At 34.9% G+C, this 109,133-nt stretch overlaps 21 protein-coding genes across 36 annotated transcripts; 7 read left to right on the plus strand and 14 right to left on the minus strand.

The window, feature by feature from the left end:
- Positions 1 to 11,217: 11,217 nt before the first annotated feature.
- On the plus strand, positions 11,218 to 14,049 carry LOC109596927 (Usher syndrome type-1G protein homolog). The gene is made up of 6 exons (XM_020012529.2): positions 11,218 to 11,385; positions 11,974 to 12,117; positions 12,172 to 12,739; positions 12,793 to 13,067; positions 13,126 to 13,244; positions 13,306 to 14,049. The coding sequence occupies exons 1-6, from the start codon at positions 11,363 to 11,365 to the stop codon at positions 13,557 to 13,559; spliced, it is 1,383 nt and encodes a 460-aa protein (XP_019868088.1). The 5' UTR covers positions 11,218 to 11,362; the 3' UTR covers positions 13,560 to 14,049.
- Positions 14,050 to 14,722: 673 nt separating this feature from the next.
- On the minus strand, positions 14,723 to 15,725 carry LOC109596928 (pre-mRNA-splicing factor Syf2). Its single transcript, XM_020012530.2, has 2 exons — positions 15,272 to 15,725; positions 14,723 to 15,196 (listed from the first exon to the last, which is right to left on the minus strand). Exons 1-2 carry the CDS (start codon positions 15,628 to 15,630, stop codon positions 14,872 to 14,874), a joined length of 684 nt encoding a protein of 227 aa, XP_019868089.1. The 5' UTR covers positions 15,631 to 15,725; the 3' UTR covers positions 14,723 to 14,871.
- A 216-nt stretch (positions 15,726 to 15,941) lies between these two features.
- LOC109596972 (centrosomal protein of 162 kDa) lies at positions 15,942 to 22,997 on the plus strand. Its single transcript, XM_020012584.2, has 4 exons — positions 15,942 to 16,817; positions 20,978 to 22,165; positions 22,230 to 22,475; positions 22,532 to 22,997. The coding sequence occupies exons 1-4, from the start codon at positions 16,020 to 16,022 to the stop codon at positions 22,712 to 22,714; spliced, it is 2,415 nt and encodes an 804-aa protein (XP_019868143.2). The 5' UTR covers positions 15,942 to 16,019; the 3' UTR covers positions 22,715 to 22,997.
- Positions 16,868 to 20,097, minus strand: LOC109596971 (carboxypeptidase B). Of its 2 annotated transcripts, XM_049968299.1 has the most exons (7): positions 19,740 to 20,097; positions 18,791 to 18,970; positions 18,151 to 18,240; positions 17,812 to 17,990; positions 17,518 to 17,756; positions 17,214 to 17,463; positions 16,868 to 17,160 (listed from the first exon to the last, which is right to left on the minus strand). In XM_049968299.1, exons 1-7 carry the CDS (start codon positions 20,068 to 20,070, stop codon positions 16,918 to 16,920), a joined length of 1,512 nt encoding a protein of 503 aa, XP_049824256.1. In that variant the 5' UTR covers positions 20,071 to 20,097; the 3' UTR covers positions 16,868 to 16,917. The 2 variants fall into 2 exon arrangements, with proteins under 2 accessions (XP_049824256.1, XP_019868142.1); XM_020012583.2 differs by lacking the exon at positions 18,151 to 18,240 and having other exon boundaries at positions 19,740 to 20,095.
- A 5,701-nt stretch (positions 22,998 to 28,698) lies between the features above and the next one.
- Positions 28,699 to 36,209, plus strand: LOC109596975 (nuclear autoantigenic sperm protein). 6 transcript variants are annotated; one of them, XM_020012590.2, is made up of 4 exons: positions 28,699 to 28,838; positions 34,416 to 34,873; positions 34,933 to 35,355; positions 35,750 to 35,972. In XM_020012590.2, exons 2-4 carry the CDS (start codon positions 34,424 to 34,426, stop codon positions 35,912 to 35,914), a joined length of 1,038 nt encoding a protein of 345 aa, XP_019868149.2. In that variant the 5' UTR covers positions 28,699 to 28,838; positions 34,416 to 34,423; the 3' UTR covers positions 35,915 to 35,972. The 6 variants fall into 6 exon arrangements, with proteins under 6 accessions (XP_019868149.2, XP_019868150.2, XP_019868151.2 ...); XM_020012591.2 differs by lacking the exon at positions 28,699 to 28,838 and adding an exon at positions 33,978 to 34,111; XM_020012592.2 differs by lacking the exon at positions 28,699 to 28,838 and adding an exon at positions 34,097 to 34,117.
- On the minus strand, positions 28,865 to 33,957 carry LOC109596977 (uncharacterized). Of its 4 annotated transcripts, XM_049961759.1 has the most exons (6): positions 33,595 to 33,869; positions 32,552 to 33,164; positions 32,351 to 32,470; positions 32,055 to 32,078; positions 31,362 to 31,499; positions 28,865 to 29,649 (listed from the first exon to the last, which is right to left on the minus strand). In XM_049961759.1, exons 2-6 carry the CDS (start codon positions 32,880 to 32,882, stop codon positions 29,375 to 29,377), a joined length of 888 nt encoding a protein of 295 aa, XP_049817716.1. In that variant the 5' UTR covers positions 32,883 to 33,164; positions 33,595 to 33,869; the 3' UTR covers positions 28,865 to 29,374. The 4 variants fall into 4 exon arrangements, with proteins under 4 accessions (XP_049817716.1, XP_019868155.1, XP_049817718.1 ...); XM_020012596.2 differs by lacking the exon at positions 32,055 to 32,078; XM_049961761.1 differs by lacking the exons at positions 31,362 to 31,499; positions 32,055 to 32,078 and having other exon boundaries at positions 33,595 to 33,957.
- Positions 36,210 to 36,325: 116 nt separating the features above from the next.
- On the plus strand, positions 36,326 to 36,991 carry LOC109596935 (uncharacterized). The gene is made up of 3 exons (XM_020012536.2): positions 36,326 to 36,464; positions 36,516 to 36,692; positions 36,741 to 36,991. Exons 1-3 carry the CDS (start codon positions 36,333 to 36,335, stop codon positions 36,939 to 36,941), a joined length of 510 nt encoding a protein of 169 aa, XP_019868095.1. The 5' UTR covers positions 36,326 to 36,332; the 3' UTR covers positions 36,942 to 36,991.
- On the minus strand, positions 36,987 to 39,688 carry LOC109596934 (sorting nexin-8-like). Its single transcript, XM_020012535.2, has 8 exons — positions 39,533 to 39,688; positions 39,180 to 39,300; positions 38,859 to 39,116; positions 38,519 to 38,789; positions 38,224 to 38,461; positions 37,704 to 38,165; positions 37,457 to 37,645; positions 36,987 to 37,398 (listed from the first exon to the last, which is right to left on the minus strand). The coding sequence occupies exons 2-8, from the start codon at positions 39,199 to 39,201 to the stop codon at positions 37,336 to 37,338; spliced, it is 1,503 nt and encodes a 500-aa protein (XP_019868094.1). The 5' UTR covers positions 39,202 to 39,300; positions 39,533 to 39,688; the 3' UTR covers positions 36,987 to 37,335.
- Positions 39,689 to 40,573: 885 nt separating this feature from the next.
- On the plus strand, positions 40,574 to 41,474 carry LOC109596925 (UPF0193 protein EVG1). Its single transcript, XM_020012527.2, has 2 exons — positions 40,574 to 41,155; positions 41,217 to 41,474. Exons 1-2 carry the CDS (start codon positions 40,708 to 40,710, stop codon positions 41,360 to 41,362), a joined length of 594 nt encoding a protein of 197 aa, XP_019868086.2. The 5' UTR covers positions 40,574 to 40,707; the 3' UTR covers positions 41,363 to 41,474.
- LOC109596924 (eukaryotic translation initiation factor 3 subunit D) lies at positions 41,464 to 43,640 on the minus strand. The gene is made up of 4 exons (XM_020012526.2): positions 43,355 to 43,640; positions 42,871 to 43,133; positions 42,154 to 42,807; positions 41,464 to 42,093 (listed from the first exon to the last, which is right to left on the minus strand). The coding sequence occupies exons 1-4, from the start codon at positions 43,551 to 43,553 to the stop codon at positions 41,527 to 41,529; spliced, it is 1,683 nt and encodes a 560-aa protein (XP_019868085.1). The 5' UTR covers positions 43,554 to 43,640; the 3' UTR covers positions 41,464 to 41,526.
- A 562-nt stretch (positions 43,641 to 44,202) lies between these two features.
- Positions 44,203 to 46,684, minus strand: LOC109596936 (uncharacterized). Its single transcript, XM_049961111.1, has 5 exons — positions 46,612 to 46,684; positions 45,864 to 46,254; positions 45,667 to 45,803; positions 45,165 to 45,446; positions 44,203 to 44,489 (listed from the first exon to the last, which is right to left on the minus strand). Exons 1-5 carry the CDS (start codon positions 46,682 to 46,684, stop codon positions 44,203 to 44,205), a joined length of 1,170 nt encoding a protein of 389 aa, XP_049817068.1.
- LOC109596979 (histone-arginine methyltransferase CARMER) lies at positions 46,613 to 52,071 on the minus strand. Its single transcript, XM_049961445.1, has 3 exons — positions 49,986 to 52,071; positions 47,081 to 47,343; positions 46,613 to 46,686 (listed from the first exon to the last, which is right to left on the minus strand). The coding sequence occupies exons 1-2, from the start codon at positions 51,681 to 51,683 to the stop codon at positions 47,182 to 47,184; spliced, it is 1,860 nt and encodes a 619-aa protein (XP_049817402.1). The 5' UTR covers positions 51,684 to 52,071; the 3' UTR covers positions 46,613 to 46,686; positions 47,081 to 47,181.
- Positions 52,072 to 52,281: 210 nt separating this feature from the next.
- LOC109596916 (adult enhancer factor 1) lies at positions 52,282 to 55,502 on the minus strand. 2 transcript variants are annotated; one of them, XM_049961193.1, is made up of 3 exons: positions 55,244 to 55,502; positions 54,525 to 54,906; positions 52,282 to 54,460 (listed from the first exon to the last, which is right to left on the minus strand). In XM_049961193.1, exons 2-3 carry the CDS (start codon positions 54,873 to 54,875, stop codon positions 53,639 to 53,641), a joined length of 1,173 nt encoding a protein of 390 aa, XP_049817150.1. In that variant the 5' UTR covers positions 54,876 to 54,906; positions 55,244 to 55,502; the 3' UTR covers positions 52,282 to 53,638. The 2 variants fall into 2 exon arrangements, with proteins under 2 accessions (XP_049817150.1, XP_049817151.1); XM_049961194.1 differs by lacking the exon at positions 55,244 to 55,502 and having other exon boundaries at positions 54,525 to 54,968.
- A 561-nt stretch (positions 55,503 to 56,063) lies between these two features.
- Positions 56,064 to 59,181, plus strand: LOC109596942 (protein singed wings 2). The gene is made up of 9 exons (XM_049961192.1): positions 56,064 to 56,179; positions 56,257 to 56,320; positions 56,617 to 56,887; positions 56,972 to 57,125; positions 57,207 to 57,340; positions 57,407 to 57,742; positions 57,806 to 58,012; positions 58,065 to 58,405; positions 59,087 to 59,181. Exons 2-8 carry the CDS (start codon positions 56,304 to 56,306, stop codon positions 58,248 to 58,250), a joined length of 1,305 nt encoding a protein of 434 aa, XP_049817149.1. The 5' UTR covers positions 56,064 to 56,179; positions 56,257 to 56,303; the 3' UTR covers positions 58,251 to 58,405; positions 59,087 to 59,181.
- A 640-nt stretch (positions 59,182 to 59,821) lies between these two features.
- Positions 59,822 to 63,288, minus strand: LOC109596957 (SET and MYND domain-containing protein 4-like). The gene is made up of 6 exons (XM_020012562.2): positions 63,056 to 63,288; positions 62,500 to 62,989; positions 62,239 to 62,443; positions 61,406 to 62,179; positions 60,098 to 60,313; positions 59,822 to 60,044 (listed from the first exon to the last, which is right to left on the minus strand). Exons 1-6 carry the CDS (start codon positions 63,248 to 63,250, stop codon positions 59,927 to 59,929), a joined length of 1,998 nt encoding a protein of 665 aa, XP_019868121.2. The 5' UTR covers positions 63,251 to 63,288; the 3' UTR covers positions 59,822 to 59,926.
- Positions 63,289 to 64,059: 771 nt separating this feature from the next.
- LOC109596961 (uncharacterized) lies at positions 64,060 to 64,679 on the minus strand. The gene is made up of 2 exons (XM_049961198.1): positions 64,509 to 64,679; positions 64,060 to 64,455 (listed from the first exon to the last, which is right to left on the minus strand). Exons 1-2 carry the CDS (start codon positions 64,520 to 64,522, stop codon positions 64,137 to 64,139), a joined length of 333 nt encoding a protein of 110 aa, XP_049817155.1. The 5' UTR covers positions 64,523 to 64,679; the 3' UTR covers positions 64,060 to 64,136.
- A 151-nt stretch (positions 64,680 to 64,830) lies between these two features.
- On the plus strand, positions 64,831 to 71,231 carry LOC109596956 (uridine 5'-monophosphate synthase). 4 transcript variants are annotated; one of them, XM_049961195.1, is made up of 7 exons: positions 64,831 to 64,932; positions 64,984 to 65,167; positions 65,708 to 66,200; positions 66,270 to 67,941; positions 68,088 to 68,402; positions 68,454 to 69,494; positions 69,553 to 71,231. In XM_049961195.1, the coding sequence occupies exons 2-4, from the start codon at positions 65,018 to 65,020 to the stop codon at positions 67,046 to 67,048; spliced, it is 1,422 nt and encodes a 473-aa protein (XP_049817152.1). In that variant the 5' UTR covers positions 64,831 to 64,932; positions 64,984 to 65,017; the 3' UTR covers positions 67,049 to 67,941; positions 68,088 to 68,402; positions 68,454 to 69,494; positions 69,553 to 71,231. The 4 variants fall into 4 exon arrangements, with proteins under 4 accessions (XP_049817152.1, XP_019868123.2, XP_019868119.1 ...); XM_020012564.2 differs by lacking the exons at positions 64,831 to 64,932; positions 68,454 to 69,494 and having other exon boundaries at positions 64,939 to 65,167; XM_020012560.2 differs by lacking the exons at positions 64,831 to 64,932; positions 64,984 to 65,167; positions 65,708 to 66,200 and having other exon boundaries at positions 67,048 to 67,941; positions 69,542 to 71,231.
- A 1,368-nt stretch (positions 71,232 to 72,599) lies between these two features.
- LOC109596958 (TGF-beta-activated kinase 1 and MAP3K7-binding protein 2) lies at positions 72,600 to 78,806 on the minus strand. 3 transcript variants are annotated; one of them, XM_020012563.2, is made up of 7 exons: positions 78,517 to 78,804; positions 76,903 to 77,301; positions 76,197 to 76,844; positions 74,767 to 74,967; positions 74,462 to 74,701; positions 73,223 to 73,279; positions 72,600 to 72,853 (listed from the first exon to the last, which is right to left on the minus strand). In XM_020012563.2, the coding sequence occupies exons 2-7, from the start codon at positions 77,279 to 77,281 to the stop codon at positions 72,828 to 72,830; spliced, it is 1,551 nt and encodes a 516-aa protein (XP_019868122.2). In that variant the 5' UTR covers positions 77,282 to 77,301; positions 78,517 to 78,804; the 3' UTR covers positions 72,600 to 72,827. The 3 variants fall into 3 exon arrangements, with proteins under 3 accessions (XP_019868122.2, XP_049817154.1, XP_049817153.1); XM_049961197.1 differs by lacking the exon at positions 72,600 to 72,853 and having other exon boundaries at positions 72,860 to 73,279; positions 78,517 to 78,806; XM_049961196.1 differs by lacking the exons at positions 72,600 to 72,853; positions 73,223 to 73,279 and having other exon boundaries at positions 73,309 to 74,701; positions 78,517 to 78,805.
- Positions 78,807 to 81,725: 2,919 nt separating this feature from the next.
- LOC109596926 (brefeldin A-inhibited guanine nucleotide-exchange protein 3) lies at positions 81,726 to 90,269 on the minus strand. Its single transcript, XM_049961326.1, has 17 exons — positions 90,131 to 90,269; positions 89,930 to 90,063; positions 89,575 to 89,875; positions 89,337 to 89,493; positions 89,071 to 89,277; positions 88,793 to 89,017; positions 88,498 to 88,728; positions 88,208 to 88,442; positions 87,684 to 88,149; positions 87,328 to 87,620; positions 87,123 to 87,264; positions 86,830 to 87,058; positions 86,494 to 86,764; positions 82,572 to 86,434; positions 82,330 to 82,485; positions 82,121 to 82,282; positions 81,726 to 82,067 (listed from the first exon to the last, which is right to left on the minus strand). The coding sequence occupies exons 1-14, from the start codon at positions 90,213 to 90,215 to the stop codon at positions 83,267 to 83,269; spliced, it is 6,144 nt and encodes a 2,047-aa protein (XP_049817283.1). The 5' UTR covers positions 90,216 to 90,269; the 3' UTR covers positions 81,726 to 82,067; positions 82,121 to 82,282; positions 82,330 to 82,485; positions 82,572 to 83,266.
- A 362-nt stretch (positions 90,270 to 90,631) lies between these two features.
- Positions 90,632 to 92,745, minus strand: LOC109596917 (uncharacterized). Its single transcript, XM_020012521.2, has 3 exons — positions 92,644 to 92,745; positions 92,403 to 92,580; positions 90,632 to 91,693 (listed from the first exon to the last, which is right to left on the minus strand). The coding sequence occupies exons 2-3, from the start codon at positions 92,560 to 92,562 to the stop codon at positions 90,690 to 90,692; spliced, it is 1,164 nt and encodes a 387-aa protein (XP_019868080.1). The 5' UTR covers positions 92,563 to 92,580; positions 92,644 to 92,745; the 3' UTR covers positions 90,632 to 90,689.
- A 192-nt stretch (positions 92,746 to 92,937) lies between these two features.
- On the minus strand, positions 92,938 to 103,549 carry LOC109596918 (putative uncharacterized protein DDB_G0282133). Its single transcript, XM_049961114.1, has 4 exons — positions 103,489 to 103,549; positions 100,284 to 100,928; positions 94,532 to 100,194; positions 92,938 to 94,479 (listed from the first exon to the last, which is right to left on the minus strand). The coding sequence occupies exons 1-4, from the start codon at positions 103,547 to 103,549 to the stop codon at positions 93,277 to 93,279; spliced, it is 7,572 nt and encodes a 2,523-aa protein (XP_049817071.1). The 3' UTR covers positions 92,938 to 93,276.
- Positions 103,550 to 109,133: the final 5,584 nt, after the last annotated feature.

A 109,133-nucleotide genomic window follows, 5' to 3' on the forward strand; every position in this document is an offset into this window, starting at 1 on the left:
GCGTCGAAATGAAAATGTCGACAAACAGATGCCAATGCCAGATTGGGCAAAAGATTGTCCGAAACAATCCGAAAGTAAGCAAGCAAGCACTTAATTTAAATAAGTCGAGTGTGGAGTTGAAGTCGTTGTGCCGAGTGAGAACTCCATTAATCATTATTAAAAGGAAATTAACTTTCTATTCTAAGGTGTTTTCAAATATTCACAATCCTATAATTAATTCTGAATTACGTGCGGTTGTGGGCCTTTCTTCTCCAAATATTCCGCATTGTTTCCGCTTAAATTACACGTTATTATCGCACACTAAATTGTCAATTTGAAAACACCACAAACAGAACGAGAAGAGAAATTGAAGAAGACAAAGAAGATGAGGAGAGAGAAAAGGAGGGAGAGAGAAGGATGAAATGGTAGTATTTCGAGGCGCGCAACATTCAAAACACCTGACAGAGATATCTTAATAACTCGGTTTGACAGGTAAATTGCTTCGAGACTGTTGTAAAGGCAACAGGGGCCCAAACGTGGACAAGCCGCAACATTCTCGATTATCATCGCCGCTTTTTATTACCACAAAACTCACACCAATTCTCGACTTATGAATATCCAACACCTTTTCTGACTGTTATGACGAATAAATAGACATAGATTATGGACAACTTTTACATACATATATTTTCTTGAACACCTTTTAATTTGTCTAAGTCCGTTGTCCGTCGTTTCGACTTTTTTTTTATTGGGCGACTCTCAAAATTTCGGCCGTCTATTGTCCTGAAATTACCACCGAATTCATGATTAGTGGTAATTTGTTGCGTCCCGACGTCAACACACAGTCCGAAACTAGTTTGGAGAGCGTCGAAAACGGATGTAAAAAACGCCCGCGATTGAGTCATTAACCAAAGGAAAATTGGAAATCTGATAGGCGGGGGTGGAACTGTTTCGGCACGCGACACCCTCCGAGAATCGAGTGTGGCGTGTCTTGGTGTTCCTTAAATTAATATAGACGTGTTTATCACGACCCGACGACAACGGCAGCGATAATCAACCAAAATTCTACACTACAAATATCACATCAAACTGAAATAAAAAGAATAATAGATTTATTTATATTTAGTTATATTTAGTACCCGAAGCAAGGAAAATGAAATGAATATTCCCGGTGGAATTTATGGCTTAATTCATAATTATTAGTGGCAGTTTGTATAATCGGATGTGATGTTTTAATAGAGCCAGTCCGACCTAAAACGGACAGCTGCACTAAAAACAGAACGTAACGCGCCATTATTATAAATTCTACTTGATTTTTTTAATGTCCATTAATTACTACTTTACCTTCTATTAACTTTCTTGTTGACTTTAACACATTGTTGTTAATTGAGATATAAAATTTTATCACTGTTCAATTCTTATTCAATCAGTTCTATCGATATTCCCTCGATCATGCATTTTTTAAAATTATTTCTTGACAGGTTAGGTTTGTGATCGTTTTAATGATTTAAATTGCGTGCTGTTGCATTTTCGTGTGAGTGTTTCAGATCGATCGTTTCAAATTGCACAACTTAATTCAAAATCGACTAAATCGTCACACGATCCGCTAATTAATAACGTATTTATTCATGTAATTTATTCAAATTGCTCAACAATCAACTCTAAATTAATCAGTCTCTATTTTAATTCGTTTCTCCTATGGCATACAATGTAAGTTCATTTTTGAACAATTCGATAAGTAGATTTTTTACTGTACCTTTTTGTAATTGTACGCCTCATCATCTGGTCACGATAGACATTTTTTACAAGTCACTATTATCCGAGGGAGAATTATCATTCGGAATTAAAAAATAGACGAAATTGCCCAATTAGATAGGTTGCATGACGGATTAATAAATACATTTCGTTTTTTCAAAATAAATAAATAAAAAGTTCAGATCACCGTTAATGAACCTTTTTCAATTGCGTTCTCATCTCGCACGTTTTCATCAAACCTAATTAGGTACATTATTAAATTTGATGCATCAAATTATCTCAGTTTGTGCCGTAGTTTGTTTTCATTGGTATTCATTGACTTAACAATTTTCGAACGGGATGTTGCAATTTCAATTCAGTAAACTGTTCAAACCGACCGAACATAATAATATATATATATATATATATATATATATATATATATATATATATATATATATATATATATATATCAATCACATAACGAAATTGAGTTGCATTTCAATAATAACTGTGTTTATGGAATTGTGGGGTCGGGAAAATTATGCACGCCCCCGAAAAACCCGAAAAAAAACACTATCCGCTACTGTACCGGAACTTTGCGTGCAACATTCACCCCTAATAAAATACGAAAATACACTGATTTTGCAATTATTACTTTTGTTGTTCAAGTTCTTTTTTCCGTGTGGGTCACTTTGAGTTATTTCAATCACGTTTCGTGTCATTAATCAAACTTTTTTGCTCTCATCAGCCATCAGTCATTTTTCCATCTGCAATCGTCGAATCAAATTCATAGCGACTAAGTAATTTTATAATTTTGTTAATTAATAATTGTCGGAAGAGTTCGAAGACTTCATGTGCACGTATGTATGTATGTACATACGTATGTATGTATACATAATTGAATTATTACGAGGGATCGTTTTCAGGATCAAGGTGAAATTGAGATTGTTTGTGTTGTTTTCGGTTGCGATAATGTCGTTTTTTAGTGGTCGACGGGTTGTAATTAACCGGTCACGCGATCCTTCAATTGAAATCGGGTGTCCGCCTTTGAAAAATCAAACCTTAATCACATGAATTATCGGAAAAAAACGGCAAACGAACTAGATGAAATCACTGTTCTTTTCCTTCTTAACAATACCATTAATTAACAACGTTGGATTAAACGTAATTCAACAATAGTAAAAACAATTGTAATATGTTATATTAAATATAAATGAAAATTAATTAAATTAAATTAAATTAAATTAAATTAAATTATAGATTTCTTTTTTATAACAAACTAAAATTACTTCCTAAACGAAATTATGACGGAACTACTATGGTGCTATCGACAGTCATCCATCCCTAACAACAGTTTTCCTAAATTCCAACCTCCAGATTTCATTTAAGAAAATCAAAGAAATATCATACTTAACGAGTATATTTCAAATATTTTTTAAAACGTTCGAGTTCCTAAGTTTCATATTTTGAGTTAACAGAATATTTAATTGCAAATACGAATTATCAGTAAATATAAATGTTCATTTTTTCTTCCTTTCATCGTAACATTTTCACTACACCACATCCGTAATCGGATAAAAACAGAGGTGGAAAGAAACCAACCAACAAACTAACAATCCAACTGGGCAACCGCAAGTGGAGTTCGCGAAACTGATTAAGTTATTAATGGTGAATTTATTAAAGGCGATTTAGTCGATTTGATCGCGATAAATTATTTTGCCGGATCGGTTTTTGCCCCCACCTAGCGTGTCCTCCGTTGTAGCGTCCAACGTGCAGCGTGCAATTAATGCGTCGGTTATTTGTTGCACAATTATTCGGAAACAAATAAACAATCGCCGTTGGGACGGGACGAAACGGGACCGGGACAGATTTATCGGCCCGTTCCAATTAGGTTTAACGGCCTTATCGGCATTAAACATCTCGGTTCATCTCGCTCTTAACACTCGCTTTTTCACTACCACTTAAACCAAATTTCAATCAAAAAATATTATTTCATCATTTATTTGAACTACAACCAGAAATTGCATGTTGTATGTTTTGTAATTGTAATTTTTGCAAATGGAAAATGGAGTTTGTTAGTTTGTGTCGTGTGACTGTGTGAACGATGACCGAAGTTAATAGCAGTGGTCAAGTCTAAGTGAGAGATGAGGAGTGAGAAGAAAAAGAGAAAGAGAAAGAGAAAGAGAGTTAATTAAGTCGTTGCGGAGAGTTAAAGGCCTGTGGTTTACGTTAGGACGGACGAAACGATGGAACGATTGAACGACGGAACGACGGAACGTCGGAACGACGGAACGACGGAACGACGGAACGACGGAACGACGGAACGACGGAACGACGGACCCACGAACCGACTCTGTAACGAACGCGACCAATAATTCAGTGCTCGCGCTCCGAGCGCGCAATAAACTTAATTTCTTCATTAGGAACGAACCGAACTGCCGTACAATCGTTCAAATTTTTATTTTTATACGCGGATAAAATTTCACAGATTCCTTTCAATTACATCATTTCATTTTATACAACAGAAACTATTCTACTAAGTTTTTAACACTATTCCAAGTATAATTATGTATTAATGTATTATTTAATATAATTTTGTTAATGGAATTATTATTATTATTATTATTATATTTTTTTTCTTTGGAACAGAGAGGGGAAAATCTTAAAAAAGACGCACTCCTGATGGAATTCGGAAACAATGTCGGATTCACACCGACTAAAAACCCCTCTTCGGGTACCGATCCGAAAAGCGTTTGACCCGATTGAATTTTGCAAATTTGCTCAGTAGTGGAAATCTTTTACTGTCCTTGTCATGCATGATGTCTCTCTCAAAATTCAGTAGGATCAAAGGCTTTCCAACCGGTATATGAAGACTTATATATGGGTGTCAAAGACATACACTATCGCTCATATGAAGAGCAACAAATTAAAAAACATAATCATTTTAATAAAAGACAATTCTTTTTAATTTAAATTAATGTTCGACATTGTTCCTTAAAGTCTAGAAGCCATCATTTATCAATACATCAATACAAACAAACGACTTTTTTTTTTGTTTGGGGGACAAAGAGGGGAAAGTTTAAAAACCCCTCCCCGGGCACCGATCCGAAGATCATGGCCATAGTGTTTACCATGTATGACATAAATCATACATAGGGGAAAAGAACGTATATTTGCATATACGGGGTATGCTGAACCAGAAGACGGGACTGACAAAGATGCCAGTCCCCTGTCAACTGGTTTCGGAAGAACAAGTCCAATCTGAGGAAGATCCAAGACCATTGGCTTGTGTAGCGGTACTGTGCCCAAGGACCACGACAAGGTGAATCTATCCCGGGGAAATTAAACGACAAATTATGGAAAAGTTCCGGAATGGTGAAAAACAGAGTGAAATTGCATTTCGAAGACGAATTCCAATTTTAACAGAAGGAATACACTGGAAGGAGTTCCGAAAAGTCGCAGAAAACGGAAGACTGACAGAACTGAACAGGACTGGATAGGAAAACAAAAACGCTTATTGTTCACGATACTATCACGATATCAGCGCATCCCGTATTAATCAAAAAATAAACGAACTGTGTTGGTGAGTAGCATAAAACGAAAACTAAAAGGAGCTGGTCTCTGTGGTAGAAAACCAGCAAATAAACACTACATTTTTTCAATCTATAAAGCAGCGAGACTACTTTTTGCAAGAGAACATGTGGACTGGACAGATGGGCAATGGAAAACAATTTTGTTTTCCGATGATAGTCGGCTCCAATTATTCAAATCATAATGAAAGGTATAACCCAATTAAAACAGACCCACTATGAATCATGATGGAGGAGGCGTCATGGTTTGGGGATGTTTTTCTAGGTTTGGCATGGATCCACAGGTTAAGTTAGGCGGGATAATGGATCGTTTTGTTTATCGTGACATTCTTTAGAATCGTATGCTTCCATTTACCGAAGGTTTGAGTTTAAGGTGAACCTTCCAGCACGACAATGATCCGAAACACACGTCTAAGTTAGTTAAAGAATCGTTCGCTTCTCAAGGAGTACGTGAAAAGCTTTGACCATTACAAAACCCAGACCTCAATCCAATGGAAAACCTTTGAAATTGATCGGAAAATATAAAAAAAACTGTTAAATTTGAAGAAATTCTACAAAGAAATTCAAAATTACTAAATGTACTTAAGGTTGTTTTATTTTATAGTTGCCCTACTTTTGACCCTTGAATATTTTTCAAATATTAATGAACAATTATATTGCAATATTGTTTTAATCAAACATAGTACATAACTGACAATAATATGAATATTTAAACGTGCATTTCTATCAAAACATATGAGCGATAGTGTTGACTGGGTTCAGAACTCGGATTTTCCTCTTCCTGGGGAAGGATTGGAATTGCGGTTGTATCCGTTAACTTCCCACTGTCACTGGTTTGTGGAGTGGTACTGGTCCCCAAGAGTTAATGGAAATTAAATGATTAATATATAAAAGAATACAATGAAACAGAGTGGTTAACGGTTCGGCGAAAAGTCATAAAGTTAACGAAGGACCGAACGACCGAAGAACCGAAGGATCGAAGGACGTTTCGTGTGTGATTTTAGTCGAAATTTCAATCAATGACGAAAACGGGGGCCCGAATCGGTGGGTTTACACCAACCTTAAATCGATTTTAAAACGGACAAATTCCCCAACACGAAATTGACTAATGACTAATGACTAATGACGTCGAACGCTCCGAGCCAATATTTATATTGGCGTCATTATTCCGGACCCTGATTTATTAATGACGGTGTAATTTACACCTATCGCGGCTCCGATGTTCATCCACTTTGATTGATGGACTGACTTTTCACGGCGGAAAACAACACTTACGACATCACACCACACCATCATATTTTATCCTTTCTCAAACGCATTCGAATCGTCTGACTCTTTGTTATTCACTAGTCTCCCTCCGATTGCTCTGATCGACAATTGATTCTCTCAACTCACCAAGCTAAACCTAAAAAACCTAAATTTTTAAATTAACTATTAAGTAAATTAACTAAATATCTATCTAATTTTTAATTATTAGCCATCATGTTGGAACGAATAACAGTGAATCAATTTTTATCTTGAATAAATCTGATGAAATCGTTTAAACCGAAAAGGAAAAAGTTAAGGTTGAGGTTGGATCACGGAGTGAAAAAGAGGGTAAAATTAATTAGATTTTAATTTATGACCTTTCGAAAACGTCCACCTGTCCGATCCAAAAACGGAACGTAATACGCGAACATGTAATTACTTATAATAATAATGTTGCAGTGGATTAACATAATTTCGTTTATGGTGGTGCCAACTCTCGTTGTCAAAAATTTCAAATGAAAAAAAAAATTAATATTTTCAATAAATAATAATAATAATAATAATAATAATAATAATAATAATAATAATAATAATAATAATAATAATAATAGTAATAATAATAATAATAATAATAATAATAATAATAATAATAATAATAATAATAATAATAATAATAATAATGTGTTTCTTTAATTCTTGAGTTATTAGAATCAATATTTTTGTCATAAGTCAACAAACAACATCAAATTCTAAACAATATCAAATGGAAAAGTAATGTGCGGAATTTATGGAGACATTTATATTGGACAACCCGTAGTGCACTGTGTGTATTTTGTAAATAATCGTAAAAATGTACGTGAACCTGTACATTTGCACGCGAATATCAAAAGAAAAAAATGTGTAAATGATACGCACAATAAAACGACGTTAGTATTATTAATAATCATGCTGAGAAAAAGCAGGAACGTATTCAAAATATATTTATAGAAACAAATTTTCTAAATAATAATATAAACATAAATATAAATAAATTAATCAATTTAAACAGCTATAAATATTTGATGGTTGAAAATGAAACACTTCTGGGGCTGATTAATTAAAGTTGATCCGTTCTAACCGATCCGTATTAACGTTCACATAATATTTACAACACAATAGTTTGGAGTTTTGTGATTAGAGAGAGGGAGTGAGAGAGAGAGAAAGAAAATAACATATTATTTTATTTATAGAGGCAATCATTTATAATACTATTATGCTAAGTGGTAATTTAATGTAAATGAACATGTTAATCTGGCCTGGCCAGGTGGGAAAATGAAAAATCCATAAAATAATCAAATATGAACGATGCGAGCGCACCAGACTTGTTAGTTATTTGGCACTAAATTTCTTCCACCAAAGAACCTACGAACCCAACACGATACTGTTTTCCATTACTTCTGCTCGTCTCTAAAATGATAAATAAAAAAAAATATTCGTTTTCAATTTGCCTGAACTTTTTATCGTTTACGTACCATTAGTACGCTATATAATTTAATCCAACACAATGTCCAACACAAACAAATATAAATATATATTTATTTGTTTGTTTTCATTTTATCAGCCACTTTATAATTATTGAAATGATACAAGAGAAAAAAATGATAAGGAGAAGGAATGATAAATAAAAATGATGTATGTGTGTATGTATGTGTATGTGTGTGTGGGAATAGATGTGGTGCCCGACAAAACGGGATTAGATGGGGATTTTGTACGAACCGCTCGCGGTTGACCACTATTATTAGCCATAATAAAGTGATTGATGTCCCACTGCGACCTTTGACATCCGAAGTACCTCACATATTTAACACCTTTCAGCCCTTCTTTTCGATCTTCGCTTCGCCATGTTGAACAATATGCGACTATGGAGCAACCAACACGAGAACACATTACGAAGAATAAGAGGAAAGACGAGAAAAAGTGCCATCGAAACAAATAAATAAACATATGTCGGGCCGTAAAACAAATCGATTAAAGTTTACGGTTCTAGCGGACGTTAAATTATCACGCGAAATTGTCGAAAGATGAATTTCCGCGTTTGTTTCTCATTTTTATTTTGCAGAAGAGGGAAATTTAATTTTTCCTTTGTCTCATCGAAGAGTGAAGGATGCATGATTTTGATATAAAGATAAATCTTGGAGAATTTATTTGCGAAAAAGGTGTTTTGTCCAAGCCGGGCCAATTTATTATTTACGATCGAAAATTGCCGCGGTTTTGCCGCACCTTTTTCCAATCGGTTTCGTCGTTTTTTTTTCTCACATGCGCGAAATCGTGATCGCGTCAAAGGTCATTAATCTTGATTACTGCGCGCGGGGAATAATTGAAGAATCGGCCTCCCAATTAAAACCCAATAAGGTTTAATGATATACTAGTTATTAAATATTAATTGGCCAGTCCAGCAACACCACCGCAATATTTAACTCGGGTAATAGATAACGACCGCGCGAGTGTCGGTAAAAGAACGGAGGAGAGAGAATCGTGTAAGAGGAATAAAACGATACGATCTCTTGTGAGAAGAAGAAGGTTCAGCCTCCCGATGGAGTTCCTGCTATATCGGATCCGTATCGAAAACACCTCGTTCACTATCAATAAGCTCGTTCCGAAAACACTTTTTTTTTTATTAACTCTTCGAGACCGAACACCAAAGATTACACGAATGATAACCGTACAAACTGAAAACGCTTTTTTCAATCACTCTCAACTCTACTTTATAAACAGGGAACAGGGAACAGAGAACAGAGAACAGAGAACAGAGAACAGAGAACAGAGAACAGAGAACAGAGAACAGAGAACAGAGAACAGAGAACAGAGAACAGAGAACAGAGAACAGAGAACATTCCAATATGTGCTACAAAAACAACATTTAAAAAGACATCCGTGATTCTATTGTTGTGTAACATGACTGTAACTTGGTAACTGTCATAATTTTAAATAATTATAATAAATAATTTAAAAAGACATTGTATAAATAGTGACGTAATAAACATATGCGATCAGAAGAAATTTTCAATTTACGTCCGATCATCAATTACGGGCGATTATCCAATTATCACACTTTGTATAATGGTTGCGGATGGATCGGTTGGTTATGTTGGTTCTGTGCCGGTTGTGTATGTCTGTGAGGCAAAAGGCGAACGATTCGAGGGCGTTAATAAGAAAGCGCATTAATGTCCGTCTCATTATCGTTTAATTTTATCAATAACAACAATAATGGGAATGGGTGGATGCGTTCCGAAAGATCCGAATCCTAGATAATGCACGTACAATCTGATACCGTAAAACCGCAACCATTTCCTCCGGGTACCATTTAATTAATTGTCAAATGAACTCAAAACCATTCCAAAACTAAACATTTTTCCTTCCTCCCTTTTTCTTTCCATACACACTTTTTTCTTTATAATTTTATTGTAATCTCAGATATAAAAATATAAAATGTATTTGGAATTACTAAAATTATAAGACTGGTTGCAAATTCCTATCAAACAAACAACATTTTCATGTGGAACCGTTTTTGCAATAGGATAATAAGATTTAAGAAGAGGGAACCAATGGTAAAAGTGGGTGTAAATACAGAGGTGGGAACCAAGAGGTACCAGAAATGGGCGTACCCCGAACAAACGTTCAATTACCGCTTCCATTGGTCTATTGTCCGTTAGTGATCCTGATTTGGTGTACCGCGATAAATAACAAAAACCGAAAATATTTGTACGTATTCGATTTTAAGAATGACAAATCCTTGCTTAAGGATTTATAGGCACCTATGTGTTGTAAATCATAGGGATGTGTTAATGATTCGGTTATTAATTACGGTAATAAATATTGATTGGGATTGTTTTAATTAATTGTTTTCGAAGGTATGGAAGTGGAATAATCGGTTTGGACCGTGATTTATGATTAGAAACGGTAACCTTTTGATCTTTAACCCACGATTCTCGAGTTTCAATTAAATTCGAATCGTGCTTCAAATTGTTTGCGTTTGCAATAATAGTTCATAACTTTTTTACAAACAAACAACTGTCGAAATACTTAAACATACCAAATATTGTTAAAATATTCATATCCATGTTTTAGTTTTTAATACATACACAGACACATTCAACCATTTAAAGGAATTTCAAAGATCCTAAAATAAATTAAATAAAATGAATCTTTTGGTTAAATAATCAATGCAATCATTTAATACAAATCGGTCAAAACATAATTGAAAGTCGTAGGCAGAACACGCCTCCTTATCACACATCGACAAACAAATGTTTGAATAAATCGTTCAAACAACACCAATAAACATTAATAATTTTAATTTTAAATAATACAAATTGATATCAATATTAATTGAAATAATTTAAAATTATCAAGCATTACAACAAGAAACGTTATCTACAAATAAATAATTTACCGACATTTACTCGAATTTTGAGTACCTAATGTAATTAATAGATGTCACTTAAACTGTTAAACTAGTAGATTTCTATAAAACTAGATTCCTAAATTAAAACAGCAAATCCATGAAAAATACCATGAATATTTTAGAGTATTGTAAATAGAGGGCACTGCGTATGTCGAAAGAGAATTTTAATCAGAAACACCTGAAAAGGTGCGCAGGTTCAATTGGTGCCAGGTGTGCAGCAACATAGGTACTACAAACGGTTGTCCGATACGTGGTACCGCATATAATCAAACACCATATAGTACCGTGCTTCACTTCGTACCGGTTTTAAAAGGAGTTTTATAAAATTTTTCAAATTGTGAAAAGTGAAAAATTCAGCTAAGAAATGTCTTCGGAGAGATTTCACAAGTAAGTCTGTAAAGATGAATTTGTTGCATTTGTTTTGGGTCGCGATTACGGAAGTGTTACGCTGTGTTTCATTTTTATTGTTTATACTCTTATTATTGTTCGCGACTAGGGAATTCAGTATTTTTATCTAATCGTAACTGTTCTACTTTTATATTCATTTTATACTTTAATACCATAGTAAAAATTTATGTATTGATAATAATTGAAATAATTACTGTAAACTAGTTTACAATCAATAAATTTAATTAATCACAATATTCGCTCCACATTAAAATTGACATAATAATAACCGTTAAAGTTTTAAAATAAAATAATACTAATAAATTAAAATAATATATACTATCTGTATAATTTCAGATAAAAGATATATGTATCTATCGCTACACAAATTCAATAACCACTTCAATATAGATAAGAAGTTTTAATATGGCATTTGTCAATCGTTTTCGAGTTAATTTACTAAAACATTCTTTTTAAGCCTATGTTAATTTCATCTAAGTATTTTATCTTATCAATTTTTAATTTTAAATTATTATTGTGATCAATCATTGTATTGATATATATATATATACGTTTGAATTATTTCAGAGCAGCCAAAGATGGCAAAATCGAAATTCTCAAAGAAGCAACGAAAAGGGACTGCAATAGCAGAGACAAACAGAAAATGACCCCTACTTTATATGCAGCTTTTAACGGACATCTGGAAGCACTTAGAGTTTTATGTGGTCGAGGGTAAACATTATCTTAAATTTTATACGAATAAATGTTTTAAAAGTCTGTTTTTAGTGGTGATCCGGATAAAGCGGACATCTTTGGTAAAACTGCTCTACATTTGGCGGCATCGCAAGGTCACAATCCGGTGGTTACCTTCCTTGTAAATTTCGGTGCAAACATCTACGCCACCGACATAGATGGAAGAACACCGCAGGACGTTGCTGCCATGAATAATAGAGACGATATCCTGCGTTTTCTGGACGGAGTCCATGCAAAATTAGAAGCGACCGATAAGAAGAAAATGAAAGCTTTGCAGGAAAGAGCGAAAGAGGATGCAAAGAAACAGCTGAAACGCTACAACAACCACAAGAAAAAGGCAGAAGAGAAACGCGAGAAACAAGAACGAAGGCTGAGCAAAGACTACAGACCGTCCATGATGCAAACGATTAGGATGAAAATGAGTGGTTCCACTTCCAATTTGGCAACACAAGTTACTGTCACTCCCAGACACACTTTCAGCAAATTACTCTCAGGCGGCACCATTTCCGGCAACAAACAAATCGGAACTGTTCAAAAAATGATTTTGGCCAATAAAAACAACAGATTGGCCGGATTGAATAACGATGACGACGATTTTAAGGTAAAAGAGAAATTTATCGTATCCTTAAATAATTTTAATCAATTTGAAACCAGATAAGTGAAATCGAAGATGGCAAACGTTCGGTGCGATCTTTGAAGGGCATAAGAAGAGATTCGGAAGTTTTATACGGCGGGACAATAGAAAACAGAAGAGGCAGACTGGATGGCGTCTTCAATGAGGCGGAGCACGTGAATTCGGCACCGCCTCCGAGCAATGGAATGATCAGATCGATGTCACAGCCGGATTTCGTGCAAGAATTGGCAAATTCGGACACGAAGGAACCGCAAAGCATTTTTATTCGACCTGGAATGGGAAGCATCGTCATCAGGTAAAGAAGAATGAAACCGTAGCTACATTTTGCTGATAACAAATTTGTTTGTATGTAGGAAAAGCATAACAAATACGTTTGGTGGATTATACAGTGGCATAAACAGCATTGATGAAAGTTCTTTAGATTCGGGAGAAAGTTATCCCGCGAGAAACGTAACCGACGATGAACTATCTGGTAAATACACATTTGTTTTGTTACAAAACGTTACTAAATGTATCTCGTTTTATTTGAATAGAGTCTGACTCTGACAGTGAAGATGACAATCCAAACGGACCACTAGAACGGTTTCTAGTTGCCTTCGGACTTGGAGAGCACCTTCAAAAGTTCATAGAACAAGAAATTACACTGGATTCGTTAATGTTATTCACGGAAAATGATTTAAGAAGGTTGAATTTACCGTTGGGGCCGCACGTCACCCTGGTGAATGCAGTCAAAGAACGAAAATTGGCTTTGGAAAGTCCCGGCGAAGTTATGGATAGCCAGTTGTAAATCTATTTTGTTAGCACTTAGTTTGTTGTTTCTTGTATAAAAGTCTAGTCTTGCCGACAAATGTACATAATGACAATACAGTCTGACAATAATTTTGGTCCTTCGAAATCGCTTTCTATTAAGTATGTTTTCCTAATCTACGACATACACTTTTATTATTAACATTATAAGATTTTATTTAAGCTAGTCATAAATACAAAACTAATTTCAAAATGCATCGCAAGCGATTATGTTCCCAATCGAAATACTTGGTAGCCTGATTTATTAAATACTCTAAAGGTGCATCTAAAAATCAAGATGAATGATTTACCGTTTAGGTTTTAAGAAATGCTTTTATACGCCATTGGTCAAAATTTTAGTCAACCCTCAGTCAGTTTAATCCAACTAACAATTTTGTTGACATCAGGGACCAAGATTAATGCCCTAGACTGTAACTAACTACTTTGTAATTTATTTTAAATATATTATTAATAAATCTAAAATTTGCATTTATATTTTTTTATTAAAAATTATTATACAGTCGAACTTCGATAAGTTGAACTATGATTTTCCACAAAAAATGTGTGTGATTAAATACAATACATACATAGAAAATTATAAATGTTGATTTAACTATGATTTAAGTTAGATATTACATAAGAAACTACTGGTAGAATACACTGCTTATAAAAAATAACATTTTGAAACCTATAAAATATGTAATACATAACACAATCAATATTATTATGTAATATTTTTATTTTAATTAAAAAAAATCAGTGTTTTGTATTTAACATTACATAGATTTTTTTAATCTCTTTGAACTCCCACTTGCACCATCAGGTTCAATTACAGTGATAATTGACACTTTAAAAAAAATGGACACTATTTGCCAAAACACCATACTTCACAGCTGTATCTTTCTTCTATTTCTATGCAAACTATTTTCCATGTCTTTTATAAGCTTAAACTTTTATAAAGGTTAACAAAAGACAATCAAACATAAAAAATTAAATAGTGTTTTGTCCACTTGTAACAGCACTCATAAGAAGCCTAGTATCAAATTATAAACACTTCCATGCTATAAAGTACAGGGTTTCTTATCAAACAATGCGCCAAATATTTAGTTCGAGTATCGCATTGAGTCTCTCAAATAACATAGTTATATTATTAATAAATTCACATTTCTTAATATACATACACAATATATTATTCATTATAGATTTACAGATTACTTTTATTTCTATTTACATAAAATTATTGAGTAAAAAAGTAATTGATGAACTCACTATAAATAAACCTTACACCTAAACTTTGTACAGGACACCAATATTTATACAGCAGTTCCCCTTTCCAAATTCTGTTTAATCTCAGATGTGTATTCCCCATAAAATCTGTCCAATTTTTTATTAAACTTCGCATTCCTCTCATTAATATAATCAATATCAGCATCATCATTATGAGTCCTTCTTCTTGAATATTTACTGCGTTTTGCAATTTGTTCTTCTACACTTTTAACCAAATTATCAACAGCTTCTGGTCTATCTTCATGCAAACCATGAATTATTGTGTTTGGTCCTGCATAAAAGGCCTCTCCATATTTTTCTTTTTGCTCCTCATACCTTTCCATGTCTTTCAGTGGGAGGCTTTTAATCAATCTAAAAATATTAGAACAATTTAGAGACGATTATGAATTATGAGAGAGAGAATCACAAATATGAACTAATTAATACCTATTGTATTGTCGAACGCTGGCGGCTTCGAAATCTGAAAATCCTTGATCAGGGTTCTTTTTCTTCTTCATTCGTTCGAGTTTTTCTGCTTCCACAGCTGATATTCCTAACAGTTTCACCCTGTCGTAGTCTTCGCCGCGTTTCGTTGCTTCCTCGCGTTCCTTCTGGTCGTTTAACACCCATTCTGCACGCCGTTTGCGGCTCTCGTAGTTCGCTGGAAGTTTATTGCGTGCATCTTCAGCGATCACTTCCTTGTGGTTGTGACTTCGTGCTTCGTTCCTGAGCGTGTGCAGACTGCGGAGACGTTTCATACGTTCTGCCTGCTTTTCCGCGAACGTTTTCGTATTTTCTGAGCTCATTTTTTCTGAACAGCAATTCTCTAATTTAAAACACTTAAACTATTTCCGCACAACAACAATCTACCTTAAACTTGTGAACAAAACTATCACTACAAGGCATCTGTCAATAATTAGAACGTTGGTAGCACTGTGCTATTGCCAACCGCATTATACATTTTTGTGAAGAAAATATTAGTTCTTTGTGTGTAATTAATTAAAATTTAAATTATATCAATTTAATAATAGTTATTAAATAAATTATATAAATTTCAATAAAAGCATTTACCTATAAATTTTGTGAAGTTGTCAGCACTTTGTTGTGTTTGCCAAATGTCAAAAAGATTTTTGTTTACGTTTATAAATTAAAAAATTGTCCGTTTTGCATCAAGTGTTGCGAGATCGATAGGAGCATGGAAACGAAAAGTGCAAGTAATTTTTGGTGGCTTAAATCTACGAAAACACCTATCAAAACGACAGTGCCAAAATTGGACTTGGAAATTTCAAGTTCTCTTGCCGAATTTTTGGAGAAAGAACAAAACGTTCAGTTGACAGACAAAGATGAAGTGGATGTTGGCAGTATAATTGAAGAAATTAATAGAGTGGCGGCACAAAGTCCTTTAGGTCCTTTTAATTCAAGTCAACGTGAGAGGAGTATTGATGACATCATGAAAGAAGCTGAAAAAATTTACATGGAAAGTTCAAAAAGTTTTGAACAGTTGAGTCAAAGATCGAAAACGTCTCAGAATGTCTCTGATTTGCATACATTGAGTAATGGTTCAACTCCAACTCCAAAGAGTTTAAGTCCTTTACCATTGGACAATTGTAAGCAGAGTGATTCGGACAGTGATTCTTACAATGAAGACTTTTTAGATTTAAGCAAAGTTGAGTCTACTCCTTCACCAATTAATAACAATGATCAAGCACAACAGATGAATATAATAGAACTAGAACTGGATAAAGTGTCAGAATCTATCAAGGGTAAAACTGTTAAAGATCCAAATGAGGGTGTTGTTAACCAAATATTCATTCAAAACAATGAAAATAACAATATAATTGATAAATTTGAGCGAGAAACTAAAGCAACTGAATCTACAGTAAATAATGAGGGGTACTTGAAATACAAGGAAGAAATAGAAATCAAGGATGACATAATCAAGAATTTGGAAGAAGACAACAAACAACTCAGAAATGATGTAAAACGAATCAAGGTAAGAATTTGTTAGATAAAAAACTGTTAGGTGCTAAATAAATCCACAACTACAGAAAAATAATTATTATTTTATCAATAAATAACTTAAAACCTAAAAGTTAGGCAACATAGGCGGCTTCGGCGATGACTTTGACGGCGGCTAAAGCTTCCCAGGCCGTCGGCTGGATGTAAGAGGCGGGTAAGACGAAGCCGTATCGGCCATTGTCTCTTAATTCAATAGTATAAGCATATTTCATGCGAACTACTCCTTTGGCCCAGTCATCAGAACCACCGGATGCCGGATACAGTGTTCGTCCAGCTCCACCTACCGTATATTGGGGCCCGCCAGCACTTCTGATGGCCTATAAATTTATGTTAAACTTTACCCACCGACACACGTACATTTTTTACTTACTTGAGCCGCCTTGTGTCCGACTCTATCCAGGTCCTGATAATCGGGAGGAACGACACGATCGTATCCCCATGGATACAAGATGTACTGGCCGTACGAGTGGAAGGAAATGTACGCTTTCCACTGTGTGGTGGAATTCAGGCCGAGGATGAACCGTTCAATAGATTCCGTCTCTGGTTCGGAAAATGCTCTCGAACCGCCAAACGTTTCAGTGCAGGGATTTTTTGACGCGCCTTTCCCGCCCCATTTATATCTAGAAAGGAAAGCGATGTTATTGTTTCGCGGGGGTAAATGTTTTTCTTTTCACCTGAAGTTTCTGTTAAGATCGATGCCGGAGCATTGGCCGCCACTTCTTCTGTTCTTTCTCCACAATCTGTCAACGGTGTGACTGTACTCGTAACCATCTGGATTTAGAACCGGAGCAAAGTACCAATCCGTATTTTGTATATACGTGGGTTCCGACTCGAAATTTGCAACAAATTGATTTATGATGTAAGTGACAGTAGCCGGGGAGATCCATTCCCTAGCATGAATTCCACCGTCCACCTATCAAATTGTATTTATTCAGAAATTTAAACATATTTCGTTGATTGATTGTTACCCAAATGGCACGTTTTGTGTTCTTTTTACCAGACACTTTTAAGACTTTAATAGGTCGTCCCTGAATAGATTTTCCTATGGTTTGTACAGAACACAAATCTGGATAGGTTTCTGCCAGGTAATCCATATAACCGTAGATATCGTTCAATCTGTGATAAGCTTGCCAAGTTAGTCGGTGTCCTGAAAATAATAAAAAAATAATTAATTCATTAATTAAGGAAAATTGTAATGTTTTTATTGGTTTCTGGTGCATAAATAAAATCAAACGAAAACACATACGTAGTGGGGGTTAAAAACATGCTAGACAAAACACAAAGAAACATGCTTTTTTTAAAAATACCCCAATTAGCGTTGGGCCAAAGTTCCAGTTTGTTGCCTAATGATGTTACGCCTCTCCACGCCATTATCGTTTGAACTGGTAGTCTTTTTGCTGAAAATTCATTCTCGCCGTTACTCCTAATTTGTTGCAATGTTTCTACATGTTATTGACAGGTTCCAAAGTTACGATTATTTTTATTCTAAAAAAATTCGTTGTATTCCATTTGAATAAACAAAATTAAGCATGTACCGAATTTATGTATATTTTAAAATAAGATCGCAATAAATTTGGGCGCGTTTCAGATAATGGATTACCCGCATAAATTTAACTGTACCCGTTCGTTTGAGTACCGCTACTGCGATGATTTATCGTGAATTTTTAATAACAAGACACACTAACAGAATTTGACCCGAAAACGCCTCCTCCACGTTCATGAATAATAATAAAACAACAATGTTTGATGTTACTTGAACTTCAATAACTCGAACCATGATTTGCCAGGAAAAAAATCAAGTTAACGAGCAAAAATTACACATAATTTTCATCCTGGGCTGAACCAATTTGCTTCGAGTTATCGAAGTTATTATTTTCTTGAATTCGTACCATTTCGGTGAAACTGTTTGTTTCAACAAGTTGTCCGTGAAATCAAATGCATTTTTACCTCTACGATCGTCGAGTTCCACTTCGATTGGATTTTCTTCATCGATCGCCTTTTGCAGATCGTCGATCACAACTTTATAACTGAAATTGTAGTCTTTAAAGATTTCGTTCACTTTATGGATGGAACCCGGCTTCACGAGGACGTCGAGGCTGGACACATTTCCTCCCCACATGCTGATGTCTGTAATTAAATTGTAATTTATCGAATTAATTTAATGGTTTTTTAACGGCAATACATTTTGAAATTATATCACCAAAATGAACAAATGTTTGATTTTGATTATTGTAACTGTGTTAATCGACGCCGTTTTTGTTATAATTTATTCTGTGTGTCGTTCTTCATTTCCAATTGTCCATGGTGAAAGTCGAACACTTTCCTTGTTGTACTACAGAAACAAATTGTTTTATACAATATACATGTATCACTTTAATTGCGCCCAAATTTTCGATTCAGTTCCAGTTTTATTAGTATTTATTATCATTTAACAACAAAGTATATATATATATATATATATATATATATATATATATATATATATATATATGTATGTATGAAGTATGAATTATTCGTAGTGTCGGGAAACATATAAACAAATATCGTTTATTTTTTAAACGTGTAATAGTTAACCTTGACAGAAGTCATGAGTATAATAATGTATTTGATTGATCAGAGGGAAATCCACCTTTCTCATAATTGCTGATTAACTAGTAAATTAGTGTTAAAATTATTTTTGATGAAGTTTTTCCCGTTAATTTCATACATTATTTATAGAATTATGCAATGCAAACTACAAAATTGCCTGGTCATCTGTTTGTTTGTAGGTTTGATAAAATTGTTTATTTATATATTCTTTTCAATTTAGAATATGTTTTGTAAATTTGTAAAACGATGTAAAAAAAACCTGATAGTGAATATTTCTGTAAATGTAAATAAAATAATAACTACTGACCTTTTTCATCCCTCAGCTTGACCAATACCTCAATCTTATCTCTGTTGTCGACTTTAACCTTCCACAATTGACTACCGTTGTAATATACCCTCTGCTGCCCCAGATGCTCTTCCTTCGTTGTGTCATCTTTCGGATTATCTTCCTCATCCTCGATCCGTATCCGGTCTCTGAGAGTGATGACGGGCGGTTCGATGGTTCTTTCCTCCGGCTCAATTTGTGGTGGTCCAGGTTTGACCTCGGATTCGAGAAGATGAACCGGTTCTGAGGCTTTGGCTGAGGCTAGAGCGGGCACGATGCCGAACACGACGAACAGGAACTGCGTTCGGTTCATAGTGATGTGAAACTGACGGAAAACCGCTTCGAGGTTTTATATCGTGGTTTGTGTGGCGGAGTGGAAGAGTGGGAACGTGTGGGTGGATGCCTTCGACACGTGAAGATTCCGTTCGCGAATTTCGTTTTGCTGAATAGCAAAGATGATCTAAAATATAACTGGTTCCTTCTCTTGGAATCAATTTATGGCTTATTTTTAAATATTACAATATTATTTAATCGAGTTTTAAACAAAATAACTATTTTCATTTGTATACAATTACAATAATCCATTATGGAACTTCCTGATTTCATTCATATTAATATCGAATTAATTATGATGATGATTTTTATGCTCGATGTTGCGGAATTTAAATGATAACAAATCAAATTGTTATAACAGTAATTGGACATGTGTTCCTGATGCAAAGAAACAGTTAGGAGACGGCGCGCCGCTGGTTGGGTCGGTCGTCTTCTGGGACTCTGCAAGTTTCATATGTATGTCGATTAATTGAATAAAATTTATAGTACATCCATTGAGAAAACTCGTTTTAACTTTGTTTAAAAGATGAACTTACGTATCGGAGATGTTGCAGAATGTTGTTCTGGCAATCTGGCAATAAACGGTTTGAACGATTTAAAGTAATGTAATGTGAAAAAATGGTAGACAAAAATAATAAATTTTTCAAATTATCTTTACAGTTTAAAAATTCAACAGAATGATTAGTCACTGCCATAACGAAAATAACTTTCTGTAAACTAACAATTAAACTAGAAATACACACATTATAGAATCCATCATAAGTACACAAAAGAAAATGGAATAATAGAACAATGCGTTTGTTAGTCAGGCGTTTGAAAGTAAAATTCTCTGAAAATCAACAAACAATTCTCAATAATAATTGTTTTTCTCCTTTTCAATTTCACAGGACGATTTAGAGGACGCTAAACTTCTTCTGGAAAACACCCGAGCTGCACTGAATGCAAAAATGATTTCCTCTCCCGCAATCAATTTGGAATTGGAAAGGGCTTTGGAAGACTTGAAAGACTCGAAAGAAATTAACACTTCTCTGCAGTTACAAATCGACACTCTGAACAAAACTCACCAACATTTAAAAAGTAGTTACGACGATTTGCTCGGTTCCAACAAAAACCTGGAGAGAAGAATGGTCGAACTGGATTCGATGTTGGACAAATACAAAACAGAGTTGTTCGCGATGCAAAGAACAAGAGATAAACTGTTAGACGTTGAAGGGAATTTAAATAAAATGTTGGAAACGGAGAAATTGCAAACCAAGTCTTTAAAACTGCAAAACGAAAAAGATGCGAAATGCATTCAAGATCTGAATAGACAAATAAAAGAAATGGAACGGATTATTGCGAGAAAACATCCGGATTCAGTTTCGGCACTGATTGTTGCAGCCAAAAAGGACGAAACTGATTCTAATTTGTCCGCAAGGAAATTGTTAGAAGATCGTATAAAACTATTGGAACAAGAGGCTGTCAGTAGAGACAACCAGTCGTCTAAAATATTCGTAGAGATACAAGACAAGTTCAACCAAATGAAATTGAAATATGAAAGCCACATAGAAGATTTGGAGTTACACGTCAGCGATTTAAAAACGCAGTTGAAAAAGAAAGTCGACACTTTTGATGTTTATACGCAAACGACAAACGAGGAACAAAAAATTCCTGAAAAAGAATCACACAGCATCCAGATACAAACCGATCCGATACCAATCAAACCACCAAAAGTTGTGCCTGTCAAAGTCCGTAATGAAAAAGTGCAAGAAGTGAAAGCCGAAACGCACCTAATTGCTACCATTAGAGGATTACAAACGGACCTTTGTAATAAAGAAAAGGTCATAAACAGACTGCAAAAAGATATCGACGAACTGAGGAAGACGAATAGGAGATTGCAAAAGGAGCGCGAAGGAAGTTTGAGGAGTCTGAACGATAAGAGAGAGTTCAGAAGTTATCCTGAGAAATTAGCGCAAGCGAATTCCGATTACGACGAAGACGTTAGAATTTTGAAGAATGAGAAGGAGAAACTACAGAAACAATTGCGACGGGCCGAAGAGGATTATCAAAATTTGAAGGAAAAGCGAATATTCGACGTATGTTTTTTTATAGATTAGTGTAGATTTATTAATAATTGTAAATAATAAAATTGATTTTTAGCTTACGACACTTCAAGAGGCTCATGAATGCGAAATGTCTAATTATATGTCGAATATTACTCCGCTTAGAGAACAACTAGAGGTGCAACAAGTTTCAATTTCCACTTTGCAACAACAACTGACAAGCTGTAAAGAAGAACTTGCAATTGTGACTGTGGAAAGAGACCATTTGAACAAGCGTCTTTTAGGATTAACTTCTGACAATTCATTCCCCAACGAACGGGACGTAGATGAACTCCAAAGAAAGGTAAACATTTTCAATGAACTAACATGTTTCTGTTATTAACTGATTTTGTTATTCAGATTGCTTATTTGGAGACCAGGTACGAAGAAAGGGAACACAGATTGAGAGCAATAGTTCACGGTTTGGCGCAGAAAAACGTAACAAATCGAAGTTGTGAACAGTGCGCTGAGAGACAACTTCAACTGATCGGATATAAAAACGAGTTGGATCAGATTTTGGCAACTGTACGAGCTCTACAATAATGATATAGCGATCACTGATAGATGGTTTTAAGAGTTTATTCTTTATAGAGGAATGTTACAAATGTTTAGAAGAAATCTTCCATTCAGAATAGTTTATGTTCTTCCAAAAATTGTTAATAGTTTTAACTGTAGACTGTTTAATTGTGATTGTCTTATTTATTTTTATTATATCGATTTTAATTGTTTTCGTTTTAAAGCCAAAATGTTATGGTATTACTAGTCCATTTTTTTGTACAACTTGATAAATATATATTTGATAATTGTAACTTTTAAATGCAAGTATTAAAATATAAATTATAAATTAAGATCTTGATTAGATCACCTTCCTACTGACTTCTTTTTGCAATTTTAATGTAAACGTTGCTACATTAAACATACCGGGGTTGTTGAATGGAGAGATGGTGACGAAATTACACATTACTGAAGATGATGTTGCAATGTGGGGGAAAACAAATTGAAAATGGCAAGAAAAAAGTTGAAATGACTCAATTTTAATAGTTCGTAAGTTGTCTACTAAACCTCCCGCACGTCGTTCACGATTTTCAGACGTCGCCCCACACCAAACGAACGCTCTGTCTACATAAACAGATTGTTTGATCGATTTATAAGATAAAAGTGCTACATATTACTTCAATAATGATGATGATTGACGATACCGTCGGTACATTTTTATTTAAGAAAATAGGCTCAGTAGGATTCTTAATATAAAAATTAGAGTTTACAGCCATTTTGCCTTTCATATCCCACTATGATTTTCTGGCTGTCTAATCACGAAAATCACATAATTTTTTTATGGAGCCTTTTTGAAAGATAAATCTTTTTATTTTTAATTTTCGTCGAGTTGTACCTACACTTTTAGTGTAACTATGTAGTTGACTGATTTGGCTAAACAATATAAATGAACATTTCATTTATATAGTTTTGAGACTGGTGCATTTATACATTAATACAGGAGTGTACAATCTTTTAACAAAAATAAAAAAACAACCGTAAACTGCAAAAAAATTAATATAGTTACTCACTAATATATATTATATATTGAAAAAAAAATTAACTATGCTTTAATATTTGTAATATATTATGTAATTTTTTACTTCACCACCACTCAAGATTTAGATCAGTATGTTTCTCTTTTCTAAACCTACTGTTTATTATATTCCCAGTAACATGTGGATTCGAACGCCGAAATTTCTTTCATTTTATATTATCGATTTTCATCATGCCCAAAATTTACGTGATGAAGCATTTAAAGAAAAAAACATTAACGGAGTTGATTTTTTGCGGCTGTATGGAAAGTGGAGAGATATTGCATCGCTGCCAGGGTAGAATGGTTATCTTGAATAGCTCACTAAAAATAACAAGAACTTTTCAACATCTCAAGTTAATCCTACCAGTCACGTAGACACTATTTACACAACTTTACATTGTGTTCTCCATATTGCTAAGTCGCATGGTCAAAAAACGTGTGTGATTACTTGTGATCAACCCCTCTACTCTAAAGCACGTGAATTTCATATGCTGATGTCTTTTCTTGGAAGCATAGGGTACATAATGGGCGGAAGTAGACTCAAGGAAGCTCTTGGTGAAATATATGCAAAGAATTCCGTTGACAAATTGCTCAGTGGTCACACTTACTCGAGAAGCATCAGAGGCCGTACATTATTACAACTTGCATTAACAATGATAATTTTTGAAGATATGAACATTGAAGGTGGTACTTTGGATCAGATAATACAGCAAATAACTTCTCGAGATGTTTCCTACGAAAACATGGAAAGGTGTATAGGCAATAATTTATAAACTTTATACTACGTATTTTCGATCGAGACTACCAGTTCACCTCAAATGATATTGTAGCCGCGCGCTCTCTGCCCTCTATCTCGACAACAGTTCGACATATGAAAATATTTTTAAAACAAAACTTGTAGAGAATTTAATTCTCTACAATATTGATATGATACATATGATCGATTTTTGAGACTTTTGACCTCTGATTTGCGGTCATCCTATTGTGTGTGAATTTTGAGACAAATTTTGGGATGTCAAAAGTTTATACGAGTTTATAGCTGGGTAGCTAGATTTCCTAAGTCCCTATAATGATTGGACTAGAAATTTACTCTCTTTTTTTAAAAGCGACTTTAACGACCAAATCTGAAAATAAAAATATTGTTAACTGTAACAATAAATGTTTTAAATCAAACACTTTTCTAGACGGTAAATTAAGCACGTATTATGCAATTCTCTTGCTTGAAGAATGCGCAGGGGAGGCATAACGGAAAACTTAACTTTAAAGACAAATTGTTGCAGGATATTGGTTTCGCTCGATTTTTATTGCAAAACTTGCTGAGGTGAACTTACAAGGTCAAATAATTGCGGCAAGAAAATTTGCGGGCTGTAAAACAGGCTTTACCGGACTGGGGGTGGCGAACTAAAAGTACCTTGATTAAACCTAAAAATTTATATACCATTTAACATATTATTTGTGATGCTAATCTGCAATGAGAACACATTCACAGCGTTGGATAGGCAACGAATTATTGCAAAGACGAGTAAAACAAAAAAAGTTGAAAATAGAAAATACAGATACTAAGTTCACTAAAATTTACATTTCCATCACATTTTTACACGGAACATAGCTACTAAATACAGCAAAATCAGAAAAAAGTTTAAAATTTTATAACTAATATTTAAATTAATATATTAATATTAATCACATTTAAATTTTTACCTTCGTCAATTTTAAATCTATTACGCGGAGAAATAAATCACAATGCTTCATCTGTTGGATGTATAAAACTAGTGTGGTATTTTGCTACCAAAATTTGCTAAAATACAATTGCAACGCAAGGGCGTAGTGCATTTAATTAAATTTTTTAAGACAAGGTTTCGTTCAAGTAACGGAATTTGTCAGGATCCATCGGCAATAACCAACGAAACGGTCGCCGATGCAATTCGGAAATGGACATGTGGACCGGTGCAACGCCCTTGATTCGTAGACTACTTGCAGTTTTTAGCGGTATAGCCGGGTGGATGTGGTGATCAGAAGGCATTACCAACTTCTCAATGGCGGCCTGGGCTGAACATAACGTGGCTTATAAATGATTATACGATATGTGTATGCCCCCTTAATGAATTCCGGTTGGAAACTGATTCTACTGTAGGTCCCTTGATCTCATATTTCTAGGCCTGGAGAGTAACTTTGGCACATTATTTAGATATTATTAGATGAATATTTTCATAATTGTTTTTTAATTACGTAAAAATCAAATTAACTTTACGGAAGCGTTATTCCAAAATAAAACAAAATACTCTCAATTTAAAAATGTATCTGTGGAGACCTACCGATGTTCATTATCGGACTAACGCTGAGCAACATGCTGAAGAGAGTCATTCAGACGGCAACTCTCGCGTATTGAAGACCGTGCTATAGTTAGTGTTGTTATTTAATTATTATATTTTTATATGATATGCATTATTGTTATTTGAATAAACAAGTTTTGGTTACCAAAGTACCAGAGTATTATTTACTGGGATTACCAGGGTACAAGTGGCGACGAGGATTTTATTCGAACCAAGGTAATAGTAAATCTCAATAAAAAGTCAATCAAAGTGACTATAAGTCAAAAGAAAAGGCCAGGAAGAAAGGGCAAAGAACCTCAAAACGAGCGGCTACAGGCCGGAAAATAAGTACAGAGTAAGTAATAAGTGGCTATAGGCCAGGAATACGAATGGGGAAAGCTCCGAAATATATAAAAAAAAGACACAATCTCGAACGTGGAAAGCAAAATAAATAATAATAATGACGATAATAGATGGAATTAAGCCATTCTTATGCGACAACATTGACGTTCATTAAAGTTATACCTAGAATCGGAAGAAATAAAAACTCCTTCTAAACGAAGAAGTAAATTACTACATGTGGGCGGAGCACAGATGCAAGAAGTAGTAATATGGAAGTGTCCCAGCCGAAAAAATGTCACAAATGTGCTAAAATAAGGCATTTTGCTGCATGTTGTAGATCTAGAAAATCAATTAAAAAAGAAAATGAACAAAATGAAAACGGGTCGACAAGAGTAAATCGACGACGCACAACGAAGGAAGTTCAAACATGGAGGATGTAAAAATTATTTGTTCAGTAGGAGGAATTCCAATAAAATTACTTATTGATTCTGGATTAAAGGTGAACATCTTAAATAGTAACGATTGAGAGATTTTAACACAAAAAAGCATGCAACGACATGGAATGTTTCATCAGAATCAAATGATATATTAAAACCATATGCTTCTGGAGAGCCACTACAAATTGAAACTAGATTCCAGACCACGATCTGCATTACAGGTTGTCAAGAAAGATAATGATGAAGAAGCTAAAGACAGCGATATTATTAATAAATATAAAGGAAAAAAAGGGGAAGATCAATCAAGGAAGGCAAAAGAAAGCGTGATAAAAGTAGGTGACAAGGTACTACTAGAGAATTTAATTATGCCAAATAAATTGGTAAGCAAATTTGGAAAGGAGGAACATGAAGTTACCAAAGGAGAAGGAAATGAATTAACGTTATCAAAGGACGCAAAGGCCTATAGACGACATGTGACTCATATTAAGAAACCAACTCCACAAGAAAACCCAACCGATTCTGAAGTTAGACTCAATCAAACATTGACCAGCGGAGCAGTTGAGATATTCACCAGTCACCCTGAAGAAACCGGGTCCTCCGAAAAAGAGATCAGGACCCCCGAAGAAGAAACTTCAAAGGTTACTCCTCTGAAACTGAAAAATGGAGGGAATGTGGAGACCTATCGATAATGAATGATGACCTAACGCTGAGCTATCTAACATGCTGAAGGCGAATCATTCAGACGGTAACTCTCTCATAGGTGAAGACCGTGTTATAGTTTTAAAATTGATTTGTCGAAGTTTTGAAAATTGTTTTTTCTTTAATATTATCAAGTAAGTTTCCAAAATCTTTTAAGAATTTTAGTTTAATTTTAAAGTGAAGAGTTTGCACAAAATACGACGTATTTGTATGTATGACGTATGAATATGATAAATATAAAATTAACTAAAAAAATCGTTCCATTGTGGCCTATTTCAGATATAAAGAGCCCTATAACTTTTTTTTTATTTATAAGTTGATTTTAATGAATAATCTTCGAACCCACAGTTTAGATCCGTGCTCCTTCTTTCCGTCTAAGCTTAATCACCACCAAAATATAATCAGGGAAATCATTATATTAAACTTACGGGTCTAACGTATCTTTCTATATATACCGGAGTTTTCAATAAATATTTCAAAAACAGACATGTTTTTTACGGGAAACGCTAATACGAGCTATTATATTTGCAACTCTGCACTATTACAGCGTATATGCACGGACTGCCACAGACAGAAATACGAACATTCGGAAAGATAATCTATACAAGCAACATAGATTTGAGCGTAATAGTAAAAATATAGATTTCTTTTAGAAATTTATAAAGTAATTTTGGTACGCTTGCATAACACAACAAACGCGTTCCACATAAATAATATTCATACGAGCCTAATGCTATATAATAACCGTGACGTGTAATATGGTAATTATTAGTATGTTTTATGTAGAAAAATAAAACGCTTTTCGCTTAACACCATTGACATCCGAATTACCATAGAAAAATATAAAAGATATTTTCTATATGTCTCAAATTGAAATTTCAAAACTAGTGCTAATGACTAAAGATACATGCGCCATCTATCTACAAGTGATTTGTTTACATCCAAACACAACACACATCTTTAATACATTGGTTTTTAGAAATGTTATTTTAGATTATGTTTTAAGTTAACATCTAAATTATTTAATTATTATTAACTTGAACAAAGTATCAACTTTTTGTAAAAATAAATTTTCCCGCATTTTTTCGAATATTTGGATCTTGATTGGTGGAAAAATTGGCGGTCATTTTTACAAGTTCGTTATTGACAGTGTCAATTTGACACATAACTGCATTGCATGATACTGTCTTCTAACCACAGTGTCACGTTCATTTTGTTTTTGTAAGCCGCTGACATCACACGCCGGCACGCACGGTCAAAAAACCTATAGTGTCTCTACACATAAACATTTTTAAAGGATAAACAAGGTAAGTGGCAATAAATAAAAGTAAGGTTAGACTTTTACAATAGTTTATTGATTGCAAAAAATATATACACATACGCTCAAGCCAAAAATCAGCAGCAATGGTATACATATAAAATATTAAGTTTTATCGTCTATATTATTTTAAAAAGGCATAGTTCGCAATTTGCTCCCAGTTTAAAAAACTGAACCGGTGAAATCAGTTCGTGCTTTATTAATTTTCATGTTTTTTTCGCTTTCTAAGGCTCAATGAATTAATATGGACGGCAATTCTACTATCATATAAACAAAGATGCGTTATGTAAAGTAGTAGTAATTCAGCCTTATATTTTAAAATGAAATTTAGTGATTGGAACAAGTTGTGCTTTTGTGTTTGTTCTCTTAACACACAGCTATCAACAAAGCAATTTTATTAGTTTGATTTTCATACGTTTTGTGTGATTTTATGATGTGGGTTTTGAATTAGTTGAATGAATGAAGACATCGTTTTTTGTGCTTAGATTTTTGGATCATGATCAACAGATATTAATAAAATTTCCATCAGTGAATCATGCTAGAAATAGGATTGAATCGCATGATCTTACTGAGTAAAATCCATAACACGGACGTCATAACGCATAGCATGACGCCGCCCCAACCTAGGTCTAGAGACCACGAGGTGGTGAAAACACGAGCGGCCAACAAGTCGTGCACGCCTCTGCCCCCGTGTGGACTGACGACACCGTCCACCGTACCATCGAAGCCCTCCTCCGTTTGCGGACGACTGTGTAGTCGTTTGAAGTGAATTATTGTCAGGGTGAATAGTGCAAATGATGCTGGAAAACAAAACGAAAATATAGGAACACATATAATACATACATAAAATGCGTGCACTCAATATATATACAGTCGACTCTCGTTAAGTCTAAACTATAGCGATAGAACGTCTTAAAATTATAGATGAGTTTTACGTTGGACAATGTAGGAGGACTGTTGTGGACAGTGCAATTGTCTTTTGTCGTTTCATGTTCCCATTAACTGTTAAAAGCCAATTGTTAAAAAGTTCTGTCGTCATCTAAGCTTTTTTGTTAGCACGACAATCATTAGGAAACGATTTCACTCTTTTGAAACATTGCAGTTTCATTGCTTTTCTTATCACTAAGAGTTTAAGTTTTTCCGATCCGTTCATATTTACTGCAATTAAAACTGTCAACCTCTCTTTACTATGTTTTCCCCATGATATTTTTCATCTTTAAAAATAAGCGTCTTGTCCGGTAAACATTTGAAAAATAGGCCAGTTTCATCAGTAGCAGCAAGTAGCAGTGCATCATTAACACTTTCACTTTCCCCACAAACTTTTTATAACACAACTCCATTTCTCTTTTCTCTCACTTTTCGCAAAGTTTTTGATGCTTAGAGTAGACGCGAACTCTATTGCTTTTTCCTTTAACAAGTTTCCGCTTCCGACACTTTTTGTCCTCTACACTGTCTTAGCCAAATGACCAGGCTCTTTCAGACGAGGAAATTCACATTTAGTTCTTTTCCGTACTCCAGCAGTTTGAGCAGCATAAATTTTCTCGTTGTGCTTTATTGAGTAAGTAGTTGAGAGAGTACTCAGAGGAATCTTAAATTCTTTTGCAACATCACTTCTCTCACCTCCCTATACTTTTTAGATTAACTTCTTCTTTTCAGCAATCGTCAACCATTTATACTTTTTGGGACTCATAACTGACACAAACTTTTATTTAATCTGTATACAACCAACGAAAGTGGTTAACTAAACAAACCAATTCGTAAAAAAGTGTGTGTCAAACTAATCATTTCAAAAACAAAGACTCGTGCAAGATGATACAACTTGTCTCTCTCTTTTTTTCTGCAACTTTGAATTGTCCAGTGTTTGACGTCGATGAGTTAGAATTAACGCATAGTTTTGTTACGTACCGATGATTTCTTCATTCTAATTACCGAGTGCATAAAAATGTATTGATTTGTGATAACTTTGAATTATAGAGAGGTTGGAATTATCGAAGGTTTGAATTAACAAGAGACGGCATATACAGTGCGAAAAATGCTCTTCGTGTCTGGATGTTGTAAGAGATGGATGCACGACAAAGAGAGAAAAATTTTGCCCGGTAGTAGGAACCCCCACTCTCAGAGAAAATGCGCCGTGCTAGTGCGCGCTTGCGCACAATATAAATTAATATTTGCGAATGCATTTTGTAACTCTCCATATGCGATATTAAAAACAAAAATAAGTATTCTAAAAATAAAGTTCTTTTTTCAAAATAAAAATGTATCCCAAAAATTAAATAAAATAAATAAATGCATAAGTAAAAAACTAAAAACAATTAAATAAAGTGTTCAAAGACACCGACTCGTCTGCGGAGACGAACCGCATGCTAAACGCAGCAAAACCAAATGATCCCCTCCAGTCAGTCCGGCCCGATTGATGTTCCGTCTTAATACGCGAGTAGACACGTTCATCATTTTTGATACTATATATATATATATATATATATATATATATATATATATATATATATATTACCTGCGAGTAAATACATGACTCCAGTGACTAAAACTGCGCTGATCTGATGTTGAAAGACTCCAAAGGCACCCACAAGCGCAGCACTTCCCAATATTATCAAGCAGACGAGGGCGCACGAAATCGATAAGTTTTGCATTCCTGTAAAACACACTTTTTCATATACATTATTCGTGATTATATTTTAATTGTCCGTTACATCTAAATTTCTTGTGTTCCTGTTGTTATATTTAAATGAGTAATGCATCAGACTCGATTGGAACACTTGTTTACAGGTTTTGACTATATTTTATTTTCTCATTGTTTTATAACTTCCTTCCTTTCTTTACCTCCCACGTATACAAGTTGGAAGCCCTTTTTTAATACTCTTTTCAATTTAATATATGAAAATGATAAGAAAATAAATTTTAACATTAACATAATTTAAAATATAATCGGACAATTATGTGTCCATATATTCTCATGACATGTTCTCATGATGTTTTTTTCGTGTAAACTAGTGGAATATTTTTCTCTTTAATTAAATGCATCTTTGTGTGTTTCTGTCTTGTGTATGAGTGCATAAAACCCATGCGTTTCTGTGTGTTCTTTATCATATGTATGGATGAATGTGCGGACGACAACAATTGGAGTGCCGCTTTCGTGTCGAACCAGAAAACGACAACATCCACACTTTATTTTGATAATATTACTTACTGTTGTTCATCACGAAGCTAGGACCTAAAGAAAATTGCTTTACAGTTTTATTTTACGTTCATCCAAAAGTGAAACGTTGGAATCCAATAACAGAAAATGAACACGTTATATATTGGAGGGGGAGAGGATTTCGTGAACGAGTTTAGTTTTGAGCTGGGAAAAAGTGTCTTCGAAATGTTAAAAATTGATATCCAACGTCTCACTTAACTTGCTCGATTTATTTAGAGGTAGGAAAAAGTGCAGTCGAATTACTCATCGTAATACACATTTGTTAAGTGACATTTAAACGAACTTACTGTGTTGCCAGTCGGCCCGCGGTTCGTAACCTTTGATACCATCTATTCCGCCAGAGAGATAATTAACGCAGGGTTGAACAGATGGGAAACCCATGCGGCCTAACAAACCGATTTCCTCGTCTGAAAATTGAATAGTAAAGCTATTGTTTGCCTGATATAATCACAAATAATAAATTTAAAATAATAAAATTTAAAACTTACCTGTGAGACTGACGCATAATGTCCATATTCCACCGTGCATCGGCACCAAGAACGCGACAGTTTTATCTCTTAGATCGTTCGTGGAGATCCTCGCCACCGTTCTATCCAACAGCCATTGCAGTCGCACCGTACCATTCGAGAGCACCTCCAAATAGTGCCGGTCCCAAGTTACCTCCTCCCAATGGTCGGTCATAATGGCCGCGCACAGCATCCCCGTGGCGCACGTGGTCAGCACGAGCGTGCCCAAAAGGAAGAAAACACTCGGATGGACGCTGCAGTTCCAGGCGGCCGTAGCAGGAACGGTGCCACCCCCGCCTTCGTCGTCGTCCATGAGGAGGGCGTCGTCGTTGCAGTCGACCACCAGCAAGTCGTAGTCGTGGTGCTGCGGATAGTACTGGTGGTGGAGGGTGTATTGAGAGTGATGTTGGTGGTGGTGCTGGTGGTTGGTTTGACGGTGGAAGTGCAGATGGTGCTTCAGCTTGACGGCGACGTCGGCCAACGCGGCGGACGCCAGGTTACCTCAATTTTTGGCCGACAACCGACAAGTTGTCCTTCTTGCCCTTTCTTATGTTGGGTTGTCCACATTCAATTTTTTCTTACGAAATTCTTTGCTCTGAAATTCGCAAAAGAAAAAAATATTTGTATAAATATATTTTAATAATGGCAGGCAACAGAGATTCCCAGATTATTATTGGAATGGATTATTATCTGAAATGGAAAAAACGATTTTCTCAACCTATGAGGATTCAAGGTCGCAAACATTCTACTACGTACCGTTCACCACCGTGTCAGGTGGTGAACGGTTCTTAAATTCCTCAAATTTAATTTATGGGATTGTTCATCGTATTTTCTTAGTATTTTCAGAAAACAATTAACAACAAAGAATTTATTAAAAAGATAAATCAAATCGTAAATACAAAAAAAGAAAAAATATAAAAATAGTATGTGCATTTGTGTGAAACAGTGACCCACATTATTCACCCCTAAATGTGTACCGAATTTGACGTCACATATTCTTACAGTCACTGCAAGGGTTATCTTACCTCGACAATTGCACTGCAAAACACAAATCAAAAAATAATCTTTTACAAATTATCAATATTAATTATATAGGCACTGCAAATCAATTCGAGAGGTCGCGAGTCACGTAAAATGCAGAACGCACCCTTAACTAAGACAATTAATTACGATAATTGACGGAGGCTAGATTTGTCGATTCGGTTACATCGGATTTCGGTTAAGACGTTTGTGGCGATCGGTGTTTAGTCTCGTTATACGTGTGGGTCACATTTTTACGCGATGACCCGCACACCGCGATGCTCGACGCCAGACTGGCGCGTTGCGTCGCCGCCGTTCTCAACTAAACCGAAGGGCAACGTCGCGACGTCCTTTATATGTGTGTGTGTGTGTGTGTGCATCGACATCGTAATTTCTCTGTAACCGAAATGTGATGTGAAAGATTTTGTTGCGCCGGTTGTGTTCAGCACTATACATTCAATATCAATCGACAAAAAACTACGACGTATCATATTTAAATTTGCCTGTAAAAACGTCAACTGGGTACGGGTATGACCCAGTTGATTTTTTTTCTTTCCGTCACTCACACTAATTTCATATTTCATATTTATCGATTGTTCAGTCGGTGTGCCGTGTCGTGGCATATGAAATTGTGTTATTGTATTTTGTTATTGTTTACCAAGTTACAATCTTGCGGCGCATCTAATCCAGGTCCATTGTTGGTTATTTTTTAAAGCGCATGTTCCGTGAAAATTGCACGTTTTAATTAAACACGTTCATAAAAGAATGTTTTGTGATTTCTACGATAGTTTTATGAATATTGATTTTTGATGTTTCGTTTGTTTAGTCAGAACAATGGCCGACGTTAGTGTTGACCTGACCAACAAGAACAGCACAGAACTGGTGGCGCAGGGAATTCGAGCCTACATACTTCAAAACTACAGTGTCGCCGTCCAAGCATTGAGTCGTGCCACCGAACTACTCGTCCAAGAACACACCGACGACCTACACGAATCTCTCGCCGAGGTCTACCTTTATTATGGAAAATCTCTGCTCGCATTGGCGAGAAGCGAGTCTGATGCCCTCGGCGATGCCGTGCCCAAAAACGAACAGGACGGTGACGATGATGACACCGAAGGCGGTGATGAGGAACTCGAAAAAGAAGGAGAGGACGGAAATGAACAGTTGGAGAATGGAGAGAACGAGAAAAAGGATGAGGATGTGAGAGTTGAAGAGAACGGTGTTGCTGGGCCGTCGGGAGACAACGAAGATGAAAAGACTGACGAGGAACCAACAGACTTGCAGGTAACGGATTTTGCAATTTTCTACATTCACATATTAAACTCGCATTATGCTTTATGCAGGTCGCGTGGGAAGTTTTAGAATTAGCTAAGAAAATTTTCGAAAGAAAAGGTGAAGATGGTAAAAAGTTTTTGGCAGATACACTGATAGTTTTGGGTGAGATATCATTGGAAAGCGAGAATTTCGAATCGGCGGTAAACGATATGAAACAGGGTCTGGAAATTCAGAAGGCCATTTATTCATCAGACAGTCGTACCATTGCGGAATCATTCTACAAATTGGGAATAACCTATGCAACCAACACACAAATTGAAGAAGCTGTTGATTGCTTCAAAAAATCGTTGGACTATTTAAATAACAGAATTAACGTTTTGGAAAAGGCAGAGGATAAAAAGGATTCGGTCCAGGAAGAAATTGATGAGATTAAAGGATTGATTCCAGATATCGAAGAAAAGATCGCAGATATGAAAAATTATAAAGAAGAGGTAAATGTAATATTTACATACTCTATTTCATATTTTTGTTGGACTAATTGAAATAAATTCGGGTATAACTGCTGTTGTGGTTATTGTTGTTAATGTTATTTGTTTGGGGTGTAGAATGTAGAGAGTTGTTGAAGTTGTCGTTGGTGTCGTTCTTATCGTTGTTTTGTCAATTTCAGGACAAGTGTTGCGATGGTCACGCCAAATCTATTTTGAACCGATTCGAATGTTTGCGCATTCATTTAAATACCCAGGAATAAATTACTGTTGAAACTTTTTATATATTTTTATTATAAATAAATAAAATTTATACCGGATTTATTTTGATTATTTCATCAATTTTTGGGAGTTTGGATGTGGGTCATTATTTCAATGGGAAAAATCATTCCAATTTCAGGCTATTAAAAATCTGAGCGCAGCACTCAGCGACCCAAAGATTGAAGAAGGAACTTCAAGTTCTAGTTCGAAACAAGTCTCCGACATTTCGCATTTGGTGCGTCGCAAAAGGAAACCCGAAGATATGGAAAATGACGCGTGTCCTGCAAAAAAACCAAATGTTTAATTATTATTCGTTATATCAATTTGATTTTAAAAATAAATATTTAGTATGATTGCTGGCAGATTTTTGTACAATTTTTAATTTTATTTCAGACCTACAAAAATTTGGCCGAACTTTTATTTTCGACTCAATTAGAAGACACCAAGTCGTCAGCGAATCAAGTCAACGATATTTCGCATCTGGTTAAACGAAAACCGAAAGAAAATTAATTTTCATTATTCGCTTTATTATTTATTTAAATAAAATTATGTACCGTATTATTTCATAAAAATCCTGTTATTATAAACGAATATTTTTTAATATATGTACTGCCTTAAAATTAAATTATTTTCAAATAAAAATCGTATTACTTATGAAATCAACGTCATTTCGTGCGATTTGAATATTATATCATTGTCAAAATTCATACGTACGTATAAACATGAAACTGCCATTCCACACCGTTTTAGGCCCAATGCTGAAGACCAATATCAAACCGATCAAAAGTCTATGTCGATACCCTCTTTTGAGATTCTCGCCCATTTACGTCGGATGTTTAGGAATCGTCGGACTCGTAAGATCCCTTCGTCCACTAATTAATAATTTTCAATGATATTTATTGTAGATTTTGAGCGTTTTTGATATTATCAGAATTATTCACTGTGGTCCGATTTTGCCAGGTTACTTGCGTAGGAGTAAAATTGGAACGCTCATCACTCCACAAATGGAACGGGATTTTAAATTAATCTGTCTTGTCTGGTCCTTTGAATACTACTCACTTTTGCTCATCGGACTGCTAACTGTTAGTATATACATATTCGAAATTTAAAGTAAAATCGATTTTTTTTAGCAAAATCCAATATTTTTTCTCCCGTTTTTGATATTATACGCGGCGATAGTGTTACTAGAGTTGGCGATTTTCGCGATGAGAATCTTGTGCGACGGAATCTGTTTCTCGAAAACCACTCTGATCATGTCGGTGTTCATGATATTCAACTGGTTTTCAGTTTTTTGTACTTTTTTCCAATCTATGACCAGATGCGATTTATAAGAAAACCATCTGTATTATGTAACAATAATTCATTAAATTGTGACACTCTTTTTTAAAGATTTATTGGAAAAATAACTGGATGTATACACACAATATAAAAATTAGTATATAATAAAATTTTTTGAAATAATTTCATCACAATGGAAGAGATTTATTAACCTTTATAAGGCAAGTATATAAGGTAACTTTTAAAGTTATGTACATATAAAACACTATACAAATTATTATTATTATTATTATTATTATTGCTACGTATGAAATATTAGAAAATAGTTTTTTCAAAGCGTCACAATAGGATGACGCCCCAGAAAAATAGGAGAGTACCGTTACCCTGATTAATTAATTAGGCGATTAGGAAAAAATATTAAATAAATAAATAATAATAAATCCGAAATCACACCGATCCGTTTGCTGAAGTTGTACTGCTCGGCTGGACTTGCGACCAAATACTATTCAACTAAAAAAAAACAAAGATAAAAGAGTTTTCACACAAAACTTATGTCGGTAATTCATACATCTTTATGAGTTTGAATTTTAAGCGCAACCATAGTTTCTAAAATAATCGGAAGAGTTTCTAAATAGGCATAAACCAATTGGGTTTCCATATGGACACAATAAAGGGAAAAATCCGATCGTAATTCCATATTAGTGATTACATTTTCTTGGGTCATCATTTTTGCTTCCAGTTGTTCAACACTTTCTTGCTAAAGTATAAAACATATCTATTAAATAATAATCTAATCATAATGAACGTTAACTTACGTCTGCACCACGAATTACCCCTTGAATCTTTCGTTTTTTCAACGATAACATCTTCGAGAGCGCCGCTTGATGGTCATTAGCTAATCCCCTTTCCAATCTCTCACATAAATCTTTATGAGCGACTAAAATATCTAGTAAAAGTCCTAATCGTTCGCAAACTTTGATCTGTTCCATTTCCGCTTGCAGATCTGCTTTTGCGGGTAGCAGTTTCAAGTCTCTCGACATTAAAGCAAATCCAGATTTCATATTATTCCATTGTTCGCAAAATGAATGATTTTGACCAACATTCGACGTACTTAAAACCCGTAGCTGTTCAGATAAATCTTCAGCATCTCTCGCAAAGTTCAACTGCCTTTCGACGCTTCTTTCAGTAAGTTGTTTTAGTTTTCCGATTACCTGTACCAAAAGACGGACTTTTTCACGGCTTGCGGCTATTTGAGCGCAATCTGCAGGCAACAAGTCCTGAAAAATTTGTGTATTACTAAATTACTACATATCCAAATAGATTATTATAATAAACCTTAGCAGTTGCGGCAATGTCGGAGGTCATGAACTCGTCCGGACATCTTCTAAATATTTCCCTAATTCTGTGTTGAATATCGGGACCTTGATCAGTCAAAAAAAAAGATAAGATTGTGTCCTGGCTTATTGTAGGATGACGACAAACCAACGTTAACCATCTGTGCAATCCTCTGCGTCGCGACTCTAAAAAATGAGCGTCCGAAACGATTTTTTTCGGGGGCAGACATGGTATGAGTCTAAAAAAAATTAACGAAAAAGAAAACAAACAAAAAAAACCAATTAAGAGTCCTTACCTGTATGGAAACCTGTTTAATAAAAGTTCCTGCAAAGCAACGAAATCATTGTATCTTCTTGTCACTTTTCTATTGAATTTCTTAGAGGTAACTATGTATTCTGAGTATTTCAAAAATAACCCTTTTTTTTCTGGGACAAGTTCAATGTTGATAGTGTCTAATTCCACCACATTTGTGTAATTGAAACCGTTGTTCAGTTTGTCTGTTACATGAAGTTTCATCTTTAAATTTTTCACCGGTGTTAGGTCTCCAATGGTTGGTACTGGATATTCTAAAAGCACACAGGAAAACATCTATAAAGCATTCAAACAACATCACCAATTATAATATTATGTTATACCTTTTCCCGAACAGTTATCGAATAATTTATCAGAGAGTTGTTTTCCTTGTTGAGCCCATGCAATTAATGCCAAAGTTTTGTAAAAATGTGTCCTGTTAATGGAACTTTCAGAAGGTCTGATTAGATCTAAAACTTCTTTTAACTGTATGGTTGTCACTTTACATTGCGCCAGTAAACATTGATAAACGTCTTTGTGTAACGGTTCCCCGTTAAACGAACATATTTCGTAGTATTCCCTGTACTGAGCAGGGATAATTCCTAGAAAAAAGGCAACGCAACAAGAATTCACACAGTTTTTAAAAATATTGTCCTCAGCAATACCTGTACAGAAGTCGGTGGTCATTGTTTTTAGAAGTTATTCCATAATAAATTGGCAAGTTTCAAGTCGTATTCGGTGTCGATTTCGAGTGCATATTCGGGTGGCACGTGCACAAATGCACAGCTAGAATACACGTACGGAAGTTAAAATTGTGGGCGGTTTAGGCGGAAACGTACACTTAATTCTAATTGCACCCAAGAGGAAGGATATTTATGTTGTTTTGTGATTGGGATAACCTACAAGTTTTGACGTTCGAACTGTTTGCTGCGTGGCAAACAATAATAGTTGGTAGTTAAAAATAAAAGATTTCTTATGCGGTACATTCCAACTACTGCTAGACATATTTATTACGTACTTGTTACTTTGAAAAGAACCCCTTTCAATCAGTTTCCTGTTGGCAAAGTAAAACATGCCGTTTTCAATGTAATAGTCATCACGATCTTGTCTCCTCGGTCGACTGAATGGGTCGAAATTTACCGCCACAAGCTTTTCAGATTCCACTTTCCATTGCAATTTATGCGACCTTAACAAATTATATTATTTGATACGACTATACAATCATAAATATAATAAATATTAGAAGCAATTATACCTTGTGACTGAAAAAACGCATTCGTAACTGTTGATTTTGCTAAGGGCTTCGGTTAGAAAGGATATTTGTAAAAACGGTGACGTGCACTGTATTAAAGCTATTTTATGGATTTCTGGATGAAATTGCATCCATTCCTGTGTTGCAGAAATTGAGCTTGACGAGTCTGTTGCATAATCTGGAGATCTCCAATGCACATTTACGTTTTCTATATAAACGAGTCATGTAGTGGGTAGGTAATTCCTGTAATAAGTGTACATATTACCAGTAACAGCAGCCTCATATATTCTCTGGTGGTCAGTTGAAACCCAAATTGAAGAAAAGCCACCAATTTTCTTTAGTTTTTGAATGGAATTGTTCAAAAGCGTTGTATTTCCAATTGGCGCAATATTTTTTAATTGTATTCCTTTAGATCCACCTCTGGCTAATATTAAAGCCGCCAAATGTCGATTTACCACAAAAGGATGGCTAAAAGATTACGAATACAAAAATAATAATTCTTGTTATCTACAGCAAAACATATTTTTTATACCTTCTATAATGTTCACAACAGAACACAATCGAGAAAATAGCAACAACACAAACCGACAAAATTATACGCATCGCATCGCATCGCATCGCATCGCATCGCACAAACAACACAAGTTAACACTCACTCCTATTTTGATTATATTAAATCAGTCCCATTATTCTATTAAAATAAAATAAACACGTCCGTATTGATAAATTTATATTACATATATTCAATTATGTTTATGTTAGATATACATAAATCAATATTCAACAATGCCATACGGACGCCCCAAAAAATAGAATTGATCTTAGTTGCGTGTGTTTTGTTTTGTATTTCTCTGGCAACCAAACTAAACTTAGATACCAAATCTAAATAAACGTCAGTCAACTAAAGTTTTATTCGCAATTAGATAAATTACGAGAGAAATATGGAATGGCCGAGCCAAAACGTTCCGCAGGGTGGTTTCCTGCATCCTCGTAAAGTCGATTTTAGTCCCGATACCGCAAAATTCCTCAAGGAACTAATACAGGAGAGCAAACTGTCGATCAGGCAAAAATCTAAATTTGAAAATATGCTGCGCAATGATCAAGTTCGATTTTACAAATCTCCGAAACCGACACGTCGAACTCCCGAAATTACCATCAGACCGGGGAGTCCCAGGAAAAGGTCGATGCAAACCATCTTACAGTCCGGTGCGTATGAACGAGAGAAATTTGTCCCCTTGCATCCGAGGATTGACAGGGAAAAAGAGAAGGAAAAATTGCAGCACATTATGGCGTATAATCAGGAAGTGGCACCGAAACAAGAATGGCCGTTGGACCGAAAATTGAAGAGGGAATCACCACCAGCACCGCAAGTTAATAGATACGACCTGTGTAAGTGTCCATTTTATTCAATTTTATATTATTTGTTTCTGATATATTGTATTGGATGCAGTGGAGCAAGAAATATTGGAAAGACAAGAATGGTTGGAGAAAATGGAGGCATTGGGAATGGGAGACAAATTCAGGCCGATTATTCATCAACAAATTCAGGCAAAATTGAGGGAAATGAACAGATTACAACCAGCTTCTTCGAGATAGATTTCACCATTTACTTATATATTTTTTAACCATTTTTTAATCATTCAGTCACTATTGTGCATATATTTTTTATATTATAAAAGGGAAAATAAAGAAAATAATTTGAAGAAAATTGAGTTATATTTCTGAAGAAAATACGGATTATATATAATGTACGTATAAAACTAACGTTTACTAGTTGCATACGGATACAAGGTTTGGAAGGCAGCAGAATCGGCCGGCACGTCGTCCTCAGACTCCTCTTCACCGTCCGATTCGAAGGTATTATCGGGAATATCGTACAACCTGATCATCGGTTTGTTCGGATCCTTCATGATTAAATATTTGCCATCCTTCTGTTTCATAACGATATCGATGATGCATCTTAAAATGCCCCATGCGTTGTCCATATTCAAATTGATCTGAGTCGCAAATTCATGCGGTTTATACTGCTGCGTTCCAAGAATTACGTGTTTGCTGTTGTCGCGCACGTGAGCACGTGAAACGTAACCAAATTTGATTTGATCTGATCCGGCTAACAATGCTTGAACCGTCCATTTAGCTAATTTGCAGGCGTTGTTGCGAAGTTCGTTTGCTAACACGGCGCCCCTTTGTGTGTCCAACTTTTGACGCCATTCCACTCCGTTCGCGAGTTTCGAGTCCCACTCGTTCAATGCTTTAATCGAGAGAAATTGCAATTCGCCGTTGGGCGACTGGACGACCGCGTCGTGTTCACAACGAGCTACCAAAACCTACAACAGAAATGGAAGGTAAGAAAAATCAGGCACAGAATAAGATAAATCTTATCTTACAATCCCACCGCCAAGATCCCACTTCCTGTACCGATAGGCTACGCTGGCAACTTCTCCTTCCTCTTCCTCGGAAACAAACGGATTCGGGTGATCAAACTTGTAACGCGGTTCCTTTTCGCCGGCTTTCAGAACCTGCTGACTGAAATTATGATTGATGAAAGTGGCCTCCAACGCCAAATTCCTCGGAGAGTTCAAGGAGTTGCCGTCGTCCTGCGGTGGTTCCACCGACGTCTCGTTAACCGTTAAAAGGTCGAATTCGGTGTTATCACGCTTATCGAAGAACAACTTGTCACCGATTTTCTCTATAACAATATCCCACGAATAGTTGGAACGAGTGCAACACATGATTGTGGCCAAAATCGCATCTGTGGCGTAAACGTTGCCTTCAGATTTAGTCAGTTTGCGGATTATTGGATCGTCGGTGGTTGTAACAGTATGGAAAATACGGTTGACAGACTGCAGCGGTTTCTCGTTCTTCACATTGACGCGATCGTAAGTTTTATCATAGTATTCTAGTTCACCGCAACACATAATGTCGTCTCCGTCCTTTATGTTTGGCAAAGAAAGTTTTCCCAGACGAGGAAAGTCCATTTCCTCGATGGTGACCCAATCCGGCCGCACGGTTACAGACGCGTCCCGTATCTTGATCTGGGGCTGTGCAAATCACAAAACACAAACATAAATATTGCTTATAGGAAAATTAAAAACGACACTCACACGTCCTTGTCCCCATTTCTTGACCTGACTCCTTTTGTAGGTATCCCGCGCCTTGACGCCCTTGCCCAATGCCTGCATCGCATTTCCCTGAACATTACCTCTGCCACCGCGGCCTCTTAAGTTCCTCTGATTCGCCCTAAATCTTCCTCTTTGGTATGGTGGCTTTTGCACCCTTGTTGTGTCCACCAAGTGGAATGTGCTTTCATCTTCATCATGGTAATAAGCATATTGGCTGCCAGAACCAAATTGGGAAGCATACTTATCTGAAAATTGAAGTGTACATAGTTAATATTAAGTATGTATACTGTATTGCTTATAATAAAACATAAGCTTACATTAATACATGAAATTTTAGATATGCCTACAAAAATTTTAGATCTTTTATAAGTCAAAAGGTCACCTTACGCTTCCAAAACGAAAAAGATCGCAAAGAAATGATCGAAATGAAAATTTCAAAACATCAATTTTAACTTTTGACACTAACTGGCGTATTTCTTATCCTGGAAAGCGGCCCCGGTCCAGTCGCTGATCTTGCCGAGTCTGTCTCCTTTACTGAACGGCTGGTAAGGCATATCCCTGAACTGCTCGGGCATTTCGCATGGGCCCCATCCCGTGCCGTTGTCCTGGATCACCGGTGTGTAAAAATGGTACACCTCGTCATCTTTCTTCTCGCTGTCGGTCATCTTGTCCTATTATTTTATGGGAAAACAGAAAAACTGGACAATATGTTTCTTTAACGAACAACCGACTTGACGGATGACAACTGAAAGGAAGCGGAAATTGTAAACATTACCAACCTTTATTTATTTGTCCTCAAATTTATGTAATATTACGTCAATGGTCAATTTGACTTAATCTTAATTTAATTATTGCAATTAACATAGACAATGGATATTAATCGACGTAAATAAATTGTTTTATTCACAATCAATGGGATGTTTAATTTCAGAAATTATAGGTTGGCAACAGTTTTCAAAAGGCGGGAATTATACATGTATATTTAATTTTTTAAAAGGCTAAAACATTATTGCAAGTTTTTGACAAGCCTTGAACAGTAACACAGGATACTTCTGTTTTTTTACAAAAAATTATTAAAAAACGTATTTATTGATTATTATTCAAATGACAAATGAAATATTTCTATAGAAGTTTATCCAAAACAGGTTCCTGTTTTAACACAGGCCATTGTTGTAAGTTTAACGCACAAATGTATAGAGGGAGACAGGCATATGATTTCATGAACCAAACAAACACATGTTATAAATACTTTATTGATTTCTTAATACTAATAATACTAAGTTATTTTCATTTTCACAATATTATATAAGTATATCAATTACACTTTTCTTCAAATTCGTGAATAACGTGCTGAATTTTTTTGACGGCCTCATCAATATCTTCACTAGTGATTTCCCAATAGGTAACGAATCTAACACAGTTAGAGTCTCTTGAGCTGCATTTTATGACAACATTTGAATCTTCTCCTTCTGCAATTCGAGTTAATCTCGTTTGAAAATCTTTCGCAACGATATTCACGGAATCCAATTTCATAATAACAATGTTGGTTTGAACTCCAGACAAATCTGCTTTGAAAATCTTCGAATTCGTGTCAACAATTCCTAAAAGTAAACATGACTAATATTTTTACATTTCTATAACCTAAATAAATCAATTTAATTTTTTATTACGAAATTATACACGTTTATGTTTATAAAATCTCTAGATAAAGAAATAATAACAATGACTGCGTTATTTATTTAGATTTCTCTTTTGGGTCTTAAACAAGATACATTGATAAAAAGGTCAAACTTTCTTCAGGTTGTTTCACGTTTCTCAATTAAAATAATTAACTTGTCCAACTTGTTGATTGATACAGGGTTATCTCCATTTTTGCTCACTGTTGCCATTTCAATTACAACACAAGATAAATAAGTAATAATTTTGTAATACATTACCAAATCTGGAGAAAAGTTACAGAATAAGTAAAAATCAAGCAGTATAAATTAGTTTATTTACAAAAATAAAAGCATACACAAACACTCAAACCAGCTGAGAGTTACATACATATAAAAAGCTCAAAAGAAGATACAGATAAGTAATTAAGTAATAAGTATAATTTTGTAATACTTTACCAAATCTGGAAAACATTAAAAATCAAGCAGTATAAACTAGTTTATTTATAAAAATAAACGCGCATGCAATCTCTCAAACGTTACGAGCGTGAAAAGATGCAGTATTACATATAAAAAAGCTTGAAACAACAAATAAACAAATCACAGACTATGCTTAAATACGAAATTGATTATCATATTCCTTGATCACCAACGTGATCTTTTCAATGGCCATTTTGACGTCTTCTTCGGTGATTTCCCAATAGAAAACGAAACGTACGCACGTGGGGCTCAAAGATGTGCACCTAACACTAGCCTTAACACTGTCGGTCTTTAATACAGTTTGTAAGCGACGTTGCAACTCGCGAATCTCCACTTTACTGCGGTCCACGTACATGAGTAGGATGTTGGTTTGGACGTGCGCTAAGTCGACTTTAAAGATGGAAGATTTGGTCGCATGGATTGCTACAAAGTTCGTTTTTATATTCTAATATATTGGAAAATAATTTTTGCCCAATGCCAATGTTAAATTTCGATTATTTCTTTCATATATGGAGATTATTTGAAGTAAGTTGCATGCTTAAATAATGAAATCACGACGAGTAGCATAAATGGAGTAACAGCCAACAATCAATAAGATTCATGCAAAAGCGGTTCATGCAATAATTTTTAGATATTTTTATACCTTTGGCGATTCGATAAGCATGTTCATGATCGATTTGCAATCTATCAATCATTTTATCCAGAGCTACTAAGCCTGCAGCAGCTATAATGCCAGCTTGTCGCCAGCCTCCCCCAAGCACTTTCCTTGTCCTTCTGGCCCTAAAACGAACGAATGAAAATAATCAACCGCGAAAAAAGAAAAATAAAAAACAAACGAACTTTGCTATAAATTGCCGCGTTCCCGCCAAGATGGAGCCAATCGGAGCGCCCAGTCCTTTACTTAAACAGAAACAAACGCTATCGACATCCCTGACCACACGCTTGGGCGATACTTTCAAATAAACAGCCGCGTTCATCAACCTGGCTCCGTCCATGTGGACTTTCAAGCCGTATTCGTTTGCGATATTACCAACTTTTTCCAGCCATTCGAGAGGCAGAACTTTCCCACCGCACATGTTATGGGTGTTTTCGACGATCACAAGTGCGGGAATCGGTTCATGGCAATCCGGATTTTTGCGAATTTTATCCCTCAGTTCGTCTAAACTGAACGTTCCGTCTTCGTTGTTCTTTAGAAGAGACTGCTGAACTCCCGCAATTTGTGAGGGACCGGCTAGAAAAAGAAAATAACTAAAAATTAAAATATGATTTAAAGAAAATAATTGTGTAATTCTACACAAGAACGAAATCATTAAGGAAATTTTCAGGGCAAAGAAATCGAAAAATGTAAGAATGAATGAATATTCATAAATCGATAAGAATATACGACACGATAAATAGATTGAGGCAGTGGACGTTTATGTTAATAAACCGATAAGTTGAATAGCAAAACGACTTTTTATAGTTCATTTCGTTGCATATTTAAAATTAATTGTATAGCAGAAGTGAATGTTAATAACACGGTGAAACGATAGTAATAATAATAATAATAATAATAATAATAATATATAATAAAGTGCGGTACGTTTACCTTGTTCAAAGCGGAACGTGTGACTGTTATCTCCGCATAAGACTTCGCAGCCTCTTTGATTGCAGTGTACCATTACTAAAAACACAAAAAAATACATTGATAATAATAATAATAATAATAATATTTTGACCATCAGCACACAATGGAGTTGGAAATGGAAAATTCCAATAATGATTTTTTATCTTGTTCCCACGTTTAAAATGAAATTGTAGATAGCAGAGGTCATTAATTTTTTTTTAATTTGCATAATCAGATCTAATACAAATTGTAACATGACATTTGTAAAATTTCTATGAACAGGAACTCTAAGCTAAATGCTAATTAAAAAACTGGTTTAACAAAAATTTGTTTGTAATTAAATCTCCTAAAATATCTCGAGTTTAATTAACATTCAATTTATGAATTATAATTGACAATTTCAATAGTGTCGTTCTTTTATTCAGTATAATAAATATTGTGAATTACTTACTCGAGATTAAATTGGCCATGGTTCCACTAGCAACGAAAACAGCATCTTCCTTTCCCAATAGTTCTGCAGCGCGTCTCTCCAATTCAGCAACCGTAGGGTCTTCACCGAAAACGTCGTCTCCAACCACCGCTGAAAACATTGCTTCCCTCATCTCCTGAGTGGGCTTGCTGTTGGTGTCGCTCCTCATGTCTATGACACGCACGTCTTTGCCGTTTTGGTCCAGAGGTATTTTCTCGTACATGTTTCAATGAAAACGAACCGAACTGTTTGAAAACAGAAAATGAAGTAGATTGTTACAAAGTATGGATTTAAGTGAGAGCAGAGTGGATTGTTGCCGGCTTATCAACCGTTTTCCCACCACAAATATTTGAACAGTGGCTATTTTTTCCGTCCTTGTAGAACACACGTATGATTCAGTTGGACCAATGGGATTGTGGTTTACCTCTTTTGATTTGATTGAGGATGTGAACGCACGTGGAGCGGCGAAGGGTTAAGACAATTGCTTCACTGACGCACGCAAACAATTCATTAAGCCGTTGCCCGACAGATATTACATGATGTAATGTAGTATGTAATATATATATATATATATATATATATATATATATATATATATATATATATAAGGTGGATATAGGTATTTTGGAATTTTCGAGGAGGTGTGGCAACATTGTAATATTAAAAATGTTCAAAATTTTTTGACAAAATTTAAACGTCTTATAATGTTTTAAATACAAAATAAACTGTTTAATTGGTTAGTTTGTTTACTTTCGAATGTTTTTATTAAATAGTATTAATCTTAATCTTTTTTCATAAAAAGGCTGATCCAAAAATGAATGAATTAAATTGAAACAAAGAAAATATTTTCGAGGTGTGACAACCGCGCCCGAATAAATAGCCTCTTGTTAATTTTATTACATAACCAATTCCAAAATTAAATAAGATCCATTTCACACTATAAAATACATTTCTAAATTTTCAACGAGTAGTGTGAGTAGCATTTTATGTAAATACGATTTTTATTAATAAGTTTTGTTGATTGACGTTTTCTTATTGGGTAAAAAGTTGCGCAACTTGCTGAAGAAATTTATTATTACAAAACGTCTGTTTTGGTTAAGTTGTTGTTGCCAACGACAAAACAAAAATATAAACATATCAATGATTGCAATTAATTATTCTGGTTATTATTTAAAGGAAGAATACCACACATCAAGTAATTACTAGTATTCAAAGAAAAGGAACATTAATTAATGTGGCTTGCCGTGAATAGATAAAATAAAAGGAACGAAAGTTAAATGTTAATTTTTACGAACCGTTGATTTTAAAGTTTAATGATTTAAAATTGATTTAATGTTAATGATTCAATCAGGAAAGAAAAAATATTCACACAGACATGACGTAAATTATTAAGTGTGTTTCATAGTAACAGGGAAAAGACATGTAAGAATGAACGCTTGCTTGATTAAATCATAATAATAAACGAAACATTTTTGGGTTTTAATAAATAAAAAAACAGTTGTCTCATTCCTTACACGGTACTAGTTTATTTAGCCATAAGACTTTCCTCTACAAGTTTGTTTTTTATCGGATAAAAATCACAAAAATATATTACAAAAAAAACACGCAAATCAAAATGGCCTTTTATCAACTATTGTCATTCGTCGATCGATTGATTCGGTTCAACACGAAAATCAAATAAAATGTGATGTAAACACTAAAGAGGCGCATCGACTTGTAACACACATAATAAATCTAAAACAATACGCATACAAAATAATACAAAGGTACAAATCGATCAATCAATAAAACGATCGATCTGTACATTAAGCGCATCTGAGTCATGTTTTTTTTTCATTATTTATATATTTCGTTACAATCTACGTTTTAAGTTTAGCGTTTAGCTCCTAAATTACATTACTGAGATCTAAACGAAATAATAACGGCCAAAAGAAAAAAAGGTGAAAATTGCGCGAAATTTGATTTGTTTAGGCCCTGCAAAATTAATTGGTTGGTTATAGGAACTTGAAGTTTTCGCGCAATTTTCCGTTCTTTAAGTTTAAGTTAGTGTTCTTTGGTTGGTGTTTTTTCCTACGATTTTAAATAGATTTCCGAATTGTTTGGAATGTTTTGTGCAGACTGTGAGATAGTTTACACCGAATCTATTTGAAATCGAAAAAAAAAACCAAATGTACAAATCGAGTTTGTATCAACACATACATGTATATAAAATGAATAATGCGTTTCACTAATTATTAGCTAAGAATAATAATAGTAATAATAAATAATGACAAAACGAAAATCATCACGGCGAAGTGGGAAAAGGAGGGAGAGTAAAATTATTGTAGGTCTATTAATAATTAAGACCAGATCGACATTCACAGCCTTTTTCTTTGTCGCTACTACTGATAAACGTGATTCCGTTAATTTTGTTAACATTTCGGTGGATCAGTTCGCCGTGATGGTTTTTCAAATGGAAACTTAATTTAGTTTAGTTGCAAAAATCAATCACCCTCTGAAAATCAAAACAACAACAATACATATGGTATGGTATTGCTTTTGTGAGCGAAAGTGATGAGAAAAGGAGAATAATCGAGTAAGTCGCACCGAAATAAAACATGTAAGGAGAAATATGGAAGAATATTTGTTGATCGGTAGATCAGTATTATTATGCACCCTAACGATAAACGTGATGAGTATTTCATATAGTAGTAGCGGTTCAGAATTGAGATTGAGAAATCAGAGGGCGACAACTGGTCACATGTACACACACCGTTACCGCCACCGTAATCGTTCATTGTCTATAAGCAGCGGGAGCGGCGTTCGCTACCGCCGCCGCCGCCGCCGTCGACTTGACATAATCGCCGATCATCAGATTGGCGCTCAAAGGATAACTTTGCATCACTACCTGTTGTTGCTGTGGCGACGTGAACAGGGAGGGCGAAATAGCGCCACCAATTAGCTGGGCCGTGTGCGTCGACGTCGGACTGGCTGCCACTCGGCCTCTTCCGGTGCTCGGTATGCAACCCGGATGGATGTTAGGCGACTGGTTCGAATCGGCCATGTGGTTCGTGTCGACCAATGCGATCAAGTTGTTGGCGGCCATCAGGTTGTTATTGATGAGGGTTTGGGTTGTGTCCATGGCGACGTCCGCGATTCCGTTCACGGCCATTGTTACGTTGCGAGTGTCCATCGTGGCCCAGTAGTTTTCACTTGGTGATATGTTGCTGACGCCGGGCGGTGGTTGGACCGGTGCACCGGTGTACCGGAAGTACGGATTCTTCAGGTCTATTGTGTTTTTGGAACAGTGCGTGGTACCGTTCACCATTAGTTCGATGGTCACGTCGTAGCTTTGCCGTTTGTTGGCAACCAACAACACACGTCCGGTCAACACTTGCCCTTGTTTAACTAAGAGAGGGTGTTCGAGCAAACATCGGACCTGGTACCAATGTGTGAGAGGTTCGGTAGGCGCGGTGCTCAGCCAGATCGTCTGATTGCTGCCGGCGAATGCGACGTCGAACCAAAAGGCCAAACCGTGGCATGTACCCGATTCGATAATGTGGAACTCCAGCGGCACGTCGATGGTGTGCAAGTCGGTCTCGTCCGCCGTCAGGAAATCAACCACGTGCCGTATAGACTTGGACATGCATATTCTTATGTCGAACGTGTCGACGATGGGCTGTCGGAAGTACTCCTTAACCGCGCAGTTGTGTAACGCGGCCAGATTGACACCGTGGAAACAAGTCTGGAACCAAAAGTTCGCTTTACTGTATTGCTCCATGTAGAGAGCGTCATCGGTGAACGGTGCTATATGTAAGTCGCCGCGGGAAGGATACATTTTGCCGCCAACTTTTAAATAACGTTTTGCGTTCAAATACGATTCTAACATCCTCTCGTTGTATAACATGTAGCCCATCGGCTCCGAGATGATCACGTCGACTTTTTCGGGGATGTCGATCTCTTCTATTTTGCCGGCAATCACTTTTATCGAGTCGTGCAAATTGTTGGCGTCGACCAGTTTCTGAGCGTAGTGGGCCATGGTGGAAGCTTCGACGGCATAAATGCGTTTCGCGCCCGCCTGCGCCGCAAAAAACGACAAGATTCCTGATCCCGCTCCCACATCCAACACTGTCTTATCCTTGAAATCGGTTAAGTTGCCCAGAATTGCCCTCTGATAAGTGTAAGTCCGGACAAAGTCCTGCAACATGTTCTGTTGCTGGGACAAATAACCGTAGAATTGAAAGTATTGAGTAGCTGATGAGTCTTCGGTGCGTACGGAAAATAGAGAAGCGTCTCGGCCCGATTTAACTTTCGTAACAGCCACGGTAAAGTTTCTAGCGTCGTCTTTCGTTCCGAATTTCATTAAAATAGTCTCGTTATCGATTGTGAAGAGGTAAGATTTCGACCCAACTTTGCAGCATTCGGTGCTCGAATCGACGGGCAGTTCCATCAGAAGATCCTCGCCCTCAAACAACTTACAACTGATGCCCTGAGGATCGTAGTCCGTTCTCAGTTTCACCTTTCTGTTGTATTTCGGCACTGTTCTGTTCTCCTCAGTCAAGTTGTAGACCTCTACGTCCCAGATTTGAGTTTGGGGCGCCATCATTGATCACAAGTTGCCGGAAAATCCGAAAGATCCGAAAAATCCAGAAACTGCCACAAACAAATGAAACTCGGTCTTTAGAAAAGCACACTAGATTTAATGCCGTCCTTGTTGTTGTTGTTGTTGTTGTTGCAACATTTAAAGCACGTTTTTACGGTGACCTGTCAAAGATGCATCACGCACTGCCCGCAGAAATAAAGCGCCGCTTTTACATCGAATCGTCCACTAAAATTCACATCGAATCCGGCGAAATAATTATTTTTTGCCAGAAAACATCAAGCACGCTGCGAGTCTGTACGGAACTGAACAGGTTTTATAAATTTTTATTAAAACTCTCGGGTTTGTTGCTTGAAATAAAATGAGGCAGTCGCGAAACGAAAATGGTTCTTTGTTATTGTCGATGAAGCAGGGTTACCAACTTTCCTTGTCACAGAAAGCCACAGAAAACCCTGTCAATGGCCTATTAGTCAGTAATTTTTTTCCATGGAAAAATTACTAAATTGGCCACAATGAAATATTGAATAAATTATAAATCTTGAAATGAATTTAAAAAATGAATAAATAGTTACTAACTAAAATTAAGAAAAACAACATCTTAATCAAATGTATTTAAATTTATTCTTCATATAAGGTTTTTATATAAATTGATAAGTCGGAAAGCAATTAAATACATGAGAAGCAATCACTACAAGCCTTTTTAAAAAAATCACACACTTCCACTTTTATTTGTTGAAACAAAAAAATTTACAATTTACAACTCATAATAATAATAATAATAATAATGGATAATAATGGATATGTAATTGAAATAATAAACACGGCGGAAGTTCCAAAAAACTCAAGTCTACAAAGGGCGTATATGACGAATACATACATGTTTTTGTACTCTTTCGTTATTGTTATTCGAACACAAATGAAACAACCAATACATATGTTTTAGTATTGCTATAAGCTTTCGCATTCACCCAATAAATCACGTTTTCCGTTTAAAAATCTGCCATAAAAAATAGTCCATCTCTAGGAAAGACAACTGATTATTCACTATTACTAATTTTGCAAACATACGATTTTATATCAAAAACATTCGTACAAAATATCAGAGAGCCTCTTTGAGGCTACACACAAATCACAATATGCCTAATAGTGCGTTGTTTAATTTACTTTTATTATTGTTTTAGTTGTATAAAATTAAGATTTCGCTTCGCTATATAAAATCTAAATAAAATAGATCGATATAATTTGAAGCTAGGAAGTTTCAATTAAACATTGCTACAAATAAAATATGTGTGGGATTAGTGAAACTTAAGTCTATTACAAAAGAAAGGTGTTGCTAAAATAGAAAATAGTTTTGTACTATTCATTTAAAGCAAAAACTTTGTACCTTGTAAATAACGAAACACAGAGCAAAGTTTCAGTTTGTTGCCGTTGTAACCTTATCACAATGGAAAAAAGTAAATATGAGGTAGTCCATTTCACAATTCTTTACTCTTACAATGACTAAACTAATTGTAAGTATAGTCGATGACTAGAGGACTAATCGTTTAATAATAATAATAATAATAATAATAATAATAATAATACTTTGTGACCTAAACTAATACCCAACAATTTGAATAAAACAGTAATTTCATTCTGTGGCCAAAAATATTCGCACGCTTTTCTATCTCTACATAACACATACGTATCACCTTAATGTACTTTTTCAAAGTTTCAACCTAAACTAGAATTTTCACAGCCTAATAATTTTGACAAATCACTTTTAATTAGAAATGAAATCTACTCTCTTCTGTATGTGATTCCCTAATTTTTGGGAAATTGTTGGGTATTAAATACTGTTGCTTTTAGGAAATTCGTGATGTCTTTAGTTAGTTTTAGTTCAAGATAAAATTAAATTTTATCTAAAAAAAGTTTAAATATTAAAACACATCACGAACGTTATCATTTCCCAATCTCAATGGTTAAGACATGAGGGAGCCCGCCAAATGAACAGTCTGCCCCTGTTGACTCAATTCCGCCTTCACCCTTCTTGCGATGTGACTCCTGGTGTGTTTCCTTAAATGATCTTTCCTATAAAATCCCTTCCCACATTCGGTACACACGTGCCTCTTCTCGCCGGAGTGAATCACGAAATGGAGAGTGAGCTGCTCTTTGCGTTTAAAAGCTTTCAGACAAACAGTGCAAACGTAAGGACGTTCGGGATTGTGGGATTGTTTGTGTCTCGTAAGATGGTCCTTGCGTTTGAGACCGGCACCGCAAATGTCGCAGACGAAACGACGTTCTAATGTGTGTCCTACAAGATGTTGTTCCAGAAGTTCCTTTTCAGGATAAGCCATGTGGCACTCGGGACAACAGTAAAGTGTCGAACCGTCCAGAGCGGTTGTTAGACGAATTTCTCCAGGTTTTGGTCGCGGTTTCTTCTCTTTTTCTGGCTTCTTTTTCTTTTTTTTCTTCGTTTGACTTGGGACTTGTAATTGTGATACGTTCACTGTTGACAAACTTGAATTACCGTGTAACAAGTTCAAGTTACTTTCATTTTGAGATTGATTTATGATCAGTTGGTTTTGTTGTTGCGTTTCTTTTTTAATAGTTTCAGCGGAATACTTCAAAAAATGATGGAGACTTAGCGGTAAAGTTGAAGCAGGAAGGTGAGATAAATAATCTGCAACCGTTGAGGGGGTTGTTAATGATTGCCAGGTTGTCATTGGCTGTTGTTGTAATTGTTGTTGTTGCTGCTGCTGTTGTTGTTGTGTTGATTCTTGTTGTTGTGACTGTACTTTTGTCTGAAACAATCATAAATATATATTATGAGCTAATTCAGATGTATTTTCATAGAAAATGACTCACCTTTTCAGTATTGTGTTGTTTGTCCTGCTGCAACATTACGGAGCACAATTCCTGAGCCAGATCCTGCTCATAAACACTCGCCCGTTTCTCTTGTCTCACTGCCGATGAGTTCCCATAAACTGTCTGATTCATTTGATAGTTTCCCGTGGGATATTTGGCGGTGGAAGCGGCGAGTATTTGTTGCTGGGTTGCTGGATGATGTTGAGTGAAGGAGGGCACGCCGTTTGCGGTGTAGCGATTGTTCGACGGTTCGGTAGGACATAGAGAGGTGGCATCTTGGAATTTAGCGGCAAACTGATGGATAGTCGGGATGGCGGTTGAAAAGTGGCCGCTGAACGGCGGAAAGTTCATTCTGACGAAAATTACTTCTCTCCTATATTGTCTAAAATAAAAAAAATAAAATATTATTTTTATCCTAATATTTAAATTACGTTTAAATAATAAAATTTTTAAGTAAATACAATATTCAAAATAATAAATAAAAATGTGTTGAGTGCAAAATGAGTGATTAAGCATCCATCCTGCAAAAAGGAAGCTTTTCCATAATTCATAGACGACAACCTCCAACCTCCAACCAAAATCGTTACTCCGACAATCACTGATTCACATTTCACAATTCCCGTATGGGAAGAATCTCATTGCACGGCACATACAAGAACATCAATATCAAAATCAAAGAAACAGGACAAGAAAAGTGTCGGTTTCCGAAAGAAACTCACCATAGTTTTCCAGTTTTTGGAAGCGTCGCGGCGTGGACGTCAGACTCGTCGTTGTTGCGCCATTTTTGCGCGTGCGACTTTCGACTGTCTATTTGCGCAAATCGGCTTCGAAACGCGGCGGGAGAATTCGCAAAAAACAAATTTAAAGGGGTGAGAACCTGTTCCTGTGAGCTTTGTTCCTTTGGGGCGCCAAGGGGTCGACGAATGCTGTGCAGAATCAGGGGTGTGGTCATTCGTAAACGTGGATAAGAGGGTGACCCTAAACATTTCCAGCATCATTTTTTTTTTGTATCTACAAAATATAATATATACAAATAATAATAATCATTTAAATTTCAATATTCTCTTCCTCACACTGACCATTCTGCGAAAACGTAAAAATTACAGTCGGACGAGGCAATTATGTATATTAATACATATGCAGGTTAAAACATTACTTTTAATCAAACTGAATCGAACCGGCCCTGACCAACATTCCGATCATTATATTTATTTTCTAAAGAGGCAGTTCGTCTCACCGATCGCGAAATATTGGTAGATCACTGACTGGAAATTAGATCTCAAGATCGCAATCTTCTTAAACCATCGCATGACTCATTTGAACGAATTGAACCATGTCAAGGTGAAAGTGTTACCTATAATTATCGAGACATATAACTGAATAAACTAATCGAAATAAAATGCACCCCCCGATGAGGAATTCTGTGAGCACGCGTCGGACAATAGTGTGGAGGTGGTTTTTGCGAAATTCGCGACGACAAGTAGTTTCGCGAAACGCACCGAATACGCCACATTACAGCGCGAAAACATTTTCAAACTGATCATCAAATAAATAAATAAATATATTGCCGTCATCGGCACATGATTCTTAATCCGATGGCAAACTGTTAGCTGCTGTTAGCTTACACATTTTATCAGCGACACAGTGATAATGAAGTACGTGATTTCAATTAACACTCACGTATTACAAGTACAACGCACACTTTAATATTTAATTGGACACTGCTTTTCAGTACATTGATGGATACCATTTATTCCTAAATAAAAAAATTCGCAGGAAATGTTTCTGTTTTATTGGTGAGTACGAAATTTAATGAAATATTGTTATTTGTGTAATCATTCGTAATCAAATATTTACATAATTTTCATTTGGTACGTTTTATTCCATCAATGCTTCTAATGCAACAGAAGTTCTTAAACTAAACTTTCGCACCTTTATATTAATGAACGAATTAAAAGGCTTTGTTCTTTGTTGTTACCAGTTTAAGGTGTACGAGTTTTTTGTGCGTATACATAATTAAAATAGTGACCCACTTAAATGAAGTATTTTAATCGTATAACAGTAGAAATTGAAATTATCGTTTAATTTTTAGGATACTTTTTATTCACATAATACTGAATTGTACGGGAAAACCTCCAAAAAACATTTGTTCGTATAAAGAAGACCATTTGCTTTGTAAAAAACATCTGCCAGATATTCAATATCCGAGTAAAGCGTCAATTTTGGAGCTGCACGATGTACGTTGGCAGCATCTCAGTTTGGAGGAACTGATTCGAAAATTTCCCAACGTTAGTAGTGTTACGATAAACGGGGGAAGTATTCAAAGTCTGGAACCACCAATGAACAGCAACAATAAAATTCAAGTGAGTACATATTTCCAAGATATACGCATTTATTTATTGGTATTATTAGTTATTAGTATTATTCGGTACATTTATTTGTTTTAGATTTTAAAATTGAAACATTTGAAAATTGAATCGATTCAACCAGATTTGTTTGTGAATTTGAAAAATCTGACCACACTGAATCTTGAAGGGAACAACATCAAAGAGTTGAATGAAAATATTACGTTTGAAGGGATTTCAAATTTATATTTATCTGGCAAGTAGTAACATAATTGTCCACATGATTATGGTAAATAAATCTAAAATTTTCACTACATACAAAGATTTCTGTTTCCAGATAACAAGTGGAATTGCAGCAGCAATTTAGCGTGGGCAATAAACTACGAGACGATAATAAAAGATGCGAATAAAATTCGATGTCATATTGGGTATACGGGAAAACCATTAGTTCCGATCGCACATTTCCTGAGAGTGAGTGAGAAGTGTTTGCTTATCACAGGCATCAATCGAATTTCTTATTCTCTAACTGTTGTGCAGGGTATATCATCGGATTGTCCGGAATCGTGTGTCTGTTCGATGTCTCAGGTGTTACAGAAACTGAACTCGACTCGTTTGGAACCGATGATTTTGGTTAACTGTTCCGGTCGCGGTTTGCGGCAGTTGCCGTCGAAAATTCCCCCAGAAACAATGATGATCCATTTGGAAAACAACGACATATCGAATGTGGAACCGTTGAAATCGAACAAATTGTATAGATCCGTTGTCGATATTTTCCTAGACAACAATTCCATAACCGGCATCGAAGAGTTAGAGGGTACCTATTGGTTTCACAACTTTCGAGTTCTCTCGTTAAGCGGAAACAAACTGACGGAGGTTGTAGACAAACAAATAATTGTATTATATGTAATACTTGTATGCATGATCTTTCGTTTACAGTTACCGCCGTACGCATTGGATAACGCAATGGAATGCAATAAAAATGCGTTGGCCATTCAACTAAGTTTGGGTGGAAATCCTTGGAGATGCGACTGCGTGTTTACACCTGAATTTCAGGAACTACTTGTGAAATACGCCACTAACATTAAGGATGTTAAAGACATTAAATGTTCCTATGTGGAAGGCGACGAGAATTCTTTATTACCGGTGAGAGAAGTGAGTGTCATACATGAATAATTATTAAAAATTTATTTTTTAGATCATCGATTTATCGAGAAGTTCAGTCTGTCGATATCCGAGTGAATATTCGGTTCAAGAAGCTTTAGATCTATTAAATGCCGTTTTGGCGAGTTTAATAGTTTTTGTTGTAGGAAAATTGGCATATGATTATTATCATTTTAAAAAAACCGGAAGACTGCCCTGGATTGTAACAAAAATTCCGTAGTTCTATTTAAATAAAATGAATAAATCATTAAATAATAATAAGCAATTATTTTATTACAATTTAACAAATTCGGATATTATTCAGAATGAGTAACAAACGAGTTATTCATACAGAAATAAATATTTCATAAAACGAGGACGCGACGCGTCTTCAAGGTTTGTACCTACATGAGCACATAATTATGATCGCATTTATGTAATCTCTGCCACGGCGACCATTAACGACGGATTTACCTGTTTCTGTGGTCAGAAAAAATTTAATACGGTCGCCCACAGAATTAATTCATTCCATTATTTAACTGTGTTCGTGTAAACATGACAAAGTCACTTCTCGCTTGTTTCGCCATCTTCGCTGTGTTGGTCGATTCTGCGACTTGTGCCAGTGTTCGTTTGAGGGACAAATTAGACGATGTTTTCCTGGTCAACAATTCGGTAATTACTAATTCGTCGGAGAGTGTGAAAAATGAAACTTTCCATCTGGCCAAAAACGGAACCGACGAAAGTTTTAAAAATTTCAGTTTGATAATCATTCCAGACATGATATTTCCAAACAATGATTTCCAATTCACAAACAATACCACATCTAAATCATCAACAGCATCTACAACGACAATAATAACGTCAACAACTGCAAAATCGACTACTCACAATGAGACTACTCCAGATTTATCGAATCGACAAACGTTCGATTCTCCTATTAAACATCATTGTCCAGATGGTTATGGACGGGACGTCGCCAATGAATGTGTCCAAGAGTTTCAATGTATGTTCCCTGTTGCAACCTCATATTAATGTGTGTGTATATATATATATATATATTTTTTTTTTTTGTTACAGGAATAACATACCCGAATTTCACGAACAAACATTTATTTATGTAATTTAATTTATGATTGTATGCTTAAAATATAAATTATTTTTATACAAAGTGATACGTGCTTTTTACCTATGTAGAAGAACCCGCTACACAAAAAGTATCTTGCATTTGAATTAGATAAGCAAACTGTCATCCGAAATTATTTATATTCTATTAAACTATCTACTCTAGAAATACATTATTAATTAGCCATTACTTTTATGTTAATTCCAATTTTTTTGAAATATACGTATATTACCATTGTTAGAATACATAAATTTATGCAAACTTTCAACGAATTCCATTTATTGTTTTGTGTAAACAATCGTATGTATGTAATAGTTTTTATACGTTTTCAATTTGTTTTACATTTCTCTAAAGATTTCCATCTGCGTATATAATAAATCATTTCAAATCAGAATTTGATTGGCTTTTTATTTTTTTACTACCTTCTAAGAGAGTAAAACAACTTCTTTATCGATACATTAATTTAATTTTCTTTTCGCTACATATCGACATAATAAATTTATTGTAAAAGTGGTGATAAATTTTCACAACGTTATTACAGCCACGAAAATATCTAGTTTGTCATAGGTATTTTTAAATCATCTATTTTTAAGTGTGTAATATACATTCAATATCAAAATACAATTAATTAATTTCAAATTAGAATTTATTTATTCTAAGAAAAGGAGAATATAAAAGAATAAAACAACTTCTTAATTGATAAATTAATTTAATTTTCTTGCACCGAAAATTAATTCAATCGCTACGTTCTAAATAAATAATATTAAATCAATTGTTAATGCATAATCAGTATTTTAATTAGAATTCTTTTTTTTTTTAACTAATGTTTCAGAAGTATTTCCAAAGTCCGCCATAAAAGTTCTCAATGCTTCTTGGGCTAAATGTGTTTCTTTGTGTGGAGGCAAAGACACCCTAAAACAATCAATTAGTTATTATTATTTTTAAAAGATAGTTTATTTCTGTACTTATGAAAAACATCTATCGCAGGACATAAAATCTCGATTCCTCGCCTAGGATTCAACTCGTATAAAGCTTTGAAACCTAATTCATACTGCTCCAAACACCATTTTAATTTATCCATGTGATCACCCAAATAGACGTTCTTTTCACATTTCGGACATTTTAGTTTTACATTTGTCAACGGTAATGTAAAATAACCCGGACACTTCTTGCTTGTACATCTACAAATATCTAAATTTATCTATTTATCTATATATCTATATATATATATGCTTCGTAGTGGAAATCTATCACTGCCTCTGTCGTGCATGATGTCTCTCAAAATTCAGTAGGGTCAAAGACTCCAATCGGTATACAACCAAACTTATATGGAATCACCTAGTAAGTACGAGAAACTGTGTTTCATTGAAAAAAAAGTATTTTTAAAATAAAAAGCTGTTTATCCAAACCAATTTTACTACAAAACTATAGATAAAATCATTAAAACAAATAGTATGTAGAGCAAATAAGAAAAATGTGAATTTTTCAGAAAATAAATTTTACGGTGGGGATATTTTGACCAGCTCTAATTCTTTTTTAACATTATTTCATAAGTGCTCAATGGAATTAAGATCTGGCGAACAAGCAGGCCACTCTAATTCGGTCACACCTTCTACTTCCAAACAATTTTTGGCAACTCTGCTGGTATGTGAAGGAGAATTATCCTGCACAAATAGGAAAGAATCCCCGAAAGCACCTCTCCAGAGACTTACTACAATCCACATACCTTTGACCGGTTAGTGATTGTCTAATGGAAATCAAAGGAGTCTTTTCACCAATCATAATGTTACCCCAAAACAATACACTTTCTTCTTTATATTTGGGAACCGATCGAGCAGCACGGAACCTAGCTTATCACCCTCTTCAATTGTCTAATTTTCATGCTTAAAACAGCAACTTAAGCGGCCAACTCTATTTTGCATTATTGGTTGTGGAACACTGACTTCTGCTAGTCGCCTTTGAAGCTCGGGAGGGGGTGTTGTGGGATTTCTTTTTGTTATCTGGGCTAAAAATCGGTCGTGACCTTTTGTGATTGCTCTTCCACGACTACTCCACATAAGGCATTTTGCGAAAATAAGTAAGTTCACTTCACTAATACTATACATGGGAACAGTGAAACTGACACTGCAAGAACACCTCTTACCACGCATTTACATTTTTTTATAAAAATAATTTTTTTCCATGAAAAACAATTCTTTCTTGTGCATACTGTGGCCATTCCATATAAGTATAGGAAAATAAGGATATGTGTGGATATAATGATTTTCAATTACCTGATCCTTAGACTGACGTCAGCTAGTCCATTGTCAAGCCCCGGCCAATTTTTTACGCAAGCCTCGCACTGACAATTAAACCAGTATCTCGAGCTCAACGACCTCTGTCTGTCTTGTAAGATTCGTCTCGTAAAAATCGGTCCGTAATTTTCAGCGACCACACTTCGAACAGAAATCGGACGCAAAGCTCTAATCACGATCTTTTTTCCCACAAAATACCTCGCCACCGCTGGATAACAATCGTGATTGAAAAGCGACACAGTGGGATAAATCGCCACCCCAATATATGAGATTTTTGAATGTTCTAGCCGATTGTTCGCCGTATGCCTCGTTTCATAGATTTCGTGAGCATTAAACTGCAACATTTGCAAATGGAATAAAAGCAATTCCCCAACTTGCAACTCCTCTTCACTAGGCTTGTCAGCCTGAGACTCTTCAGCATGACCGAAGTAATTGCTTTTTTGCAAACATCTCAGTAAAAAGGCAGCCATTAACGTTCTTTGTAGGAAATCGGCAGGCAGACGTACAGAAGAATTCGTACATAAGTTATAAACCCATTCCGATTGTCTGTTGTTGTAAATACGCTTACATTTTTCCGGTGTGATTTGCGTAATCATTCGGAGAGCCGCGTGCGCTAAAACACTCATACCAGAACCGATCATCAAATCGAGAAATTTACATTCATATTGATGATAAGCAGCTGCGGCTTCTCTACATTTCGTGGTACAAAATGCAATGCTGCTACAATTCGTACAACCAACGGGAGCTATAAATCTACAAAAAACAACACTCTTGGATTCTTTTCTATTTACTTATCAGGATGGTGCACCAACCGTTCGAAACAGTGGTGACAGTGAGTTCCAAACATTTCGGGTAGTAAGCAAGCAACGTAAGGCTCTTCAACTACAAGAGTGTCACCAGTTTTGACCTGCTCAGATGCCACTACAAATCGGCCCAAATTAGCTGTTTTTTTCACAGCAATCTTCCTAGAAGCATCTTTGTAAAGTGGGTGACGTCCGCCGACAACGTTTGGAACTTCTACCTTAAAAAATATCTCTAAATACCAGCAATATACGAAAGATGATAATACTTACCACGACGATCTTCTCGTTGCTTAAGTTTATACGTCCTACGTTTGTCTGCCTCTAAAATCGCCAACTTTTCTTTTTTATTGAATAGTTTCTCGGCCAATTTGAAAGCGACATCGGAACGTTTTAGGTCGTTTAGTGCCTTGTAACAAATCCCGGATCTCCAGAAAGCCTCCACTTGGTACATCAAAGGCAGACCTTCTTTCAGGGCTAACTGCAAATCGTTCAGTCCCAAATCGTAGTACCCCATTTGCATTAAAACTTTTGCTCTTCCCAACAAACCCAAAGACAACGTATGTCCGTCGTCTATGTGAGGCGAATGTCCGATGGGCGGCGATCTAAGCACACTTTGCGAATAGAGGTTCAGGGCCTTAGGTAAATCACCCTTCGCTAATTGCTCTTCAGCATCGAGACGACGACTTGCAGATGTCTCTGCTGACTTCGGTCTGTAAATTTCTTGAACGTTTGATAACACTTTAGCCACCACATCTTTTGTCTGCCCAAAGTTTCGTTTTGTTTTTTAATTATACATACATACACCATTATCTGATAATATACATACCTCATTTGCCTCATAAATAATTCGGATTCTTTCCTTATCGTTCTGCAATTTGCCGAACACATTTTTAACCCACTTTTCGCCGGCTTTTTCCAAAACATGATCCGCAAAACTAAAAAAGAAACCTTTTGCGTTCGTTTGCAAAGTCTTTTCGCTACATATTGACATAAATGTTTTGTCGTAAAACTGATGATACATTTTCACAACTTAATTACAGCTCAACACTGAAACTATTCGTTACTTACGCGGTACCGAAAATATCTAGTTTGTCGTAGGTATTTTTAGATCATCTAATTTTAAACATGCACTTACATTATTTCAATATCAATATATAATTGATTAATTTAATATATTTTGCCGCTTTTTAGGAATTAGGGGTATCATTATAATTCTACATGTAAATTAATTTAATTTGGACATATTGTCTTCCAGGACGAATAAAAAATAAGAAATTGAAATTGACTTTTGTTGGATGACTAAGTGACAATAAAATCTGAAATTTTTTTGGTGACCTAAAATCCTCAATTTAATTAAATTGAACTTAGTTAATGTTTTGAAGACTTGAACTGAGTCATCCATTAGTATTTCCAAGCATCTTGATTTTTAAGAACTGTTTATGTCTTGTTAAGCTTATGTTGCATTGATTACTTACTCGTATATTAAACTATTCCTGAAATTGATGATTTAGGTCAGTTGACTTGCTTGTTAGTATTGCTCATGCAACTGTTTCTCTGCTTCTTTCACTCATGTTTACCTTTAAAATTGTCATACTGCCTGTGTGCTCTCCATGAACTGAATTGCCTCTATAATAAAAAGCAATACTTAGAATGTGAAAGTATTTTTATTACAAAAAATCACAAAACTTGTTAGCCTTAATACTAAATGTACTAGTTTGTAATAAATAAATACTCTTGAGAATATTTACAATAGGTATTATAATAAAAAAAGTCTTAAAAACTAAACTTAAAAGTAATTGTAATAATACACAGACGCAAAAAACTCGCACAAACAACAAACCTCTTTTATTCAATAATCCAACAATGTAATTAAATGCAGTAAAATTCAGTATAATGACAAACAAAATTCAGTTTCCACCCCTTTGCAATCGTTCCACATACATTTCGAACAGCAACTTGTTTATATTGAAATAGTGTGGATTCTCATTTTCAGTCATTTCAGGGTTGTATTGTGGAGCATTCCAATCCAAGCTTTGGACTGAAGCTGGAGGACTTTCTGGAAGTTGATTTATGTTATTTTGTACCCATTCAGTGTTGATGTTGTTCATGTTTGTCATCTGTCGATTTTCCATAAGCAACGTGCGATTGTTGATATGCAGATTGTTGATTCGCTTCGACAACGGCATGAACTCCACTTCATCTTCTTGCTGGTTTCTACCCCGTTTCCTTTAAACAAAAACATCAACTGTTCCATTGATTTTTTTGAAATATTATATTACCTGTCTTGTGGCATGATTGTGCCCGTTTTTTAATAATAACTTAACAGATCATTCCTCGAAAATTTATACGATTCACTATAGTGTTCTCAGATAATTTAACAACGGAAGTAGTCACGTCAAACTGTAAACATGCAGCTGTCATTCTGCTTTATGAGACACCTGGTTTCGCCATTTTGTATATTTCAACTACTTTATTTGTTAGTTACAGTAATTGATTTTATAGGAATGAATAAAAATTTATAAAAAAGTAAAATAATGCAATTAATGATAGCTTTGATTGTCACTCATATAAATAAATAATTATTTAAGTTTACATTCAAGCTAAACATCTAAGCTGAATTAGAAATCATGATTAATTGAAAGTAAGAAATTTGGCAACAACGCAACGAGCAGCACGTTGTATCAAGAAGCATGCTGGAAGGAAGTATTACTTCCGAAGTAATGATAAGTTTAACCTCACAAATTTTTGTTAAAGAACGAAGAGTATAAATCAACAAACATTTTATAAAATGGCTTTGGAAGTTTCTAAATTGCGAAATTTTGCTGTGGAGTTATATAAAATAAACGCAGTGAAATTTGGAGAGTACAAAACGAAAGTTGGGCTGATGACTCCCGTTTATTGCGATTTAAGGGTCATTATAAGTTATCCTAAATTGATGGTATGTTAATTTTTGTTTATTAAATCTGTAGATCTGTGGATGTTTCATTGAGATTAATTGAATAAGCATATAATTAAGTGGCAACAGAGGTAAATTTTCGAAGTACTTTTCTTCAAGTTCATCTTGTTTAACAATTAGTCAAGATTTTGTATAAAAGTAAATGTACATGTAATGTAAAATAACAACAATGTATAATTTGTTATGCAGTATAATAATTTTAAATTAGCAAATTAAATTTTAATTTAAACTGTGGTATAAGTGATAAGATTTTTACATTTATTAAATGTTAATTTCATAAAAAAAACTTTATTTCTTCTTTCCATGTAATGGCTTTTAGTGAAAATTGTCATTATATATGCAAATTCCTAGACTAAAATATTTGTTTTACTCCCATGTTTGTAATTGTAGGTCAACATAATCATATATATCTTATTATTTTTAATGTGAAATTATCATTTATTTATTGTTTAAAAATTATATTATTCATAAAGGTTTAAATACTTATGTTACATCACTTATAGATTATTCTATTTGTTTCAGGCTACATTAGCAGATTTATTAATTGAAAAATTGCCAGAGAAAATTGACGTAATATGCGGAGTTCCTTATACCGCACTACCAATTGCAACGTCGATTTCCTTAAAGACGGCGACTCCAATGGTCATGCGACGCAAAGAAGCGAAAGACTATGGTACCAAAAAACTGATAGAAGGAGTCTTTGAAACAGGAAACGAATGCTTAATTATCGAAGACGTTGTAACGTCGGGAAGCAGTATCCTGGAAACGGTGAAAGATTTAACCAATGCCGGATTGAAATGCACAAACTCGATCGTTCTCTTGGATCGAGAGCAAGGTGGACGGACTATCTTGGAGAACAACGGTATCAAAATGCATTCCTTATTGACCTTAACTGAATTGATTGGATTCTTGAAGGAGGCCAATTGCATTGGGGATGATATGGTTCTCAAAGTGAAGGAATATTTGAGACAGACGCAAGTTGATGCTACAACAATTAAGAAACCTCTCCTTGAAAGTAAGTTGTTATGTTTATGTTTATGTTATTTATTTTCTCTTCTATTTTTGATGAACTTGTTCTATGTAGATAGACTAAAGATGTCATTTGAGTCGAGAATCCCACTGGCGAAAAATCCCGTAGCTGCCAATCTGTTGAGGATAATGTCCTCAAAACAAACAACTTTATGCTTGGCAGCAGATTTGACGGACGCAACAGCCCTATTAAACTTGGCAGAAGAAACTGGACCATACATTTGTGCTTTGAAAACTCACATTGACATAATAAATGATTTTAATGAAAGTTTGATTGGCCCTTTGCGAGATATTGCAAGGAGACATAACTTTTTACTATTTGAAGACAGAAAATACGCTGACATCGGTAAAACTGTACAGTTACAGTACAGTGAAGGAATTTATAAAACTTCGAGTTGGGCAGATTTAATAACGGTCCATTCGATTGCGGGCACACCAGTTTTGGATGCTATACGGTCGGCATCGGGTTTAGAAAGTCGAGGAGTTTTTCTTGTTGCTCAGTTGAGCAGTTCTGGGAATCTCATTGATGCTGATTACACTAAAAATACTATAAAGTTAGCTGAAGAAAATCAAGATTTGGTTGTTGGTTTAGTATGTCAAATGCCATTAGTTTTGAACCATCCAGGATTGATGCAGTTGACGCCGGGCGTAAAAATAAACAAGACAGGGGATGGTTTGGGCCAGATATATGACGGGCCGGAATCTGTAGTTTTAGAAAAGGGTGCGGATGTAGCGGTTGTCGGAAGGGGCATTACGGAGGCGGCTGACAAGGCAAAGACAGCAAAGACGTACAAGGAGTTATTATGGAAGGCGTACGAAAATAGGATACTGTAATAATTTGCGTCACCATTCCACATATTAAGTTTATATTCTTTTATGTATTAACAAAACTTTCCAATAATATTGTGAAAAATAATATAAATTTATATTGTTATTAGATCACACAAACCTTAAAATATATTATTCTGTTTATCAAAGTAATTTTTTTAATTAAATAGTACATATAAATTGGAACGCTATGTGTAAGATAGTCTTAAAATTTTAATACAAATGAATTAACGATATAAACGTTGGTAAAATTTGACTGCATTGAACTAAAAATGTGACATTTGTCAAACATTGCGTCCTAAATTTGTCAGTTGGCCGAAGTCAGTCACACGAGTATAAAAAAGAACAACACGAAAGGAAAATTTACGTCGAACTATGTCACTCCAAAACACTCAATAATAATGATCGATAAAAAGAAATTACTGAAACTCAGACTTGAATGGCGGATACAAAAATGAAAACCCACAAATACCAACGGTATTTGCACTCGAAGGTGCGCAAACCAAGAGAAGAGTCCTCACGTACTTACCTAAAAGCTGTCGAATATGCAAAATACACTGATCAAAGAGAAGAATCGAAAGAGACCGGTGATCACCCGATGTCCATATTAAAAAGCATTTTTTCCAGTGAAATTTTTCATAATCGAATAAGCGAAGAGTCGTACAGTTTTAAGAGAGATCCAGACGAAGCGATTCGTGATATCGATACAAAAAATCTCTTTGATTATGACACTGCCATTCACAAACTGCAAAGTTACAAGGTCAGCACGAGTGAAGAAAGGGCAGAAAAATTCGAGAAACAAGAACCAAAAACTGTGACTATAGATTCGGATGCACCCTTCGATTGTTCCGACACAAGTCATTTTCATATCAACATCGAATACGGGGATAAGGATAACGGTAAGTTGAACTTGATATATATATATGTATATATATATATATATATATATATATATATATATATATATATATGTATATATATATATATATATATATATATATATATATATATATATATATTTCATTCATTTGTTTCTCACAATTAGCTAAAGATGTAAAGAGACACAGACATATTTTGGTGAACAAGGACGGAAGTTCGCCGATGAAATTCAAAATCATAATGAAGTCTGAAAGTGACGCATGCCCTTGTGAAATCGGCACTGTCAAGAACAATGTCCAAACACAATACGAAACAAATTCGCTATCTAACGATTCTACTGTTTCGAAAAACGTCGATACTAAAATACAGACCGACGACCATTCCAAGAGAGAGGAATATAAGAGAAAAGTATGTACAAAGGACACCTGCACCTCCGACTCGAAGGTCCCCTGTTGTTGCAAATCAAAAAAAAATCACGAAGGTGAGTTTCGATTTATAAAGTCGTAGTGATGATTTCGCGGTGGGTTTTCAGGAAAAATCTACAAAACCAACAGAAAAACATCACCCTGTGCTCCGTCCATCCGACCGACCAGAAAATCAAGATCTCCTATGACTGCACATACTTCTGATGAAGAGCATGTCGAGGAAGAGGACAAAGACAAAAAAACTTCGAAAGAACAACAAACGCTACTTACATGTGTCGACAGTTTTCTATGTAATTTGATAGGTGGTAAAAAAAAAGTTGACCCTATGGAAAAAAAGAGCAGTTCATCTTTATCGTCGTACTGCGCGAAAATTTTGGAAAAGGCCACCGAGAAATCACAAAAGAAATCACTTAATCCTCCGAAAATGACCTCGACATCAACAGAAATGGACTCTGGTCACATTTGGAAGTGCTTCAGCAGATGGATGAAAAAAGAATCGCCCAGATGTGAACAGAAGGAGAATACAGATTCTGTCGATGTGATTTACCATAATCCTAAAAATAAGAAAGTCGGAATCGTGCCCCTTTGCAAAGGCGATAAGGAAAAAGACAAAGACTTGGCTTTGATAGTGAGAATTAGCAAAACAGACTTGTCCGAAGCGTTGAGTCATCTATGCGATGTCAAAAATAGCAAGTTGACTGATGCCGAAGTAGACGGCTTAAAACAGTATATTAAAAGGCGTAAGTCATTTGAAAATTGGCTTAAATTAAAAGATATCGACGAGGCTGAGAACAAAGGAGACGCTGCGGAAAAAAGAAAGGAGAAAGGTCACGAGTCCAATTATTGTGCAAGACACGGCAGAAAATGTCGCAGTTGTAAAAGATACCAACAACGTTATCAGAGTCTGAATTATAGTTTCGGAGAAGAAGAACAAAGGGATAAAAAGAGTAGACGGAAAAGGGAGAAATCAAGGAGTAAGGGAATTGGAGTTGGAGCGGATATTCCCTGCAGGTGTGATTGTCACGACAATAAAACGGCGGGGGGACAAAATTTATTTAAACGCACCACGAATGTTTTCAAAAGTTTTGTTTACAGATACAATTTAGGTGGTGGCGGTGATTGTAAATGTTGTTCGAATAAATGAGGATGTATAATTAATTTTTTGTCTCTTTTTTCGATAATTTTGGTAATTTAGAATTTTTACAGATTTGTCCCATGTTTCGGAGAAGTGGAACAATGAACCTTTTTCCTTAAGAAGAGTAAATTCAGTTGTTTTCAAATTCGATTCAATTGCTAAATTCTCGAAAAATTCAAGTTCTTATGATTTTGGACGAAGTCGAAGAGGAAATCAATATGAAAAACATGTTTATGTTTAGTTCAGTTCAGAATCGAAATTTTAATTAGAAATAATCAGAAGATTGTCGATTGGAAATTGAATAGCTTGCAAGATTCTACTTAAAACGAGGGAAATACCTTACTTTATAATAATAATAATAAAAACATATTGATTTGGATTCTTTGAAAGACATTTTGATCCCACAGCAACGGACTGTCGAAGAAAAAATGAAGAATGTTTGAAATTTGACCAAAAAAACAAGTAATTACATGTACGATTAAAAGAAACTTGAAAAAATTTGAAAAATATTAATGTTAAGATAAAAATAAAATAGACAATCAAATCAGTACGTTTTAAAACCTTCCACTGAAACATTTCGGTACTAAAATGGCAATTAAACAATTGGAATCAAAGAATGTTTTTCTGAAAATGACATTATCAGTACAGCTAAAAATTGTGGCCGCGAAAGTAAAGAAGGAATCGATTCTCTAAACGAATTCAACGATTTGAATAAAAGCAGTATACCTCATGACTTAGTCATATTTAAAATATTTAAAATATGTTACTCAGAAAAGTCAAAGAAGAAACGGGGAGAAAATGAAAGATCGTCGTTTACAAAATTTAGTAGGTACAAATACTTAATCTCCAGTGATACAAGAAAATAAAATAACAGAAAAAACTAAGGAAAAAATAAAGAAAGAAAATATAAAATTGAAAAAACATTTGAAGATATTGAAAGGTTGAAAATAAAAAATAAAGCACCTGAGAAGAGTGAAATAGAGGAAACACAGCAGAAAAGCAACAGTAAAAATAACAATTTGTTAGAAAAAATAATTGAAGACGTATAAGAAATTGAAGAGAAAAATAAATTACAAAAATTTTTTTGAAAATTACGAATTAAATGAAAATAATAGTAAAACTCTATTCATTTGAATGCAATAAAAGTGAAAGAAAAAATATCACAAATGACCCAAAACCTTGAAACAGTATAATGACAAGATGATTAAAGTAAAAATAAAAAAGTAAAGAATGAAAGCATTCTTAATTTATAAGTCGAGATCAACAACAAATAAAACACAATACAAAAGAAAATATTTGTAAACTAAAAAAATTTAAACCAATTTGCGATTGTACTGAATATTGTGCTCAACATCAGATTCAGATTTTAACAGAAATAAATCTTTAATCATTCCAAAACTTTGTGACATTCAAGGAAAAACATGTAAAGAAAAAAATTTTGAGTGTTTTATGGAAAACGATGCAAAATTTTCGAAAAAAGAAATAAATTCTGGTTGAAAAACAAAAGAAGGTAAAAGAAAAAAGGACCGCCAATTTCGTAATTACCACAATCGACATCGTACAGTAACAATTTGTATCCGTTGGATTTAATTATAAAGGGAATATTGAATCGAAGCATTTGTGTGGTGCGGAAAATCGCGTTTCGTTACATAGATCGAAAACATTCATTTTTCCAAACTTTAAACTCGTGTAATCCAAATTTGTTATAGTCTTTAAAGTTCGTTAATAAAATCATTTACATCAATTTGAATTGTGTTGTTTGACTTAGGTTGGTAGTGAAATGGATGTTCGTGCGAGTTGCGCACCCTTATTGATTCAATATTTTGTTGTGGGAATCTCGAAAAATGTAGGGAAAACAATAGATAAAAATAAGAAACAGTTACACATATTTAATTGTTGCAATCAATCGGGATGATTCCGCACGATGCAGAGACGAGTTTCAAGAAGAATCGATTCTGTATTGGAAAGAAACAATGGGCGCAAATCCTTAGCGTTGTTTATTTGGTAATTAAATAAAAAGAAATGGAATCGAAGAACATTTAATTTGATCGTTTCAATTTCAGATAATAGTGGGCTTGGTGACTGCGATCGGAATGTTGGTGATGCGTCATAACGCGATGGTTTTGAAGGTGATCACCACCGATTTCGAACAGGAACGTGCCAAGCATGCTGTAACTGATGTTCTATCACAAAACGAACTCAAATTGGAGGTTTCCAAAGAACATGTTCTCAGTAAGTTCTCAACAAACAAACAAATTTTAGTCATAAAGGGATTTGTTGATTGATTTTAGAAAACCAGGAGATTTGGACTGGTTACATCTGGGTGTTGTACGTGCAATGTATCTCGTCGGTATTGTTCTGTTATGGTTTGACTACAAAATCCACAATATTGATTTTACAATGGGTGTTTTGCACCGGATTTGTTTTGGTTTTAGCTACTCTTTTTGCTATAGCCTATCACTGCGGACTCGATACTTTTTATTGGTACCACAGTATTTCTGGTAAAGAAAATTTACAAATATTAACAACATTCAATAAACTAAAAGAATCGTTTCGTTTTAGTTGTCTATTGGATGGTGGCACCGATATGGGCCGGAATTTGGTACTTCTTCTATCTCTACTCTATGGAACACTTTCAGGAAGTGAACATGATCGACAGAACGGTCAGCGTGGTTAAAACAAAGGGCGGATTAACACACACTCTTATTCCGTAATAGATTCTCGTTCGCTTAAAATTAGGATAAGTATTGTTGAACGAGAATACGCACAACTATTTTACGACTTCCAATTTTTGAAACTACATGTGCATAAGTTGATGAGTGAAATTATATACGCCAATTTTTATATTTAATTGTGTAAACGAACGTTTTTTTTTTTTATTTTTAGAAAGCTTGAACATTAACTTAACTGATTGTGACTTGAATTAGTATACATTATAGAAATTGATAGTTTTAAGGCTGTTTGCATTGTTTTAATTTCGGATACATTGTGTATTTACTAAAACACAATACATATTGCATTACAGTGTACTAGCAATAATTTAATTTTTTACATTTTTCTAAAACATGATTCAACTTACGACAAGTCAGTTAAAAAAAAAATGAATAAAACGACAAAATTATTATCAAAATAAGCAATTTATTATTTTAAAAATTACAGAAAAATATGTACATTCACAAAATATCCTCATAGTAGTAATAAATTGATTACTAAATGTTACACATTGTGCAACAAATATAGTGTCGTTTCGATGAGCAAAATTTCCTTAAGTCGTAATAAATAAAATAAAAAAGTATTGCAGTTCAAAATTCTCTAAAATGTTTCTCTTCTTTCACAAAATCTTCAGTCAAAGAACCCACGAATGAATCGTTCCTAAAACACAACCATCATATTTACATCAATTATTTTAACAAAAAGGAAATATTGCTAATATCATACATATAGCTGTGATATCTGTTGTATTAGGCATACACAGTAGTAGCAGTAGTAAGAAAGAGCTTTACTACTGCTAATGTACGGTGTTTTCTAAACAACCAGCAAGTGTTTTCTAAATAAAAAATAAATTAAATGATATTTATTAGGCATTTCCGGTTTAGAAATGATCTTATCATTATTAGTTAGGAATTATGATATAAGTTCGCGAAGATAAATGTTTCAGCGACATACAGTTTTTAGTTGAAAAAACAAAGACAATTAGAGGTGCATAAAGGAAGGCAAAATCATGCTCAAACACTCTCTTACTTCTGGGTAACCTCTGAGTGACGTGAATTTGAATATTATCACCAGGTGCCGCAGATACTGTAAAAATAAAACAATCGTGAACATACTTCTTTTTAAATTACATATTTATTTTATGTACAACAAACAAACGAACAAACAAAAACTACTCATACAATATTTTATAGGGATAATAAATGTACAAAGTTGTTCTAATTTTTGCAGTGCGTTAAGATGATAACAAATTTTAGTCATCTATTCATTATTAACAATGTAATAAAATTTATAAGTTTAATTGTTAACAGTACACAACTACATTGTTACTATATATTGTATAAAAACTATAATTTAACCAAATCACTCTGTTTAAAATATGCCGAATGGTTTAGTTGTGGAGGACGTCGACCATATCACAAAAACTTACTAATTAAATAGGTATAAATAAATTGCCCCGACAAAAACTTGTATTCAATATTTTATTATTCATCTTCAGAATGTATGCCACATTCTTATTAAAATCTTTTTACTGTACTGGGATTAATCATTGGAAGAAGAAAACAAAGTCAATAAATTTAATGAAAAGAAATAGTTTACGCGCACAGACCTATAATCAAAAACATTTCGTATAAGAGCTAAAATATATTATTAAACGAGAAATTGGTAAATAATATTTACATTTCCTATATATTGAATATGCTGTTTAAGGACAATAAATTGCTTGATATGAATAAAGAATAATAATATATGTTTCGAATTTTTGCTTGTATCTATGATATCGAGATGCGACTTCCACCAGTTACTTTGGCCTGTCGTGCTGTGCTTTCTTTATCTACATATAACATAACATAACTTTGAATTATTGTGATGTTCTACATTTTTTCTATACCTGAATAATAGTTTCAGAGAGCCTCCACTAAATTGCAAAACACTCAAAAAAATCAAATAATAAATATCACATAATATCACAGGAAAATTGTGATATGAAGTTCTTGTTAAGAAAAATAAAAACTAAAGGATATAGAATCGTAGATTATTTGTTTGTGATTATGTCATGATCATCGTTATTGTTTGTAATATTATTTCGGTAATCAGTGAAAAGGTGATTGTTATAAACTGTGACAACGTGACTGTTGGAGTTCCGAGGCGTGACAAGCCCCAAAACGTTCGGTTGTGTCGCGAAACTTTCAGCATTCCTCAATGTCAGCTGATCGATAATCTGTTCAGCCGACATGTTCACATTTGGACCGTGACTTTCCCTCGTACCGTGATACGTGGTCCTCGGCATCTCGCACTGCTCGCACTTGCTCAGATCGGGGTGGTTCAGGAATGTACACAGGCTGCAGTTCCAACCTGGAGGCGGTTGAAGCGGCTGAAAGGGTTGTTGTTGCATTGTTGTCGGGGACGAATCCGGTCTCAGATGGGGCACGTGCAACGGTTGTTGGATTGTTGCTGCTGTCGAGGGACGTTGACCCGTGTAAATGTTTGTGTAGATCGAGTCTTGGTCTGGAAATGCGTTCGTTCATTTATCACTCTCACCGAATAAATAACCGAAATAATGTTTGTTTTACCCGTCAGGTTTAGGCATTGCACCTTCAGATGTTTGATCTCCCGTTCGAGTTGTCTCTTCACTTCGTTGTTCAGTCGGTCCTTCTCTCTTTTCTTCCTTAACATTTCCGCGTAGTCGCGCTGCATCACAACAAGTTTCGTTTTGTCGGTCATCAGCTCGATTTTTAACCTGTCAAACCTGGCTTGTTGCTGCTGGACTACACCTGAAAAAAAAAACTGTCGTGTTTGGCTTTTGGCCTTGGACTCTCGAAATATCGGTGCTTTGGGTTATGCGTGGGCACGAAACACGCTCCGTTATTTTTAGAGCGTCTTCGTTGCTTCGTTTTGTGTTTCCCTCTCCGCAATTCAACAACTGAACAACACCTAATAAACATTTTCTAGATTTCACGCAGTATTGTTAGAAAAGCATTTTTTATCCATTCATATTTTCATTGGTCAATTGTGAAACTAGCCAAGTGAAAATTATTTGTTGTAATCAACTGACACCTAGAATATTATTTATTACATTTCTCACGTTTCATTTGGTTTTGACATTTGTCCTGGTATACAATACATAAAAAACTATAATTATCAAACCATCCACAAATAAAATCCAGATGTTTAAGCAGTTTTAAAAATAGACATAATATAAATCAGGCATATGTATTTTTTGTTAAGAAAACACGAAAAATCATCAAAATAAAATTCAATGTACATGAGAAATAATGAAATTATCTCAAGAATTACCCAAGAATTCTTCTAAATTTTCAGTGTTGTTCAGTGAATAAAATTGAAATAGCAAAACAATTTTTAAAAAATTCTAGAAATAAAATCGTTATAATAATTGATTTTATATTGGCACAATATTTAATTAAAAAAATAATTGTTACAAGCTGTTTCAGTCAACTTATACAATATTTAGTTTCAAATTTAGTTTCTCGATTAGACGGGATATTTTCGAGTAAAATCCTTGTGAAATTTGCGCACTCGCACCACGATAAATTGCGGTAAATAACGCACGAAACATTCCACGGACATACATACATTTTCGTAATCTTTCCCCAATCCCCAGGTTTCCACAACCTTACAAGGTCTCCTACAAGACCGACACGAATATACAATTATTTAACCTTGACAATTGTCTCTATTTACACAAATATTTATGGAAACGAACGAACAATTAGCGAACACTGACAGGACAACAAGTTTTTTTTTGGTATAGAAATAATCAACGTTTTTTATACGTCATACCTTATGGCGTGATTTTAAAACAGTACAAACAAAGTTGTATTTTGCATTCTAATAAGTTATTCATTTTTATGCTGTTTACCCACAAAATGAGTCACTGACGCGGTCCATAACTATGGTATTAACGTCAAGTCAAACTATAGTACACCGTGGACAGTCAACAGTACTAGGGCAACAACAGAAAAAACAAGAAAAATTTACTAACCGGAAGGTCCGTCAGACGTGAGCAAACAATCGAGGGATCCGGCTCGTTTCTCCTCATCGATATCCTTCAGTTTGACGCCTTCGTCGAGGTGAAAACTCCTCGGCCTCGCCCTGACCGAGGACACGGTTCCGCCACCTGGTCCGACCGTAATTTGCAGTCTGGACTGGAGGCCGCGTTTCGAATCGAAACTACTCGTGGAATAAGTCAAGGAAGAATTCTGGGATGTAATGTCTATTGGTGGCTGGGGTTCAGACGAAGGCGGACGTAGGGTGAGGTTGACACTAGTAAAACTCCTCGGCGATGGCGCCGACGCCGAGGATGTCGGCGACTCCAACCACGGCTGTGTCGGTGTCACTTGCAGTTGACACACTTTCGGCTTCGTTGCCGTAGGACTTTGTACAACGTCCATGGAACAATTCACGTTTAGCGACAGATTGACCGAGGGCGAGGGAGTGTTCAAGAGCGTGTCAGTAGTTTGTGACGGGGTGGAAACGGTAACGGGACGTTTCTTCGAGGTGAGCGGAGATCTGGGAGGTTTTTTTTCCACAGATGTTAACAGTTTGTGGACGTCGTTGCACTTCGATGAGGTCCGAAGGCGGCGGGATCTGTCTGTTTCATTAAACGAAAAATTGTTTTCGCTTTTGATGCCTGCAAACGAAAACGATTCATGTTGTGGATGGTATTCGTTTCATCGTTTTTCACTTACCTAATGTGTTTGGCCTCTTCGCATAAAACGTGTTGTTATCAACCTTGTTCACATCATTCTTCCTGTCCATTTGGACATTTTCCTCCCCCTTTGTGTAAGCAACAGTCGAGGGGGAAGGGCAGGAAGCCATTGTTTCCGTGCCCACCGTTGTATCATCAGAAACAGGAGATGGAGGCAGTTGGGGACGGGCCATGGGACGCGGGACCGAATTGGAGGACGGGATAAGGGGTGAGGCGGCTTTGGAGGCGGCGGCGAGCAAACAAGAGGAGACTAGGTGATCGGGGGCGGTAGGGAATTGTTGCTTTAGCTCATGGAATAGCTGCATGGTGCGCACTTTCGACGAGGACGAACGGTGTCGGTTTCCACCACCGGCGAACATTGCCGGCCATTATGATCTGTCTGAAATCAAACAATCACCAATCATTTCCATACTCCTTCTTTTAGTCGCATCATTTTAAATAAAACACACACAAACACACATACTTATCCAAGATCACAGTCTTAACTAATATCTTAAAAAAAACATCTAAAATTATATTATCTTATCTTGACGTAGGTTTATTTTAAAGTTAATTTAAAGAATGTTTACGTGTGTCCAATTCTTAAAACAATACAAACAATTCAAATTTTTAACGTAAATCTGTACATCTTAAAGTTGTCTTTAACAAACACAAACACAAAATTTTCCAATTCGGGCTTGTTATTAAAAATTAGTCACGTGATTTTGCAAATTCCACGTAATCTATTTCTTTCGAATACTGACATTTTTCTATAAATTTATAGACGTGATTTTTTGGTGAAAACTTGTAAATGTTAGACCACCTGTTTAGAATAGAAAAAAGCTCGATGCCAAAATCGTAATATGACGTTTTCTCTCCCCGGTTTAATTTTAGAATTCGAATGAATTTCCAAGTGTCACTTGACCGAATTTATTATTTCGTTTTACTTTTTCACACACACACACACACTGAAATGTCATATGTTTCGCAATTATTTTTACATTCAACACACCCACAAAACACAATTTTTATTTTGAAAGTGAAGTACGGCAACATAGCGATTTCGCAATATTGTAATTGTCTAGTTTACCTTTTTTTCTTATGACCGAACACTACAAACATAAACAATTTATTTTATTATGTTAAAAATTATTTATTGCCATAAAAAACATTAGTTTATTTTTAAATACACTGAAAATAGTTAAACGAACTAAAATTCTATATTGAATTGTTCAACACATTTTGACATCTTTAAAAAGTAGAAAACATAATAAAAATTCGCAGATGTGTCAGAAAAAAAGTAATATTTCATAAAAATACCATTTACATAAATGTCCACAGAAACGTCAAAACAAATCAACAAGTTTTTAACCATCTTGTAAGAACTATGGATGTTTGATAATCACTGTAATTTTTTGCCTCCGTTTTATCATATGCGTATTTAGAATAATTTTTTTTTCTTTTTATTAAGTATTTTCGAAAGTGACTTGGTTTTGCAGCGGGGGCGTCTAAAATGACGTCAAAACTGACGTTCTACATACCACAAAAGTGGGCGAGAGAAATCTTACAAACGTGCACTCACAATCGAATCGAAATACTATAAAGGAAAACCTACCGAAATCACATAACAGACTTCGACGTTAATCCCAATGCAACGCTACACACACATACACACACAAACACGCACACACACACACACACAACACGCACGCACAACAACTGACAATCACAGCACACACTATTTCTTAGGTGTTCGAAAAACAGCAACTATCGGACAAGTGTCAAAAACACGCTAGAAATCAGTGTCGTAAGGGCGGAGTGAAATGGGGGCGATTAATTAGGTGTTTGTTCGTGTACGTGTCGTAAACACGGGTTTCGGCAATAGACTGATGGACTAATGGACTGATGGATGCTGTTCTATTGGGACGTAAATAGAATGATGAAAACGTCACAGGTTGTGTTGCTAGCGCCCGCAACAAGTTTCCACTGTTCACTACATTCAGTGACCTCTGTTGCGCGCTTGTTTAACCACAATTGTCCATTACAGAAATTAATTTTTAAACACTTTAACATGTCAAAGCTTGATTTGGATCAGGTCCAGGTTTGGATCATAGAAAAATCCAGGTTGAAAATTACATGTAACTCGAACACGAAAAAACTGTTCAATTTATTTATCTTTATTTAAGCTTATGTATCTTCTGCCGGTCTTAGTTACCATATTTGTTCAATTCTTCGATAGTATTTTTACAGTTTTTATATATAAAATGATGTATTTGCAATAAGAATATTCTGAATATTAGATATATGTAGAGTTAATTTTAATCCTAGTATTCTGGCACCTAGTAGTACTAGTTTATTTTATTTTACTTTTATTTAATATTGTTAGTAAAACTACTATAATTGGTTTGTTTAATTATGTTTCAGTTACTGTTACTCTTTGGTTATGAGTCCTAAAAAGTATAAATGCTTGACGATTGCTGAAAAGAAGAAGTTAATCGAAAAAATAGAGAGAGGTGAGAAGAAAAGTGATGTTGCAAAAAAATTTAAGATACCCCTGAGTATTCTCTCAACCATAATAATGCACAAAAAGAAAATTTATGCTGCTCAATCTGCTGGAGTACGGAAAAGAACTACTAAAGGTGAAATTCCTCGTCTGAAAGAAAGCCTGGTCATTTGGCTAAGACAGGAGAGGACAAAAAGTGTCTTTTAGCGGAAATTTGTTCGTGTAGACACTTAGAGTAGTGTTAATGATGCAGTTTGCTTAGATTGGCATGGTAAATTGAAGACTTTGAAAACTATGATGCCCGAGACATTTTAAATACTAATGAAATTGGCCTATTTTTCAAATGTTTATCTTACAAGAAGCTTACTTTTAAAGATTAAAAATGTCATGGGGAAAACATAGTAAAGAGAGGTGACAGTTTTACTTCCAATAAATATGAACGGATCGGAAAAACTTAAATCCTTAGTGACAGGAAAAGCAATGAAACCGCGATGTTTCAAAGGAGTGAAATCGTTTCCTACTAAAGCTTGGATGACGACAGAATTTTTTAACAATTGACTTTTAACAGTTAATGGGGATTTGAAACGACAAAAGCGGAAAATTTTACTCTTTTTAGACAATTGCACTGTCCATAACAGTCCTCTTACATTGTCCAACGTAGAACTCTACTTCTTTCCTCCGAATACAACTTCCAGGGATCATCCATAATTTTAAGACGTTCTATCGCAAAAAAATTGTTAAGCTCGTTTTACAACCTCTCGAGAAGCAGCTAACTGCGAAAATCACAGTTCCGACGGATATTTTACTGATTGACAAGGCATGGAGAACCGTAACATCCCTAACGATTTTCAACTGCTTCAAAAAATCCGGTTTCATAAAAGAAGATCAGGAAAATCTTCCAATAATTACGCATGATGAAGAACCAGCAATAGGACCACTACTGGACATCAGCGGTGAGAGTTTTTAGGTTCACTAACCGATGGCGAAATTTTCTCTGAGACAGATATAAATGAAAAAAGCAACGATGAAGATGAGGACGATACATCAGAACCTTTGGTAGAGGTGTCAGTTAAGGAAGCAAGAGCCCCATTCGACACCTTACAAAGCTCCTGTCAATAAAACGAAAGCGGTGAAAAAGCATTTCAGGCATTTTTTCTCTTGAAAAAAGTTATTGAGCAGTCTCAGCAGAAGCAATGTGATTTGAAGCAAACCAATAAACATAGTTCTTTCGAAATATTAATTAATTCACATTAACTTTTGTCATTCTTAAAAAAGAGCAGTTAATAAATAATAATTGATTATCAATTTCAAAAATTTCGAATATATTCATATTTGATATTTCAAACACTCGATAATTCGTAATATTCCGTCGAGTTTCGAATTAACGAGAGTCCACTGTATATACAAACGTTTTATGGATATTAGTTTCTTAAAACAAATTTCATTCCGAGTTTGAAGTTCCAAAGATGCCAAACGTGTCTAACGAAAGTTCACAGAAAGTTGGTTTGCAGAATGGCCACACTGATATGCAGTAAATCTTACTGCGGTATGCTTTCAACAACTTCTTTCTGTGAATTTTTCTTATGGTAATCGGATAATAGGTGTCCGAAAAATTGTGCTTTTACATTGGGGTTTAATACAATACTTAAATGATATTGCCCTATTTTTGTAGTGTAATAATATTTATTAAGCTATAAAACCAAACTAAAATATTACAATAAAAACATGTAATACATGTAAATGCTTTTCATATGGCCGACCAACAAATGTTATTGCATCTGTCTGTATTCCATCTTACTTATATTAGGCCAGATAGGTATTAACAAAAAGATAAAAAAATTGACAATTGCGTAGAAGTGTATATTTAGGTTAGGACAGCAAATAATCGTAAATAAATTTAACAAATATCTTTGGTATTATCAAATTTGTATTAAAATTTTGTTCAAAACATTATTCAAATTTTGTTCAAAACGTTATTGTGACTGCCAATATAATGTATCAATACAATTCTGAGCAATATTAACATAATAAGTTGTCCCTCTGACAAAAAAACGAGTTTTTGGATGTTGTCTAATAGTTCTTTACCAGCTTGCGTCGCAGTAACTTTTTGGTGGGCAACCTTTTATAGAGTTAATCGTACCAATGATAATTATTACCCTTCTACATGTCTTATGAGTTCAGCGGATGAAAACCAAGGGAGTGCATTTAATTCGAATTTTATAATAACATACTATAATTAATGGATCAGTAAAGGAAGTGAATGGGATACATTATCCTTGATTAAATTGAAATTAAAACAATATTTTTTTTTTGTTGCGACAATAATCTTACTCTATATTCTCTCTTATTGATATCATAATACAGAAAATTTAAAATTTTCTATTTTATCCTTATAACTAATAATAAGAAAACAAAATGACACTAATAAAAATATTATTAAATCTGAATTTGTGATAACCTCTCTGTGAATGCTGCATCTAAAAACTATCGTGTATATATCAAACCCAAAAAATTATTTTCTATTATGAAATATTTAATACCAGAGTAACATTAAATAGAACTTTTTTTATTAGTGTAATGTCAGCATAAATTTTCACCGTCCATTTGGGTAAGCTTTGAACATTAATGTCACTTATGGGATAATTGTGTACATAATAATATCCCTAAAATAATAAAAATATAATTTAAAAATTATTAAATTTATTTTATTCTTTACCTTTTTGATTGGACATGTTTGAACAAAATGTTCTAAGTAATCATTGTGTTTCAAAAATTTCTGTCTATTCTCCAGTTGAAAAATATGGCAATAATTTTCCCTAAATATAATACCAGATTCGCGGAATTGATTGTTTGTCCATTTGAATACTTTAAATGACATCTGAAATTCGAATTTAAGTTTACGAATTTAGTCATGTATATATTTACTTCGTAGTTGTTTTCAGTGAAATCGCGAATTACATTTAGTGTAAAATTAATATATGTCCTTTTATTAATGTTCTTAAATTTTATATCTGCATTTCCATAATATTTGTCCATCCAAATTTGCTCGATTCTTTCTACAAGCACAACTCTAGAAACACACTAAAATAAAACAGGAAAATAAAAGAGAAATAAACTCCTTCTCTTCATATATATATATATATATATATATATAATAATATACTTACGTAAGTTTTAAAAATAAACACAAATATAATAAATATTTGCGAGAATACCATTGTCTCAAATGGAATATCTGGAATTGTTGTAAATTGCAACATAAAATTACATTATAATAGTTCAGTTATAATTATTATAATCACAGTTATAATAATGAACAAAATATGCATTTTATCAATTGCAATAATCAAATCGAATTGTATGAATAAACGGTATTTATTGTTCCAAATCTATTTAGATTTAAAATTGAAATAGGCGTACGCTTATATGTTTTATTGCTGAACTAAACTAACATATTTATATAATTGCAATAATTTACTTTACACCAATATTTGTTTATAAATAAATAAATAAATAAATATATGTATGTATGTATGTATGTTTGTTTGTATACATTGGTTAAAGATAAATTTTGGTAAAATTAAAAAAAATTATTCATTTCATTTCATTGTATCACAAGTATCTTTCGTAAATCGCCTTCCTATCACATTACCTAAAAAATTGGTTAAAAACAATATTTTTACCATGTTGTTATGTTCCAAAATACAACATAACGAATGAAGCAGGACGGAACAAAAAAACAGTAATGTTAAAAAATACAATATTTTAGCGATCTCGTATGTGTCTCTACAATCTTAAAGCTCGTTTTACATGAAGCTAAAACACCGAAACTACTGATCCCAAGTTTCCATGTAGATTATAATTAAAAATTATCGTGATCGACAAAAGAAATGTTCATGCGATGTAAAAGTAATTCTGCCGCTTCTTTTATCTTTTCGTTTTGTGCGCCAATCAACATTACAGCTCCTTGTTTCAGAACTGTCGCCAAAGGCGACAACTTTTCCGATGACAAGCTACTCAACAACTCTAAACATGCTTCCATTGTTTCTATTCTTGTTGTCTTGAACGCTTCTGAATCCTTAAAAATGCTTAAACTTCTTTGCTGTTGAATTTCTGGAGGCACTGCTTGTGGCGGAGGAATATAACTATCGAAAGGATTCAACCGCTGTCCACTTTCATTTTTATCCTGCTGATTTTGAGGTCTGTACTTCTGGAGGAGGTGCAACTTTGCTTGTAACTCCCTTTCCGACTTGGACCTCTCCATTGGTTTGGTAGTTAAATGAGCATTGTTGTTGTCGGTGGAAATTGTTGATTTGCGCATTTGCAATAGGGTGTTGGTGTCGTACTTTATTACATTCGTCGTTGCTGGTTCGACATAATTTGAAGATTTGGCCAATTTAGCTGCCATCTCGTTTGTTTCGTCGTCTGTCGATGTGTCCGGTTTAGTTTTGCGTTTATCCTGTTTTAATTCCGGTTCGAAAACGTTGTCGTCGTCGCTTTTTAAATTTGGAAGGATGTCGCGTTCCAAGTAGCTTTCCGAATCTGTGCTGGTGCTAAAATTATCGTCGTCTTGTTTGAAGTCTGACAATTTGAACGGTTTTTCTGGCACGTCTTCATTCTCGGAATTTACAATTTTGTTCACGTGATGGGGAGATGACTTTTCGGCATCGCTGTCGACAGCTTCATCGGGAATGTTGATGGTCAAACTAATGTACGATTCGCACAGTGCCTCCCACTTCGTGTGCAGTTTTTTTAAGAACTCCTCGATATAGTCCAAGTCAGTCAGACATTTTCTTTTTTCTTCTCTAGCCAAAATATCTTTCAGATCCTTCGGATGAATACGATACTTTTCTATTCCGTCCAGACACAACTCAATCAGAACAATTATCTGCACGACTTCCGAAGTGTTCGCTTGAGTGTACAGGTTGGCAGCTTTGCCTAAATTGCCGACTTTTTGAGTGAGAAACTTAAGCCCAGGTCTTACGTCAAACTCCTTGGCTCGCATGTTAGAAATCTCCAAACATTTCAATAGTATATTGATATGTTTGGCATTTACGTGACTCAAGATGCCTCTTAAACTGCACGAGTTGATCTGCAAAATGCTCAGAATCGGAGTGATGTGTGTTAAATTTTGTAACAACGCACTGCTTATTGTTTGCACTAACATCTGATGAGCCAAAATTCCGACGACCATATTCCTAAACGGCACGCGAACCGTGTACAAATCGATATTCAGTGCGGAAGCCATGTCCATTGGGTACAACAAAAACACGTAACTCCGATCATCGATCAGTATGCCGTTGTTGTCACAGTCGCAACTTTTTCCCGTGCATTTTGGGCAGTTTCTTTGACACTGCATCAGGAAAACTTGACGTGATAGTTCGTTTAGTCGTTCATTTTCCGATACGGAACTGTCTTTCCTGGCAGCAACCTTAACTGTAGCCAAGTCTCCATAGAAACTGTCGGAATTCTCTTTGAATGCCAGCGTTAATTGTTGCAAGGGATTGAGAGTGACTGTACAAGCTCTGTGCAATGAGACCACAAGAATTTCCCATTGATTGATAGTGAGAATTTTTCCGGCGCTCAAAATTATGTGTCTCATACAGCTTGTTCCTAATCTGGCTATGTTTTCAGAAGGTTGGGCGCAACATTCGATCAATATTAATAGAAGCTGTTTCAACGCCAATGTTGCGGCTGGATTTTCCATATCCATATTCTTTTTCTCTTCTTGTGTAATGTTCTCTTGAAGTTGATGTAAATAGTCGACAACCAATTCGCTCGCCAAACCGCAACAATGTTTAAAGTTCTGCCAAACGTCTCCAGGTTTGTGCACTTTCGCGTTTTGCCTCAACCAATTTTGTACCATCGGTAAAAGTAAATGATTGATGCAATACAGCCCGAAACTAATACCGGGATTGTTGATTAAATCTCTGATCAATTTGAATAAAGTTTCGACAACGTATGGTTGATTTTTATTTGCCGACATCACCGAAGCGCTAGACAAGCCTTCCAGAAGTATGTACCAAATCTTTAAAACGTTACTTTGCCTATCCATTTTTGAAAGTGTGATGTTTGCTTTCTCGCAATCATCGAAATCATTTCTGGTCGATAAAACTTTGTAACTGATTTGATCGATATTATCCTGATTAAAACTGACTATTTCTATGTTTTGTATAACGGGATCGACAAGTTGCGGATTCGTGTCGATATTCATTCTGTGCGTCATGTTGAATGTCGGACATTTGGGCATGTTATACATTACGGAGAGAATAGCTGCACAATTTTGTAATAGTTTCAACGATTCGATGCACAAATCTACCGGTCCAATAAGCAACTTCGATGGAAAGTCTGACTCTTTGTCAAGGAAAAGACTCCTTTTCTCTGTTGGAGATTTGATCACGCTGTTTAATGGTTCCGAAGATTGCTCCTCGAAGTTACTGCTCTTTATATGTGACAGAAGACATAAAATATAATCTAAGGCCGCGTTTGCAAAGACCAATGTGTTATCGGTCGATAAAAATAATCGGAAAACATCAAGAATGGCGGCGGCATTGTTTTTAGCGTTTGCGACTCTTAAAGTACCAAATAGCGGCCTCCAGCCTGAACAAATTTCGGTCCTGTTAGCTTCTACAAATTCGCACAAACACGCGACAATCTGGTCTTGCACATCCAGATCGCATAGTTCTAAACAAAGTAAGTTTTCGAACGGTTTCAAGAGAGCTTCGTTGAAATGGAAATGGGGAAGTTCAGCTTGTTCGTTTAATAAGGCGGTCACCGAATCGTGGATGCAGCTGATGGCTTTTTTCGAAACGGATCGATCTTTGTGACAAGAAGCTTGCATGAAGTGAGGCCCCACTATTGACCATATTTTCATTATGTGTATCAAAGGACGACCCGATTTTATACATTTCAATGTCACTTCACCAATGCGGTGGAGTAACAGCGTGGCTGGTGGTTTTTGTTGGGATTCAGGATGTTTCTTCCACCATTTCTTCAATTTTCCCGGAGTCTCTTCGTATCTTGTAAATAGCTAGAACATAATTGAATAGATAATATTGTAGTTTCAATGTTTACGTGACAAACACTTACTTGTGCATGAGATGCTTTGCATAATTCGTTTAAAAATCCACATAAGCCTGGCAAAGATAACCTCAGAGCGGCCGAATGAAACAATTCATCTGCTTTTTGACTCAACACGCAACAAACTTTGGCCGCGTGGACGCCTCGAAGGACACCTTGTCCTTGGGCATTGTTAACGCCGCTTCTTTCAATTATTTCCGCAATTGTTGCGTCGTTTTGGGTTCCGGAATTTTGCTCGGAAGAATAGGTCGAATTGTGGAGGAAACTATAAACATCCACACTAAAAATAAACAATTATCGTATGTACCGTATTGTAAGAATTGGACCGTTTTTATAAATTATTACCATGTTTCTTCGTCCGTTCCTGTAATATTGAAACTCATATTGAGTTTGTTGTGCGAATCGGAAGAACATGTGACTGAAGTAATTGTATTATTTTGAGTACTTTGTGCCACCATTAACAATTGGGTGGATCCCGTTTTACTAAAGAGAGCGTGTTCTAAGCTTGCTACGGCAACGCACGCGTTGAAAACGTGCGGCCAACATGGAGAACTGTGGCAACCCAAAGCCAATCCTAAAACAGAAATAATGATGATAATAATGTTTAATGATTTATTCCTTGACATTCTTCTTCTGACCTTTGGAAAGTAAAACGTCCAACGAAAGTGCATGCGAGGCTGGCAGTTTTGGTCCCTGCGATTTGCATGAAGAAGTCGATAATAGACCTAAAATGCTGCTACTTCTCGCTTGTAACTTCAATGTATTGCTCAAACTTGCTGCCTGAAATAGGCAACACTCATTCATTCATTCTGATTGCTTTTATTTATTATTTATAATTATTACCTTGTGTAAACCTTCTAAACTGGCCGTAATAATATCCTCCCTTATTCGTTGCCTGTTTTTCTGTCTCGCTCTTCTAGCTACCAGTCTGCTTAAGGTGGACGTAGAGGTAGAATTGGGTGGATCGTCCAAAGGTGCGCCCAAAACAGTGACCACAGAGGTCCAACAACATGTCAAAATTCTACGTGACAATTTAATTCCCGCCTCGATTTCCGGACTAAATTCCGGTGTTCCAGATACCTTTTGCAACTTTTGCCAGTCTGTTAATAATTGTGATGGGCACAAACCACCTACATCTAAAAAATAATTTTTAATGAACATTTATTGTCCCTTGCCAATTTCAAACATTGTTTTTATACCTGTCAGGAGATTTATTAAAGCAGGTTGCGGCGAACATTTTGGATCGTAACCTGTAGAAAGTAACAACGATTTTGCTAAAACATTTTGATAGAGTTCACATAACCAGGTTGCAGATACGTATACTAAAACGCCACTTCCGTGAATTTCTTCTACAAATTGAGCTTCCGTTGTTGGTACACTTACACCTTTGCTGTTTTCGTCGTAATGCCCACATTGAATCAGATTTAGATCTAAAAGTAGTGCCGAATAAGTGGCTAAATAAATCCCGTCAGCGTTCATGATTGTTGGAAATTCATAGTTCTGTGCAGAATTGTGTTGGCAACATTTCGACGCAAATTCTTGTAAAACTTCGTCAACTTGAATTGAAGACCTCAAGGCCATCAGATTGGGCAACAAGATGTGCTGCAACGTCTTCACAAAATGCCTTGCATTGTGTCTCTCGACGTCCGTATTGCATTCTTCAACCTAAAACAACAATTGAGGCAATCAACTTTGAGAGTGGTCGGTTAGAAAAGAAACATACGCCGCTTCGTCCCAGATTTAACGACTTGGGAATTTTGTGCAGCTTCTGCAGCTGTTGACTGGTTAAAAAACTGTCGTCATCCATAATACTATCTTCAGACTGGCTGCCGTATTCCTCCGGTCCTTCCGTCGCGCCCGAACAATCCGATTCGGACCCACCTTCCAAGTCGGGAACGTTCCCTTCGATTCCGCTACTGTCCGAATCGCTGTGGTATTTTAAATTTGCCACCACATCTCTGTAAGTGAGCAATTTTTTTAATAGTATGTAAGATGAAATTACGAGACACCCACCTGTAGGGTTTAGGAAGTCGTGCTAAAAATTGATATGTTAACGGTCCGGTATAATCGGCCTGCTCCAATGTGATATAACGCGCGTTCGTAGTTTCCGCATCTTCCAAATTTAATCCTTCGCCGCGACATAAAGCCTCCAGACTGCCCAGTAAAGCTCCAATACATTCCACGCTCGCCAGTAGAACTGCCGAATCTGTGCACTGTGCCGACTCTTCTATGGAATCCATGATTCTATAAAATGTCAATATTCATATTTATTTCATGTGTTTGATATGATTTTATAATTGTTATTTACAGTCTTATTATAGCCATATCGTCCCCTGCGTGTCTGTGAATTGGTCCAGATAAAAGTAACAGATCGGCTAGTCTTCCAGGTGATCTTAGTAATTCTCTGGCAGCTCTAAGTGGTTCTAATCGTTTCATGGGACTTGGCAACAGTAACATTCTGTGAAAAAGTGCCTCCAACACTGGTCGTAAAGCTCTCTCTCTTCCAACTAGCCGAACCACTTGAATGCCGATACTAAAATGAACAATTTTATAATGATTAATTGACATATGTATTGTGTATAACACCTGTAGACTATTTTCGATTGATTTGTAGTTAAACTTTGACCTTGCGGATCACCAGGAGCTCCCAATAGCGATAACAACGCGGGACAAAATCTTTGCCACAAAAATGTGGTGAAATGTACATTTGTGTGTACACTGTGTGGTAAAGTGTTCACCAATGTCAGCAGGCATTCCAAAAGAAAAACTATCATGTCGTTTGATTTTGGTAATCTACAATAAAAAATTGTTTAATTAAAATGTTGATTAAAAATTGCGCATAAATCCAGTACGATTTGATTTCTTCTAGTCGGCTACATAGGTACTGCATAACCGGAATTGCTTCGTTGAAACAAGCAACAGCAGATGTTTTTGTATAAACCATTTCAGCACTGCTTCCGCTGTTTTTATGTTTCTGTTGATGTTGCAGGATTTCCTGACACTCTTCATCTAAAAATAACAGACAAATAACAGAGATTTCTTCAAAACGTTGTTATTTGTATTTGTGTATTTGTTGAAGATTAAACAAACCTAAAAAGGTGCAAAATGCGGTGAGAGTTTGGGAAGCGGCTGCCTGGGCAGCTGCACGAACTGGTTGTGTGCCATTTTCGTAAGCTTCGCCGCAACGACTGATCATCAACATCACTAAACGTCCATTTAACGCCCAACTAGCTGAACAGGCCAAGTTTAAAATTACTCTCAGGATGTGAACTTGTGTATCTTCGTATTGGGCCAAAATAGAACAAGTGGCGAGTAAAAGTTGAGCCGGTAGCCACAACGAATCGTCCTCTGGTTCCGTTCCAGATTGGAAACGTTCATCTCTCACGATTTTCTACATTATATAATTAAACACGCTTGTTGTCAAACATTTCAAATGACCACTTACGTTTAATCCACTCAAAGCTAGTTGTACCAGCTTACTTCTCTTGGATTCCAAAGCTAATTTTAAAGGTAAAAAACAAACAGTTCTCAATTCATGACTCGGATTCCTCATCAAATTGTTTTGGGCCGCCAACAAATCTAAAACAAATAATGTGAATCCATCCATATGGACGTACATATGGATGAGGATAAAACGATTCCTCACCGTGTGCTTCTTGAGATCTTTGCTTCAAATTTGACAGCTTGGAGCCTCCTGCTTCTTTGACTATGCTCAAAAGTAAGTCTTCCATTTTTTATTTGTAACACATTCGTTCGAACAAGAAACAGGATAAAATGAAAACAACACTAAGGTGACATGTTGTGTGAGTTTTCCGAGCGTTCGAGATTTAGTTTGATCATGCTCAGTTCGTTCAATCAATAAAACGACTACTCCGCCAAGCAACAAGTTGTATTTCCTGCGATAACCACCAGGAAATATATTATTTCCCTTTTCACTGATAAATACGCACTGTATGTGCATATAGTGTGTAACTTTTAAAGAGTATAAGAAAAAGATACTTTTCATCTTTAGATCTAAGTCAAATTTTAGATTGAAATTATTTTTTGTCGACAATTTAATACTGACTAAAATCAGTACAAAATATAGTATAGTAATTTAATTGTTCCCTTACTAAAAAATTATGAATTATTATATGAAACAAAATAATATTTACTCATCTGTATTTATTAAAACTGAATATAAAATATGTATAAATTCATAAATATTAATGTAAAACATTTTTGCAGTAGTTAGAATCGGCTTGCATATGGAAACAAAACGGTTTCAACGATTTTTTAATGACATATTTCGGCGACATGTCTTTCGTTTTTGTTTTCCTCAAATTGATTAAAATTTCCTCGATAAAAGCGTGACATTTGGTCTTTGACAAAATGTGATAGCCACCCTCGTCCACTTTCACCATTCCTGACGCTAATGTTTCAAATTCTAGCTTTGTGTGTTCCAAAAAATTTAAATTATCTTCTCGTTTTGTTCTGTTTTGTTTAGATGTACCAATAAGAATATGTGAGAAATTTCCTCCGGAATAATTCAAGTCAAATGTAATACCTGCAAACTGCCAAATTTGCAATGTTCTCGCTGCAAAAACCAGCATGTTCTCTTTCAAATGTTTCCAAGAATTCTCCAAATTTGAACCGTGAAATAACTTATGAAAACTAGTATTAGTTTTCATGATTCTAGGATGGTTTTCCATGATTTTTGCCAAATTTTTCTCTGTGCTTGTAATTGTAATCTTCGGTATTGGATCAGCAGTGATATTTTTGCGAGTGTTCAAAAGAATATCCAAAAGTCTTTTTGCACCCATTTGAACGTTGAATTTTAGTTCTTCCAGTCTTTTATCTAAATTTATTTCTCTTTTAAACAAAAATCGTTTGTTCTCTCTTTTCGTTCTGTTTTTCTCTGTAGCCGATTCAATTTTCACGAAAGCGCTCCCATTAAGTTTCCTATTGTTTTCTGTATCAATAGAAATTAGATTGATAGTGAAATTTGGAAACGTTGTTAAAACTGTCTCCAACATTTTTAATTGTTTGTAGGTCCAGTTTCCGTGATGTATTAAATGAATTGTGGTTTCGTTAAATAAATTTTCTCCATTTTCTGGTATGCATCTCAATGTTCTGTGATGGGTTGACGAGGTGGATAAGAGACAGATGAATCCAAAGATTAGTAGAAAACTCGCCAAAATCGTTGCAATGTGACAACCAGTTATTTGATCTACAACACACAAAATTATTATATTATTTTTTATGATGATGATACCTGTCACGTTTTAAATAACACATATTTCGTACTGAGAAAAGTGGGTTAACCTGTGTGATGTTTAAAAAATTCAAGGTCTTCTACAAATTATTTAATATGATAATAACTATTTTCCGTTTTATTTTTCAACATTTAAATATAAGCAGAACATCCCTGTACCGTTAATATTTGAAATTCGATTTAATTGATAGATGTTTCCTTTTAAGATGTTTTGAGTGGACTAATTTTTAGTAGTACATCACTGAATTCCGGTTCATACGAAGTCCCATAAAAAGTTATTACGTAATAATATTATTTTCTCATCAATATATTTTTAGAATATTTTTTAAAAATAAGTCAAGGTTGTTGAAATTTTAACTGAATAAGCAGTTTTTGATTATTGTTTGAAATGTAACTAACTAAATAAATGGCTGGCCAACAGAGACAAATATATACCATATATTTTTACAGAAACTCGTTCTACTGCGAAAGTCGAGGATTATATGCGAATTCTTGTAATATCTAATAATGACTGAAAACTATTTTAATAACACCATAAAAAACTTATAGCCAATTTTTGACACGATGTTCATACTTATTTGTTCACATACGCTCATTAAAATTAAATAATAATAATAATAATAATAATAATAATAATAATTATAGTAATAACTTGTATAATTACTTGGCCATTGTGTTAAAATCGCCGTGGCTCCGGAATTAATATTGTGCCAACGTCCCTTTTCGAAATAAAATCGTCCATTTGTTTTCGAATTTCTTTCGTTCGATGATCCGTCAACAAAATAGAGCAATAAAGGATACTTTTCTTCCATTTTTAACTTCATTTTTCACCAAATTTCATCCTGGAATAGTTGAAAATTGTTAGTCTTTCGAATTAGAACAAATTATCACACAATTTTTCTTACAATATGAATGAATTCGACTTTAAAAAAGTGACAAAGAATGTCACTCTGATTTTTACAAAAGTCCAACTTGACAACTTGTATACGCATTTACGAATGATACAAATTAGTTTGTTTCGACATTTTACTTGTTTTTAAAATGAACGTCAAACAATTTGCAATAGAATATAATATTTATGTTTATGTTATAATGTAAATGTACAAGTAGGTATATTTGTTTTTGTTATCGTTTTATTCTACCTACCCAACTCATCACTATTATTTCTGGAGACACAATAAAAAATATTTTTCAAAGAAATTAAGTAAAACAACTGCCGGTGTATTTGATCAGTGATTTATTACAAAAGAATAATTACATTGTCTGCTTAACTTACGTTTATTTATAAAAAATAAATTACACAGTTACAATCATGTAAGATTGTCAGGCGAAACTTAAAGATATCTACGAATTAAAATTAAATAAATAAACCCAAAACCACCCCATATATTTGTTTTCGCAGGCAAAGTCAGAATGGGAAAATTTTGAAATTGCCCTCGAAATAAATATTATTTCATCGTGAACTGAATTTAATCAGTTCACGGTAAAATATCCATTGTCAGTCAAATCTATAAACTTATTTATGAAAACGTCATTAATTATTCTATGAATTGTTGAAAATTGGCACTTTTCCTTCGGCGCAATGATATGTTATTGGTTTCGATTGGTACTTCCCATCTGGTACCCAATACCTCGGAACCCTTGCAGTGCAACAATCTCGAAGATCGTTCACATCTCCTGCTGATATTCCAATAGGCAAATCCCTGAGGACACTGGTACAAATATCCAGACAATCTGTTACTCCTTCCCTCTTTGTTACATTTAACGAACGTAGCGGTACATGTAGCCGATTCCAGTTCATAAAATCCCTCATTCGGACACAACGGTTCCAATTTGTTTACCGCAACAGGGGAAATCGAATTAGCGTCCAGTTTTCTGTACAAAGTTTGATCTGCAATTTGTCCCGTGCATGGATCAGTTTGATTTTGGGGCAGACACTGTATTTTGTTGTTGTCGTAAATCAAACCATTCGGACAACTCAACACCAGAATCTTGTACTCGTGTTTATCGCCTTGGGTGCATTGATAGAACAAGTTACAGTATTTCGGGTGTCTTCTGAACCCGGTGGGACAAACTAGAGCGATTTGATCACCTTCCAGTTCGCCAATTGGACACGGTTCCATCGATGTGTTAGTTCCTAGTTCTGTTGGTTCGGTTGTGATCAATGGGGTGGTAGTGCTATCAATGTTTGTCGATGATTCCGTTGAATAATAGGAGGTGGTGGTGCTTTCTGTCGGAGAGACTGGAGATTCTGTTGAATAAGTGCTAGACTCCGTTGAATAAGTGCTAGACTCCGTTGAATAAGTGCTAGACTCCGTTGAATAAGTACTAGATTCCGTTGAATAAGTGCTAGATTCCGTTGAATAAGTGCTCGACTCCGTTGAATAAGTGCTAGACTCCGTTGTATAAGTACTAGACTCCGTGGAGTATATACTAGAATCTGTAGAAGCTGTCGAAGACGTAGTAGATTCAGTCTCATCAGTAGTAAGATTGGCGATTGGTGGATCCGTAATAGTACGACACTGTCCCCTGTCAGCGGCACTGGGATAATTGCATGCTACATTACTGACGTCCCAAACGGTTCCGGGGCCGCAGATGAACTCGTACCGAGTGAATTTTCCATTTCCGGAACTTACACATCTATAGAATTTCTTGCAGTCTATCGGATCACCCATGTAACCTTCTTTGAAACAACTTTCTCCAGTCGTACTCGAAACTGGTGTCGTACTACTTTGAATAACCTAAAAATACATAGTTAGATGATGCCGACCTTTATCACATGTTTTCGCTTACCTGGCTCGGTTCAGAGGTTGATATAATTGTTGGTTTCCCTGTTGTGGTTAATCCAACTACTCCAGTTCCACATTTTCCGGGAGTCAAATAGGCATGATTACAAGAAATAGTGCTCTGATCCCAAACAGTTCCCGGCCCACAGGTGAAATTGTGCTTGAAGAATTTATTTCCGTCTGTTTGGACGCATCTATAGAATTTGGTACAGTCGTTTTCATCGCCAACGAATCCTGCTTTTACGCAGTTACCATTTTCGATCGAACCTTGATTTTCCGTTATCGATTGAGTTTGATTACAGTTTGCTTGATGATTGTTGTTGGAACTGCCTTGTTGTTTATTATTGTTTCCTTGTTGATTTTCATTATTAGATTCACTTTGGTTATTATTTCCCTGTTGATTGTTGTTTGAGCCACCTTGTTGATTATTTTTGTTTCCTTGTTGATTGTTGTTTGAACCACCTTGTTGAATATTGTTGTTTCCCTGTTGATTGTTGTTTGAGCCACCTTGTTGATTATTGTTGTTTCCTTGTTGATTGTTGTTTGAACCACCTTGTTGAAGATTGTTGTTTCCTTGTTGATTTTCGTTATTGGAACCACTTTGATTGTTGCTGTTTCCCTGTTGATTGTTGTTTGCACCACCTTGTTGATTATTGTTGTTTCCTTGTTGATTGTTGTTTGAACCACCTTGTTGAATATTGTTGTTTCCTTGTTGATTTTCGTTATTGGAACCACTTTGATTGTTGTTGTTTCCCTGTTGATTGTTGTTTGCACCACCTTGTTGATTATTGTTGTTTCCTTGTTGATTTACGTTATTAGAACCACTTTGATTGTTGTTATTTCCCTGTTGATTGTTGTTGGAACCACTTTGGCTGTTATTATTATTCCCTTGTTGATTTATATTGTTTGATTCACTCTGATTGCTATTAATTCCTTGCTCCGGACGTGGATTGTTACAAGATCCAGAAACAGCCCAAGGATGATTGCATGATGAAATCGTCTGATCCCAAACTGTACCAGGCCCACAACTGTAATCGTACCTTGTGAATCCTCCACTTCCATTTAAAGTACATCTGTAAAATTTCGTACAATTTTTCTCATCCCCAATAAATCCATCCTTCCTACAAGTTGGTCCGCCACTTGTAGAAGTATTCTGATTGTTTTGATTACTGTTATTGTTTTCTTGATTTGTTCCTAATTGAGTATTGCTTTGTTGATTTTGATTTGAACCTTGTTGGTTGGATCCCTGTTGATTCTGCTGATTTTGATTGGATCCTGACTGATTATTTCCTTGTTGATTTTGCTGATTTTGGTTTGAACCTTGTTGACTGGATCCCTGTTGATTCTGTTGATTTTGGTTAGAACCTGACTGATTATTTCCTTGCTGATTTTGCTGATTTTGATTTGAACCTTGTTGACTAGATACCTGTTGATTCTGTTGATTTTGATTGGAACCTGACTGACTATTTCCTTGCTGATTGTGCTGATTTTGATTTGAACCTTGTTGAATATTGTTATTTCCTTGTTGATTGTCGTTATTGGAAACACTTTGATTGTTGTTGTTTCCATGTTGATTATTGGAACCTGTTTGGTCGTTATTATTTTCTTGCTGATTATTATTATTATTGTTTCCCCCTTGATTTACATTTGTACTGTTGCCTTGAGGTATCGGTCTGTTACAATTTCCCGAAATTGCCCAAGGATGGTTACATGAAGATATTGTGTCATCCCAAACTGTTCCTGGTCCACAAGTGTAATCGTATCTAGTTAGTCCACCACTTCCGTTTGGTACGCACCTATAAAATTTCCCACAATCGTTTTCGTCTCCAATAAATCCTTCTTTTGAGCAAGATGGTCCTTCTGAAATATTTTGATTGTTATTATTTTCCTGTTGATTGTTGTTTGAACCACCTTGTTGATTATTGTTGTTACCTTGTTGATTTACGTTATTAGAACCACTTTGATTGTTGTTATTTCCCTGTTGATTGTTGTTTGAACCACCTTGTTGATTATTGTTGTTATCTTGTTGATTTACGTTATTAGAACCACTTTGATTGTTGTTATTTCCCTGTTGATTGTTGTTTGAACCACCTTGTTGATTATTGTTGTTTCCTTGTTGATTTACGTTATTAGAACCACTTTGATTGTTGTTATTTTCCTGTTGATTGTTGTTGGAACCACTTTGATTATTATTATTCCCTTGTTGATTTACATTGTTTGAATCACTCTGATTGCTATTAATTCCTTGCTCCGGACGTGGATTGTTACAAGATCCAGAAACAGCCCAAGGATGATTGCATGATGAAATCGTCTGATCCCAAACTGTACCAGGTCCACAACTGTAATCGTATCTTGTGAATCCTCCACTTCCATTTAGAGTACATCTGTAAAATTTCGTACAATTTTTCTCATCCCCAATAAATCCATCCTTCCTACAAGTTGGTCCGCCACTTGTAGAACCATTCTGATTGTGTTGATTTTGATTTGAACCTTGTTGGTTGGATCCCTGTTGATTCTGCTGATTTTGATTGGATCCTGACTGATTATTTCCTTGTTGATTTTGCTGATTTTGGTTTGAACCTTGTTGATTCTGTTGATTTTGGTTGGAACCTGACTGACTATTTCCTTGCTGATTTTGGTTTGAAACTTGTTGACTAGATCCCTGTTGATTCTGTTGATTTTGATTAGATCCAGATTGATTATTTTCTTGTTGATTTTGTTGATTTTGGTGGGAACCTTGTTGATTGGATCCCTGTTGATTCTGTTGATTTTGATTGGAACCTGACTGATTATTTCCTTGTTGATTTTGCTGATTTTGACTTGAACCTTGTTGGTTCTGTTGATTTTGATTGGAACCTGATTGATTACTTCCTTGCTGATTCTGTTGATTATTTGAAACTTGTGGAGTCGAGACTGTACCACATTTTCCATAAATAGCACTGGGATAGTTACAAGAACTAATGCTTTCATCCCAAACCGTTCCGTCACCACAATTAAATTCATATTTATTGAAATCTCCTTTTCCATCGCTTACACATCTGTAGAACTTTTTACAGTCATTCTCATCTTTTACGAAACCTTCTTTTGTGCATTTACCCCCTTGAATTTGACCAGTTTGCGCCACTTGGTTTTGCTGATTTTGATTGGAACCTGATTGATTTGATTGATTGCCTTGTTGATTTTGTTGATTTTGATTTGAACCTTGCTGATTGGATCCCTGTTGATTCTGTTGATTTTGATTGGATCCTGACTGATTAGTTCCTTGTTGATTTTGCTGATTTTGGTTTGAACCTTGATGATTGGATCCCTGTTGATTCTGTTGATTTTGATTGGAACCTGATTGATTATTTCCTTGCTGATTTTGCTGATTTTGGTTTGCATCTTGTTGACTAGATCCCTGTTGATTTTGATTGGAACCTGATTGATTATTTTCTTGTTGATTTTGTTGATTTTGGTTTGAACCTTGTTGACTGGATTCCTGTAGATTTTGTTGATTTTGATTGGAACCTGATTGATTATTTTCTTGCTGATTTTGCTGATTTTGATTTGAACCTTGTTGATTAGATCCCTGTTGATTCTGTTGATTTTGATTGAAACCTGATTGATTACTTCCTTGCTGATTCTGTTGATTATTTGAAACTTGTGGAGTCGAGGCTGTACCACATTTTCCATAAATAGCACTGGGATAGTTACAAGAACTAATGCTTTCATCCCAAACCGTTCCGTCACCACAATTAAATTCATATTTATTGAAACCTCCTTTTTCATCGCTTACACATCTGTAGAACTTTTTACAGTCACTCTCATCTTTTACGAAACCTTCTTTTGTGCATTTACCCCCTTGAATTTGACCAGTTTGCGCCACTTGGTTTTGCTGATTTTGATTGGAACCTGATTGATTTGATTGATTGCCTTGTTGATTTTGTTGATTTTGATTTGAACCTTGCTGATTGGATCCCTGTTGATTCTGTTGATTTTGATTGGATCCTGACTGATTATTTCCTTGCAGATTTTGCTGATTTTGGTTTGAACCTTGTTGACTAGATCCCTGTTGATTCTGTTGATTTTGATTGGAACCTGACTGATTATTTTCTTGTTGATTTTGCTGATTTTGGTTTGAACCTTGTTGACTGGATTCCTGTTGATTCTGTTGATTTTGATTGGAATCCAAGTGATTATTTTCTTGTTGATTTTGTTGATTTTGTTGATTTTGGTTCGAACCTTGAGTAAATGTCTGTTGGTTCTGTTGATTTTGATTGGAAACTGATTGATTATTTCCATGTTGATTCTGTTGATTATTTGAACCTTGTGGGGTCGAAGCTGTTCCGCATTTTCCATAAACAGAATTAGGATAATTGCAAGAACTGATGTTTTCATCCCAAACTGTTCTATCACCACAGTTAAATTCATATTTATTGAAACCTCCATTTTCATTGCTTACACACCTGTAGAACTTTTTACAGTCATTCTCATCTTTTACGAAACCTTCTTTTATGCATTTACCTCCTTGAATTTGTCCAGTTTGCTCAACTTCGTTCTGTTGACTTTGATTGGAACTTGATTGGTTATTGCTTTGTTGGTTTTGTTGATTTTGATTGGTTCCCGATTGATTGGTTTCTTGTTGATTCTGCTGATTTTGTGAACCCTGTTGATTATTTCCTTGTTGGTTTTGTTGATTTTGAGTACTTTGGTTTCCATTTTGTTGATTCTGTTGATTTTGTAAACCATGTTGATTGTTCCCTTGCTGATTTTGTTGATTTTGAGAGCCTTGTTGATTAGTTCCAGATTGATTGGTTTCCTGTTGATTCTGCTGATTTTGATTGGATCCTGACTGATTATTTCCTTGCTGATTTTGTTGATTTTGTACATTATCAATATTAGAACCACCACAATTTCCACTGACAGCCCATTTATGGTTACACGACAAAATACTTTGATCCCAGACATTTCCATCGCTGCAACCAAATTCATATCTTGTGAAACCTCCTTGCCCATTATTGACACATCTATAGAATTTTGTACAATTTCTATCATCGCCCATAAAACCTTCCATTCGACATTTCGGACCAGTGGAATTTTGTTGGTTGGATCCACCTAATTGATTTTGTTGGTTTTGATTAGAGGACCCACCGACCTGTTGGTTCTGTTGGTTTTGATTTGAAGAGGTATCGCCAGCTTGTTGATTTTGTTGATTTTGATTATTTGAAGAATTGCTGGAATTAATTGAACCATTGGACTGTTGATTTTGTTGATTGTTCGAGCTTCCTGACTGCTGATTCTGTTGGGTTTGATTTGAGGAATTATTCGATTGATTGGAACTTTCAGATTGTTGATTTTGTTGGTTGTTATTATTTCCTGACTGTTGACTTTGATTGTTAGAAGAACTACTTTGATTGGAACTATTAGTTTGATTTGATGAACCACTGGACTCTTGATTTTGTTGATTGTTGGAACTTCCAGATTGTTGGTTTTGTTGATTCTGATTTGATGAACTACTAGAACTGTTAGAACTATTGGATGAACTAGAGGAAGATGATGACGACGATGACGATGACGATGATGACGATGAGGACGACGATGATGACGACGACGAAGAACTAGATGATGAAGAATTGTTGCTGGATGAACTCCAATTGTTGTTACCACTCGACTGTAGATTAGAGGAAACACCTGAAAATCATTTTAAATTATATTCACCTGTTCTATTTGTAAAGTAAAATCATGCCGATTCTAAGGTCGTTTAGTCTATAAATATCTACCTGCGCTATTAGAACTAGTACTACTTTCGCTAACATGTTCTTCGTCATCTACTGGTTCCTCTAGTACCAAAGGCTTACCATCATTTGCAATGTTACAGTTTGTGCGGTTTATTGCCCAGTGATGATTGCAAATGGCACCCTCCGGGTCCCAAACCGTTCCGGGTCCGCATCTGAACTTGTATCTCACATATGTTCCATCCAGTTGTTTCACGCATTGATAAAATACTTGACAATCGTGCGGATCGGCCAGAAAACCTTCCCTCTCACATTCATAGCCAATTTGACTAGAAACAGTTGTGCTCGATGGTTTTTGAGTGCTGGTAGTGATAGTGATGTATTGAGATCCACTGAGATTGATTTGTGTGGTGAATTGTCCGTAGTTTCCATCGATTCCATTTCCACCGCATTCTTCGCGACTACTTGCATAAGGGTAATTACAGTTGTTGATGGCGGGATCGAAGACTGTATTTTCGGGACATTCGAATCGTACGGGGGAAAGGGTATTGTAGGATGTTAGAACACATCGGTAGAAAATTCGACATTCCTTCGGATCAGGTTTGAAACCTTCGCTCGTACATATGAATTGGTTGTTCGTAGAGACTTCGCTCGCTTCTCTCGCTTCTCTCGTCGGTGTTGGCGGTGACTCTGGAAAAAGTCAAATTGTATAAAACTGAAAAAATATTTACATATCATAAAGTCAAAACAATTCTGATTAATTCTAAACAAATTACCTCAAGGAGTATCTATATTACAAAAAGAGAGAAAAAGTATGAAAGCGGGATTCGATTTAATCAGTCTTTATGGCCTTATAAAGATGAGTCACGAAAAATAATACAAAAAGTAAAAATTGCGGTATTTAATACTGGACTCGGTTGGATGTTCGACCTTCGAGGTCGTCAACGTTATTTCTTTTTTTAAGTATTTAAAAATAATATACACGCACGGATTAATTATGATTAATTATGATAAGTACGTAAGAAATTATTCATTCATATGATTCACATATTTTATTTAAATTTATTTTCTTATTGCTATTGCTACATTTGTGATGTATTTGCTAAGAATCAGTTTACCGATGGAGATTTTAAAACATCTCATCTATCTATGTATCTAAGATATATTTGAATATTTCTATTTGTTATTTGGATTTTTAACAAGTTTCCTTACTTTTATTGAAAATAGCCGGCTATTAAATCGAATGGAGGAACGAACGTACAAACGTTGGTCGTATACCAAGATCTTAACTACACAATAAGAAAATCCTTGCTTTAAACAGCACCACATTAACATAACAGTGTGTTATCTATCTACCTCATTATTTACCAGGTGTGGTATATATATATATATATATATATATATATATATATATATATATGCAAATCATCGAAAATATAAACGGGACAGTTTTTAGGAAAGGAGTTGAGGGTTAATATACATTGTACGTACGTGATGCTTACTGGGAAAAGCAAGAATTGGTGAAAGGAGAAGAAGAAGAGAGGGGGAGAGAGAGAGAGACAGGGATAGTATTAATTAACTTGAAAATGTAAAAATGCATTAATAAAGAATTTATGTGGTATATTTATGTGTAGAGAAATGCGAAGCGAAACGAACAGCAAACCATTCCGCAGATAAAATCAAGTCCGTAACTTATTTTCCTTCTGGCTTTGCACCAACATGTTCGTTCCATCCAACTAAGTTATGTGGTACCTACACGAAACTTTGCTCTGCGCCATGTACAGAACCGTATTCAAAAAGTAATTTTACATTGTGAAACTTATTTAAATCGTTTAATCCGATGCTGTGTAAATATTTTGGAAGTTGACGTTAAGTACGCAGGATCAAGGATAATGTTTTCTCGTTCTCGGTAAAACCGATGTGTGTGCGGTGCACATGAAAATATCTCGTGCTATTAATAAACCTCGGACGATCACAACATGCACAACATGATCTTTCATTTTAAACAGGAACCATTTAACAAATGATTCTCTATTCTTTTGTCAATAAGTTAACGACCTGAATAAAAATAAAAAAAGGATCGTTGACAGTAAGTCGGCATAGCATTGATGTCCTTTGGTTTTTATGAATGGTTCAATAATCGAGAAACGAGTGCGAATCGCACTACTCAAGGTTACGGTCCGCATCTATATCCCTTTTCTCTCTAGACCACTTTGATCTTATCTCTCTTTTTCCTTTGCGATTTATTTATAGCGCACCTGCTACGAATGCTATGCCACTTCACTTAAAGATAACGACGTCCATTCGTTTAACAAACACAATTAATAAATTTGATTGTTTATTAAAAAAGTCTTATTTAGTGGGTAGTGGGTTGAGTCACATTCACATTCATACAAGTTGTTGTATGTAACAGTTTTATAATATATTTCAGTGGGCCCAATAAAAATGGACAGAGACAATACAAACAGAAACGGAAATGAAAATGAAATGAAACAAATGTATCATCTAGTACAAGAGAACGAACAAACAACATGCTACGAATTCTATGAATTATTAGAGGCTAGATGTTTTGTTTTACATTTTTATTTTTTAGTGGGACGGGACAAATTTATTGTGGGACATCCACTGATTCAAAAAAATAAAAATCACAAGACACTCATTTCATTTGCATTAAACATGGCAACACAACGTTGGACATTTGGACAATGAAATTTTGAAAGAAAATCATGAAGACTAGTTTAACAAGAAATTTTAATTAAGAAACAATCTGTTAGTATAAATGTATAATTAAGTTGAAATTGCAACCGCATCTTTTATTAAAACAAAAATGAATGATTAATTTAATTTTGGGGAATTATGAATAATAACACGGTTTCATATAACTCGGTTGACTTGTTTTCATACAGGTTATACTTAAAACTGTCTCCCAATAGAAACGTTCAAAAGGGAAATTACAAAAAAATATTAATAGACGTGGTGAGATAAAGATTTAGTAAGAAACGTCCACGCATAAACTAAACAGTTGGTTTGAGCAGTAAATTGAATTTAATTTGCAACATGCAAGCAACACTGTTGATTTACGACCTTGCAACAGTATGTTTTACTGAGGCGTGGTCATTACTCATTTATGTTACTCTATTCTCAACACTCTCTGTACCTACAACAGACTAATTAAACTCCTCAATGGTAATTTGCTATTGCCTTAAAAGACACATTGTAACAAATAAATTTTTAATTTTTTTCAACTTACCGGAAGTCACAGTAACTCGCCAACATATCGTTAAAACAAAGATCACGCTTTGAATCTTCATGCTTTTATATCTCTTCTAGTCACGCTAATTAATTTATTTTCCAGTCATCTGGAACTCTGAAACAATTGATAAAAGAAATATAGAAATTAATTTTAATTATTATAATATTACCCACTTAAATACATACTTTATTCTCAAATCATATGACCTGATGTAGCTGTCTGTTCATTTCAAACAATTTATTATTTTTTTTTTTGGAATTCTTAAAATCGATTCACGCAGTATATATATAAGCTAACATTCCGAATTTATGTGTCGGTTCGGTTTACCTCCTTTAATTTGCATATTTAGATGATGACAACATATATGTTGGTAAGCAAGTTCCGACAAAAAAGTTACAGCCCTCTAAAAATAACAATTTTTGAAAAATCGATCGACTTTGGATGGCCGTATAATAACGAAATCGAGACAATTTAGGAAAAAATAGACAGATATCAACAGGTAAAATTAAAGTTAAATAAGTTTAACGCTAATATCTATTTTTGTCTTGATAGTAGAGCGTTCACAGAGAAGAATGCCGTTTGAACGAAATCTTTAAGTTGAGATATAAATTTTTGAATTACTAAAAAATTGACTTAAGGAAAAAATAGGTTACCCATGCGCGCACCCTTTCGAAAAGTAATTGATCTGCTCATATATGTACACAACCGCAATGTCTGGGAATAATTTAGTTTCTGATTTAGAAATTTAGTCAATGTGGTCAAGGGTCAATTGTTTGCTAGGTATATAATAAAATTTATTATTATATTATCATTGTTTTAGATGGTTTACAACCGACTGTAAATTTTATACTATTCTCCATACAAAAAGCAATATTTTAATTTAATTTTATTCGTGCAAGTCAGTATAATGCTAGTATAATGCGACCGTATTTTGAAATGTAATGCACTATGATGGCACCAGAACTGCAAATCAGGCTCCACCAAATACTTAATGTTGCAGTTTGTGCACAGGAACCTTCTTTGTGGCAAAATGAAAATTGGGCAACAATGTCCTTCAGTGATGAATCACGTCTTCGCAATGTCCAGCAAGTGCATTCCTTTCGTTATGGTTAGGGGACGAATCAATTTCGGAGGAAGAACCGACTTCATCAGCGATTAAGCCCAACTTTGTTCACATGCATGATAATGCCAGATCTCACACTTTAAGGATTGCACTGAAATTTTTGGAAACCAACAATATTGTTGTGTTACCATGGCCAGTGCAGTCCCCAGACTGAATCCCATCTAGCATTTGTGGGACATGCTTCAAACACGGATTCTTCGTATGGAAAGGTCAAAAGACAACAAAATAACTCTTTTTTAGCACTTCATGATGCTTGGAATGAGATTCCCCAACAAAACACGATAATCTAATTCAGAGCATGCCCAGAAGTTGTGACGAATTGAGGAGGTCATATAAATTATTAAACCATAGTTTTGTTAAGTTTTATAATCTAGAAATGGTTTTTAGTTTTCATAAATTTTCACATATTTTTAAAATATTTGTTTGTTTTTTTTAATAAACTTTTGTTAACAGCTATATTCAAAATCGCTTGCGGTGCATTATCGGCCGGCCCCCACCACACACTCCCCGCTCACTTCGCGTGTTTATGATAACTGATTAAAAACAATTAATCTACCTTGTACTGTCGAAAGGTAAAGATGCCTCGAAACATTTCTGATGAAACGCGAATGCGAATTATATTTTTACACGAACAGGGAACAATAATATAGAGATATGTCTAAATTTAAAACTGTTATTAAATTTAAAATTCTAATTATCACTAATAACTACTAGTTTGTTTTTCATTTTTTGAGAATCTTGTATATGAGAAACTGCTCATAATTATTTGATCGAATTCAATTTTAGTTATAATTTTAATATGGATCATAATATTGATAACATGAATTTTTGGGTGGTATTTAAACTTTTAAACAATAGTATATTCGAATTATTTATTAAATTAATTTATTTACAATATATTTCATGTATCTTGATCAACAAAAATAAACGATATAAAATAAAAAAATAAAAAAATAGAACTAAACCAATAATGAAAAATCAACATTAGTTATTTCAAAATATTTTCAATACTTCTATGACTTGTGAGACTGTAGTTTTTTAATTCAAAATAGCTTGTCTGGAACATTTTATTTAGTATATCCAACATCCAACCTCACTAAAATGTAAGATTTCTTTTTAATATTAAACAATACCGATTATATTTTATAATTTTGTATTTAAATATTATGTTTCATTTTAGTTGTTATTTCTAGAAGTATTTACAATATATTTTGTTCAAATAGACATTTAATACTAATAATTTGTTTTATTAAATATATTCTTATTTTTGAATTTATTTGTTTACATTAATTGTACATTTAACTTTTAATACGAATACGATATGGTAAAAACTTTCGTATGATAGAGTATAATTCTTAATTTCCAACATATTATATGATAATTGAGTAAAATACCTTTTAGAATAAATATATTAGAATTAGGACAACAATTATTATACGAATTAAACAATAAGAACTGTAACTATAAAAAAGTTGTATACATTAATATTCGATTCAAAATACATAACGTGAATAAGCAATATTCTTAATTTGTCAAAAATTAATGATGCGAATCTGTTGCAATAACACATCAGAAAACATTTATTTACTGTGTCACAATTGAACACTCGCACAGTTTTTACTACTATCCCCTCCAATCTCACACACTCGCCGCAAGCGGATATAGCCTTTAAGGTGTAACTGCAGATCTGACGCCGACCGTATATATACCATAATAACGATAATGTTATCGCTCACATGTACAGCAACAACCTCAATTTATATACGATATCTATCTATATCTTTATTTACATAGTTATTATGCAACATTTTATTTCGGGAAGAGCTCATAAGTAAAGCAACCAAACACTATATTCAATACAATTGATTTTATAATTTATTTCAATGTCCGACATCGTTTCTTACAGCTAAAAATGCCTAGAAGTAATCATGTATCAGTACAAATTAAACAACAAATTGTAAAAAAGTACCGGAATGGTGAAAAGGAGAGTCATTTCGAAGATGATTTCCAATTTTAACCAATGAATACACTGGAAGGAGTTCCAAAAATTAAATTATATAAACGCTTGTTGTTCGCGACACTTTTATCAGCGCATCCCGTATAAATCAAAAAATAAACGTATGTGCAAGTTTGTTGTTGAGTGCCATAAAATGATGACTAAAAGTAGCTGGTCTCTATGGTAAAAAAACCAGCAAAGAAGCCCTTCATTTCTGCAAACTATAGAACAGCGAAATTACTTTTTGGAAGAGAACATGTGAACTGGACAGACGGGCATTGGAAAACAATTTTGTTTTCCGATGAAAGTCGGCTCCAATTATTCAAATCTGATGTCATTTCAAAGGCGAGAGGATTAATCAATGAAAGATATAATCCCAAGTACACTAGACCTACTGTGTAGCAAGGTGGAGGAGGCGTTATGGTTTGGAGATGATTCGAAACACACGTCTAAGTTAGTTAAAGAATAGTTCGCTTCTTAAGGAATATGTGTCATGCCGTGGCCAGCACATGCCGAGACCTCAATCCAATGGAAAACCTTTGAGAAGAAATTGATCGGAAAATCCACGCAAAAGACTGTCAAATATGAATGAAGTCTACAAAAAAGTTCAATATAATCACTCAAAAGAAATTTCGAACGATTATATTGAAAAGTTGTTTAGAAGTTATTAAAAATAATAGGTATGCTACTAGATACTAAATAAAAGAAGGCTAAATGTACATAAGGTTGTTTTATTATAAAGTTGATCTATTTTTGAGCCTTGAATATTTTTCAAATATTAATAAATACCTAACAAACCCACTAATAAACAATTATATTGCTGTATTGTTTTTATCAAACATACTGCATAACTGACAATAATATGGATATTTAAACGTACACTTTTATCAAGACAAATGAAAATTCTAAAGTTGCTCTACACAAAGCGACTTAATTATATTTATAAAACCGATAAAGTCAGTTCTGAGAAAGACAATAACAAGTGATAAAAATATAATTTGTTGGCGATGACAAATGGAACCGTGATTTCATTAACGGACGGGAGTGAAACAGACAAGCGATAATGGCCTATGGCAGATATTAATTAACTTGACTGCAGTTGAATCGAGAATGGATTGACAAATTGATGGATTGATAAGTCGATACTGTTATCAAATGTGTTGTTCACAAAATCGGAATAAATTTGCAGAAGTGTGTCATTATGTCGAAAAGTTCAATAAATAAAATAAATAACTCGAAAGAAAAACAGTTAGAATGTGTCACTTCTCAATTTTTTCTTTAACCCATAAAACGTGACAAACATTCAAAATATATTCATGTGTGACGATAATGATCTTTTCTGGGCGTTGAAATTTATTCAGATATGCGAAAATTCCCAATTGAAAAAGGAACTGTGCCGATTTAAAGAGTGAGGCGTGTCTCACTATTTAAATTGAACAATGGGTCTCATATCTGCTCCATTAGCCGGACAGTGTTCATCATATTTTTATCGTCAAACATTCCACACATTCTGTGACTGTAGAATCATTAATGTCTTAATGTCCAGTGCCTTGTTTAAAATAATCAAGTCCTTAAGGCAGAACAACATCGGATTCAATTACGAAAAGAATCGAATCGGATTTATGAATATGGCCGACGTGATGATTAAAAACAGTCGCGTCGTTCATTTCACTTTATTACTCTTAATGTAAGTGCACTAATGAATACACGTCTATGCGTAACTACTTTCATTAACAACGTGTGGATATGTGCAAATCAGCTAGACGTATATATTCTTTGTAAATCCTGAACTTGAACAATTTTTTATGAAGATGACATGAATGATAATTTTGATGTTCCGCAAACTATAATCCGAGAGTTTATGACGAGTTAATGTGGTATTTTATAGGGAAATTCCTCGTAAAACAAGGACAATTTTATTTATTATCTTAGATACTGTTATAATGACGAAATGAAATTACCAAATTACAAATTTCTTACAATTACATTTATTATATTAATTAAAGATAATAAAATCAAATTTCTTTGGCAAAAATGAAAAAATTATGCATAATCGACAATACCCAATTAATTTTGCATTTATTATATATTACGTATTTATCAAGATAGACACGTAAACAAAAATGTACTTAATTTCAGTTGTTGAATAGTAATTGTATAAACCACCATGATAAGTTCAATTCAGGTGGGCTCTATCAATTCTCCACTTGTATGCATGTTTTCATCCTATTTCTCAAAACCTCAAAACATTAATAGATAGATACGAAATATCGAGGTGGAATGCAGATTTAATTTAACGAGTCCCGACCCAACACGTCACATTTCTTTAAGAGTATCGTTATTCTGTTGGTTGTGTAGCAGGAAATCGTAAAATCCAAAGTTATCTAACTTCTTTTATCACATAAGATTGAATCTTTATCGAACCAGTTTTTGCATCCACTGGTTTTCGATACACACATATATGTGTGTTTGAATGCGAGCAACATGCATCTGAATATGAATCGCGAATGGAGAATTATGATA

This window comes from Aethina tumida, chromosome 1, assembly GCF_024364675.1.
Source record: "Aethina tumida isolate Nest 87 chromosome 1, icAetTumi1.1, whole genome shotgun sequence".
In the NCBI taxonomy this organism is placed as follows: Eukaryota; Metazoa; Arthropoda; class Insecta; order Coleoptera; family Nitidulidae; genus Aethina; species Aethina tumida.

Excerpts from the sequence above, each read along its gene's own strand:
- LOC109596926 (XM_049961326.1), bottom strand. The coding sequence starts at position 90,215 with ATGGAAGACTTACTTTTGAGCATAGTCAAAGAAGCAGGAGGCTCCAAG. Across the intron at positions 90,064-90,130 it reads AAGATCTCAAGAAGCACACG|ATTTGTTGGCGGCCCAAAAC; the intron begins GTGAGGAATCGT and ends TATTTGTTTTAG. Across the intron at positions 89,876-89,929 it reads TAGCTTTGAGTGGATTAAAC|AAAATCGTGAGAGATGAACG; the intron begins GTAAGTGGTCAT and ends TATATAATGTAG.
- LOC109596918 (XM_049961114.1), bottom strand. The coding sequence starts at position 103,549 with ATGAAGATTCAAAGCGTGATCTTTGTTTTAACGATATGTTGGCGAGTT. Across the intron at positions 100,929-103,488 it reads GCGAGTTACTGTGACTTCCG|AGTCACCGCCAACACCGACG; the intron begins GTAAGTTGAAAA and ends GACTTTTTCCAG. Across the intron at positions 100,195-100,283 it reads TACTAGTTCTAATAGCGCAG|GTGTTTCCTCTAATCTACAG; the intron begins GTAGATATTTAT and ends AATGATTTTCAG.
- LOC109596935 (XM_020012536.2), top strand. The coding sequence starts at position 36,333 with ATGAAACTGCCATTCCACACCGTTTTAGGCCCAATGCTGAAGACCAAT. Across the intron at positions 36,465-36,515 it reads GTTTAGGAATCGTCGGACTC|ATTTTGAGCGTTTTTGATAT; the intron begins GTAAGATCCCTT and ends TATTTATTGTAG. Across the intron at positions 36,693-36,740 it reads TGCTCATCGGACTGCTAACT|CAAAATCCAATATTTTTTCT; the intron begins GTTAGTATATAC and ends GATTTTTTTTAG.
- LOC109596957 (XM_020012562.2), bottom strand. The coding sequence starts at position 63,250 with ATGTATCATCAGTTTTACGACAAAACATTTATGTCAATATGTAGCGAA. Across the intron at positions 62,990-63,055 it reads TTATTTATGAGGCAAATGAG|ACAAAAGATGTGGTGGCTAA; the intron begins GTATGTATATTA and ends AACTTTGGGCAG. Across the intron at positions 60,045-60,097 it reads GCGATAGATGTTTTTCATAA|GGTGTCTTTGCCTCCACACA; the intron begins GTACAGAAATAA and ends TGATTGTTTTAG.
- LOC109596924 (XM_020012526.2), bottom strand. The coding sequence starts at position 43,553 with ATGACCGACAGCGAGAAGAAAGATGACGAGGTGTACCATTTTTACACA. Across the intron at positions 43,134-43,354 it reads CCAGGATAAGAAATACGCCA|ATAAGTATGCTTCCCAATTT; the intron begins GTTAGTGTCAAA and ends TTCAATTTTCAG. Across the intron at positions 42,094-42,153 it reads GGGATCTTGGCGGTGGGATT|GTTTTGGTAGCTCGTTGTGA; the intron begins GTAAGATAAGAT and ends TTTCTGTTGTAG.
- LOC109596956 (XM_020012560.2), top strand. The coding sequence starts at position 67,482 with ATGGCGGATACAAAAATGAAAACCCACAAATACCAACGGTATTTGCAC. Across the intron at positions 67,942-68,087 it reads ATACGGGGATAAGGATAACG|CTAAAGATGTAAAGAGACAC; the intron begins GTAAGTTGAACT and ends TCTCACAATTAG. Across the intron at positions 68,403-68,453 it reads ATCAAAAAAAAATCACGAAG|GAAAAATCTACAAAACCAAC; the intron begins GTGAGTTTCGAT and ends GTGGGTTTTCAG.
- LOC109596927 (XM_020012529.2), top strand. The coding sequence starts at position 11,363 with ATGTCTTCGGAGAGATTTCACAA. Across the intron at positions 11,386-11,973 it reads TCTTCGGAGAGATTTCACAA|AGCAGCCAAAGATGGCAAAA; the intron begins GTAAGTCTGTAA and ends GAATTATTTCAG. Across the intron at positions 13,245-13,305 it reads AACCGACGATGAACTATCTG|AGTCTGACTCTGACAGTGAA; the intron begins GTAAATACACAT and ends TTATTTGAATAG.
- LOC109596958 (XM_049961196.1), bottom strand. The coding sequence starts at position 77,281 with ATGTTCGCCGGTGGTGGAAACCGACACCGTTCGTCCTCGTCGAAAGTG. Across the intron at positions 76,845-76,902 it reads GAAGAGGCCAAACACATTAG|GCATCAAAAGCGAAAACAAT; the intron begins GTAAGTGAAAAA and ends TTTCGTTTGCAG. Across the intron at positions 74,702-74,766 it reads GCAATGCCTAAACCTGACGG|ACCAAGACTCGATCTACACA; the intron begins GTAAAACAAACA and ends ACGCATTTCCAG.
- LOC109596916 (XM_049961193.1), bottom strand. The coding sequence starts at position 54,875 with ATGAACTTTCCGCCGTTCAGCGGCCACTTTTCAACCGCCATCCCGACT. Across the intron at positions 54,461-54,524 it reads AACAACACAATACTGAAAAG|ACAAAAGTACAGTCACAACA; the intron begins GTGAGTCATTTT and ends TGATTGTTTCAG.
- LOC109596971 (XM_049968299.1), bottom strand. The coding sequence starts at position 20,070 with ATGAACCGAACGCAGTTCCTGTTCGTCGTGTTCGGCATCGTGCCCGCT. Across the intron at positions 17,757-17,811 it reads ACACAAAACGTGCCATTTGG|GTGGACGGTGGAATTCATGC; the intron begins GTAACAATCAAT and ends ACAATTTGATAG. Across the intron at positions 17,161-17,213 it reads TCGGACACAAGGCGGCTCAA|GCCATCAGAAGTGCTGGCGG; the intron begins GTAAGTAAAAAA and ends ATAAATTTATAG.
- LOC109596925 (XM_020012527.2), top strand. The coding sequence starts at position 40,708 with ATGGAATGGCCGAGCCAAAACGTTCCGCAGGGTGGTTTCCTGCATCCT. Across the intron at positions 41,156-41,216 it reads AGTTAATAGATACGACCTGT|TGGAGCAAGAAATATTGGAA; the intron begins GTAAGTGTCCAT and ends TATTGGATGCAG.
- LOC109596942 (XM_049961192.1), top strand. Across the intron at positions 57,341-57,406 it reads CGATCGCACATTTCCTGAGA|GGTATATCATCGGATTGTCC; the intron begins GTGAGTGAGAAG and ends ACTGTTGTGCAG. Across the intron at positions 58,013-58,064 it reads ACGAGAATTCTTTATTACCG|ATCATCGATTTATCGAGAAG; the intron begins GTGAGAGAAGTG and ends TTTATTTTTTAG.
- LOC109596934 (XM_020012535.2), bottom strand. The coding sequence starts at position 39,201 with ATGACCACCGACTTCTGTACAG. Across the intron at positions 38,790-38,858 it reads CGATAACTGTTCGGGAAAAG|AATATCCAGTACCAACCATT; the intron begins GTATAACATAAT and ends GTGTGCTTTTAG. Across the intron at positions 38,166-38,223 it reads ACATTGCCGCAACTGCTAAG|GACTTGTTGCCTGCAGATTG; the intron begins GTTTATTATAAT and ends CAAATTTTTCAG.
- LOC109596928 (XM_020012530.2), bottom strand. The coding sequence starts at position 15,630 with ATGAGCTCAGAAAATACGAAAACGTTCGCGGAAAAGCAGGCAGAACGT. Across the intron at positions 15,197-15,271 it reads AGCGTTCGACAATACAATAG|ATTGATTAAAAGCCTCCCAC; the intron begins GTATTAATTAGT and ends TAATATTTTTAG.
- LOC109596975 (XM_020012588.2), top strand. The coding sequence starts at position 34,213 with ATGAAATTGTGTTATTGTATTTTGTTATTGTTTACCAAGTTACAATCT. Across the intron at positions 34,874-34,932 it reads AGGAACCAACAGACTTGCAG|GTCGCGTGGGAAGTTTTAGA; the intron begins GTAACGGATTTT and ends TGCTTTATGCAG. Across the intron at positions 35,356-35,749 it reads TGAAAAATTATAAAGAAGAG|GCTATTAAAAATCTGAGCGC; the intron begins GTAAATGTAATA and ends TTCCAATTTCAG.
- LOC109596936 (XM_049961111.1), bottom strand. The coding sequence starts at position 46,684 with ATGGTACACTGCAATCAAAGAGGCTGCGAAGTCTTATGCGGAGATAAC. Across the intron at positions 46,255-46,611 it reads CACGTTCCGCTTTGAACAAG|CCGGTCCCTCACAAATTGCG; the intron begins GTAAACGTACCG and ends TTCTTTTTCTAG. Across the intron at positions 45,804-45,863 it reads ACGCGGCAATTTATAGCAAA|GGCCAGAAGGACAAGGAAAG; the intron begins GTTCGTTTGTTT and ends CGTTCGTTTTAG.
- LOC109596979 (XM_049961445.1), bottom strand. The coding sequence starts at position 51,683 with ATGATGGCGCCCCAAACTCAAATCTGGGACGTAGAGGTCTACAACTTG. Across the intron at positions 47,344-49,985 it reads CGTCGCCACAGCAACAACAG|TTCGGTTCGTTTTCATTGAA; the intron begins GTAGTGATGCAA and ends GTTTTCAAACAG.
- LOC109596917 (XM_020012521.2), bottom strand. The coding sequence starts at position 92,562 with ATGAAGTTAAAAATGGAAGAAAAGTATCCTTTATTGCTCTATTTTGTT. Across the intron at positions 91,694-92,402 it reads GATTTTAACACAATGGCCAA|ATCAAATAACTGGTTGTCAC; the intron begins GTAATTATACAA and ends TGTGTGTTGTAG.
- LOC109596977 (XM_049961759.1), bottom strand. The coding sequence starts at position 32,882 with ATGGACGACGACGAAGGCGGGGGTGGCACCGTTCCTGCTACGGCCGCC. Across the intron at positions 32,471-32,551 it reads ATTATGCGTCAGTCTCACAG|ACGAGGAAATCGGTTTGTTA; the intron begins GTAAGTTTTAAA and ends TTCAATTTTCAG. Across the intron at positions 29,650-31,361 it reads AGTCATGTATTTACTCGCAG|CATCATTTGCACTATTCACC; the intron begins GTAATATATATA and ends TTTGTTTTCCAG.
- LOC109596972 (XM_020012584.2), top strand. The coding sequence starts at position 16,020 with ATGGAAACGAAAAGTGCAAGTAATTTTTGGTGGCTTAAATCTACGAAA. Across the intron at positions 22,166-22,229 it reads AGGAAAAGCGAATATTCGAC|CTTACGACACTTCAAGAGGC; the intron begins GTATGTTTTTTT and ends ATTGATTTTTAG. Across the intron at positions 22,476-22,531 it reads TAGATGAACTCCAAAGAAAG|ATTGCTTATTTGGAGACCAG; the intron begins GTAAACATTTTC and ends TTTGTTATTCAG.